The sequence below is a fragment of the Pipistrellus hanaki genome (genome assembly GCF_964339955.1).
Source record: "Pipistrellus hanaki genome assembly, chromosome: 17".
Taxonomy (NCBI): Eukaryota; Metazoa; Chordata; class Mammalia; order Chiroptera; family Vespertilionidae; genus Pipistrellus; species Pipistrellus hanaki.
In genome coordinates, this window is record NC_140519.1 from 30,243,478 (window position 1) to 30,387,656 (window position 144,179).

At 40.2% G+C, this 144,179-nt stretch overlaps 2 protein-coding genes across 2 annotated transcripts; both read left to right on the forward strand.

Moving 5' to 3' along the window:
* Positions 1 to 6,428: 6,428 nt before the first annotated feature.
* On the forward strand, positions 6,429 to 12,357 carry LOC311611796 (E3 ubiquitin-protein ligase RLIM-like; the record flags this gene model as incomplete). Its single annotated transcript, XM_084864284.1, has 2 exons — positions 6,429 to 6,666; positions 9,758 to 12,357. The coding sequence occupies 2 exons, from the start codon at positions 6,429 to 6,431 to the stop codon at positions 12,355 to 12,357; spliced, it is 2,838 nt and encodes a 945-aa protein (XP_084720410.1).
* A 12,316-nt stretch (positions 12,358 to 24,673) lies between these two features.
* On the forward strand, positions 24,674 to 105,426 carry EIF3H (eukaryotic translation initiation factor 3 subunit H). The gene is made up of 8 exons (XM_084864990.1): positions 24,674 to 24,850; positions 45,699 to 45,855; positions 88,499 to 88,666; positions 90,134 to 90,233; positions 91,410 to 91,559; positions 99,877 to 99,997; positions 103,727 to 103,859; positions 105,202 to 105,426. The coding sequence occupies exons 1-8, from the start codon at positions 24,719 to 24,721 to the stop codon at positions 105,297 to 105,299; spliced, it is 1,059 nt and encodes a 352-aa protein (XP_084721116.1). The 5' UTR covers positions 24,674 to 24,718; the 3' UTR covers positions 105,300 to 105,426.
* The last annotated feature ends 38,753 nt before the right edge of the window (positions 105,427 to 144,179 follow it).

Consider the following 144,179-nt stretch of genomic DNA (forward strand, 5'->3'; position numbering starts at 1 on the left):
TTTGCCAATACAATTACCTTTTCTTTGAATAGGTTCAAAGCCCTAGTTTATAAGTTTTCTGGTAAAGGTAGAATACTTCCTCAAAGCCGAAACCGGTTTGGCTCAGTGGATAGAGTGTGGGCCTGCAGACTGAAAGGTCCCGGTTCGATTCCGATCAAGGGCATGTACCTGGGTTGCAGGCACATCACCAGTAGGGGGTGTGCAAGAGGCAGCTGATGGATGACTCTCATTGATGTTTCTAACTCCCTATCCCTCTCTCTTCCTTTCTGTAAAATATCAATAAAATATATATTTTTAAAAAAGAATACTTCCTCAAAGAAAAATAAACTAATTCCTTTTTATATACTCTAGAAGCTATCTTCACATTTGTTTCTTTTGAAAGTATAAACAATTAGATTTGAACTGGGTATGTTAGTGAGATGTATCTCCTGTTGAGAAACGTTAGTTAAATATGAAAAACTCCAGCTGCTTGGGCAAAAGAAACATCAAGGAAATAGTAGCGTAATTAGTGGCAATCCAGTTGTCAATGAAAGCAAGCAAGCAAGATTTTCTGTTTGTCAGTCCAGCTGGTACTGCCCCTTTTACTGCAGGTAAATGACCACCAAGAAGCTGTCTCTTAGAAAAAAAGTTTCAAGGGAAGTCTGTTTGTCAAAAATATTTCTAAACCAGACAGTAACCGGATCAGACGACAATTGTCATATGGCTGTAAAAGCAGACGAGCAACTTTTCTTGCTATCATAGTTTATTTGAAGGAAATCACACAGAGACCAAGTGAAATCAGTCGAAAGGAATTTAGTCATTCACTATCACAAATCTGAATAGTGCTCCACTGGGATTTCACAACATGTTTAATGGTAATAATTAAAGTAGTAACACAAACTCTCAAGAGAGGAGCAAAAACTTTAGAAGTGGCAGCAATGAGCAAAATGTTTTACTTTGATGCAAAACAAACTACCATTTGAAATTTAATTAAATAATAACTGAAACTGGTCATACTCTACGGGGCCTTTTATTTTAACCTACCGTATCAAAGCATTTTAGAAGATTAATGAATTCTTATAAAATTACTCTAGGTAAGCAAATATTATTACTATTACTTAAAGGAGTTTAAAAATTAAAAATTAGGTCAGATTATGGCATTAAAAGGGTTTTCTGAAAACACCCTTTATTTATATTGAACAAAATGTTGGAGACAACCCTTTCACTCTTGGTTTCATATATATTTTTAAGCAGCAGGAGGACTTCAGGGCAGAAACTGAGCGTCTGGTGGCAAGAAATTAAAGAGGCTTTCAATAATCCAGTAGACTATTATTTCAAAGTCTCATACTTACTATTGAATTTCACCAATATGAGGTATTAATTTCATGATATTATATTAAATAAAGTCCCTCTTAGAATCTGGGCAAATGTTTTCAATGCAAGATCACTTTGTTTTAATATTAGTTGTAAGTCATAAATCAAAATGCCGGGACGAGGAGGTCAAATGCCGTTTTTTAAAATTATTATGTTAGCAAATATATAGAAAATATCCACATGCTGAGTCGTATGTATGAATACTCTTTCTTTTTGTTGGCTCCCTTTTTGCCCTCCTTCATGTTCCTTTCACAATACTGAACAAATCACTTAGCCTTTCCAAGTGTAACCTCTTGTAGTCTCATTCCACAGAAGTACACAGAAGGAGGCATGTGCCTCAAATTGACCCCTATTAGACTAAAGAGAAATATACTTTCTTTTTCCATAGTCAAGCGAGAGGTTTTCTTTTTCTTGCAACAAACATTTTTTTAAAAAGTGCATCGTTTCCATTGTTACTGGCAGGTATTTTGAGATGATGGGGTAGTCTACCTGTGGACAGAGCCAAAACATTGCAGAAGACAGAGTCAAGAGAATCCTAAAGATATGGAACTGGGGTCTTTACGCTGTTTTGTTTGGAGTATGCTCCCCTTAGACATTTAGATGTACTCAAGGATGATAGAGTACATCCCCTTCTTGTTTAAAAAATGATTCTCTCCCCTCTCTACCCCCCCCCTCCCCACTTATTTTGTTACTTGTAGCCTGAAGCATATTAACTTAGTGGAATTTTGTTAAATCTAGGCAAACAAAATGTATTTAAAATGACAGTATTACCTTTTTGATACTTTGTTTTAAAGAAATTTAAGATGCTCTGTGTACTGCTCTTGTTTTATTCTTATTGTGAAGAGGCTGGGATGCGGAAGTAGCTGTTGCAATTAGCTGCTTTCAACTGTCTCCCAAAGGAGTCTTTTCCACTCAAGTTCAATATTAAGCAAAGTGCTCAGTGTTTTAAGCCAAATGATTCTCTTCGGTCAAATGAATATTTATGGACTTCTAAAAAAAAATATAGTAATTGAATCCAGAATTTTAGTTTTGGCCTATTTATATGTTGTTTCTTCTGGCTTTGCTTGCATCTAGTTTTTGTTTCTTAGACCTGGCTCATTAATTGTGATGGCGCCATATATTTCTTGGGTGAGGGTGATGGAAAAGTTATTGCCATTTCTTACTATTCCCGCAGAGCAGGAGTTTCTGACCTCCTTCTCGTGAGTGAGTAGTGTTGGATTGTAGAGTTCAACCTGTTAACTTGTGACTCCCTAAAGCAGAGGGATTAATCTAATGTTTTAAAAGCTCCAGTAACCATCACATAACACTCCCTTTCTCCAGAGAAAAAAAAAGATCTCTGTGCTCCTTCCTAGAAAATAATCAACACAAGAGCTAAAAATGCAATTTCCTACTTAAAACTTTTATTGAATACTAGAGGCCTGGAGCACTGATTAGAGAACCACTGAGGATCCTCAGCCTGGCTTGCACCCTCTCGAGATCCAGGACCACTTGGGGGATGTTGGATAGCCAGTTTTGGCTGGATCCCCCCTGGCCAGTTCCAGACAGGAGGGAACCCAATCCTGTGCATTGAGCATCTGTCCCCTGGTGGTCAGTGCATGTCATAGCAATTGGTCAACTGGTCATTTGGTCACTTAGGCTTTTATATATATAGATGGTTCTTCCTTACTTCCTTTGTTTCTAATGGGTACCTGAGCAGAACCACCCCAGGGTCGTATGCCATGAATGCAGTTACTTCCCAAGGAGACAGTAGCTAGAAAGGTCAGATTACTTTCTACCCTTTTCCTTCACACCAGATGCTAAGTTGGTCCTACGGAGGCTGGCTGGGAGCTCTCTGAGAGGGATAGAGAGCTAGAAACATCGATGATGAGAGAAACATCGATCAGCTGCCTCCTACACAATCCCTACTGGGGATGTGCCCACAACCATGGTACATGCCCTTGACCGGAATCAAACCTGGGACCTTTCGGTCTCAGACTGATGCTCTATCCACTGAGCCAAACCGGTTTCGGCGCTGCTTTTGTTTTTTGTTAATGTTGGCATGATTTCTTTTTTCCTGTCATTTTACTTTCATTATGCCTTTATCATTATATTTGAAGTCAGTTTCTTTTAGGCAGCCTAAGGTTAGGTCATTTTTATCCATTCAACCAATAGTTGTCTTTTAATTGGTATATTTAGAACAGTTATAATAACCTAATTAATAATATATTTAGACTTAAGACTGCTCTTTTGTGTATTTTTTCTATTCTCTCTCATTTTATTTGTTTTCTTTTTATTGCATTTTGTGGTTATTGAACATTCTTTAAATTTTCATATTGATTTATTTAGAATGTTTTTAGTGTAGCCCTTTGTAAAACTTCCTAGTGGTTTCCTAGGTATTATATTAGATTTGAATAACTTATTAGTTTACTGTTAAGTCATTTCACCAGTTTAAGTGAAGTATAGAAACTTTATCTTCATATGCCCATTAACCAACTTTTTTAATTATGTAATTGTTTTAAATATTCTATATATATTTAGAACCACACTTGATACTGTTATAATTTTTTGCATTTTTAATATTTTTATTGATTTCAGAGAGGAAAGGAGAAGGAAAGAGAGACAGAAACATCAATGATGAGAGAGAATTATTGATCGGCCACCTCCTGCGTGCCCCCTCCTAGGGATTGAGCCTGCAACCCAACTCCCATTAAATAACCATCAGACAGTTCTCACACTTACACAATATTATGTAAATAAATCTATTACAGCATATACTGTATTTTGATAGTTTCCATGTGATGTCTCCCTCATCTGGACTGTGAATTACTTGGGAGTAGAGACTGCTGCAACAGCTAACATATCTCTGAAGTCTAGGGTGGTAACTGACTCAGTTTATGTTTGATGATTTAATTATTAAATAAGTCAAATGGAATAATGTCTCAAATTGTGCAGCCAAATCTTGTATTTCCACGAACAACCTGAATGAAGGATTTCCAAGCAACTGTTAAGTTCTGGTAATATGAATGGGTCCAGAAACTCTTAGAGGTCTCCTTCAGATAGGATGAGCATCATTTTTACCAGCCCACCCTGACTGCACTAACGTACATGGAATAAAATCAGCAAAGGTCAGCATGCATTATGGCAGGCAAAATAACTATTGTGGATCTGTTTAAAAAGTGTCTGTGATGTTCTGGCTAGTTTTGTTTAAGTAATATGTATAATACTGATGGGGGGGGGGGGGAAAGAAACTGGATGCATTTGTGGAGAATTCCTTAAGGGAATCTTTGCATGAGAGAAAACCAACAAATTTGTAATTAATATTTTGGGTTTGCTTTTTTTTTGTTTTGTTTTGTAAACAGAAGCTTGACATGTTACCATAGTTAGCTAGTCATTGATGGGAAAGAAGCAAAGGGGGAGACATCGTTGAGCATGTTCAGCTGGGAAGCAGAGGCCTGACTGCTTCACCAGGAAGCTATAGCTTGACACCCCAAGAAATTGCAGCATTGCCCCTCCAACGGATTAAACCCCTCACTTCCCTCCTCCAGTACTAGATTGTGAGTGTGAGTGTGTGTGTGTGTGTGTGTGTGTGGTGGTGGTGGTGGTGGGTGGGTGGGTGGGTGGGGGAGCATGGGGAGATAGGGAAATGCTCAGTAAAAGTAAAAATGACACAGGGGAGTTGCTCGACCATAGAGGTCTGCCCATCTAACCTGGGAGCTGACTGGTTATTTTGGAAAAGCACTGGTTCCTCCCAAGCCTGAGCATTCCTAATTCCAGGTGAGCCAAGCTCCTCTCTTTTGCTCGTGACCCATACTTGTTCCACGCGCTCACCTGTTCTCTGTGCACAGTCATGTGGTCTGAGCCACTCAGACTCCAAACACAGGCTCCCAGTGGGAACCTGGATACTACAGCACAGCACTGGATTGCAGCCTGGAACACAAGCTAAGTTAGCAGAATGCTGGACTGAAAAGCTTTAATATGGCACAGAATCTCTGGACACAGACTCTATTTCTGCCCTGGTTTTCCATGGCTAGATCAACAGAGATGGGATATTGGGGAACTTATTTACTTTTGCTTCCTGAATAAATTTTGCCATCAGACCTCATCCTTTCTTAAAGATCCATGGAAATGCTTTTCCTCCTGACACCGCATGAACCCCACCACCACCCATAACAGAAGAGCTGTGTAATACAAGGTGAAGGCTTTATAAAAGGGAGAGGACCCAATGAAACAGAGTCAGCTATGGCCCTGGTGAAATATAAAACAATGTGGTCTTTCTCAGTGAGTACACATGACTTAAGGAATTATGAGGAGAAAAGACAGAAATCCCGTGGCACCTGAAAATGAAAACTGTTGCACTAGGATGACTTTGGCAAGGCATTATTTTTTAATCCTCACCCGAGGTATTTTTCCACTGACTTTTTAGAGAGAGTGAAAGAGAGAGGGAAAGACAGAGAGAAATATGGATGGATGTGAGAGAAACACATCAATTGGTTGCTTCCTGCACGTGCCCTGACCAGGGCCCAGGCTGCAACTGAGGTACGTGCCCTTAATCAGAAGGGAACTCGGGACCCCTTGGTCTGCAGACTATCACTCTATCCACTGAGCCAAACTGGCTAGGGCAGAATGGCATTTCAAAGAGGTCGTCATATATACTATAACTAGCTGCATCTGGGTTCTGTAACTTAACATACAAATAACTAGAGCTTATCAGAGTTTGAAAAACCTCCCGAAAGCCTGAGAAAGGTTCATATGGGTTAAAGGAGGCGCAGGACTGGGCTGGGTACATAATAAGCCCTAGTCAGCATCTGCTGGTTTGGACCAAAATAAAACCTAACCTAAATGAGGTCCCTGTTTGGTAACAATGGCGCAAGTCATGGTTGCCTAGGCAACAAGGACTAGAATGTTTGGTATAAAGGTGGGTCTCAACAGTTGACTCACCAGTAGCTGCACAACTGTGGCAGCAGTAGAGGTGAGAGAAACATAAGCTGAGGTGGATCGGTGGATTGACTGAGTCGTATCCTGACACCAAAGCAGGAAGTGTTTTTGTATCACCATCATTTTGTAAAAGTCTGACAGTTTTCCACTTGTTCATCAAGATGGAAAACTCAGATTCTGGCGATGAAGGAGATGACTCTGCGGCCCAGCGCAGAAGTCATACCAACCAATTAGTTCAAGATTACTATCGATTTGTAAATAACCTGAGTGAAGACGAGTACAAGCTTATGAAGGGTAACAATCTGCTAGGCAACCCAGGTGAAAGTACAGAAGAAGAGTTGCGGAGAAGACTTCACCTAGTCAAAGAAAACCTACAGGGCAACTCAGGTGAAAATACGGGTATACTTTGTGAGCGGAATAGGATGGGATGGATGAGGAACTTCATAACAGTGAATGTCAACCAGAGATTATGTGGAGTGGCACAAATTAATTTGGTGCCAAGTAACTTCTCAAAAAACAAACCACAAACCTATAATTTACTCATTTTTTGGTGAGAATGTCAAGGACTCCCCGTTTCTCCTCCCCTTCCCTCTCCCCCCCCCCCCCCCATTCACATTTGGGTGGTTTTATTTATGAAATAGCCTATTTATCTTTTCCTTGGTTTTCCACCTCAATGGAAAATTCCTCCTTCTACCTGAATCATTTTTTTTTTTTTTTTCCTATTTAGACATATGACTTCCATACCAGCAAAAACAAGTACTTCATATTCTAATCAAGTAATTTTCAACTGGGGGCATTTTACAATATCTAAATATATTTTTGGCATTAAAAGATGAAATAAAGAGGGGGCTGGAGACCAGGATGGCAGGACACAGGCTTTATTGAAGAGAAGAGTACCACTGCCAGCTGCTTCCAGAGAGAGGGGCGGAAGAGAGAGGAAGAGAGCGAGGGGTGGGGTCCATTTACTTTTAAAGGGAGGATAGGGGTTGAGGCTTAAGGCACTTAGCATACGTTGATTGGTGATTAGGAACCTAGGGACTTAAGAATTGGGGGGGGGGGGGTTGTTAGGGTATTTGGCAGATGCTGATTGGTGGTTCAGAGCTCAGGAATGTCTGGCCGCAGGTGGGGTTTATGTCTGTCCATCACTTGGAGGAAGGAAGGATCTATTAGGCATCCTGTGGGCAGTGGCTAGGAATGCTTCCCAGCATGCCACAATGCACAGGATAGCTCCCTAAATAAAGAATTGTATAATGCTGCTGAAACCGGTTTGGCTCCGTGGATAGAGTACCGGCCTGCGGACTGAAAGGTCTCAGGCTTGATTCCGGTCAAGGGCATGTACCTTGGTTGCGGGCACATCCCCGGTTCATTGATGTTTCTAACTCTCTATCCTTCTCCCTTCCTCTCTGTAAAAAATCAATAAAATAGTCGGGTGCGGCCAGGCCCGGAGCAGCCGGGTCGGGTGCAGCCAGGCCCGGAGCAGCAGCAGCCAGGCCGGGAGCGGCAGTGGCCAGACCCGGAGCAGCTGGTTGTGGAACGGACCAGAGCAACAGAGGCCAGGCCTGGAACAGCTTGCTCCTTGCCTGCCCCCGCCCCAAGGCTGCCTCTCAGACATGGCTGGAAACTTTTGGGGGAACTTGAGGGTCTGCTGAATCAAGTGATAAAGGCTTAGATCTGGATGTGTTGAGTTAGTATAGCGCTGGGGTGTTGATCTGTGAGTGCCTTGTGTGGGGCCTGGATGAGGTTGGTTGATCTATTTGGAAATGTCTTTTGTGTGAAGTGTATCCTTGGGCATGTGGAGGTATTATTGATTTGAGAAAATGCTAAGTAACTGATTTACTATCTGAAAAATTTAAAGTTCTGAAAGTTTAAGGTCTTAGCTTTAAGGTGTTAGCTTTAAAACCAAAAAGAGGTTTTAAAGCTAACACCTTAATTTTAATGGAGAAAGGGGAAGACAAGCCCTTCCCACCCAGAACAGGTAATCCAATTCCAACCAACAGCTATCTTTAAACAATGTGTCCATTTACACTTGAATGGCTACACCTTTTGATAGCCTAAGGGCAAGTTTACATGTAAACAAGTTTGCTCTCAATTCCCAGGGCAGAAAAAAAAAAGGTTTAAAATTATTAGATTTTAAAATTTATTCTTAGAAGTGTAAAAGTTTATTAATTAAAACAACAACAACAAAAAAGGAGATTGAAAAACCTGATGAACAATAATAGCTGTTCATTGTAGTAGAGTCGGCGATATGGGAGGGGAGTGGACTGACTGTTCTCGGGGAAAGGGGGCGTGGTGGAGGGAGGAAGAGACTGAACATAAACTGTGCACCTATGGATGAGGACAATGGGGTGTGGGGAGGGGGCGGAGGGTGGGGTGGGAACCTGGTGGAGGGGGGGAAGAAATGAGGAACCTTTGTAATAATATGAACAATAAAGATTGATTTAAAAAAAAAATCAATAAAATATATTAAAAAAAAAAAAAGAATTTTATAGTGCCAAAATGTCAGTAGTGTTAAGGTTGAAAAACCCTGCTCTAACCTCAGGGCTGGTGGTTCTCTCCCAGTGTAAAGTAGAGACTTTTACTATGTAATGAAAAGGATAATGAAATAGTTTGGTTCTTGAACATGGTCCTATATGCAACTATGCTAGGTTAAGTCTACTCATTTATCTAACCTTCAATTTCATGTCAGTTCAAAACACTGGTAACATTAATAAGTACTCCAATACTTTTAAACTTATAAGCCTTCTTTATATTTGAGTAATGGCTATACGAGTCTTATATTTTAAAACAACTTTATATATTATCAAAAGCACTTAAGTCAAAAGCCTAGAAGTAATGTGGACTAATGAGAATTACATAATAATGTAAACTTAAGAAAATTTAACAAGCACTGTACCTTTACTGGTATTTGTCTTGTTTAATTGCATTAGTAAATTTTGACAGTGGAGTGAAAAAAACTGTTGTCACTTGACATTCCTCTCTCAGGATATGTATATGATGAACTATTAAAAATAGACCTCCTCCATATTCATTTTTAAAAAATATATTTTATTGATTTTCCACAGAGAGGAAGGGAGAAGGATAGAGAGTTAGAAACATCGATGAGAGAGAATCATCGACCAGCTGCCTCCTGCACACTCCCCACTGGGGATGTGCTCTCAACCAATGTACATGCCCCTGACCGGAATCGAACCTGGGACCTTTCAGTCCGCAGGCTGACGCTCTATCCACTGAGCCAAACCGGTTTCGGCCATATTCATTTTTAATAAAACAATTCCCTAAAGTTATCTAGGATTATCTCTTTCAAATAAAATTGAAACTTTCAATTTGCAGCATGGTTTACAAAATATTAATTCTTTCAATGTGAAATTTGTTTACAAGATATCGGTACTTATCATTTTAGTTTGTTTTTGAAACAACGTTTCAGAATGCTATCCTATGATGGCTCTGATCTTGGTATTTCCTTTCTGAGCCCCCACTTTTTTGTTAACAGGTGAAGGAAATTCTTCAGATGACTCTTTAATAGATTGGCTTATCTCTTTTGAACCAACTGAAAATGTAACAAGTGGGGAAAGAGAACCCCAACCTTGTAGAGAAGTCAGCCAGGTGAATCCTCCCAATGATTTCAGATTCAGTTCTGGCAGTTCAAGTGCAGAGAGTAAATATGTACCATCATTTCCTAGTGGACAAAGTGTGGAAAATGGCCACAATCACATGGCAAATCCACAATCTGAATCACGATTTACCAGACCATCTAAATCAGAACAAAGTACACCAAGGCCACCAATAAAAGTCCCACCTACTAGAGGTCAGAAAAGAGCAAGGAGCAGGAGCCCAGACCACAGTAGAACCAGAGCAAGAACTGAAAGTGGGTCACCTCTTCATCATAGTCAATCATCTCCAAAGGGTGGCTCTATAAGAGACCAGCTGACCTCCGGTGAACAAACTAGAAATGTGATATGTGGGCAGAGAAAATACCAACCTTGGAGAGAAGTGAGCCAGGCTAATCCACACAGTGACTGCATATTCAGTTCTGGAAGTCCAAGTGCAGAGAACAGATATGCACAATCTACAAGACTTCCCAGAAGAAATAGCCACAGTCACGTGGAAAACGCACAATCTGAATCACAATTTACCAGACCATCTACATCAGAACAAAGTACAGCAAGGCCATCAACAAAAGTCCCACCTACTAGAGGTCAGAAAAGAGCAAGAAGCAGGAGCCCAGACCAGAGTAGAATCAGAGCAAGAACTGAAAGTAGGTCACCTCCACGTTCATTGGGACAAATTTCACAAAGCCCTCATCATGGTCAATCATCTCCAATGAGTGGCTCTATAAGAGACCAGCGGAACTCTTTCCAGCAAACTAAAAATGTGATATGTGGGCAAGGAGAACACCAACCTTGGAGAGAAGTGAGCCAGATTCATCCACCCAGTGACTTCAGATTCAGTTCTGGCAGTCCAAGTGCAGAGAATAAATCTACACCCTCTACAAGACTTCCCAGAAGAGAAAATGTGGAAAATAGCCACAGTGACATGGAAAATGCACCATCTGAGTCAAGATTTACCAGACCATGTAAATCAGAACAAAGTACACCAAGGCCACCAATGAAAGTCCCACCTACGAGAGGTCAGAAAAGAGCAAGAAGCAGGAGCCCAGACCAGAGTAGAACCAGAGCAAGAACCGAAAGTGGGTCACCTCCACATTCACTGGGTCAACTTTTGCAAAGATTCCATCACAGTGCACCATCTCCAATTTTTGAGCAGCCTTTCCTAAGTGAGACAGAGAGATTTTTTAGATCTCGGGACCAAGAAACATCGAGAGAGCAAACAGCTGCACTTGAATCACAACATAGGCATCTTTTTGCATCGTCTGGGACAAGAAACACTGTTCAAGGAGAATTTTCTCCAAACACAACTGGTGATGGTGAATCTTGTGGATTGAGACAGATATATCCAACAATATGTCCCTGTTCTGCAGGAGGACAAGCTCATCCTGTAGCATATTCTGAGAGAGACAGCATAACTAGTAGAACTCAAATAACATCTGAGATACCAAATAAAACTGTCACTTTAGAAAGTGAACAAGGAGAACTTAGGCATATGCTTTCATATTATGAGCAGGCAGATATGAGAGCTTATGTTAGTACCATTGAAATTCCCATTTGTCCAATTTTAAGTACAGGTTTAAGTGATACAATATCTGGTGCAATTCCAAGCACATTAAGGCAGACAGTGACAGATTTTAGTGACTCAAGTAATCTTACGGACAGTGAGAGTGATTTGGAGCCTAGGCAGGCAGCTCCAAGTCAATACATGGGAAGGGCAGAGTCACCCAATGGAAGCGATAGTTCTCATGGCAGAAGTAGTTTTAGTTCCAACTCAGATTGTAGCTGTGATTCCTGTTTACATTCCACATTGACTTCTAGTTCAGACTCCAGTTACACAGCCAGTTCCAGTTTCAGTCTGATGTCCAATTCCAGTTCCAGTTTCAGTCTGATGTCCAGTTCCAGCTCCAGTCTGATGTCCAGTTCCAGCTCCAGTATGATGTCCAGTTCTAGCTCCAGTCTGATGTTCAGTTCCAGCTCCAGTATGATGTCCAGTTCCAGCTCCAGTCTGATGTCCAGTTCCAGCTCCAGTCTGATGCCCAGTTCCAGCTCCAGTCCTGTGTCCAGTTCCAGCTCCTTTAGTGATGAAAATTCAGAAATCAGCACACTGTTCTCTGAAGGCAGTGATGAAAGAACATTCTCACCATACTCATCAGAAACCTGGAGTGACAGTAGATCTATGACCCCAATATCAGCAGATGAAAGTGGCTCTTGGCCCCCCCTTGATCAATTTTTTCTCTTGAATGATAATGATAACCAACCTACAGGACTCAGCAAAGCAGAGATTGACAACTTGGCTATAAGACCTTTTTCTAAAAATGATACGTTGAAAGTCTGTATCATTTGTATTACAGAGTACACAGAAGGCGACAGGCTTCGCATACTGCCTTGCTCCCATGAATATCATGTGCACTGTATTGATCACTGGCTGTCAGACAACGATACCTGCCCTATTTGTCGCAGGAAAGTAGGAGGCTCTAGTTAGAAAATTTTAATTGACATTTGAATTCTCAGCTATCTAAACTGTTATGGTGATGGACAAACAACAGTCACCTGGCTTATACCAACTTTTGGGGTGATGCTTAAATATAATAATCTGAATCTAATTGTGAATCTAAATGTAACAATGCACTGAACCATTGGTTCTTGAAGGAATTATTGTAGTTTCCCAAATTTCTGTTTGAAAATAAAAGGAAATATATATATTTCAAGTTACTTATTTACTTGCATTTTATTTTTTATTTTTTATTAAGTAACTAGAGGCCCAGTGCATGAAATTTGTGCACGGGGGGTGTTGGGGATGGTGGTGGAAGGGGGTGGTCCCCTCAGCCCAGCCTGCACCCTCTCCAATCTGGGATTCCTTTTACAATCCGGAACCGCTGGCTCCTAACTGCTCACCTGCCTGCCAGCCTGATGGCCCCTTACTGCCCTCCTGCTGGCCTGGTTGCCCCCAACAGCCCCCTCTGCTGACCTAGTTGCCCCTAACTGCCCCTCCACTGGCCTGGTGACCCCTAACTGCCCCCCTCTGCTGGCCTGGTTGCCCCACGCAGCCTGCTGTTCAGTTGTTTGTTCGTCCCTCACTAACCCTCCTGCGGGCCTGTTCAGCCCAGGTAGCCTGCTGGTCATTACTGTTACTGTGACAGCATCTTGGAGAATTTGCATATTCCTCTATTATTAGTATAGATGGTGATAAAATCCTTTTTTAAAATTTTTATTGTCCAGATTATTACAATTGTTCCTCTTTTCCCCCCCCATAACTCCTCTCCACCTGGTTCACACCCCACCCTCTGCCCTTACCCCTGCCCCCATCCATAGGTGTACGATTTTTGTCCAGGCTCTTCCCGTAATCCCCACACCTCTTCCCCCCCTGAGAATTGTCAATCCACTCCTTTTCTATGCCCCTGATTCTATTATATTCACCAGTTTATTCTGTTCATCAGATTTTTAATTCACTTGATTTTTAGATTCACTTGTTGATATGTATTTGTTGTTCATAATTTTTATCTTTACCTTTTTCTTCTTCTTCCACTTCTTAAAGAATACCTTTCAGCATTTCATAGAATACTGGTTTGGTGATGATGGACTCAGTTAGCTTTTTCTTATCTGTGAGGCTCTTTATCTGACCTTCAATTCTGAATGATAGCTTTGCTGGGTAGAATAATCTTGGTTATAGATTCTTGCTATTGATCACTTTGAATATTTCTTGCCACTCCTGTCTGACCTGCATAGTTTCTCTTGAGAATCAGCTGATAGTTGTATGGATACTCCCTTGTAGGTAACTGTTTTTCTCTTGCTTCTTTTAATATTCTTTGTCTTTTGCTCTTGGCATTTTAATTATGATGTGTCTTGGTGTGGTCCTCTTTGGGTTCTTTTTGTTTGAGGTTCTGTGCACTTCCTGGACTGTAAATCTATTTCTTTCACTAGGTGGGGGAAGTTTTCAGTCATTATTTCTTCAAATAGATTTTCAATATCTTGCTCTCTCTCTTCTTCTGGCACCCCCATAATTCTGATATTAGTATGCTTGAGGCTGTCCCAGAAGCTCCTTACACTATCCTCATATTTTTGGATTCTTTTTGCTTTTTGCTTTTCCAATTGGGTGTTTTTTTGCTTCTTTGTTTTTCAAATATTTGACTTGATTCTTGTGATCCTCTAGTCTGCTGTTGGATCTCCATATTATTTTTTATTTCAGTCAGTGTATGCTTAATTTCTAGTTGGTCCTTTTTCATATCCTCCAAGGTCTCGCTAAATTTATGGGCCTTTTCTAGCCGAGACCGGTTTGGCTCAATGGATAGAGCGTCGGCTTGGGGACTGAAGGGTCCCGGGTTCGATTGCGGTCAAGGGCATGTACCTTGGTTGCGGGCATATCCCCAGTAGGGGGTGTGCAAGAGGCAGCTGATCGATGACTCTCTCTCATCAATGTTTCTAACTCTCTATCTCTCTCCCTTCCTCTCTGTACAAAATCAATAAAATATATACTTTTAAAAATAATAAAATAAATTTATGGGCCTTTTCTAGAAAATTATTGAAAAACCTTATAAACGTGGTTTTGAACTCTATATACAGTCATTTGCTTTCCTCCATTTCTTTCATTTGTGACCTGTTTCTTTGTCTCCACATTTTGGCTGCTTCCCTGAGTTGATAGAGTGCCTTTGTGTGCTAGGTCTTCTATAGGGCCCAGTGGCTCAGCCTCCCCAGTTGTGTGGAGAGTGTGCACACAGCACACCTGAGGTGGACACTTTTGGTGCACCCCTTTGTGGGCTGTGTGCACACTCTTGTTGTAGTTAAGCCTTGATTGTTAGTATCACTGGGAGGAATTGACCTTCAGGCAAATTGGTTGTGAGGATCAACTGTGTCTATGATGGGAGAACTTCTAGGCTGGAGACACCATTATGAGACAGGACTTGCTTCAGTGAGGCTTTGGTGCTCACTGAGTCTGCCCCTTATGAGTGTGTGTCCCTTATGGATCTGAGGAGTTGTAATCTGAATAGTCCCACTCTGATCCTGGGTACACTGGCTCTTGGATCTCCAAGGAAGTGCTAATTTAGCCTCTGCCTGAGGCCACCCACAGAAGCTACAGAGAGGTCTGCAGATTCTTCTTCTTTGTTTGGGTTTTGGAAGTGCCCAGGTGGGGCCCCACTTTGAAGCAATGAAAGATGCTGTGGAGCCTTATGCTTTCTTTTTGGATCTTCTGGATCTCACTGACTCAGCTATGGTTTGTGAGGTAAGTTTAGAATTCAGAGGAGCAGGCCATTCATATGCTAAAGCCTCTGTGCTCAGCTTGGATGGGGCGGAGTCTCAGGGCAGAGCAATCAGCAAGGGATTCATGGGACGGGATCTCAGGGCGGAGCAAACAACAATGGCTTCCCATCAGCCGTGCCCTAAGAGGCCCCTGGGTCTCAGTGTCCCTCGGTAATCACTGCAAGCACCTCTGAGAGTAAGCAGCTCTCAAGTTTTACCTGCTACCAGATAGTCCTGTTTCTCCCCTTATGAGTCTGGGTCCCCAGCGTCTTGCCTGGAATTGGAGTTCAGTGCAGTTGGGAGCTTTTGTCTCCCTCCTGTTTGAGAAAGCCAGCCATGTGTTCAGTGTGCCTCCGTACCTCTGCCTCCTGCAGTTCCTGTGAGTCTCAGTGTGCTTTTCTCTTTCCTTCTAGTTGTAGAATTTCCACTCAGCCAGCCTTCCTGTGGTTCTGGATGATGTCCATTTTGTCTTTTCATTGTAGTTTTGAAATTGTTGTGTGAGGCAGCAGTTCAGGTGTTTACTTATGCCATCTTGGTTTCTCCCAAGATCCTTTTTAAAAAAAATACATTTTTATTAATTTCAGGGAGAGGAAGAAAGAGAGAGAGAGAGAGAGAGAGAGAGAGAGAGAGAGAGAGAGAGAGAGAGAAACATAACTGATTAAAGAGAATTCTTGATCAGCTGCCTCCTGCATGCCCCCTATTGGGGATTGAGTCTTCAACCTTAGCATGTGCCCTGACCTGGAATTGAACCATGAACTCTAGGTTCATAGGTTGATGCTCAACCACTGATCCATACCTGCTAAGCAATATTTCCCCCCCCCCCCCCAAATTATAAGAGAAAGTTTATTTAGAAAATTATAGAGGTAGTAGAAGTGAGCCAGCTGTGCTACACAGGCTTGGGAATCAAGTTACAGAAGCAATAGAAGGGCCATTGGAGCTTAGGAAAAAGAAAGGCAAAGGTAATGCTCCTTAGAAGAGGAAGGGAAAGGTGTAGGCATGCCCCTGAGAGGGAGAGTACACTGAGAATGAAAGGAAATATTACAAAGTCAAATAATATTGACCTACCTGACAGTAAAAATTCATGTTATAGCAAGTGACTGAGTTTCTAGAAAAACTTAGCAGATAGACTGGGTTGGGTTGATTCTTATTTCATAAAAGAAATATCTTAATATGACATAATCAACCCACATAGATCCTGGTAGTCTTATCTAGTCATGTAAATTCCAGACACCTATCTATAGCCATGCCCTTATATTGGATATGTATGCAAAGAAACAGGAACTCAGCCACAATAATTATGCAATTTAGGAATTTATTGGCATTACGTAAGTCATGATACATTCATAGAATGGTGTAAACAGCTTTGAAAACCTCTTCCTATCTTTCCAGCAGCTTACCACATCCTAATACTACCTCGACTTTTCTCCCATTCCCCACTACCAATGTTTCAATCAGAGTCCTGGCTGAAAATTAATGAAACGCTTGAAAAAAGTGATGGAATAGCATTTAATGAAGAGACTACTTTTTATTTTTAAAGTATATTTTTAGTTGATTTCAGAGAGGAAAGGAGAGGGAGAGAGAGATATAGAAACATTGATGAGAGAATCATTGACTGGCTGCCTCCTGCACGCCCCCCACTGGGGATCGAGCCTGCAACCTCGGCATGTGCCCTTGACTGGAATCAAACCTGGGACCTTTAATCCACAGGCCGACACTCTATCCACTGAGCCAATCCTGCTAGGGCAAGAGACTACTTTTTAAAATGTGCAAGGGGTGGAGGGAAAGCAAGAGATGATGAAGTACCCTGAGGCTACCGTGTTTCCCCAAAAATAAGACATCCTCCGAAAATAAGGCCTACTTACAGGTTTCCTTCTGTGTGAAATATAAGGCATCCCCCCAAAAATAAGCCCCTCCCTGCCCCCCAGGCTAAACATGAGATATTTGGTCCACTGATTCTGAAAGAAATGGAGTCACAAGAAATTCACCAGGAAATTCAGGAATTGGATTGTTATGATGATGTTCCAGAAGATGATGACGATTATCCTTGAATAAATAAGTAAATTCTTGATACTGTAGGATTCACAGTTTGTCTGGTTTGTGTTGACAACTACCGTACTACCGTACCGTATACAGGTAATAAATTTCCTTTATTTTCATTTAACAATAAATGTGTAGCGTATTCTTCTTCATGGAAAAATAAGACATCCCCTGAAAATAAGACCTACTGCATCTTTGGGAGCAAAAATTAATATAAGACACTGTCTTATTTTCGGGGAAACAGGGTAGCAACTGTGGGAAGCCTGTATTATCACTATTAGGCTTGAGGGGGCATACAGACTGTAATTGTAACAGAAGGCCACCCAACAAGAGCTGTGACCTTAAATAGACAAATGGCAGCCACTGAGGGGGTTCATGGAAGTAAATACTCTTACCTTGCTTTCATCCTGACTTCTAACCTCCTGTTGGTAGTTCACATTAGCCAAACCCAATCTGAAGACACAGAGCAAGAGAGACTGGTTGATAAAGCTGTTAAAGGTCCGCCTCCTGGAATCACAGATCACGGTAGAGAAGGATGGTGAGTGTATCTGAAGAGCCAATCAGAGACCATCTACCACAACCAGCATTCCCACCTCTCTTCATACCCAGTCTGTCTATGCTTTCTTGCTGCTTCCTCTTGTTCTTTTAGACTCAGCAATTTAACAACCCTTTTAAATACTCCTATCTTGTATGATAAAGAGGACAAGTACATTTTATCTTTAGAAGTGATGAGGTGAGAAACCCTTAGAACTCAATTCTCTTAAACATTGGTTTGCACTTTGGTTTTCTGTGCTTGTAAACAACTAAAGAAAAATGGCAGTATAGGTATTTCTTTTCTTTCTTTTTTTTTTTTTTTTTTTTTTTTTTTTTTTTTTAAACATTTTTATTTATTTCAGAGAGAAAAGGAGATGGAGAGAGAGTAACATAAATGATGAGAAAGAATCACTGATGGGCTGCTTCCTGCACACCTCCCACTGGGGAGCAAGCCCTCAACCTAGGCGTGTACTCTTGGCCAGAATCGAACCTGGGTTCTTTCAGTCTGAAGGCCAACACTCTCTCCACTGAGCCAAACCAGCTAGGACAGAGTATATTTAAGTTTCAATATGTTTCTATATATAAGCTTAGTTCGTATGATTATTTTAAAATAGGTTCTTATTTATTTTAAAGGGTTTTATGGTTTATACAAGCCTCTTAATCTTTGTGCGAATGATCCCAAAGCACTTAGTTGCTGCTGGGAGCCTCATGCGTTGCAATCTGAAAGCCTTAAAAATAAAGCCTGGATTAAAACATGTCTACTAACTCAGTGTTAACTGTCCCCCGTAAAAATAAAAATATCACCCAAAATCATTATTTGAAATCAAATTTTAGAGTAGGCTTCCTTTCCAATCCAAACATAATGAAGGATTTTTCTCCCAATGCAGCCTAAAACTCCTTCATTTTTGGACGGGGGCAGGGAAGGGTATATTGGCCAGTCCAGAATATTTTACTAAAAACTTTAATCCTGGTTTAGGTGATAATATTATATTAAAATCTAAAATAATAATCATAATAGTCATAAATTGTGTGAAATATGAAACCTATATAAGTGTGGATAGTGTTAAGTATAAACCTGCTCTAAAAATTTAGTCAGAATAATTACTGATTTTTATTTCCTATATGAATTGCTAGTAGCCATAGTAATTGCACAGAACTAGTAAAACATAAATGGGAAGTGAAGGTGAAGTTTTTAATGTATCTTTGAGCTAACATATTTTTCACATTGAAGATACTTGCATAATCAGAAATGTAGACTTACATCAAGCCTCTAAAGTTTCACATTAAATTATGAAAGTTGTGTGAATATTCTGTTCTTTATTAAGTATGTCTCATACCAGATCTACTTCATTTAAGGTAAGTAAAATAATTATAACAGCAGTTGGCTTTCTTGTTATCCTAATTTTTTGCTTTAACCCTCAAAAATTTAGGAAACTCAAAAGAAGGAAAGTCTATTGTAATTACATTTTTGTTTACTGTGCTCTTTCTTCCTTAATGATATCCTAAGGTTCTTTTATTGTTACTTTTCCTTTTAGAGAACCACTTTTAGTCATTCTTTTTTGGGTAGGACTGCTAGTAACAATTCTCTTAGTTTTTCTTTATTAAAAATGTTTTGATTTCCTTTTTATTTCTTAACAATATTTTGATTGAATACAGGTTTCTAGGTTGAGAGTTCTTTTTTCTTTCAGCAGTTGAAAAATAATATGCAACTTCCTTCTGGTCTTTGGTTTCTATTGAGAAATCCATTTTAGTTCCAATTGTTTTTCTCTTATAAAGTAAGGCCTTGTCTCTTGCTGCTTTCAAGATGTTTTCTTTGGCTTTTAGAAGTTTGACTTTGATATATCTTGGTGTGCATTTCTTTGGATGTATCCAATTTGGAATTTGCTCAAGTTTCTTTAATCTGTAGGCTATGAATTTCCCCTAATATTAAGGAAGTTTTCAGTCCATAATTCTTTAATAACTTTTAATCCCCGCTCCCTTTCTTTTCTCTTTCTAAGACTTCTATGACAGGATTGTTATATTTTATTTATTTACTTACTTATCCTCACCTGAGGACATGTTTTTATTGATTTTAGAGAGAGAAGAAATGAGAGAGAGAGAGAAAAAGAAGGAGAGAAACATCAACCATTGCCTGCTGAACTCGTCCTGGGGATCAAACTGGCAAATGAGGTATATGCCCTGACCCAGAATCAAACCCTCAGCCTTTTGGTGCATGAATGATGCTTCAATCAACTGAGCCATGAGGCCAGGGCAGGACTGTTAGTTTTCTTTCTTTCTGATAGTTCTAAAGTTCCTCAAGGCTCTGTTCATTTTTTTGTTCCAGTCCACTTTTTTTTTATTGTGGAAAAATAACACAAACTTTAATATTTAAGCTGCTTTTAAGTGTACATTTCAGTGTCATTAAGTGTGTCCACATTGTGTACAACCATTACTATTTTTCCACCATCCCAAATTGAAACTCTCCACTTATTAAATAATACCTCCTTATTCCTCCCTCTTCCCACCTCCTGGTAACCATTATTCTACTTTCCCTATAAATTTGACTATTCTAGGTACTTAATATAATTAAAATCCTACAATATTTGCTCTTTTGTATCTGACATTTCATTTAGCATAATGTTTTTAAAATTCATCCATGTTGTAGTATGTATCTGACTTTCATTTCTTCTTAAGACTGAATAATATTCAATTTTATGTATATGCCACATTTTGTTTAATTTATCTGTTGAATAGTTTTCAACTTTTGGCTATTTTGAGTAATGCTGCTATGAATATTGGTGTACAAATACAAATACCCTTGCTTTCAAGACCTAGATGTGGAATTGCTGGGCCATTTGGTAATTCTATGTTTAATTTTTTTTTTTTAAAGAACTGCCATACTCTTTTTCACAGTGGCTGTACTGTTTTATATTCTGTTCATTTGCATACAGATTGGGTAATTTCTATGTTGCATCTCCAATCACTGTTTTTTTCCTTCTGTTCTTTCCATTCTTCTGTTAAGCCCACGGAGTTTTTATTTTTAGCTATTGCATTTTTTAAGTTCTAAATTTCCATTTGGTTCCTATTTATAACTTCTATATCTTGGCTGAGACTTTCAATTTCTTTGCTGAAATATTTTATATTAAGTGTGTTTATAATTGGTAGTTGAAACATTGTATGATGGCTGCTTCAAAATCTTTTCAGATAACCCTAACATCTCTGTCATGTCAGTGTTGGCATCTATTGATTGCCTTTCTTCATTCAATTTGATATCTTTCTGGTTCTTGGTGAGATGATGACTTTTCAATTGAAGCATCGATTTTTGCATATTTTGTTATGGAACTTTGGATCTTGAGGTCTCCTGCTTTCTCTGACTTAGCTCTGGCAATGGGAGGAGGGAATCCTTCCTTTTACTGCCCCATGAAGGTACAAATAGAAGTTCCATGTTCAGCTTTCACTGATTCTCTCAGGAGTGGGAACAGTTCTTTGTCACTGGTGAGGGATGGACATTCCAGCTCCAACGAGGCTTCCAGTGATACCTCTGGATGAAAGGGGTCGGATTGCCTTATTACTGCTCTCCAGGTTTCCTTCATTAGGTTGATGTTCTCCTTACTGCTATGGGGGATGGAATGGCTGCCTCATTATTATCTGATAAGGATTAAAGGTCAAATTCTCCACATAATCGCCACTGACAGAGTGCAGTTACTGGAGGCTTTTTGTGTTTTGTTTTTTGTTTTGTTTGTACCTGTTGGTGTTTCCAGGCCACTGGACTTCAGCTCCAAGCATGGAACATATGTGGCAATCACAACTCTCTTATTCTTGGGTCCCAATGTCCCTAGCCAGTCTTCCTTCTTTTTCCCACCTTGCAAAGTCTCATAATTTTTCTTCTATCTATAATGCCCAGGGGTTTAGATGCACTTATTGGGAGGAGCAGGGAAAAATATTTTTACATCTTCTCAGAAGAAGTCTGAATTTTGAATACATTTTAAGATGGAGCCTAGAGGAGTATCTGATGAATCAGGGGGTGGGGTCAAGGGTTTTGGTTTTATTAACTAGAAGAACAGGGCTGTCATCAAATGAGATGGGCAAGACTATATGAAGAACAATTTTTTTGGGGGGGAGTTGGAGCTCAATTTTACAAAGGTTAAGCTGGAGGTACCAGTTGGATATTTAAGAGGAGATGTTGAATAGGCAGATAGACATGCTGGTGTGGAGTTCAGTGGAGAGGTCTGGGGAAATATAAATTTGGGATTCATCTGTATATGCATGAAGTTAAGAAGTCTGAGAGTAGATGAGAGCACCATGATAGGGAGTAGAGATAAGGAAACAAAGATATAGAACAACAACTCTGGTACAGTTCCTTCAATGTCAAAAAGGCAGAGAAATCATCAATAGTGACAGAAGAAGGGAGTATCCAATGACATAGGAAGCAAACCAGAAATCCAAATGAAGGAAGTGACACTGCTTCTATATTGACTTCCTATTTCAAATTCTACTTCATGTGTTTCTCCCTCCCTCTCTTTGTACAGATGCTCCTAGATTTATGGGGAGGTAAGGTCCCTATAAACCCATTATAAGTTGAAAATATTTAAGGTGAAAATGCATTTAACACACCTAAACTAATATCATAGCTTATCCTAGCCTACCATAAACATGCTCAGAACACAATATGCATAAGATGTTGGCAACACAGTATACTGTAAAGTATTGATTACTTACCATCCAGATCTCAATTTTACTTAGGAACTGCGTTTTACTGTCCTGCCCTGCATCATGAGAGAGTATCATACTGCATATTGCTAGCCTGGAAAGAGATTGAAATTCAAAATTTGAAGTATTAATTGCTTTATTAATTAATTTGAAGTATGGTTTTTACCAAATGTGGATCACTTTTGCCCCATTATAAAGTATAATTTATCTTAAGTCAAACCATTGTAAATTGGGGACATCTGTATTTATACCTCTGGGCTGTGGGCTGTTTCATGCACAAGGGCCACATGCAGTGTCTTGAGTCAGGTTGAAAGAACCTATATATTATGATCAGAACACTTGTCTGGAAAATCTTAGTGGGATATTTCCAAGGCTAAAAAATTACGAAGGAATTTAAAAATTTACTCACTAGTTTTATTGTGAGTAGTAATATTGGTATTGTAATTCTGAAACAAAACCATAAATATATATAGTAGGATAAAGCAATTGATAAATGTATTATTATTTGTAAGTAACCTGCTTTCTGGTGCACATCATTCCAGCTAGCCAATGATAGGCAGAAAAGTCTAGATCTGGTTCTTCTATGAGGGATTTTCTTCTTTTTTCTTTTTGATTATTTTTCTCTTACTGATTTCTAGTGTAATTCTACTACAATCAACCTTCAATAGTTCTAAATTTGTGGAGACTTTCTCTGTGGCCCAAGTTGTGGTCTGTTTTGATAAAAATTTCATGTGTACTTGAAAAAATAATGGATACAACTTTTTATGTTGTATTATTAGGATTTTTTCAGGTGTAACTGTTTCTGTTCCCACATTGTAATATGAAACCAGACCCTCACAACAAAAATCTCAGGGCAGGAAATAGCCTTCATCAGTTCTGCCTAGATATTTAATGAATAAGTAAACATTTCCAAAATAAGGACTAGGCAAAATGTATTTGGAAGCAGACAAAGTTATAAATTCCTTATCTAAGATGGTTTTCTAAAGCTGTCAAGTATTCCTTTAGATACTTAAGATTTAGCACTAGCCAGTTTGGCTCAGTGGATAGAGCATCGGTCTGCAGACCTAAGGGTCCCTGGTTCACTTCTGGTCAAGGGCACATACCTCGGTTGCAGGCTCCTAGAAACCAATCGATGTGTTTCTTTCACACCAATATTTCAGTCTTCCACTCTCTCTAAAATCAATGGAAAAATACCCTCAGGTGAGGATTAAATAAATAAGTAAATAAATACTTTAGATGTGTATTTTGCACTTAAGTCTGTTATTTTTACGGAATATATTTGGCATCATACTTCAACACTTTGCATAAAATAACTTCTTGGTCCTTATGTAAATATTACATGAAACTAATAGCAGCAAAGGGCTATTCTGGTAATTCTGAAAAAATTAATTTCTGTATAATCTAAGTGGTTAGAGGCAGTTATCTAAAATTACATAAGTCAAAATGCAATACTGCTTACCAGTAATGAACAAAATAAGGTTGGCTAATTCACATGTTTCCTAATGTGTGTAATGGGAGTTAGTGAAACTCTTCATAGTTTGCAAGATTGGGAATTAGGATTAATAAAAAAAAAATTAGAAGTGAAAGCATTTTTACACATGAGACACCATGGTCTGAATTACAATGCTATTATCAGTAACTTATTGGAGGCTGACTAAACATAAAATGGAAAACATTTTATTTTTCCCCCCCAAATAAAAAGATTAAAAACGGCAACTATTCAATATCGTTGCTCTCAAACTCTTTGCACACTGTAAGTTAATAAGACTGTTTTAAACATTCGTTTTTCATCTTTACACATTTTTCAATATCTATTTCAGTGGATGTTTTATAATGTGCATAATACATCCATGCAGTAGCACATAAATGAGTTGTATTAACTTCTTAGGGCTGCTATAACAAAGTACCACAAACTGCATGGCTTAAAACAACGGAAACGTGAAGTCTCAGGCTGAAGTTGGGGTGTCCTCAGGGCCATGCTCTCCCTGAAGGCAATAAAGGAGAATCTGCTCCATGCCTTTCTCTTTGTTTCCGGTGTTCCCCGGCAATCCTTCGGTTCCTCGGCTTCTAGACACGTCATTCCAATCTCTGCCATGTGTGTGTCACAAAGTCTTTTTTTTTTTTTTTTAAAGTCTACTTCAAGCATTTTATCAGGGAAAGGTTCAAACGCACAGTACGCATGCGCAAAGGATTCCGTTAGGGAAGGCGTTGAAGGGAGGCGGGACCCAGCTCTAGCCTTTCCTCCTCGATCCGCCCCTCGGACGGCGCGCTGCGTGTGACGTCACGCGAAGCTTTCACTTCCGCTTCTGGTTACTCACGTTTCTCTTTCTTCCTGTCCCGCTGGAAAGATGGCGTCCCGCAAGGAAGGCACCGGCTCGGCCACCACTTCTTCCAGCTCCGCCACCGGTGCGGCAGGGAAAGGCAAGGGCAAAGGCGGGGCCGGAGACTCGGCCGTGAAGCAAGTGCAGATAGACGGCCTGGTGAGTGGGGTGCCGTCTCCCCGGGCCCACGCGGGGAGCGCAGTTCCCAGCCGGGTCCCCCCTGGAGCGCTTCCCGGCAGCCTCCCCCCTGGGCTAAGTGAGGCTGGGCCAAGGTTTTCCCCGAAAACCCTCCTCTTTCGTCTCCACTTCTGGTTTGGGAGACGCCACAGCTTTCTCTGCCGTCTGACGGGGAGTTGAGGGCTGAGAAAGGGGACCGAGGCGAGGGGTGTGTGTGACAGGTTCTTGGGATCTTGTGTTGAGGTGGTTGGGGGAGAGGACTTGGAGAAAAACTTTTCTGGGAGACAAGTAGGTGACCCCTGGGTGTCGAGATGGATTTAGAACTGGGGGGGGGGGGGTATGGGAAGGGGACAGTAGGGTAATCTTTTCTTCAGTCTGCTTTTTATACTTTAATGAAAAGGATGTGAAAGTCCAGGTCTTGGTAACTGCCTTTCTGAAATGTTTTCAGTGACTTTGCAATGAGTTCAAGGCCCACCAAGATGTCCTTTTGTGTTTGGGTTTCATTCCTACTATTTCCAAACTTCCTAGGAACTGTACAGTCTAGCCACACAGAACTGTTTGGTAAGCCTGATGTTTAATATTATTTGTTCTGACATCTTGATAGTGGCCACGACCTTTTTTTCTTCTTCTTCTTCTTCTTTTTTTTTTTTTTTAAATATATTTTATTGATTTTGTACAGAGAGGAAGGAAGAGAGATAGAGAGTTAGAAACATCGATGAGAGAGAGTCATCGATCAGCTGCCTCTTGCACACCCCGTACTGGGGATGTGCCCGCAACCAAGGTACATGCCCTTGACCGGAATCGAACCCGGGACCCTTCAGTCCCCAAGCCGACGCTCTATCCATTGAGCCAAACCGGTTTCGGCTTTCTTCTTCTTATATTCTTAATCTTTTCTTTTCTATCTTTGGTCTTATTTATCAATTCCTCTGTTTTTTTTTTTTTTTTTTTTTTTTAATATTACCTTTCCCTTAATATCTTAACATTTTCACGACATTCCCATGGTAAAATGTTCTCCCTGACATACTTCCAGAAGTCCTTTCATACGACATTCCAGATGAAGCTGGGGCTGCGCGGGAGCCCGGGTCCCGGGTGCCAGAGGGAAGCTGGTGCCGGCAGCCGGAGGAAGGAAGGCCAACTCTTGCACGAATTTTGTGCCTCGGGCCTTTAGTAATTTGAATAATCACAAAATATTTACTCACTCACCTGCTTTTCAGCCTCAGAAACAGAACATTACAAATATCTTTGAAGCCCCTTTCCATTTCATCCTTTTCTCCTATCCCTTCTCCCTACCCTATTATCACTACAATATTGTGATCTTTGATTCAGTCATTTTTTTTTTTTTTTTTTTTAGTAGCTTCACTACACAAGTATTCCTAAACATTTTGTTTGGTTTTGCCTGTTTATATTAACACATATGAATAAATTAAATCATAGTATGTTTTTTGATGTCACACACACACACACATATATATCTCACACAATGATTGAGATTAGTCCATTTAAGAGTAATTGAGATTAGTCCATTTTATTTATTTTTATTATTATTTAAAAAAATATATATATTTTATTGATTTTTTTACAGAGAGGAAAGGAGAGAGATTAGAGAGCTAGAAACATCGATGAGAGAGAAACAGCGACCAGCTGCCTCTTGCACACCCCCTACTGGGGATGTGCCCGCAACCAATGTACATGCCCTTGACCGGAATCGAACCTGGGACCTTTCAGTCCGCAGACCGACGCTCTTCCACTGAGCCAAACCGGCTTTGGCGAGATTAGTCCATTTTAGAGTAATTGCAATTCATTTTCATTGCTATACAGCATTTCATTGTATGGGATATAACAAGTTTCTTTATCTGACTGTTAATCGATCGCTACATGGCATTTTTCCTTGTGTGAAATGGTATCTCCGTTTAATTGTCCATTCTGTTAGACTTGTCAATGTCATTTACTGTACCCTGCACAGAATCAGTGCTTAGCACATCTTTTTGGGATGGAGGAGTGGATCTTCATTGTAGCCAAGTGGTCTCATTGTTCCTAGACAAGATCAAGTTAATTCTTCCTATTGAACTTATATAAAACTTACTTTGTTCTCCCAAACCACTTTGACTCTTATCTTTACAAAATTTTTTTTTATGATTATTTTTTAATTGTTTGAAGTATTACAAATAGTGGTACATATGTCTCCTTTTTTCCCTCCATTGACCCCCCCCCCACCCCTCCGCCTCCCCTATTCCCCAGTACATGCCCTCACCTGCCCCCCTCCCCAGTGTCTTGTATCCGTTGGTTATGCTTAAATGCATGCGTAGAATCTTATCTTTCTAATGTGCATTATACTTTTGATATTTATAAAGTATGGTCCATGGACCAGCAAGACAAGCAGAATTGGCTTCGGGTAGCTTGTTAGAAGTGTAGAAATAAAGTATCTTAGAATCTCAGACCCCTCTCCTGACGATTTATAGCAATGTTTGCAAAGTACTGCTCTGGTCCACATTGATCTTTTCCTTTCTCTGAAGTTTTTATGATGATGGCTTGTATTCATCCTGGCATATGATCATACTCTGTTAATTAATGGTTTACTGTTAATGTATTTTTCCTTTGTCACTGAGATGGTAATCTGAAGGCTAAAGTGTAAAAACATTTGTGTCTTACATAGTTCCAGTGTTTAAAATCTATTACCTTTTTATTTTATTTTTTAAAAGAATATTTTTGTTGATTTTTAGAGAGAGGAAGGGAAAGGAACAGATAGAAGCATCATGATGAGAGAGAATCATTGATTGGCTTCCACCTGCATGCCCCCTACTGGGGATTGAGTCTGAAACCCTGGGCATGTGCCCTGACCAGTACCTCTTCGTGCATGGGACAACATTCAACTAACTGAGCCATACCATCAGGCAAAATCTATTACCTTTTAAATTTTGTTTTTCCTTTTATGTAAAAAGTTGCCTTATTGTTTAAAATTGTTAGCTACCTCATCCTTTCTTTATTGAAAGTAAGGTGGAGACTGTTACTAATAAATGAGAAAGTGAGAGTTATATATACTTCTTTTAAAAAATATGCTTTTTATTTCAAAAAGGGGGAGGGAGAAGGAGAGAGAATCATTGACTGGCTGCTTCCTGCATGCCCCCTATTGGGGGATCAAGCCCACAACCCAGGCATGTATCCTGACCAGAAGTCAAACCGTGATCTCCTGATTCATGGTCGATGCTCAACTGCTGAGCCAAAACTGCTGTGCTTCATATGTTATTTTTGTCATCCAGATGTCACCGCATAGGGACCTTCTGACTAATCTAAAGTGTCCTTCCTCATCAGTTCACTGGCCCTTATATCACTATTTACCACTTGTTGCTTGTTTGTCTTCTCACACTAAAATATCAACTTCCTGAGAGCAGGACCAATGCCAGATTTGTCCACTACAACTTTAACAAGTGACCAACACATAGAAAGCATTCAAATATTGTGAATGAATTATTACAGTCCCGTGGTACAGAATGTTCTTGAAGATGAATCATGAGGAAACTGGTACAGAAAATGCTAGTGTGTTGGTGAAAAAAGAGCACGCAAGTGAGGCTAGACCAGTTAGCCTTACAAACTTGCTCATAGTTCTTTGTCTTTTTAGGTATCATTGTCATTATAAGTAAGAAAAATCACTGCCTTGACCGGTTTGGCTCAGTGGATAGAGCATCAGCCTGTGGACTGAAGGGTCCCAGGTTCGATTCCGGTCAAGGTCATGTACCTTGGTTGTGGACACATCCCCAGTAGAGGGTGTGCAGGAGGCAGCTGCTGGATGTTTCTTTATCTCTTTCTCTATCTTTCTCTCTCTTTCATCGATGTATTTAACTCTATTCCTCTCCCTTCCTCTCTGTAAAAAATCAGTAAATTTTTTAAAAATAAAGAAAAATCACTAATGTTACTTAAGCATCTGGTGTTTACAAGACCCTGTGTAGGCAATTTTGATTAGGTAATATATGATCCTGTGATAGCTTTGGGTGTAGATGTTATCTCTGATGGTTACTTACCTGATGGTTATTAAGCTCTAATGACAAAATGTTGATCAAAGTACTTTGTGAACTGAAATGAATAATTAAGATTTATAAAGGGCTTATATGAGGCTATGGTATGTATCACTATTTTGTGTGTGTGTGTGTGTGAAACAATATGAAGTTACAGAGTCTAGATAGCAGCTTGTTAAATTCTATGAAATGGAAGCTCTTGTTCAAATTTTGGTCTTTCATAGAAAATGGCTTGGTCTTTCACCATTTTAACAAAAATAAAAATTGTATGGCTCTTGGCTCCTTCCTTCGTTTTCTGACTTTAGTGGGGAATAAGTTACTTTACACGTGTGTATTTTTTTTTTTATGTTGGTACCATGCTCAAGCATACAAGAAGGAAAAAAAATTGATTCAGCAAAATAATGGTAACTCAGTATTAATTTGGTCAAGATACAAAACTTTTTGACTCTCTGAGTCTAAATATCGGCTGTATTTTGGCATACAATTTTAAGATTTATATTCCCCCTAAATAGTACCTAAATGTCAAGGGTATAAAATAAAAACAGCCCTAGCTGATTTGGCTGAGTGAGTGGATAGAGCTTTGGCCTGAAGGGTCCGAAGTTCTATTTCGATCAAGGGCACATGCCCAGGTTGTGGGCTCGATCCCCAGGAGGGCAGGGGATTGGGTTGGGGAAGGCATGGAGGAGACAGCTGATCAGTGATTCTCATCATTGACGTTTCTTTCTCTCCTTTCCCTTCCTCTCTGAAATCAACACAAATATATTAAAAACAAAAACACAAAACCAGTATACATTATTTGTAAGCAAAGTTTGGAAAAATCACAAAAAAACAAACACACACACACACACACACACACACACACACACAACGATAATTAGCCAGATTATAAGCTCATAACATGAGGTTGGTTAGCACCATTAAGATTTTGGGTTTTACTTTTCTAGTGTTTTTCCTACGCTTTAGTAAATACCTAGAATTGAAGTTAGCAGGTTAAATGTTATGCATTTTCTTAAGTATGTTGCCAACTTGTTCTCCAAAATAATTGCATATATATGGTTCAGTTTACTCCCCCCACTGCAGAGTATTGGAGTGCTGTGCTATTTCTTGGCACTGAAAGTTGTGATTTTAAAAAATCTTTGTCTTTATTTTAAAAATTAAGCAGGCTTGTTAGTATGCTTATTACAGTGATTCAATTCAGTAAATATTTCTTGTCTGTTAGTGATAACACCAAGTTACCCAGACTTCTGGTATCATCTTTGATTTTTTCCTTAGTTTTCCTTGGGTTTTCTTAAAGTCACTTATATTTTAATCTTATAACTGTATTGTCTGTACTCTTCATTTTTTGCTCTCCTTTCTGGTTTCAAATGTTTTTATTTGCATATTTAAAAATTATGCATACCAAAAATTAAAAGGATTTTAACCAAAAGAAAATGGCACTCTGGTTACTCTGCTTTCCACAGCCTGTAGGACATTTGGACCAGCTTGATTTTTACGCTGGATGTCACTGTTGTCCCACCGAGCTTCTTCCTTCACCAGCACAGGAACGCTGTTCCTTCTCTGTCAGCCAGACAGGCAGATGGAGAGGCAGGTGCCTCCTTCTTGGTCAGTAGTTCTCTGATGGGAAAAGGGGCAGCTCAGTCATTTAAACTTGATGGAACCTCTTTGTATTTTACAAAGTTAAGCAGTTAAAAGAAGGCAATACTTGATGATGGTATGTGTACGGTTTTCCTGCTTGCTTCTCTTGTTGAGTCATTTCTGTTGAAGGCAGTGGGGTGTTTTTTTCTTGCATTTCTGTCTTCTTCAATTTTGACTTACCAGACTTCTCAGTCTCAGCCATATCAGGTTTGTCAGACTTGGTTGCAGAAGTGGCGTGAAGCCGAGAATGAGAGGAGTCCGATCTGCGCAGTGGCTGCTGCCAAACCTTGGTCTCTTTCCTGAACTATTGGAAAGGCCTCATGTGACTGACTGGCCTTACATATTCCATTTTGTACTTGACCATCACACACAGTGCTGCTGAGTAAATAATCATGCTAAAAGGACAATTGTAGTCCTAAAATCCAAAAACCTGTTGTAAATACCCACTACACAAAACCAAACTTTATAGCTTGGCTTTTAAGATCCTCTTGACCTTTTGCTTTTAGTTGCCAAGAGATGGCTGTAAGTACTGTTTTCAAGTTTGGTTTTAGTCTTTAAAACAATTAAAACCAATATTTTTTTTCCTTTGGCTAGAAGAAAACCCCTGTTTTAAATTTGTGCCTAATCTATGCCTAATTATCAATTTTGTTTCAAACGACCTCATTGGCAAGGGGGAAAATTTCCCCCTCTACTCTGTTTTAGTTCTTCCTAGACTAATTAATTCTGGACAAATAATAAAACTTTTTAGTTCTGTACTAGTAATAAAACTAAAAATAAAGCAAGACAAGCTAAATAGAAAAACTGATTTAATACATGTGCACAGGAGAATTAAAATATGATGCTCAGATCGTAAAATGAGGCTCAAAGAAGTGATTGAGCCAGGCATCTTTTAATATTCTTTAGACAAACGATTTGTGAAGAATTCACAGGACAAAAAAGTTAATGCTCCTGAGAGAGGAATCTAAGCAAGGTTTGGGTATTAGTGAGGAGTCTGAACAAAGTTTGGGCTTGGGTAGTAAATTAATAAAGTGTTTATAGAAAATCTTTGGCTCTGGATCTCTTAGCTCTAGTGATAAGGGTGTCTCTCAGCCCCTCTGGAGCAGGGAGGGCACCTTTTCCAGGGGAGGTTTATTTCTTGCACTCACAGAGACAGTGGAGGGTCAAGGTGCTCTTCTGTCACTGGCTGCTTGTCAAGTAACCTTAATTCAAAGTAATCAATATGCCATTATGGGACGTTTTGGGGTGGCTCGTCTCAATCCCATCATCTTCTACAGGAGGAAGAAGGTGAGTAATCACTTCCTGCGATTACTGTGGCATACTTCTTATACTGAAAAACTAAAGCCCTTTTAATTATTAAACCTATTTAACGAAACAGCCGTTACACTGGATAACACATGGTACATAAATCAAAAGGCAAAAAAGAGTACATAGTGAAAACTTTCATTTCTGTCTTCAACCACCATCTTCTCAGAGGCAACCATGTTACTCTTGAATATTTCCTTAAGTTTTATTATTATTATTTATTTATTTATTTATTTTAAAAATATATTTTATTGATTTTGTACAGAGAGGAAGGGAGAGAGATAGAGAGTTAGAAACATCGATGAGAGAGAGTCATCGATCAGCTGCCTCTTGCACACCCCCTACTGGGAATATGCCCGCAACCAAGGTACATGCCCTTGACCGGAATCGAACCCGGGACCTTTCAGTCCCCAAGCCGACGCTCTATCCATTGAGCCAAACCGGTTTCGGCTATTTCTTAAGTTTTAGGAAGCACTGCTTCTTGTTAAAGAAGCAGGAAAAAAACAAACCAACACAAAACAACAAATCACTGAAAGGCATTCTAATTATGCAGTGGTCCATGCTTTTTTGGTGTGTGTGAGATTCGGGGGGGCCAAATGGGTACAGGGAGTCAAAGCTGCAAACTTTCGGTTATAAAATAAGTTTTGGGGATCTAATATAGACTATCGTTAATATTGTAAAGCATATTTGAAAATTGAGAGAGATCTTAAAAGTTCTTATTACAAGAGAATATTGTAACTATCTGATCACTTACATGAAGTAAGTATCTAAAGAAGTCAAACTCAAAGATAGCAAGTAGAAGGGTAGTTGCTGGGGAAATGGCGAGTATTGATGGGTGTATTCTTTCAATTTTTCAGGATTAAAGTTCTAGCGATCTGTTGCACAACAGTGTAAATATACTTAATACTACTGAACTGTACACAGTAATTCTTGAGATGGTAAATTTTATGTTATGGTTTTAAAAAAAAGCGCTTACATATATAAACTTGATTTTTACAAAGATTTGAGATTTGCAACCGATTTTTTTGTTCTCCTAAAAGGAGTTCCGATGGAAGCATGTTTCTAGTTGTTGTGTGAGTTTACTCACATTTTTAGAGTGCTGTGTGTTTGGTTGTGTGTTCGTGGGTGCATATGTATGTTAAGTGGGAAAAAAAAAAGAAATAATTTATGGCTGGGTTTGCTGGAGTGGCAGGGGCTGGCAGAGGGTGGTGAGGGGCAGTTGGGAACTGCCAGACAATGCTGAGTGGAGCACGCGGCAGGTGTGGGGGACAAGCGCATCACTGTCAGTGGTCTTCATAAGTGCCTGCTGTCAGGATGGGGGAACTGCCCTGCACCTTCCACCTGGGGCTGCTGTAGGTCTTGGTGTGCCCGCTCTCCGAGAAGCCACTCAGACATCAATGCTTCTGAATGTAATGAACTAGATGTGTTTGGAAGAAGACAGCTAGCTCATAATAGTTTGACATTTTTTTTTGTTTTTCTTTGATGGAGGAAAGAAATTTTGTTCCAGCTAAACCTGTTTAGCACTCTTTTTACTTTAGAAAACTTTCCAGCTACGTGTGGGAAAATGTGCAGGTTGTTTATGTTGACTTGGTAAAGTAAAATCTTAATGTTATGAATTGAACATCATTATCAATTAACATTTAATTGTTTTGATTGTGATTATACATTTGTATGTTTGATTACATCATTGTAGTTTGTCATGAATGATTTTTATGATGAGAGCAGTGCTATTTTGTTGAATTTCTTGAGGCTACATTGCCTTTCTCCCCCTTTTCCAGCAATTATCAGTTGATTTAACTTGAAAACTGTGGACTATCAGTGAGCATTAGATCCAAGAGAATAATAATGAAACATGCTCTTTCAACTGAAATATTGAAGAAGTGATATTGATTAAGTGTATTGGAGCATTATAACTAATCCCATATGTGTCAGAGCAAAATATCTTCCCCCCCATTGAAGTTCCTTAAAATTCTTTCACATCAAAACTTAACAGCAATGATTTAAATCCTGTTTATTATTTGACTTAGCCAGTTCTGAAATGGAACCCCAATCCTACTCGAGCCATAGAATGTGTTACATTTAAGGCTGTTGCTGCTTTCTGCTTTTTAAATTTACATTTTGGCAATAACTACCTTCTTTGTTCAGTGTTAGAAGAAATGATCTAGGCTTAACCAAATAAGAAAACTGCCAACTTCACAGACCAGTCATTGAAAGATGCCAAAATTAAGTGAAAGTCTAGATATTGATTTTACAGACATGCTAAGGGGAGATTCTGTGACGTTACAGTTTCTTTGAGACTAAAATTCTTTTACAGTAATAGCTGTTCTTTGATGGTGATTGATGTGAGAAATTCAGGCTGTGGACCTTACCACCCAGAATCTATAAAACTGGAATAAAGCCTGCTAGGAATCATGTAACCTGCCTTGACTTCTTCTCCAACTGGCCAGCAACTGCTGTACTTTGGGGTTTGTCGTTTTATTTCAGACTTTTAGCCGAAACCGGTTTGGCTCAATGGTAAAGCATCGGTCTGTGGACTGAAAGGTCCTGGGTTCGATTCCGGTCAAGGTCATGTACCTTGGTTGCGGGCATATCCCCAGTAGGGGGTGTGCAAGAGGCAGCTGATCGATGACACTCTCTCATCGATGTTTCTAACTCTCTATCCCTCTCTCTTCCTCTCTGTAAAAAATCAATAAAATATATTTCAGACTTTTAAAAATCTTTGGAGTGGATATAATCTTTATTTTTAGCAAGGATATTGATGTTTATAAGGAAACATACACACATTCGAAAATATATATACATACACATACATACAAACACATGTACACACAAATATTTTGAATAAATCAGTTTAATTTCACTTTTGACTATTTATTTTCACTTTTGACTTTTTAATACAGATTTTTAAAATGTTGTCCTAAATCCTGTAGGTCAATATGACTAATGTTGACAAATATAAGTTGGTGTCAGGTGGTTGATCTTTAATAAGCATTTAACAAGTTACATCCTTTGAAGAATAGATTCTGAAAGCTGTGGGGAGACAAGTCTCAGTGCCATATCTTGCACATTCTAGTCCTCACTAATATTTGTTGGATAGATGGTTGGATGAGTGGAGGAGGTTAGATGGAATATTTATTCTAATAATAGTAGTTGTAACTTTTTTACTGATTATTTAATATGCATTGTGTATTTTGGGTGTATTACTTTTTAATCCTTGCAATAATGCTGACTGACTAATCTCCATAGGATTTTCATACCTATTTGGCTAATCGAATCTTCCTCTAACCAGAGTTTAATAATATTTAATATGATAATATCTAGAATATTATTGTGATCACAAAATACCTGATTTTCTTGTTTATTGGTTTTAGTGGTAAAATGTTTTAATAGTTTCAGTATTTCTTTATCTGTGAGTTTTTTAAAAAGATGAACAAGTAGAATTAGTATTTGCTAGGTGCACCATACAGGTTGCAATCTCTGAACATTCTCAATGAACTTAGCTTTATAAAGGAAGTCTAAAAATGATAGATGGTATTATACAATATAAAATTACTTTGTCCCTAATAATTTTACTGGTTTTCAACATCGTTTTTATGTGCATTTCAAGGATGGTGGGAAATCTGCTGCTTTTCCTGGTAAAGATTTATTATCATCAGTTTGCACAATGTTTGAGTTCATAGTTTGCTGATTTATAATTGGCTTATGTTAGGCTTCTTTTAAACAGATCTCTCTGCTTGTTAAAAACCAATCTATATTCCCCTGATAGTGTGTACATATATATTTTATGGTAATTTGTATATATTTGTACAGTACTAAATTTAAATAGTTGAAGAGTAACCATATCAACAGAGATAAAAATTTAAAGTCAGCAGGTGCTCAGGGTTGCAGTGTGTGGATTTTCTCTTTTTGTTGTCTTTTCAGAGCTGCTTATTCGGCTCTTATTTTTTTAACATACCCAAAAGAATATGTTAAAATCAAGATATAGACACACCATGCTGTCAACTCAGTGGGAATGTCAAAAAAGGAAATTATATTTAATTTCTTTGTGAAATTCCATGCAGTAAATTGCAGTGATTACTGAATTTAAAAATCTTTAAAAAAATTTTTTTTTTAATCTGCTGTTTTTTGAATTAAAAACAAATACATGCCTACTATAAGTAAATAATACAAAGGTTCATAAAAAAAACCCAAAAAACAAAAAACGATGTCCTTCCACACCATTTTTGTACACAGAAACATAAAAACATAACTGCTTGTATATAATAGGTTCTTATTAATATTAATTTTTAAAGCCCTTTCTAGTCCTTTGTAATGGGCCTCTTTGGGAATCTGATGAATGCAACAAACCTCCCTCTCTTCCTCGCCCAGGAAATGCCCTTACGTAGATAGACACGTAATATTGCATATGATTTTAAGAGGTTCTTAGAACTCTTCAAGCTCATCTGTGGCCTTCAGGTTTAAGTATTCGCTTTCAGTACTTATACACTTTGAGTATACTTGTTAATGTAGAACTTTGGGTAATGTGAATTGTTTCTTTTAACCATATCTTTTTAGTCGGGGAGAGTTAAACATTTATTTTTCTAGTGAATTAATTTTATATAGCAGGTTTTTCTAGGTAACTGAAATGATCTATTAATTATGTAGTTACATTAAATTTTAAAATACATTAAAATAATAGAAAAATTCTAAATGTTATACTTCTTTGATTTCTAAATAAACAATACAACTTAACTTGATTACCAAGGCCTAGTATAAGCTTGTTATTATAAACTTGTGTTATATAAATATATATTATATATAATGTAGGAACTTAACCTAGTTCCTTATAGTATTTCCAGGGATCTTTGAACTCTGAAATTGAGAATGAAGTTGGGATTGGGTACACATATAAATTATTCCTTCATTAGACAGACTAAAGTATGGGCAGTCCTTTAGAGTTATTTATTTGTACACAATAAAATCCACTCATCTTAAATGTACATTATGATGCACTTCAATAGTTGTAAATAATTTATAATTGCTACCACATCAAGATATAAAAGAGTTGCCTCACTCTAAAGAGTATACCCTTTGGTTAGTATCCTCCCTTTTACCTTGATCTCAGGTTGCCACTTAGCAGTTTTGCCTTTTCTGGAATCCCATATAAATGAAATCATAGTAGGTAGCATTTTGTTTGACTTCTTTCTCTTAGTGTAATGTTAAGATTTTATTCCTGTCATTTTATTGGTATTTTGTTCTTTTTATTACTGAGTAGTATTCTATAGAATGAGTATACTGCAGTTTGTTTATCCATCTACATTTGATAGACTCTTGGATTACTTTCCATTTTTTGCTATTATGAATAATGCTACTATAAACATTTGTGAATATCTCTGTGTTTGGATATGTTATTTCTCTTGGGTAAATTTTTAGGAATAGGAATTTGGATTATGCAGTAAGTTTATATTTAACTGTAAGCTATTGAAATGACTGTTTTCTGCCTTTTCATCAACAGTTTACATGGAGCTCTAGCTTTTTGGAAGAGTCTCAGTTTTCACTTCCTCTACTTCGGCAAGTTCAAAACCCCATCTCCAGACCCAGGACCGAGATTGGGTTGCAACCCAGCTCCTAGCTCTTGGGGATTATATCTGTGTGAGGTGTTCCTTTGTGCAGTGCTGCATTAACTCACAGGGTTAATGCTTGGGTAGTTTCCTCTTCTAGCTTGGTTGATTCTCTGTTAAACATTTTACAAATGCAGTTTATTCAACATTTCTACAGGTACACAGGCATAGACAAGGTTAAAGTACTTCAAATTGGCATTTTTCAAAGCCTGAAGGTTTCATGTGTGTTTCTTAAATAATTGACTTTTAACTCTGAACTTTTCTTCTACCTTTAAGAGAGTTAAATTCTTCTACCTTTAAGAGAGTTAAATTCTTCTACCAAAATTAGAATAATTTTGGGTGGTAGCTTATGAAATTTGCCAAGTCTAAAGATTGACCCTGTCACTCTTTAGAAGTATTATTGCAGATTAAAAGCCATGGTAAACCTTTCCTGAAAGGACTATAGATAGATAGATAGATAGAGTTTCATAATTCATCAAAAAAAATTATGTAAAATTGCTAGTCTTGAATTAGGTAATGATATCTTAACCCATAATTGTTTCTGCCAGTATGTTGGGTTTATTATTTTTATACTGGTGCTTTTGGTGAAAAGATGAAATGTACTACTCCCCATCTTAGTGTTCATCCATCCCTAGGTCTCCTTGTTCCCTTAAAGTATAACTTGTGTACTTTATGAAAAGCAGATATGAGTATGTTTGTTTATTTTATTTATTTATTTTTAAAATATATTTTATTGATTTTTTACAGAGAGGAAGGGAGAGGGATAGAGAGTTAGAAACACCGATGAGAGAGAATCATTGATCAGCTGCCTCTTGCACACCCCCCACCAGGGAAGTGCCCGCAACCAAGGCACATGCCCTTGACCGGAATCGAACCTGGGACCCTTCAGTCCGCAGGCCGACACTCCATCCACTGGGCCAAACCGGTTTCGGCACGAGTACATTTGTTTAAACTGTTACTTAAAATCCATAGTTGGCAAATAATTTCTTCACCTGATCTTTATAGGCTGACCCCCTGTTCTTTAGTTCTCTGCTCTATTGTTATCTCAGAGAGAGGCCTTCCTCCATCATGCTCCCAGTGGTTACTTCCCTTGCATTCCCCTTTTTAGTTTTCTTCATATCACTTTTCACAATCTGTAATCACATTAATTTTCATAATTGCCATCTAGAATAGTGGTTCTTAAAGTGAGAGAATGCCCCAACATTCTTAGAGAGGGTGTCTGAGGTGAAAACTATTTTTATGGCAATATTTAAACATTGTCATTTTTACTCATTCTTTGGTTAGTGTTTAATGGAGGTTTCCAGATGCTACATGATATAAAAGATTGAATGCAGGAGTAGATGAGAATCCAGTTGTCTTTTATTAGAAACTAGTAGCCCTCTGTACGAATCCGTGTGCCAGTGGGTTGCTCCTGCCCTCCTGTAGCTCTTCACCCACTGCCCTGCCCTTCTGTAGCTCTCCGCCTGCTGCCCAGCCCTCCTGTGGGCCCCCCCCCCCCCCCCCCCCATAGTGTGTGCCCTGCCTCCTCCTGTAGCTTTCCAAAGCGTGATCTGGTCATGATGCGCTAGGTCATTGTGCCTCAGGGCGTAACTGCTAATTAGCATATTCATCTCTTTATTATATAGGACTAGAGGCCTGGTGCACGAAATTTGTGCATGGGGTGGTATCGGGCCTAAACGGGCAGTTGGACATCCCTCTCTCAATTCAGGGTTGCTGGCTCCCAACTGCTTGCCTGCCTCTGCCTGAATGCCCCTAACAACTCCCCTGCCAGCTAGATTGATGCCTAACTGCTCCCCAGTGAGCCCAATTGCTTCTAACTGCCCTCCCCTGCCTGCCTTGTCACTCATAACTGCCCTCCCCTGCCAGTCTGGTTGCCCCCAACTGCCCTCCCCTGCTGGCCTGGTCTCCCCCAACTGCCTTCCTCTGCTGGCTCAGTCACCCTAACTGCCTTCCCCTGCAGGCCTGGACCCCTCCACCCCCCAACTGCCCTCCCCTGCAGGCCTGGTCCCCCACAACTGCCCCTTCTGCTGTCCTGGTCCCCCCCAACTGCCCTCCTCTGCCGGCTTGTCATTCCCAACTGCCCTCCCCTACAGGCCAACTTGTGGTGTCCATCTTGTGTCTGCATGGGGGCAGCCATCTTTGACCACATGGGGGCGGCCATCTTGTGTCTTGGAGTGATGGTCATTTTGCATACCACTCTTTTATTAGATAGGATAGGATTAACAGGACTTCTAAAAATGTAAAACAATGTCATCTGTCCTGATTAAAATTTCTTATGAAATATGAATGTTTTACAAAAATGCAAAACAATGCCAATTTTGTATCCACATTCAGTTTTTTGTTTTGAAAAATAGTTATTTTTCATAAAATGTAATTTATGTTAGCATGCAATGCATTTGTTATTGTTGTTTTTAAATAAATATTTCAAACACTTTTTTAGTTTGAATTTCTAATTGTGAATATCAATATAAAAGTTCTTTCGGATCCTTAATAATTTTTAAGAGTGATAAGAGGGGCAGGCTCTGACTTGCTGTTTTAAAATATGAGCCTGTGATAGCAAAGGCCTTATGTGTTTCAGTTTCATTTTCCCAGGGCTTGGCAGAAGTAACTAGCCTTCAAAGTCACTCAGCAAGTAAATAGCTAGATGAATGTATTAAAGAGTGAACAAAAGAATTTGAAAATAGCAGAATTCTGGTGATTTTGGGCAGGGATTTCAAATATTTCTGTAGTAACTAGTTTTTGTAGACATTATGTTTGATAGATAATTATTTTAATTCATCAGATAGCATAATTTTTATTTTGGCCAGATTTAAATTGTTCCTTGGTATATGTGAAAGTTTTTTTTTTTTTTTTTTTTTTTTTTTTTTATATGATTTTGGTAGAAAGGTCTTAATGATTCTGATAAATGTTCCTTTTTATGGAGGATGGAAGATTTTATTCATCATGCTTATTAACTTAGATTTTAGGTTTATTCTGATATAATTAATTTGGATATTTTAGGCTATTATTTGTATTGATCTTATAATATCGAGAACACTTTCTGTCTTAGAAGTGAAATCTTTTGTTGCTTGTATGTAGTCTTTTTGAAAAAAGCCCAACACTTTAAAAAATAATGTGCTCCTTAGAAATTACAAAATAGTCTGCTTTGCTCTTTCAAATTGTCTGCACTGAATAATAATAATAATAATAGAAAAAATTGGTTCCTCTTGGGTAATTTCAGCAGACAGGACATCTGTTTACTATCTTGCAAGTTGGGATTCCTTGCTAAGGCCCACCCAGCCTGAGAATGTGTAAACCTCAAAGCTGGAGACAGTTGTAGAGACAGCTGATCTGTTCATAGAACAATACTCTTTGGGGCAAATCAGGTAGGGTAATAAATATTTAGAGCCTGACTAGGACAGTTTGGGAGGTGTAGAAGAATTTGGTAATTTATGGTTCTGCTGCTCAGTTTCCATTCCTTTAAGCATTATTTATAGAAAAATCTTTATTTACCCACAGGATAAAGGAACCAGGTCAGCATTAACTCATAAGCAGTCTTAATTAAATATGGGTCATACCATGAGCCTAAGTCTTTGCTATGGGACACTTGAATGCTTCTCAGATGGGTTGAGCAGCACTTTTCCTCTCATTTCTATACTGTGGAGATTCTAACAAGGGCTTGAGTACTGCTCATGTGGGGGCATTATTTATGCTTTTATAAATAAAATGTTCACTTTTATGCCTGTATTTCTCAGTGTACTCATTTTTCAGCAACAAAGGGAATCCTAAAACAGGAAAGTTTTGTTTCATCCAGTTATGTGCATTGTAATCACCTGAGGAGTTAAAACAGAAAAGGAAGGCTGGTCCATACTCTTAATTAAAAGTTAGAATGAAGCCCAGCCAGCATGGCTCAGTGGTTGAGCATCAGAAGGTCATGGTTCCTGGAAGAAGCAACCAGGTCGTGGTTCGATTCCTGGTCAGGGCACATGCCCAAGGTTGCAGGCTCCATCCCCTGTATGGGGTATGCAGGAGGCAGCCAACCAGTGATTCTCTCTCATTATTGATGTTTACATCTCTCCCTCTCCCTTCCTCTCTGAAAATTAATAAAAATATATTTAAAGAAAAAGTTAGAATGAAGTACAATTTTAGAATCACCTGCAGAATTGAAAACCAAAAATAGGAGGGAACCACCCCCCCCCCCAAAAAAAAAAAAAAAAAAAAAGAAAAAGAAAAAAGAAAAGAAAAAACAATATAGGAGTCCCAGCTCAGATCAGTTAATTCTGAGTTTCAAAGGTTGGGTTCAGCATCAGTTTCTTTTTGTTTGTTTTGTTTTTTAAATACTGATGACTGTAAGACCCCTCTTCATTTAAGGCTCATCAGGTCATTTTGATAAGCTGAGTACAAGTGCTGTTATAAAGCTCCTGAGTATGTGGGGTCCTTTGTGACACTTTATAAACAAAGTATAATAAAGGAGCATGTTTTTGTTTTGGACAACTATTAAGCTTTCCATATATCTATTTTTAAGTAAGAACAAGCAGCATGGCATCAATAAACAAGATTAATTAAAAGTGTTAGCACTGTTTTATGGATAGAGGCATGTGATTGGTTGGAGGGAGAAAAAAGACATGGAGCAGGACAGAGAGGGTACTTTTCTGACAGAACATTCCCATCTTGTGGCTTGTAAGAATAGTGCTGGTGATGATTAAAAGCTGCATTGCATTCTTGTAACTAATGGAGATTTCCTGCTGATGCTACTTGACTTCTAGTGATTAGGGCAGGACAAATTTGACCTCCAGCACCATCCCTTATAGTCTGTCTTACTCCCTCACCTTGTAACTCAACACTGAACTGCTCCATGCACAAAGTGCTGCTTCTGCCACCTAGTTACAGGGATTTCTTCCACACTTGTTGCCACTGCATTTTGTTTCAGCCTTCTTATTATAAACACTTATGGGACACTTAAAGTTACTAATTTATTGGGAACTGCTGTAACTGAAAGTACTTTGGAGTCAGAAGTGAGATCTTTCTGATTTAACCTGTTAAATTACCTGTTTCCTTATCTGTCAAATAAATGGGAAAATAATATTACTGACTTCATAGAGTGTTTATAAGAATTGTAATGTGAGTCATGGCATGCAAGATAGAGGACTGCTTGACATAACATAAATGTTTGATAAATGTTTACCATCATTCCTTCTGCAAATGTATTTTGAGTATCTTTTAAGTGCCAGTACCTGTGGTAGGTACAGGTGAGTAAAGCATCTCTTAATGAGCAGAACATTGATTTAGTCACTTATAAGTACCCATAATCTATGGAACATTTTTATATATACAGCAAATTTCTGGTTATTTACGTAGAATATTAAAAGCCCTGCCTATATGTCAATTATTTACTTTTGATCAGGGATTTCTTTTGAACATCTCTCAAGTTTGTAGTATAATTCCACCACATTATCTTGGAACAAAAGAATTGAGATTTTTACTGTATGTAGGAAATATGAAGGCCATAAAATGTCAGATTGAAGAATATCAGCTTGGTTTTGATAAAAATGGTACCACCCCCCCCCCCCCCCCCCCCGCAAATGCTTTATTTCATCGGATTATATTAAAAGGGCAAGATCTTATATATTCCAGTTGGAAATTATTTTAGTGCTCATCATGCCTTTCCTGAAGGCTTTTTATTTTGGACAGCCAAAAATGCTAGAGAGAATTCATCCTTAAAATGGAAAACTTCTTTCCTGAAACGATCACCTGTGGTCCTAAGCTTGCCTTCCAAGACAGCAGTCCCCAACCTTTCAGACCTCACGGACCACCAGTTGGCAACCGCTGTTCTAAGACATATCCTCCGGTGCCTCAGTATTTGGAAAGTGCTCATCGTGATTGTCCCTACTCTGGAGAGAAATTTTAATTCATTGACTTGTCCTCCTCACAGGGTTTTAAGCTTTCTGTCTTATAATTACCCCTTTCTGTGTGTACTTATTCATACTCACTGATTTTGCAAGATAGTTAAACCACTGTGCTTTTCTCATTTCTCATTTGGGTACTGACTTTTTGGTCATAGTAGAGAATTGAATATTAACAGGTCAGCTATGCTGCAAAATGAGATAATTCCTCTTAGAGCACTGTACTTCTGTTGATGGTGATAAAGTTGCATTGACTATGGGCAGGCATATAAAGTTGCTGTGCTGTTTGGTTACATTGCTCTTTCAATCCTTTTAAAATTCATTTTTGTTAAAATAGAGTTTAAGTAGAAGACTTTTTGTTTGTTTTTAAATTTATACTCACCCAAGGATATTTTTCCATTGATTATTTATTTATTAATTTTAGAGAGAGTGAAGGGGAGGGAGGAGGGAGGAGAATACTATTCAAAGCGCTTTACATATATTAACCAGCTCACATTGTAGGATTTATTATTATCTAATGGTCTGGTGCATGAAATTCGTGCACTCGGTGGGCGGTGACCTTCACCCTGGGCTGCACTTAATCTGTCAGTCTGACACCCTAAGCTGCCAGTCTAACATCAGTTGCCACAGAGGCAGGAGAGGCTCCCAGGGAGGGCACTGACCACCAGGGGGCAGCTCTTGCATTAAGTGGGATTGGGCCAAAACTGGCTCTCCGACATTCTCTGATGGGTCTTGGATTGTGAGAGGGCACAGGTCAGGCCGAGGGATCCCACTGGTGCTCAGCTGGGGCCGGAGGGGAATGTGGGAGGTTGGTCAGCCAGAGAGGGACTGCTGGAGGACTCTAGGGCATGTCCAGCCCGTCTCACTCAGTTCCAATCAGCTGGACCCCAACAGCAAGCTAACCTATAGTCGGATCGTCTGCTCCCTAGTATTTAGTGCATGCCACAATGATTGGTTGATAGATTCACTGCGCCATAGTGGTCACTGCAAGTCATAGCAGGCAGTTGAGCAGTCTTAGCATGTCATTAACATATTACGCTTTGATTGGTCGAATGGATGACCAGACGACTGGACACTTAGTATGTTTTATAGGACTAGAGACTCAGTGCATGAAATTCGTGCATGGGGGGTGGTCCCCTCAGTTCAGCCTGCACTCTCTTCAATCCAGGACCCCTCGGGGGATGTCTGACTGCCAGTTTAGGCCTGATCCCTCAGCCTAAACCGGCAGTCAGACATCTTACAATCCAGGACCGCTGGCTCCTAACTGCTCACCCCTAAACGCCTATGCCTGCTAGCCTGGTCACCCCCAAGTGTTTCCCTGCCAGCCCGGTTGCCCCCAACTGCTCACATCGCCCCCAACCCCCCCGCCAGCTCGGTTGCCCCCAACTAAACACCCTGCCGACCTGGTCGCCCCTCACTGCTCCTTTTACTGGCCTGGTTGCCCCCAACTGCTCCTTCTGTTGGCCTGGTCGCCCCCAACTTCCTCCCCGCACTGGCCTGGTCACCCCATCGGCCTGGTCACCCCCAACTGTCCCCCTCTGCCGGCCTGGTTGCCCCATGCAGCCTGCTTGTTCAGTCATTTGGTCATCCCTCACTAACCTCCCTGCCGGCCTTTTCGCCCTATGCAGACTGCTGATCGGTCATTAATGTGAGGGCGTCCTGACTAATTTGCATATTGCCCTTTTATTAGTATAGATAGTTACTGTTACTGTGAACTTTTGCTTGTTCAATGGTACAGTGGTTACCTTCTTATTTTTATAGAAATATTACAGGAGATAAGAGTTGTTTATTTTATCCTTAGAGGTTATTTGGTGTATCTTTCTGTTTGAGGGAAATGAGGTAGTGCTGGAGTCTTGGATTTTGCTTTGTGTTCTCTGTTGCTAATCGGATCCTCCTTTGTTACATGTTCCTATTGTTGTTTCCTCTGATTAGTGAGATGCTCTGTTCAGGAACCATCTTGAGAACTTGTAAGAGGAACAGTTCTGCTTTTAAGCATTCAGATAATTAAGTCTTTACTTCTGCCTTATTGATGATTCTGTCAGGAAGTTAACAGGATCATTTCCTCTGTAATAACCTTAGGTCAAGGTGATATTGTTTGATTAGACTGAAAGAACTCCTGGATGCCAGACCCTCAGGAGCCTTGATCTGAAAGGCTTGAGTACTGTATGAGGATGTTTTTGACATGTCTTTAAACTTGAGAAGTTTCAGATGTACATTTAGACTATGTGCATTTTATTGTTTGTGTAAGGATAAAGTAAATGATTTGTAAGAAATTTGTTTAGTCCCATTATATAATTTTGTGATTTTTGAAACCCACTAGTATGATTTATTTTTTCTTTGAAATAAAGGAAATGTAAACTATAAGAATGGTGTATAAGCTTATTTCTGTATTTTCTTTCAGGTGGTATTAAAGATAATCAAACATTATCAAGAAGAAGGGCAAGGCACTGAGGTGGTTCAAGGAGTGCTTTTGGGCCTGGTTGTAGAAGATCGGCTTGAAATCACCAACTGCTTTCCTTTCCCCCAGCACACAGAAGATGATGCTGACTTCGATGAAGGTAAGGATATCATTTCAAAGGTGTCTTTGCAGTGCACACGAAAGGTTAATACAATTCACACTATAACATTGGATTATTAATACAATTAATAATCTATCAGGGTGGTCTAGTTCACTTGATTTCTGAGTTTTTAAAAAAAATTATACAAATTCTCTGAAATGAGGATGCATATAAAAAACTTCATGAGTTTGGCCTTTAATTACTTGGAATTTGTGATTCTTATTTTAGTAGTTTGGATAGGAGCTTTACATTGTGAAGCACAGGAATCATTATGTGTCCAACATTCGTTTTTTTTCTGTGGTATTTTGACAAAGTTTATGAAGAAATGAGTTGAGCTCTCTTTTTCAGAAAGATTATTTTTGAGCATTTTAGTTTTGTGCTATAGGTGTAATTGCTTTGTTAGCAAAGGCTAATAGTTAAAAAAATTTACCAAAGGCCAAGGGCGATAATCTAAAGATTTTTAAAAAATCCAGTGGAAAATAATCTCCCTGACAGTGATGTTGAATATCTTTTCATATGTTTCTTGGCTATTTGTATGACTTCTTTGAGGAAATGTTTATTCAAGTTGTTTGCTCATTTTATAGGAGATTTTGTTGTTGAGTTGAATGAGTTCTTTTTCTATTGCAAAATATTAATGCCTTATCATTTATATGGTTTACAAATATTTTCTCCCATTTCATAGATTTTTCATTTTATTGATTGTTTCTTTTGCTGCATAGAAGCTTCTTAATTTTATGTAATTCAACTTACCTATTTTTGCATTTCCTATACTATTTAAGAAATCATTGCAAGACCAATGTTATGATGCTTCTTCCCTCTATTTTTTTCTAGGACTCTTATGCTAGTACTAGAGGGCCCGGTGTATGAGATTCATGCACTGGGGGTGAGGGTCGACCTTCATCCTGGCCTGCACCCTCTTGCAGTCTGGGAGCCCTTGGGGGATGTCCGCCTGCCGGCTTAGGTGGTATTAAGATAATTTAAGTTTGCGCTTGCAGTCCGGGACTCTTGCAGTCTGGGACCCCTTGCTCCTTACCTCTCGCCTGCAGTAGAGGCTCCCGCCACCACTGTTGTGCTTGCCAGCTGTAAGCCTGGCTTCTGGCTGAGTGGTGCTCCCATAGAGCACACTGACTACTCTGCATTAAACATCTGCCCTCTGGTGGTCAGTGCGTGTCATAGCTACTGGTGGTTCTGCCGTTTGGTCGATTTGCAAATTACTCTTTTATCATATAGGACTAGAGACCCCGTGCACAAAATTCATGCATGGGGGGGCGGGGCGGGGAGTGTTCCCTCAGCCCACCCTACATTCTCTCACAATCCGGGACTACTGGCTCCTAATTGCTCACCTACCTGCCTGGCTAATCGCCCCTAACAGCATCCTCTGCTGGCTTGATCACCCTTAACTGTCCCTCTGCTGGCCTGGTTGCCCCCAACTGCCCCTTTCCCCCCTGCCGACCTGGTCACCTTTCACTGCCCCCCTTTGCCGGCCTAGTTACCCTTCACTGCCCCCCTTGTGGGCCTGGTTGCCCCTTGCAGCCTGCTGCTTGATCATTGGGTCGCCTCTCACCCTCCTGCCAGCCTGGTCATCCCACATAGCCTGTTCGATTATCCGGTCAGTTGCGATGGTCACTTAGGCTTTTATATATATAGATTATACTGTTTTGGTTGCTATTGCTTTGTTTTTGAAATCAACAAGTGTGAGACTTCCATATACTCCCCTCCCCCTAAATTTTCCTATTGTATGGGTATATCTTGGAATAGAATACTTTTACATTTCTAACTTATACTAAAAAGCCATTGTTTTGCTTATTGCTTTTCCGTTATTTTGTGCCAGCTCAAACTAATATTTTCAGGGAATGATTTTTTTTTTTTTAATAGTTTTTTAAAGTTTGCTCTGAAAGAAGTAGAGCTTTTTTAAAATTATTTTTATTGATTTCAGAGAGGAAGTAAGGTGGAGAGAGAGAGAGAGAGAGAAATATCTATGATGAGAGAGAATCATTGATTTGCTGCCTCCTGCACACCCCACACTGGGAATCAAGCTTGCACCAAGGCATGTGCCCTGACTGGGAATCGAACTGTGATCTCCTGGTTCATAGCTTGATGCTCAACCATTGAGCCATGCCAGCCAGGATAGGGAATGATTTTTTGTTGTTGAGCAAGCACTGGCCTAGCATTTGATGTTTATTTTTATTTATTTAAAAATATATTTTTTATTTTAATTTATTTTAGTTTTTTGAGAGAGAGAGAGAGAGAAGGAAAGAAACATGGATGTGAGAGAGAAATATTGACAACCTGGGCATGTGCCCTGCCCGAGAATCAAACCTGAGACCTTTCTGTGCATGATGCTCAACCAACTGAGCGACACTGACTAGGTCAGTGTTATGTTTATTTTCTCTTTGATTTCTACCTCCCTGTGTAGGAAGCGCATGCCTTGGCTTAATTTTATAGTTGAGGAAACTGAGGTCCAGAGAATGGGCAACCTTCTCAAGGCTTTGCAAGCACCAACTGGCCCACCAGTTTCAGGGAAGGATCTTTTCTTCTGTCTTCTCCCTTATGCAAGTAAAATACTCACCAACTATTTCATAATTTTAGTGATTATGTATTTTGAGTTGCTTACCTTTCTCTTCTTTTTTTAAATTAAAAATTTTGTTTTTGTACCTCAAGAAAAGTATAAATTTTAAACCTATAGTCCAACAGTGTTTTAAGTTAGGGGTTGGCAAATTAAAATTCTTGGACCTGCTTTTACATGTAACGTTTTACTGGAACACTGTCATGTCCATTCATTTCTGTATTTTCTGTGGCTGTGTTCCTGTTACAGTGGGGTAGCTGAGTACTTGTGACAAAGACCATATGGGCACCAAGCCTGAATTTTTATTTTTATTTATTTATTTCTTTTATTTTTATTTTTATTTTTTTTAAATATATATTTTATTGATTTTGTACAGAGAAGAAGGGAGAGAGATAGAAAGCTAGAAACATCAATGAGAGAGAGTCATCGATCAGCTGCCTCTTGCACACCCCCCACTGGGAACATGCCCGCAACAAAGGTACATGCCCTTGACCGGAATCGAACCCGGGTTCCTTCAGTCCCCAAGCCGACGCTCTATCCATTGAGCCAAACCTGTCTCGGCTGAATTTTTAAATGTCTGATCCTTTAAGAAATTTTGATCAGTCATTTTTTATATACAGTTTTTTCTTCTTTTCCCTCTATTAGATTAAAGAATAAGGTGCTAGTTCTCTCTTTTCATTACAAATTGATGACCTTTTGTTGGTTGTTTATTTCTTCTACATGTTTCCCTTAACATTGACTGAGTTCAGAATGTATTGTGGGCACTGTAATTAAAATGTTGCTATTACTGGATGTTTGTTTCACTGGTACATTTGGAAAGTATAAGAATAGGTGGCATTTGCTTTAATTTAAATTCTTTTTTCCTTTAAGAGAACCCCTATATGTTGAATTGCCGCTGTTTAGGGAAACTGTCTATATATAGATAATAGGGAAGAAAGGCAGTGAATTCTGGTTGCAGACTTGTGATTAGATATTGTGGAAAGGAAATGGTGTGAGCCTATAAACTTGGTGAGAATTGAAGCTCTCTACTTACTAGGATTTGTATGACACTGAATAATTTCACTTGTGATCACATTTTTTTCTGACTTTGTAATATCTTCCATTTATTCAGTATTTACTGTTTTTACTGAGTACTGAAAACATAGCTGAAGGATAATTTCCTTATAAGATTAACATTTTGGAGAGTGCAGCCTTAGATTGTGTTCAATAGATTGATCAAAATTAAGGAAACTTGGGGCATGAAGTTTTTCTCTTTTTGTTTCTGCCATGAATTCACATTTTGTTGTTGTACATGTGATAACTCTCCTTTGAGTGGTTTAAATCTTGGATACACTTTTAAATAACAATTCACTTTTCTAGTTGCAAGTAAGATAACTTGCTCACATTAAAGAATATAGGCTTAAAAAAAAAGAGGAGAAAAACTCATATTAAAATTCCCATTAGGGGGCACTATTATCAAGCTTAGGAGAAGTAGAGACTAATTTGTTTTCTCAGACATGCAACCCGAGGCTTGCTAACAGGGAAAAATATTTTTATCTGATAAGATTCAGATACTGTTTTATACAAGTGAATTCCTTAAATATGTTATAAAGTCCACTGAATTAAACACAGATCCAATAACTCACTGTCTTGTTTTTCAGCAGACTAAATCAATTTAATATTGCAGGTGATATAAGAAGCCTACTTTATTCTGCATCAGAGCCAAATCCATAATTTTCATATTTGGAGCGGACAAATTTTTTTATTTTGCTTTCTTTAAGTCAGCCCAAAGGATGATCCTTTAAAATAAGTTTCCTCCCAAAATGAAGCATGGAGACTGTATTTTACTACTAAAAAATGCAGTTAGGGGAATGAATTGATATCTTATTCAGATAGTATTAATGTGTGCAGATTTGTAATTACTAAGATAATTCCACACAATGAAGTAATATACAAACACAGCTTGTAGCTTTTTTGTTCACTTTTAAGTACTTGAAAATTATTTTCTTTTTTATTAAATTTGGTGTTAAAGTAAGAAATACTGCTGACTGCTGTACATAATTATTTTATCATTAAGCTTCCAAAAGAAAAGCAATGGTGAAGAGTCTTAGATTTTTTTAAAATGTGAGTTGGGAAAAATGTAATTAAAATAAAATGTATTCAGCGTAATTTTTCACAGCATAGGTGTTGTTTTTTGTATCACTGTTTTCAGCGAGAGTAGGTTTGTGTAGTTATATTATTTGCAATACTTTCTATATAAGTAAGTTATATTTTGAGTTGGAAAAAAAATCTCTGCTTAATTGTTTCCTGAAGACTCACCTTTCTTTCTTAGTTTGCCTGCAGTCCACACCAGTGCAAAACTGCTTGAAACCTAGCTGATGCTTACTATTCCGGCTTTGTATTGCTTTTGAGTTCAGGGAAGTGTTGAATCAGGATAAAGTTTTTCATATATTTTTTTTTTAGACAGATGGGTACACTTTGTAAAAAGACATGATGTTTACTTATTTTTTATTATCTTCTATCTGTATGGATCAGTGAGCATTGTGATCTGTTTGACAGATTGATTAAAAAAAAAAAAATCCTGTTTCTGGTCCTGTCAGGTTGCTCAGTTGGTTAGAGTATTGTCCAGTATTGTCCACGGTTACAGGTGTGATCCCCGGTCAGGGTACATACAAGAATCAACCAATGAATGCATAAACAAGTGGAACAACAAATCCCCCCCCCCCCCCCTTTCCCTCCCCCCCTCCCTCCTTCCCTCCTTCCCTCCCTCCCTCCCTCCCTTTTTCTTTCTCAAATTAATAAATAGAAAAATTTTAAAAATCTGGTTTATTTTATTGCATTTTTCATAAAAAGCTTTTCTTGGTAGAAATATTGGATAAATTGGACAGTTTTGGAATGTTTTGACACTTATTGGATAAGTAAGAGCATGTTTACCTTGTGACTTCAAATCATTAAGTTGGAGGTATGATAAAATGGTTTAAATATCTCAGGAAAAAAATCTTAGTAATTCCTTTCAGCTTTTACCCAGCAAATTACATATGAGTGGGTGGTGAAAAAGACACAAGGTAAGAAATTCTGGTTACTGCTTTGAAAGATTTTAACTAGGAGAGACAAGTGTGTAAATAAAGAATTGGGAAACAGAATTGATACAAGTCTAGAGAGAGGAAAGAAACAAAAAATGACGAGAATACCCAGCTTTGAGCTACTAATTCTTCTTGGGAGTGCCTTCACAGAGGGAAGGGGGGCGGAGGGGTGAAGTGTGATTTTGTAAGTAGATGTCAATTGTATTTTAAAGTATTTTAAAGAAAGTTATGTCTTGTGAGATATATATATATATAATTATTCACATTTCTAGTCTTCATAAATAACAAGCGTCTCTAGAAATAAAGAATAAACTCTGTAATATAGATTCAACTTGTCATTCTTACTGTCGAGATAATTGTTTTTTGACAGTAGTTTTCAAATTTTGTTGCTGATTTTATATCCAGTAGAAAAGTTGTTTTTAAGGTCTGGGCTCTTGGTCTATGAAGGGACTCGTGACAAGAACTTAGTGACATGTTTACACAAACTTGGGACCCATGCTGCACTCAGCTGTATTTAAATATTTAGTGTGTGTGTATATATATATATATATATATATATATATATATATAGTAAAATTTAAATTAATAAAATACATCTATTTCATTTAAAATGAAACATTGGGTAGGCCAGTAACTAGAGAAAATCTGTACACTGAATTAGGCTATAATTCTGGGAACTGATCTCTTTGTTGTTATTCATGATATTATAGTATCTTAAAAATGTTAAATCATTTACATTTAATGATTTATCATTGACTATTCAGGGCAATTAACTTTAGACTATTGCTTGCTTAAAGTATTTTGATTGATTTAAAACTAACCTTAAACTTACTTTGTATGATTAGTATTTGGTTTACTAAGGTGATTAAGAATACAAGAAGTAAAATCCAAATATGAAGCATCAATTCCAGTATTTTTATGCCTGTTTTGTTCTTTCATTTTGGGTGTCTTAAGAATAGGAACAAAGTCTAGCTTCATTTGGAAGCTTGAAAAATATTTTTGTGTTTACTTCATGTTTTAAAACTTAGGATTTTCTTTTGTTTTAAATGAGTTGATAAACTCTTGTGCATGGAAGGATATACTACTGGAAATGTGGTCAAGATAAAGAATTTTCTGCTTAAAGAAATTAAAGCGCTTTACACTATACCTTCCCTTGGTCCCTAAAGTGTAAGTGCTATGGTTTGGAAAGAAGCCAAGTAAAACCTGTTCAAATTTTGTGCAGACTTAAAGTAATACTTTAAGATTTGAAAATTACAGGTGGCTATAGTACTTAAATAGTATTTAAAATTCCTAAGTTTCCCTAGTCTAAAAATGTAATACTTAAATTACTGTTCCCAGTGGTTTAAATTTTAATTAAATAAAGATTGTCCTAGTTTTGAACAACAACATTAGGTATAGATAATTGAATTTACTTCTAAACTTTAAGATAATAACCATTAAAAATGAAGTGTTTGTCACTAATTAAAATGTCAAAAAGCCACAGTTATAGTGTGTGACCAAAGATCTTTGCTATTTCGGTTTCTTTTTTTTTTTCTTCAAAAATTGTTCTAACCAACACAATTTAAGCTTGCTTTCTACCTTACCCAGAAGTGCTACCACGCTTCACCCCCCAATTAAATACATCAACTGATGTGCAACTTTTGTAGATTGATAAGTGAATTATAATGAGATAAGATATTTTGGTGTCAATACTGAATACTGAGTTTTCCAAAGTGCCCTGTATATTAAGAGTGGTTCCTTAGTTATGCTAATGAAGTATTCTCTTTGTTTTATACTAGTATTTCTCACTAGGTGAAAATTTTATATCTCTTGAAACTTTCATCTGTGTAAAATTATTCTTCATGGTTTACCTATTATTAGTTTCCGAGAGGTATTTTCATACCTTTATCTCTATTTCACCATGAGGACTTTTTGCTGTTTTTTTAATCATTAATTTTGCTGAGTATATTTTAGATGCTTTCTAGTATATTTGAAAACAAAGGCAATATTTATTTTGACTTTAGTAACAATAGAATAACGAAGGTTTATAATGCAGCCCTGCATCTCCACCCTGTCCTCACCCCATGTGGCATGCTGTTAACCGCAGCAGGCAGCAGTGGCTGCAGCAGCTCCGTTCCACAAGTACCAGTGTCCTCAAGCCACTATAGCTTCTAGATTCATCTGTTCTCACTTTTTCCCTCTTCTTTGTTCCTTTGTTATCTATTCATTAAAACAATATTTCTGTGGGAATGACTTTCCAGGCATTTTCACTGGCCATAACATACCTGCTGAGGCTGTTTTCTGAAGCGTTCCTTATTTAAACAACTTAGCTGTTCTAAGCAGTATATTTGGATAGAAAAACATAGGAAGATTCGTTAGCACATTATGTTAGTGAAGTTAGATTATTAGTATAAAATGAGACTATGCAGCTATTCAGGTGAAACATATTTTTGTGTAGTTGGAGAATGATTTGATTTACAAATGTTTATGTGAAAATCTATACATCTCAAAGTTTGCAATTGCTTTGTAAAGTAACTTTGTTTCTAAAAATTATTGATGTTTTTGTTTTCATATTAGAAATATTTTGTTTTTATTTTTTAGTTCACTTGGCAGTGACTCCCAAAAGTTTATAAAGTTTTTTTTTTCTTTTTTTTAAATATATTTTATTGATTTTGTACAGAGAGGAAGGGAGAAAGATAGTTAGAAACATCGATGAGAGAGAGTCATCGATCAGCTGCCTCTTGCACACCCCCTACCGGGGATATGCCCCCAACTAATGTACATGCCCTTGACCGGAATCGAACCCGGGACTCTTCAGTCCCCAAGCTGACGCTCTATTCGTTGAGCCAAACCGGTTTCGGCCCAAAAGTTTAAAGTTTCTTTGTCAGTAATTGAATTTGTAAGTAAATGTACTCAATTTTTAAAGTATATTACCAAAATTCTTAAGGTAATATGAATTATTTCTACTTAATTTTATTTTACATTTATTTTTTTTTAATTCTCACTCGAGGACATGCCTAAAGAGAGGAAGTCGGGGGAGAGGGAGGGGGAGGGGGAGGGGGAGGGGGAGGGGGAGGGGGAGGGGGAGGGGGAGGGGGAGAGGGAGAGGGAGAGGGAGAGGGAGAGGGAGGGGGAGAGAGAGAGGTGTGAAACATCAATTGGCTGCCTTTGATATGTGCCCCAACTGTGATGGAACCCAACTTAGCCACGTGGCCAGGATGGAACTTCTGTAATTATTTTTAGCAGGTGGGAAACTGAGGCCAGACACACCCAAGGCTAAAATTAGTGGCAAATTCTAAACTAGGAACCCTACAATTTAGAAGGGTTGTCAGTAATTCCAGTATTTTGTAAAAATCACTGAGTGAATGATACAGATGCCTGCACTTGTGACTTGCAGGCATGATATATTAACTTAAAAGGCTACTTTTTGGTGTTATCATTTACTATCAGCACAGTTAGAATTAAATGATTAATTTTGACACTGGACTTTAAGAAAGTTTCCTAAGTTTGAATGTATATACACCAGGTTTTAAATAAAAATAAAGGGCAATTCTAGTTTTCAGTTCAACCGAAATTAGTGGTAGTTGAGTATAAATAGTCAGCTCAGATACTCTAAACCCTATAATTATATACTGCAGGTTAAAAACACCTTCTGGTATTTTGTTACATGGAATAAAGAAACTAACTGAAAATGTAGATTGATCTGGGTAGGTTCAGGAGAAAAATGTATTCTTATTAAATGCCACTGAAGGCAATTATAAACAGTTTGAGTAGATAGTTTAATCTGATTTAAGCAATCAATGTCTGATTGATGACATGGGAAGACTTTGTAGAATCCATTGTTTTGCAGATAACTTAGGCAATACTGATAAAGCTAGTCATGTGAATTTCCTTTTTTACACAAGTATGGTTAGTAGTATGTTGTTCAATGCTTCCAATCTGTTTGCCATCTGCAAAAGCAGAGTGAACGAGAAGGGAGCATGGAAAGGAAATGGATCAGTTAGTTGTAAGGAATCTGTAAAAACTGGGTGCCACTCATGAAACACTGAGAAGTTAATGATTTTCCTTTGTAACCATTACAACCAGCTGTCTGTAACTTGGAGGTGTGCAAGATCTACGCAATTCACCTTTTCAGATATCTTGGTACCTATGGTTGAGACCAACTGGGGAATCCAGGGATAGTAACAATGATCATGATTCCATTGATAGATTCTCCCTTCCTCCAACTGATGGACTGACATAAACTCCACCTGCAGCCGACATTCCTGAGCACTGAACCACCAATCAGCACCTGCCAAATTCCCTAAGCCTCCGATTCCTAAGTCCCTAGGTCCCTAATCATAGGCCTTACATGAAACCACTAATCAGCGTGTGCTGAGTGCCCTAAGCCTCGTCCCCTCTCTTTCCTCCTCTTAAAAGGTGCATGAACCCTGGCCCTCGCTCTCTTTCTCTGGAAGCAGCCAACAGTGGTACTTCTCTTCAATAAAGCCTGTGTCCTGGCATCCCAGTCTCCGGCCCCCACTCTGTTTCATCTTTCATCCATTATCTTATCCTCCCCCCCCCCCTTTTTTTTGTTACAATCTTTTTGCTTCAGTGTTTGCCACCATTATTGAGATAGATTTGATAATCACAGTATTTTTACTTTGTCTAAATGGAATATTTTTGGAAACAAATTATGTTATAAAACAAGTCTTCTGAGAAACATTTAAATACTTTTAAAAATGCTTTGAAATCTTAAATTTGTAAGCAACAGGGATCCATATGATGGAGAATTTGTGTATGAGTAAGAGGACATGACTGGCAGAATCTAACCTGTATACCTTTGTCACTGGGTAAATCTCATTTCAATCTGAGGTTTATAACTTGTAAAATAATTCTTTTTGTGTGCATATGGTTGCCTTCTTGAGGTAAACATGTGAACCCTTATAAAACTGTGTTAACCATGAATCATCTGGTACCTCCTTAGAAATTAACATAACCTTATATAGATGACTAATAATACAAAGCCATTGTGGTTTCTGTGGTTTTACCAAGCATGGCTCCAGTTCTAAAACATTTAAAATGAAACCTGCTCTTTTAAAAAATTTTTTTAGACAAAGAGTTGTCTTATCAGCAACCTTCAGTAACTTAAGCAGATCCATAACTGGGGGGAATTAATAGCAGAGAGTTTTTGTTGACACTAGGAAGTAGATTAAGTAGTGCAATTGTGGTAATGAGTACCATATATGATAAGCCTGAGCCACCTGGGTTTTATTAGGCTGCTTGATACTTTGATCACAATATTATTTCAAGGCTTGTCTATTTAAATTGCTAAGTTTTCTTGTCATCTTTGTGATTTAGATCTTAGTTTCTCTCACTGCAGAGATTTAAAAAAGAAAAGAAAAGGAAGGCTCTTACCAAGTCAAAAATTCTGCATAGGTGCAAGTTAACAGCTAAGCAAGTCATAGAATGAGAAAATCTGTTAAACATAAAATGAAAAACTGAAAGTATAGCAGTTGAATATCAAGTTCTTCTGACCTTGCTTCTTTTTAGTTTTCGCTTGGATCATAATCACACTTCTGTTTATCATATAGATGGAGTACTATAAGGATGTTGGGTATAATTATTGTTTGGTATTAATATATACATTAAAATATATATTTCATGTTTTGAGAATATAGTATTGTTATCGGTTTCCCTTTAGTTGATATTAAGTGGTTTTGATGAACATCTTTGAGAATTTATGGAAAGATTTTTAACTACTTCACCCATAATGAAGGAATTATACTAATCACAGAATTTAATTTGTTTGATAAATCATCCCACTTTGTCTTTGAACTTGAAATTTTATACTTTAGTTAGTCCAAAATAGATGAATGAAATTTTTAGTCATCAAAATCAACAGACTTTCCACTAATTCCCTTTTTTATAAAAGGAGTGTTTTACAGGTATTTAATGGTATCTTTGTTATGTATTTAAGCAAATGTTTTGGCTTGGGAAAATAAATTTTCATTTTGACTAGTAAAGGAAGAACAGGGAATATTAAATAATTTAAGATGTTAAATTACTGCTAGCACAATGATAATCATTATTAAGTGCCATTTTGAATAATGCATGTAAAATGCTTTGTAGATTTATTTGCATACTCATTTATTTTCAGTTTTGATTTTTGAGTACTCTTACAACTGTTGTAATTTGGCTTGAAGTTTCCATGTCCCAGTGTAACTTTTAAATCTGGTTAAGGGCTAACTTAAGATGGTCTTCTTTTAATAATGATTTGCCCTTGGCAGTGAAACAACAGCCTTTTTGTTTTCCCTGATAAGACAAAGAAGAAAAGTATTAAAAATAGGAAAAGATTTGAACCTTGGAAAGACTGTATACAAGAATTTGTAACATTCTTATTTTTTGAAAATAAGGTAGTAGCACTTTAAGTTTTAGAGGTATGTGAACACTCATTGATTTAGGTAAGATGAACTCATATAAATGGCAGAGGGTTAGATTTAGGAACAAGCATGTGGTACAAGCTTAGTGAAATGAGAAGATAGGTTGATAAGAGCAGGAAAGACTTAGTTTAGGGGAATGGTCTGAAATAATAATAGGGTCAGATTACGGAAGGCTTTGATGCTTGGAAAAGAAGCTTAAAACTTGAAGCAATTGTGAGTTATCCTAGGTTCCCCAGCAGAGGCGTGATATTATAAAATCAATATTTTGTGATAAGAGGCAGGAAAAACAGGCAGATAATGAGGATTTGAATGAACTATGGATAGTAGCAATAAGAATTGAAAAGGTGAATACTAGAGAGAGAGATGGAAGAAATGGCAAAAGATTGAGTTCAAGGGTACATACACATTTTGAGGGTTTGGCTTCATGTATCAAATTTTAATATCTAACATATTCTAGGATAATTAAATTTCTGTTTGTCATTCCTTTCCCTCTTGAATCACTGTAAAAAGCACTTGTTCTGTGATAATGGTATGTGTGGCAGAGCAGATAGGTATAGAACAGGGGTCCTCAAACTTTTTAAAGTGGGGGCCAGATCACGGTCCCTCAGAGAGCTGGAGGGCCGGACTATATGAACTGCTAATTCCTACTGTAACACCTCGGCTGCGCTCACTGCCCAAAAAACCTGGCGGGCAGGATCAGACTCCCCTGGGGGCTGCATGTGGCCCGCGGGCCGTAGTTTGAAGACCCCTGGTATAGAAAATATAAGCCATTGGTAACCACCAGGGGGATTCCTGCACTTTTACCAGCTTTATATTTAAATACTAAATATTTAAGATTTTAAATCAGGGAGCTGCTTGGGTCATTTTGAAAGAACATACATGGTTTGGAATAGTCAATGTGATACAGATGTGAACTGACATTTTTAGGGCTGTCTTAAGAAAGAGAATTAATCTTTATTATAAAGCTCCAATGTACAAAACTAAGATCTGCTAAAAATAGAAATGAGTGAAGTAAATGTACTTCACTTCACTCTTCCAGCAGAATAATCCATTCATGGTGGGTTTCCTTAGGCTGTTGTGCCCTGTCTTAAGATAGTTTTTGCAACTTGTTGGATTCATTCATTCATTCATTTAGCAGAACTTTGCCAGATAATGGATAACATGATGAATATGTGGAGAAGAGAGACAATAATATACAGTTAAACAAATACAATATTTGCAACTTGTGCTAAGTACTATGGAAGAAATAAACAGATGCTTTAATGGGTGGTGCCCTACCTTAAACAGGTCCCTCAGAGAGTCTCTAGTAGATATATTAGCTGAAGGATAAAGTGAATTTATTTGCAGTGAAGGATAAGAAAGAGCTTCTGTGTGAAGAGCTAGTGGTAGAAGCAAACCAAGTGCACAGGCCACTCCTGAAATGGGAATGAGCCTGGCATTGTTCAGCACCTCTCAGAAAGCTAGTGCGTGTGAATAAATCCTGCTATTTGAGACCCTATACGAGTTAGGGTCTTACTCATTAAGGCAGCAAGAGACTACGGAACTGAAGGTTGTTAAGTTATATGTAGTAAACCAGCTGAATTGATGACTATCATGCTCTTCATAATTCTGTAACTTAATCAGGACTTTCTCCTTGGTGTTGCATTAGAAATATTTATGGAAACTGAGTTTGGTGTTTAGGGTCATTGGTAATAGTATTTTTCTAAGAAAGTTTGTCCATGCTACTAAATAACCTTCATAAATAAAATTTTCTGGTGTCTATTTTTTATTATTTTTAAAATTTGGTTATATGTTATATATTATGTAACTTTCTACACAGATTAGGACATTTGCTTTACTTATATACTATACTCTACCATCTTCAATATACTTTTGGGTATCAAATCATGCAGGTTGATTAGGATCCATTTCTGACAATACAAATCAGATGTTGGAGAACATTCATAGTAGCTCATCAGCATTTCAGTATCAGAAATATTTGGCTTAGCAATGGAACTTTTCTTGGAGTGATGCAGAGTTATTGGCATAGTTCTCCACTGCAAAGTGCCTTTTGAATAGAGGAACTCTGGAATTTTACATTTAGGATAAATACAACTTTGATCATTGTCATAGAATATGCTACCAGTGAGAGAGCTACATATTGGCACACAACCTGTTACACTTATTTGAGAGACAAAGAAAAAAATGTTTGAAATAATTTACTTCAAAACAGCCTTAAATAGCTTCTCTGGTCTCTCTTGGATGTTTGAAACATTCCAGCTTTTAAATTATCAAAGTTAAGAAACTAGGAAAAGATATGTTGAAGTTGTAGGGATATTCCTTTGACTTCCCTTTTATGCAGTTCTTAAACTTTGAGTATTGGCTCCGAGGATCTCTTCATGTTTGTGGACTATCCTCACTCTTTTGTGTACGGCATAAAGTAATAACTCTACATCAAGAGTCTAATATCAGTAAAATAGAATCCTATACATATATACATATGTGTGTATATATTAATTTTAATACAGTATTTAGAAAAAGTGTTTTTTCTTCTTAGCTTTGAAGGAGAACTGATTAGTAGAAAAGACTTTTAAAAAATAAATTTAGACCAGAAGTCTTATTTTATGATTAAAGATAGCTGGTTAAATGTTTTGAGCATACTTTATATTTAGAAGGGTGGACTTAACTTGGGAAAGCATATAATTTCTAAGTAAATTAGCAGTGATAGAAAATCCCTTCCTATTTCTCAAAAAAGGTGCTTAAAAGTGCCAGTGTTAAGTTTAACCTAGCTAGCTATTGCATTAAGAAGGGAACTCTCTGAACCCTGAGTGTGCTAAATTTAACTTCCCTGTTGGATGCCCATTTTACTTACATGTCTTTCTGGCTTCCCTTCTAATTGTATAAGTCTCTTTCTTCCTTTCCTTCCTTTTCTTCCTTTCATGTTAGATGATCCACTGGAAACAAGAACAGTAAGTCATGCTTGCATTTGACCATTGATTGATTCTTTGCTAAGTAGTAGCTAAAAAGTGAAGGGGAATTTTTAAAAAGAACTTGAAGATTTTAGGAGATTGATAATCGAGTTTTAATCTTTTGTTTCAGCTGCCATTGCCACCAGCCCAAAGGATGAGTTTTCTCACCTGCTCCTTTCCCTGGGCAGTTAAGCAGTTCTTGCTCTAGTGCCAGATTATCAGTGGTTACTTAAGACTGTTAAAATATTCTGCCTTCTGTTTCATTGTTTCCATTAAAAAAAAAAAAAGTGTGCATTGTCATTTGCCATTGATCTTATGGGCCCTTGCCCTTAGAAGGATATAATCATAACACCTGTATGTTCATTAAACTGTTTTGGTGATATTTAAGGAAAATATTTTTGAGCTTAGAGGGATCAGATGTTGAGTGTTTTACTGATGACAGAAAGTATTGGGAAATTGAACTATGTAATAAATGTAAATGAATATCACCTAAGCAATATATTTGTAATTCATAAGATGATAATAGTTGGGTGATTTAAGAATAGTGGACCTGTAACTCAATGGTTTTAGGTACTGTACATCCTATACATATATACATATGTGTGTAAAGTAATCAGGGCAAGTCAAAATTTCTATATACAAATTCTTAACAGCCTCACTCTGTCCTTTGCTAAGATGAGCTACTGCTATTAACACTAATGTCTTTTAATCTCTCATTATAAAAAATAAAACTTGAAAATAAAATTTAGGGGTTGGTAGCATTAAAGAAGTAGGAGCTGACATGAGAAATTAGGATTTCCCAAGATGGAGAAAGGGATAGGTGGTAGAGAGAGATTTTGAAATAAGAGCTATTGCATGAGAGATATGTTAAACATTAGTCTTTTAAGCTTCAGTTTCCTCATTTGTAAAATGGAGATAGTTATGATCATTTTGTTCAAGAGTTCGGCTTTTTGTACCATCAACAGTGGGCAACTATGCAGGCTTTTTGTGAGTATTATGAGAATGCTCATATCTATTTTAAGAAAAAAATATTAGACTGAAGGAAGAGAATTGGTAATGGAAATGAAGACAAGGGATAGATATGAGAAATTTGATGCCTTCTGAGTAAAGCAGTGATTTGCATCAGTGACAGCTAACTTGAGTTGTAGACTGGGCTTGTTATGATCTGGAAAATTTTGTCATAAGCTCATTTTAAAAGAAATGTGTATAGTTTACTTCTTTTAATAATCAGCCATGTCAAATTTATATCAGATTGATCACTTGTTAAAGCTTTGGTAAAAATAACTACCATTATAATTATTTTGTATGTGAACGCATAGTTATCTAGTAGTCATGAGAGTGGCCCTCAGGAGTGGTAGTGGAGGCATAGGCTCTGGAATTAGACTTGGACTTGTATCTGATCTGATAACCACTGTGATAATACATTTACCCAGTAGGGTTGTTCTGGGAATTAAGTGAAAATGTATGTAAGACATAAAGGCAGTGCAGAGTAGAAATTGTTATTTTTTTTACAAATGCATAATTTTGGATATATTTTGGCATCAATTTTGGGTTTATTGTACACCTGGAGGCAAATGAAATGTATAGGGCCTTATCTCCCACCACAGCATAATTTAACTTAATCAATTGAGATTATGCTTATCAAATTTCAAGATCAAGCTTTACTGAATAGACTAATTTGCATTGTATAATTCAAAGTAATCAGGGCAAGTCAAAATTTAGAAGATTTTTAAACAGCGTGATATTTAATAGGAACAATAAAGGTTTAGGCCCTGAGGGAAGAAACACAAACCATTACTAATTCAGTGAGGAGGACAGACTCAGCTAGTGGTTTCCGGTGAAGGAAGTAAAAAAAATAAGTTTGTAACGTAGTGCAGGGGGAGCTCCACCTCCTTGTAGGAAATGGGACAGTGGCTTAAATATAAACAGAAGGTTGTGGTCATCCTGACAATTCCAGTTTAATTTGTAAACTCACTGGTGGAGTGAACTTCACTCTGTTTCCAGTCTGTAGGAAGGCATTTGGATTGATAGTAGAACAGAAGTGGAAAGCCAGCAACTACCAGCATTTGAGTCTGTAAAGGCAACAGTGGGTCTTCAAATTGGCATGCATTTAAAAAAACATGGTTTTCTAAAAATTTAGAAATGTCGTCTTTATTTTAAAAAAATTTATCCAGGCCCTTTAAGGAAATCTGCAACTTTTTGGAAAAGCCACTACCACTCTGTGCCCTTATTGTATGAACAGACATGTGATGAGGAGGCTTGGTGTGCTTGTCTTTTGTGTTTGGCTGCTTATACTGTTTTTTTCTTCTTCTTTGTTTTGTTTTGTTTTTTCTCTCTGCTTTTCACTCTGTTTTTGGAGCAAAGCTGTTCTGCCTCATATATTTTGTAATCATATTTACACTTCATCAATTTTACCCTCACAAATTATTTTGATTTTTTTTTCTCAAGAAGGGTAGGCATGATACAATGATGAAATATATGAGTGTATAATAGAAATTCAATATCATGCTAACAAAAAACAACTGTATTGTAAATATTTTGAAGCCCTAATCATGGAACTCTATATTTTAGGCAGAAATAATTTCTACTGTGCTATGGAGTCTGATCCTTAATGCAGTCATGAAATATGCTTTTCTTCTGTTAAGTTTCAATCATAATTACTATTTATTAATTACTAGAGGCCCAGTTCATAGAATTCGTGCACTGGTAGGGTCCCTAGCAGCTGCCAGCCGCTGGCTGGGGCCTCTCTCCCTACCCATGGCCAGCCCTTGCCCCCTGGTTGATCTCCTGGATGAACTCCCGGTGGAGAGAACAATTTGCATACTATACTTTTATTATATAGGATAATAGAGCTAGAAAAGTTTGAATAGTTTTAGGCAAGAACCATTTTCTAGTATTTCTAGTACATATATATTTTAAAAATATGTTTTTATTGATTTCAGAGAGAGGAAGGAAGAGGGGGAGAGATAGAAAGAAACATAATTGATGAGAGAGAATCATTGATCAGCTGCCTCCAGCACACTCCCTACTGGGGGTCAAGCCCGCAATCCAGGCATATGCCCTGACTTGGAATCAAACTGTGATCTCCTGATTCATGTGGGTTGATGCCCAACCACTGAGCCACACTGGCTGGGCTGAGGGAAGGATACTGTATTTTAAAAGTTCGTAAGCATCCTATTTTAAAAATTATCAATCTAATCATAATCCTACTTATATTTATAAATATTAATGATTTCCTCTTTTATTCAATGGTTTATTATCGTTATTACTACCGGCAGCAGCCACTCATTCCCTCAGTAGTCCTGTAGGTCCAGTTTCTGGAGAATGGGCCAGGCACTGATGGAGGACCAGCACCACCGGCACAATCCTGACAGCGCCCTGGTTGGCAAAGGTGTCTCACTACCCACCCAGAGGGCTGATCATGGCCTGCTCCCCCACCTCCCACCCCCCACTCCCCTTGGGACCCCACACATGCACGAGTTCATGCACTGTGCCTCTAGTATAGATAAAGATGAGGGAAATTGGGCCAACTAAATATGATATTTATCTTTATTATTTTATTGCTTTTGTTGTGTGTCATTTAAGTTGTGGTCAGAATGTGTCTCCTGACCTTCTGAAGTACTTATTTTTAACTATCCTTAACTTGGATTATAAGTGTAAGCGGGCAGTAGCCAGAGCTGATTCATTCTCGATTAGTGTCTTGGGCATTTTAGGTTTCTTATTTGAATGAATGATTGGTTTTGTGGCTACCTTTCTATTATTGTATAAATATCTTCAGAAGGAATCATGAAGTATGTAAATAACTTAGCAACCCCCTCATAGTTAGAAGTTTTTAAAATGTAGGTGGTTTTCAGTAGATTTATTCAGAAATGAGCAATCATGGTAAACACTTTGGAAATGTGCAGCTTTAAAACCTGTATAAATGCCCCGATTTAACAAATGTCCCCTGGGCCTTCCTTCTAAAAAAATCAGAGCCAAGTGGAAAACTCTTTATAAATCCTATCAGATGGCTGAATCAATTTTCTTGAATTCCTACATTTATTTGTCTTTAGATGATATAGTAACAAAATAATCTATAATAATAAAAAAAGTATAATATGCTAATTAGATAGGACAGCCAGACGACCTGCCACACAAAGCCGCGGTTGTGAGGGCCAAGCTCGTTGCACAAATTTTGTGCATCTGGCCTCTAGTGTAATTATAAATTGTAGCAGTTGTTTCTTTGAAAACTTGCAGGTTGCAAGAAAAGTTGTTGAAAATATTCGATGTTTCGTGTTAACTGCTCAGTCTGTTCACATTAACTATTGTAACTTCAGGTTATCATTATTATCTCTTGCCTGAATTATTGTGATAGCTTCTTAATGGATTTTCTTGCCCAAATCTTTTCTTATTAGTCCTTCATACACTCCAAAGAGATACCTTAAAATCGAAGTCTGACAGTGTCACTCACCTACCTAAAACCCCTTTTTATGTCTGTTTTTGTGCCAGTACCAGGCTGTTTTGAGAACAGTGGCTTTGTAATACAGTTTGAAGTCTGGTATTGAGATCCCTCCTACTTTACTCTTCTTTCTCAAGATTGCTGTGGCTATTCGGGGTCTTTTATTGTTCCAAATGAACTTTTGGAGAGTTCTTTCTAGGTCAGTGAAATATGCCATTGGTATTTTAATGGGGCGTGCATTGAACCTATAGATTGCTTTAGGAAGTATGGACATTTTGAAGATGTTGATTCTACCAATCCATGAACATGGTATGTTCTTCCATCTGTTTACATCTTCCTCTATCTCTTTTTTTAGTGTCGTGTAGTTTTCCGCGTATAGGTCCTTTACTTCCTTAGTTAAGTTTATTCCTAGGTATCGTAATTTTTTTGGTGCGATGGTAAATGGAATTGCTTTTTTAGTCTCTGTTTCTATAAATTCGCTGTTGGTGTATAGGAATGCCATAGATTTCTTGGCGTTAATTTTGTATCCTGCTACATTGCCAAATTCATTTATAATATGTTGCTCTTTAGATATCTCCCCTGTTAGGAGCCCCGTCCACTTTCACGGGTGACAACCGCCCAACAGCTGGGGCTTCTACTTGTAATCACCGCCCTTGTCCTCCAGCTTCCGCGCGCGTGCTCTGTGCACGCAGGCTTTTTGTTTTCGCCGCGAGCGCTCTCCACCCTCTCCCCGCGAAATCTGACCTTTTTGCTGAGCAGCGGGGCACTCCTGTGAGGCCAGGTGTTCGCACCACCTGGGATCTGCGTTCTGGGGGTCACAGATGCTTGGTGGTCTCTGTGGCTGTGGATATTCAGGCCTCTGACACGATCCTGTCTTCCTCTCAAGATGGCGAGGTTTCCCCGTCCAAGCTGGTAGGTAGCTCCGGGCAGGGACTTAGCCCGCGTGGGTGCTTCACTGTGAGGGGTACCTCTGTCAGCGGCCCCCCAGCAGTTTCTTCTGGTGTTCGCTGTCTCCCAGCTTGCTAATAAACACTCACAGCACAAGATCTTCAGTTGCTCTCTCTTTCTGCTTCGGGAGAGGGCTCAGAATCCGCCCATCTATTCTTCCGCCATCTTACCTCCTTTTAAACCCCTTTTTAGCACCTCAAGTTTCAGGCCTATGTTTCTGCCTTTTTTTTGTTTTTGTTTTTTTTGTTCTTTTCTCCTGTGTACATTCTATAGAGTTCCCTAAAACTTCTTTCACACTTCTATGCCTTTGCATAGTGGTTTCTTCAGGCCAGAAGACTGCTATCACTTTTTCTATCTGGCAAACTCTTAAACCATCCTTCAAAACCTAGCACGTTTTTTTTTGAACCTCTATAAGCCTTTTCTAATGCCTAGTTTCCATTCTCTTGTTAATTCTGCACCCTGTACTCTGTTGAATTTATTGCGTGGTATTGTTGACTGCCATGTGGCTCTCTTACCTACTATGAACTGCTTGCAGGCAAGGATTGAGTCTTAATTCACGGCTGGCTGTCAGCTCTTACCTCAGAGCCTAAAAATAGATATAGGTACTCAGAAAATACTGGCAGAGATCATCTGGAATTGGAGTTGGGTCTCACTCTGTAATGACTTTGAATCTCTTTTTACATCCTCCCATTTTTCATGTACTATGTATGATTTGAGCCCAGTGGTCATTCATCTTTTGTTTTCCAGGATATGTTATCCTTTCTGATTAGTAGGTAGTCAAGATATCCACAGAACCACCACAAACATACAAATTAACTCCACACAGCTTATCATTGACTTTGAACTTGGTATAAAATCAGTTCCTGATGTGATGATAAATGTTTTATACTTAAGTAATATTGTTTTAATTCAGAATATGGGACCCAAAATAAGTTTCATAAATAACATTTGCAAACTATTCCCTAAAGCTTTTGTAATTAGTTTTTTTAAAAAAAATATATTTTTTTGATTTTGTACAGAAAGGAAGGGAGAGAGATAGAGAGTCAGAAACATCGATGAGAGAGAGTCATCGATCAGCTTCCTCTTGCACACCCCCTACTGGGGATATGCCCGCAACCAAGGTACATGCCCTTGACCGAAATCGAACCCGGGACCTTTCAGTCCCCAAGCCGACGCTCTATCCATTGAGCCAAACTGGTCCCGGCTGTAATTAGTTGTTTTATCCAGTAGTGAAGAGGCAGAAATGAGAAATCAAGTTCATTCTTTTCATTGATGACTTCCTGTGTTTAATAGTAGAACTAGTCTGTAATTGTATTCTCTTTTTTACTGCCAGTAAAGTTTATTGTATTAAAATGCTGGGTAAAATCCAGTGTCTCTGTCATGGGTACTAATGGAAGTAGCTGATAGTGTGAGGTGATGGAAACATTTTATTTCTAAACACTTTTCAGTTTGCAGTTGATTTCTGTTACTCTAGGGGACTGATCCTTTACAGCTGTTAGAAAATGTAAGTGGGTTCCTCCCCTGCTGTGCAGATCTTTCCTTGTTTGGGAACCTTTCATGGCACAGTAGGGGCTTTTAAAAGTGTCACAAATGTAAGGCAATTTATATTGCAGTAAGTATGGAATTTTGTTGTTGCTGTTTATAGCAGAACATCGAAAGTTAAAAGTAAATGGAGGAGAAAGGCTGCTGAGTCTAGTGTGCTCCTGTAAGGAGCCTATTTTGAGTTAATGCCATCTCTTCTGGTCTTCAGCACTTTCTCTGTTTTCCTTTTCTCTTCTCCAAATTGTCTTATTATTGTGATTTGAAAAATAAAAGCAGAGTAGATTGATGAATCATAGACAAGAAATATCATACATCCTGTCTTGATTAATATACTTAGGAGACGGCTGTAATTAGCCTTCACAAGGTAGAAGCAGTATTTGAATAGGCATGTGTTTTGAACTGGGGTGTACCTATTACAGAAATATTTCTCCAAGTACTCTGTGAGGCCCAGTTGTTAGCACATTGCTGAGAAAAAGAAAGCACTCTGTGGCTAAAGAAGATGCTTTTTAGTACCTTTTTATTCTCCGTTATGCTTTTACCACTTAGCATGGAGATTACAACTATCACACTGGAATGCTAACTTCACAGCAGATGTGGTCCTGAAGCATGTTACACATTCACCAGATGTTCTGTTTCTCTTTAGGGCAAACTTCTGGTTAGTTTCTTGTATCAAACACTATAAGAAATCATAATTTGATGTTTATTTTAGACATACTGTGGTTGTTTATAAATAAGAGAGAAAAGTCATAGTCCTTTATAACCTGAAAGACTGGGTGATTTGCATAATATCAAATGAATTTGCTGCAGCTACATTTTATAACTTTTCCTAGTTGATATTGTGTCTACATTCGGTATGAAAAGGTTTGGGAAATATATATTTCAAGAAGTACCCCTTATGAAATAAACACTAGTCATATTTTTTGTTGATTGTGCAACAAATATTTATGATTTACATGCTCCTTCCAAATGAGCATTTGAAGCAGCTATGAAAGGTTTCTTGCTAATTTGACAACTTAAAACATTTCATAATTGAACAAATTGTGGATATTTTAATCATAACATCTGCAGGATGTTGATTTATAAACACTGTAAAATACTGTGTTCTTTTCATGCTATGCATACTTCCTGTAGAATATGCTTATAGTTCAAAAGAAGTATTTTCTTATCTATTTCCTTCAATCTTTGATTTTTAGCACTAGTCATAATTCTGAGTCTAGAAGAGATTTCAGGATATTCCAGATTTCTGTGTTTTTCCTTCCCATCAGTAATGGTCCAGCAGTTTTATGTAATTTGAAGGATTATTGCTTTGAAAAAACAGCAGTAGTATCTAAGGAGAAATGTATCATCTTGTTTCTTTGGAATACAAGGACTAGAATAGCTGTTGGAAAATTTAATAATTGAAAAAAAAGAGAATCACAGTGTCTTTTCTTTTGGGAACTTTGCTTTATTTGTGTTTGTTGTACATCTTCACTTTAGGGCGTCCAACAAGAACAGTTTTATAGTGGATGTGTTTCAGAAGATACACTCTCTGTTCTTCCTGTTTTGAACAAAATATTTGGGCAAAAGCCCTATGTCTGCAAGAATTCCACTGGTGAGAACTTGATCCTTTCTATTGGTGTCACTGTGGCTCTCTGTAGTGGTTGTAGCATAAATGCTTCTCTTTGAGATTATAACAGAACAGCGGCAGGCTCTTTTATTAATAGCTAGAGGCCCTGTGCATGAAATTTGTGCACGGGGGACGGGATGGTCCCCTCAGCCCAGCCTGCACCCTCTCCAATCCAGGATCCCCAGTATCAGGCCTAAACTGGCAATCAGACATCCCTCTCACAATCGGGTACTGCTGGCTTCTAACTGCTCACCTGCCTGGCTGTGTGATCACCCCTAACTGACTCCCACTGCCAGCCTGATCATCCCTAACTGCCTCTGCTTGCCAGTCTGGTTGCCCATTACTGTACCTCTGCCAGTCTGGTTGCCCCCAACTGCCCCCCCCCCCCCCCCACTGGCCTGGTCTCCCCCAACTGTCCCCCCTGCCGGCCTGGTTACCCCCTAAATGCCCCCCTCTGCTGGCCTGGTTGCTCCATGCAGCCTGCTGTTTGGTTGTCCATCCAGTTGTTTTGGTCGTGACGGCTTTTTATATGTTAGGATTACTCAACTGACGTGACCATAGCATTTACAAATCAAGAATCTTCATGATAACCAAAGATTATATTTTTTGCATTGCCTAACTTTGATATTGTTTTCTTATAGTCCTTTCTGTAGTTATTGACAGCAACCATTTTTTATTAAAATTTTTTTGGAGTTTATATTAATTTTTTTAGCTTATGTCATCTATCCCTATGTTATGTACACCATTGCTAAATTGAGAACGTTAAATAGAAGTTGATATGAACTGAATGTTTGTGTCCCTCCAAAGTTTATATGTTGAAGTCCTAACCTAAGGTGATGGTACTTGGAATCTTTGGGAGGTAACTAGGGTTAGATGAAATCATGAGGTGGGGACCTAGACTGATAGAATCTGCGTCCTTATAAGAAGAGATACTAGAGAGCTGGTACCCTCTCCATCCAAGGAAGAAGGCAGGTATGCCAGGAAAAAGGCTCTTGCCATGAATCAGATGAGCCAGCACTTTGATCTTGGGCGTCCTGCCTTCCAAAACTGAGAAAACAAATTTCTGTTATTTAATCCACCCAGTCTGTGATATTATGTTAAGGCAACACAAGAAGACTGATAAATAAGTGAAGCTCAACAATGGGCATATTAAGGAGATAAATGCATTATATAGGACATTGCAGCAAGGAAAAGGTGTTCTGTTTAATGTATGAGATATGGCTCTGACCACTTTTATTCCTGATTAGAGAGCAGATATCTATTGAAATTTTTGTTTTATGACTCCATCTGTAAAATGTTATTGTTTAGTAGGATGGTAGGCACTTTGAGATATGTTGACCTTAAATATTTATACAAGTTTAGTTGATTTTCTCTAGATAGGCACTTAATGTACTAGTCATAATTCAGTGTTAGATGATTATCTAAGAAGAGGTCTCTGTGGAAAAGTTCATGTGTTACAATCATAGCAAACAATATATTGCAACATTTCAATTTTATATATCTCCTTGGTGAGGTTGTTGAAGAGAAATAACGGGAAATTGGAAGATAAGACTTCCTTCCCCACTGCCCCATATCAAACATTTCCTGTTCAAGTATATTCATACTGCTGTTCATGTCCTTAATAAAATTTCATTTTAATTTTGTAAGGAAGGTAAATTTATTAGCTATAGATCAAACACTTAGAATAATTTTTACTTTTTACCTATTATGAGTAATTCAACCAGAACATGCATCTCCTACCGTCTTGAAATGTGACCTGTAAAATGTTTTGAGGACATTTGAACTGGGCTGCCTCTGGGGACAGAAATGTCTTTTTAAAGTTTTCCATCTGCTTTTTGAAGTCCTTGGAGAAAGTGTCTATAACATTTTCTAATCTATGGAGAGATGCTTGTAGAGAAAGACATGGTGGTAGTGAAATCAAATAAAATGCATATTTGCTAATTATTCTTAGTAACTTTTTATGGCCTCAAATAAGACACTTTTTCACTTAAATTAGGCTTTTTACCTCTATGTTTTGAACTGACTGCCATGCGGAAGTAGTCTTCTCATCTTTCCTGTACTTTCTTAACAATCCTCAACTGATTTTAATTTTGAGTTTTGCTGAGAGCTTAGTGTGGCTTGATCCCTTCAGTGTAATCGACAGTTCTGCAGCAAATGGACCCGACTTTTATGCTCTTTGATCAGATCATAGCCCTTGACATTATGAATTTCTGTGTCTCGGACCCTCTGTGCAGTTCCTTAGAAACATCTGGTTTACCTCCTGAAATGCTTCTGTTACTGAACTCCTCAAATTCTTGCACCACTCTGTAGTTTTTCTCTTCCTTTCTTATCTATGTCTTTAAACTTAACTATCACTTTTGTGAGCATGTGATTTTTGTTATGAGTTAGAGAACAGAATGTACTCTATTTGAACTTTTAACCCTTGCTAAGTTTTTCTTTTTTAAATGATTCTTGGATTATAAAAAATTAATAAAACAATATTTCAGAGAATTTGGAAAAATGGGAAAATTCTGCATCTTGTCTCTTTAACACAATGATGGTTAAATAATTTGATGTTTTTCCTTCTAAATTATTAAAATATGCTTTAAATTTTTAATGTTCTTATTTTTTTGTATTTATTTCACATTATATTACATATTGTTTTTGAATGATATTTACCAACATTGTGGAAGTGGTACTATAAACTTTTGAAGGTATGAACACATAGCTCTGAATTAGGTAGTATCTTGTTTTTTGTTATTATAAACATTTTTGATGACCACTTGAAAACATAACTTGGTATTACCCTCCCTCCTTCCCTCCTCAAATTTTGCTGATTTCCAGCAGAGGAAAGTCTACCTTTGAGTTGTGGTGGTCACTTAACTAATACCTACCTTACTTATGAAGTATGGGGAATATCTGATTTATTGATAAAATTAAAATAAATTAAAATGCTCATTAGGTAGAAGCTATTCTTAGAATCAGCCTTTTTCTTACATATATTTTTATTGACTTCAGAGAGAGGTAGAAACATCAATGATGGGAGAGAATCATTGATCAGCTGCCTCCTGGGGATTGAGCCAGCAACCATGAATGTGCCCTGACTAGGAATCAGACCCTTGACCTTCTGATTCATAGGTTGACACTCAACCAGTGAGCCACATTGGCCGGGCAGAACTAGCCTTTTTCCTTAAAGGTTGTTGCTCTTAGTAGTAGTATAGGAGAGTACCAATTTGAGTGTGACCCTATACTTTATTATACAATCTGAGACACTTCCAAACCAATGCCAGATTGTGTGGAACGTCAGGACAAGTGTAAACTGGGATCCAGCCATATTGGAATATACACCATCCTGTGATTAAACCACATCTTAACCATACGTGGCATTTTTTTTTTAAAGTCACATTTTTCAGGTGAAAATTACATATTTTAGTTCAAATTTATTTGATTACAAATACTGTTGAATTATGGGTTGCTTTGACAAAGCCCAATGAAGTAAAATTCTCCATTTAAAAGTAATTGTAAATATTATTTTTTTTACAGTGCATTATTCTAAAAGAGACGTAAGTAAAATTTGCTATGTAATGTTGACTCATCCTTTCTAAATTCAGAGACAGTCTTGTACAGTACTCATTGAACTTCCTAATAATGTGGAATCTTTACAGTGTTCCAGATTACTTTCAAGATTTTTTTCTCCTTAATATTAATTATTCTGGATAAATCTGCTATTTTCTTCTTCTTCTTATATAACATAAGGAGAGCTGTTATACAATTCATCCAAATCTTTTTAAACAAGAACTGACTTACTAAAGCACCCATTTGTGCCAGGCATTTTGCTTGGGGCTTGGGACACAGTGGCTTCATTGGGGAAAGTGTAAATATAGCAAGGCAACTATAGCATAGTGAGCTAATCTTGTGAAAGCAGTAGTATGGTGCACAAAGTAGGGACAATTAACATGAACTTGGGGAACCTGAAAAGTTTCCAGAAAGGGACTTCTGAGCTAAAGCCTGGAAGTTGAGTAAGTACATGTCTAGCTTTTCTCTTTCCTGCCATGCATATTAGTACTGCTATATTAATTAATATATGGTTCAGACTTGTGGTCCACCCATGTCTTGTCCTTTCTTTAAAAAAAAAATACATTTTTATTGATTTCAGAGAGGAAGGGGTGGTGTGGGGGGGGCAGGGAGGGAGGGAAGGAAGGAGAGAGGGAGGGGAAGAGAGAGAGACAGAGAGAGAGAAACATCAATGATGAGAATCATCGATTGGCTGCCTCCTGCACATCCCCTATTGGGGATTGAGCCCACAACCTAGGCACGTGCCCTCCACTAGAATCAAACCCGAGACCTTTCAGTCCGGAGGCTGGCACTTTATCCATTGAGCCAGACCAGCTAGGGCTCTTGTCCTTTCTATAATTACAATAGTATTAGTAGTATGCCAAGAGATAAGCTTATTAGATGGTATGATTGCTGTAATTGGTCATCTACAGATCACTTAATGGACATTTGACATTCATGAAAACAACCAATTTCAAGTTTAAGAAAGTTGTTACCCTAATTTTAATTATATAAATAAAAGTAAATTAAAAACCAAACAAAACTGTCATATATCTCCGACAGAGACAATTTACTTCCACCTCCAGGGTTTTAATATGCACCCTGGAGGTCAGTGGCCTGCATTACAGTCAGGAGGTTCTCATTCTATCCTATGAAATTGCTTTAAAGGCCCAGATAGCTACATGGGATTACCCAGATCCCCACCGCCCCCTTAGGGAACATGAAGCATTTGCGTAGTCTCAGGAATGCCACTCTGTGTGTCCTATCTTTTCCTCTCCACTAGAATGTCAGCTGCAGGAACCTTTCTGTCTTCATCATCCTATGCTGGACAGCACCTAAAAGTCTGGCATATCAGAGCTTGGAATCAGTACTTGTCATGTGAATGTATGAATTTTCTGTTCAAGATTTTCTTCTCCAAATAAAAGGAGAAAACATCTATAAGCCATTTGTAATGCTTTTATCTAACTGAGTTGTAATCTCTGCAAGGAACAGACATACATCCTTTGGAGATAAAGGAGGGTGTTGGTAGTGTTGAAATGCTTTGAAATATTGCATATACTCTGATTAAACTTAGTTTTTTAAGTAGGTACTGTTTAATCTGCCTTTGGCACATTTTCAAAAGCCTCAATATAGCCGCTGGCCCAGAACCAGTGGACACTATAGTCTGGGACACATTTTTTTGTTGTTGTTAATCCTCACCTGAGGATACTTTTTCCATTGATTTTTAAAGGGAGGGTGGGAGGGAAGGAGGTGAAATAGACACATCATGCCCTGAATAGGGCTGGGAATTGAACCTGCAACCAAGGTATGTGCCCTTGATAAAACCTGTGACTCTTCAGGTGCAGGCCGACACTCTAACGACTTGGCAACATCATTCAGGGCTGGGACAATTTTTTTTTGGTGGGATGCGGTGGGGAAAATGATCTGAAAGAAGTTCAGTGAAAGTAAAACAAAGATAGTCCTTCCCCAGAGAGTTATGTTTCCCTAGATATTTATTTATTTATAGTTGTGCAGTTTATTTTTATTTCTATCAATGTAGCCCATAGAGGTTAATTCTATTTCAAACATCTGGCAGGATCCTGCCTGCCAATTGCGGAAGGGAATTATTTGGTCTGTTTTGTAGCCTTCCAACATCTTTCTGCAGTAATTTTCTTGGCTTACACTGTATTTCATCTTCCTCTCTAATCCAAGAGGCCCTCCATAGAAAAGCATCTTCAGGAGCTTCAGATTACTTAATGACGACTGACTGGACATGTGGCTTCTAGAGATCTCTCTGTAAAAACTTCAAAAGGTAACAGGACTATTGAATTGTTTGAGGTTGGTTTTTAGTGTGTGCCTGTAAAGCCCAAGGTGCATTTGTTACCTAGCAGAATATCATTTGTGCTGACCACATTTTTATAATGTAACATTTTTGCTAGAGACCCACTTTCCGACAAATAGAGAAGGGTTATCTCTCTATTGCAGTGATTTTCAGCTGGTGTGCCGTGGTGCATTGGTGTGCTGCAAGAACTTTTTAAAAGTGCAGTAGATGATTATTTAGTCGGGGGCACTGACCTTTTTTCCCTTAGCTTGTCAAATAAAAAAAAAAGACAACAGCCAATGCAACAATAGTCATTTGGTGTGAATGAATTAAAATTACACCTTTTTTTTTTTGGTCAGGAAAATCTTTTTATTTATTTATTTATTTATTTATTCATTCATTCAGTGCCAGGAAAATTATTTATTTATTTATTTTGGTCAGGAAAATTATTTATTTATTTATTTATTTATTTAGTGCCTCAAAGTTTTAGTAATTTGTTTGTGTGTTTTGACATGAAAAAGGTTGAAAATTTCTGCTCTATAGGATCACCACTCCTGGCCTTTAGAAGAGTGTTGCCTTATTAACTAGTCATATCACCTTCTGGGTAAGGGCATGTGTTTATTTCCCATTGCCTGTTGGGAATTACTAGTTTTGATCACAGAGTGATTTAGGTGAAGCCTTCATCCAGCTTCCTCATGGTAGACTTCCTGTTCTGGATAGGGCAAGGATAAGAGTGACATTCTGTTGAGTCTCCTTCTTCTGAGAGCTGGGTGTTCTCTGGACCTTTGGTCTGTCGTTCTTGCTCTTCTCTATGGTGTATCTTTCGTTATCTCAGTGCTACCTGTGCTACTAATTGGCTGCCGTTGAATTGAATTGATTGCTGATGCACACTTAAGACACTCCACTTCTTCCCCACATGTACATATGAAGGAATGAAGTTCCGCAAGAGCCAGGACCACATTTGGATGGTTCTCTATTGCATCTCAGTCATGGTTATTCTCTTGAATCTTGAGGCCTTTTGAGAATTTGTGAAAACCTTGGATCCTTTTACTACAGGTGCATATGCATATGTTTTTGGGAAAAGGCAATTGCTATAGGTCTCCTTAAAAACAAGCCACAGGTTTTGTAACCTCAGATTTATTGTGGTTGCTGTGAAGATTTCTGCTTGATCAGTTTCTCAGCATGGTAACTCTGTATTCCTTATTGTATAAAAATAAGTTTGGACAAAGAGGAGCATTTAGGGAAAAAGATGAAGACAAGAGACGGTGAATGTAGAGTGCAGTAATAAGTACCTCTCTTTCTCTGATTTGAATACTCCAAAGGAAATTATTTGCCCTTCCTAACATTTTCTATAATCCGTCACTTTTAATTCTTGTTAGCTTTCCCTTCTTTTGTTTGCAGTTAAGGATACTTTTAAAAGATTATGTCTCTCAGGCTTTTTTTCTTTTCTTTTAATGTATTTTTATTGATTTCAGAGAGGAAGGGAGAAGGGGGGAGAGATGGAAACATCAATGATGAGAGAGAATCATTGATCGGCTGCCTCCTGCACGCTCCTACTGGGAATTGAACCCGGGACCCTTTAGTCTGCAGGCCAACGCTCTATTCACTAGGCCAAACTGGCTAAGGCCAGGCTTTTTTCTTAAAGTACTTTTAATACTTCTAATCCAAATTGTCCTGATGTTTGAAGGTAAAGGAAACTATCTTTGGATACTTGAGGCAACCAGAGTGGATCATCCCACTTAGTGATACACAGCACATTATACAGCTGTTTGTTATATCTAATTGAGTTTAGCTATTTCACTTGTGTGGGCTGTATTTCCAATAACACTTACTGAGTCCCCTGGGTAAGCTGGCACTGCTACTTGGTTCTCCTTTCCATTCCCATCCCCATTCTCAGTGTTGTTTTTAAAGTCACCTGTTGGGGAGAGGGCAGAGAGCTTTTTTCCTTTATTTGGAAGGTTTATAAATAGGATCAGGAGATAGAAACGTACAGAGCACAAGCAATTATATTGTTATATGCACAGTAATAATAGAACATCCAAGATTACTTTTTCTTGAAATATAATTTCTGTACCTTGTCTTTGTTATTGAATCTTTTCTTCATTATACTGAATATAATTAGCTTATAGTTTTGTTTTTTTTTTCTAAGAAGTATTTTTTCTCTCTTATAATTTATTTTCATGGTAGATTGTTTTTTGGACCATATTCACATTTGTACATATCAATTCTATTTCATAAAGTGGATGTTACAAATTCATAGTCCTTTTTGTTTAAGTCACATATACAACCTCTAATCTTTTTCTCCATTGTCCTGATTTATTTCTACTCCCAATATAGAGATGGAAAATGGGGATAAGTTTGCACAACACTCTAGGGTCACTGTAGTCAGACCTATTTCTCCAAAAACTTTTTCTTTGAGCCTGGTAACCTAATGCTTTATAGGTAGCATTTTTGAATAATAGGTGATGTTGCAAATCTGTTGAGCTCTTTTTTAATTTATTCAGTGTATTGGGCTCTTATGCATGATTTTATTTAAACCTCTTTACAGTATACTGTTTTCTCTCCCATTTTATGATGGAGCAGATCTAAGCTCAGATAATTTGTAGTAGGTCACACAGCTAATGTGTGATAAAGATGGTATCTTTCTTAGTTTGGGCTGCCTTAACAAGTACCATAGACTGGGTGGTTTAAACAATAGGAATTTATTTCTCATAGCTCTAGAGCACATGTGTCAAACACAAGGCCTGCGGGCCAAATCCAGCCCGCCAGGCCTTGCAATGTGGCCCGCACCGCGCTGTCATCACTGCACTCCGCTGTCAGTTTATGACATTGTCAGTTTATGACTGTTCAGTAAACCATTCGGCCCGCAATTTAGACTGGATTTTAGATTTTGGCCCCTTCTCTGATTGAGTTCGACACCCCTACTCTAGAGACTGGAAGTCTAAGATTAAGGTGCCAGCAAATTTGGTGTCTGGTGAGGGTTGTCTCCTTTTTTGTTCACAGCCATCTCCTCACTGTGTCTTCACCTCAGTCTTCAGTACTGCTTGTAGGGAGACATACACACACACACACACACACACACACACACACACACAAAGAGAGAGAGAGGGAAGAAAGGAGGGAGGGAGGGAGAGAGAGGGAGAGAGATTGCATGCTTGCTTCCTGGTGTCTTCTTAAAAGGGCACTAATCCGATTGTGAGGGCCCCACAAGACCTCAGCTAAACCTTATTTCCAAAGTCCTTATTTCTAAATACCATTATATTGGGGGGTAGGCCTTTAACATATGAATTTGGGTTGGGTCACAATTTGATCTATAGAAGATGGTCTTCAGACCAGGTTGGAAACTTCAGATTCTAAGTATGTAGTCTGGTACACCATCCTATTTTCTGCTTCCATAATTTAGGAGTGCTGGTATCCAGAAGGCAAGTTGGCCAGCAAAAGAGAATTCTATCAGTATAGGTGTACATACTCCTTTAATATATGTATTGCATAATTCTTTTGCCAAAAACACACAAAATCACACATCCAAAGAAAACATGGAAAATAAGAGTAAGAATAAGTAAGAAAACAAAAGTCATCTATGACCACACTCCCTGGAGAACTATTGCCATTACCATTTTTGTATATTTCTTTCCAGTCTTCCTCTTTAGGAGAAAGGAGTTACATATTGGCCTTATATGATTCATAGTTTTATATTCTACCTTTTTTCTTTTAGCATCTCATCATTCCATGCCAGTTAAATTTTTTAGAACCATTCTAAATGATTTTTACCTCGAAGAAAACAAATTTGAGAGCTTCCAAGAAGGCAGATGACTGTATGAGCTTAGAGTGGGAGAAGTAGTCAAGATTGATGACTCAGAGTCCCTCAGTGAGAGAGAAAACATAGAAGTAGCAGGCGTGGAAGGTGGGATTGATAAATTCAGTGCATACCTTTACATAATGTAGTACCTATGAGACCCCTGAAAATGCTCATTTTTTAAAATTGTCATCAGCCCTGACTGGTGTGGCTGAGTTGGTTGTGTGTCATCCCATGCATAGAAAGGTTGCTGGATTCATTTCCATTCAGGACACATGCCTGGGTTGTGTGCTTGGTCCCTGATTGAGGATATGCAAGAGGTAACTAACTGATAGATGTTCTCTTCTCACATTGATGTTTCTCTCTCTCTTCCTCACCTTAAAAATCAATACAAATAAAGCTTTAAAAAAATTGTCATCGTCATATGGCTGGTAGTTGAAACCACCAATTTCTTGGTGAGGAAATTAAGGTTTAGAAAGATGAATTTGTTAACTACCACCAGCTCCTTGGGCAATTATATTGAAGAGGGAGCACCTTTTAAAAGAGGATGTCACTAATTTTTTCAGATTTCCTGTCTAGGTGGTACTTAGTAAATGGTTTCAGACCTCCCTCATCCCCCAGACAGTTTGTTCACTGCAAACAGTACTTCCAAAAAATCATTATTATTCTCTGTTTTGAATATTTAGTACTCACTACTGATACATCCCATTCTGCTTTTTGAACAGTTTACAGGATGAAGAAATTCATTTTGGTATTTCCTTACTTTGGAGGGTGGGGAATAACTTGTACAAACTTTTTTTTTTGTGTGTGTGTTATGAAAAGCACTAATGTGGCCATTCTGTTTTACGTTAAAAAAAACCTAGGTTGATAGGAAAGGTAAATCAAAGTGTAATTGATTATCCTATTATAGAAAAGCCTGCCGAAGCCGGTTTGGCTCAGTGGTAGAGCGTCGGCCTGCGGACTAAAAGGTCCCAGGTTCGATTCCGGTCAAGGGCATGTACATTGGTTGCGGGCACATCCTGGTAAGAGGTGTGCAAGAGGCAGCTGGTCGATGTTTCTCTCTCATCGATGTTTCTATCTCTCTATCTCTCTCTCTCTTCCTCTCTGTAAAAAATCAATAAAATATATAAAAAAAGAAAAAAAAGAAAAGCCTTCTGCTTCTAAAAAATTGCATTAAAATGTTCCTTTTTACACATGAAAATTTTACTTTAGGGTTAAGAACTAGACAAAGTCTTAGCTCTTTTGAGATCTGATGTTTTTCTCCCTTTGTATAATGTAAATGACCATGTTTCTCTCTCTGTTGTGATTGCCAGAGTACTCAGACTAAATTTATATATTTTAATTAAAATATCAGTGGCTTGCTTTACCTTGTAGGTCTTTGCCTCACCTTTACTTTCCACTTTCTGTATTCTAATTCACATTTTTTCTGGCCCTGATTTTATTGATTACTTTGTGTTTTCATGCTACTTCATGTCCTTTGTGAATATAAAATGGATGGTAAGATGGAGATACCTAATTTCCGAATTTGACTTTTCTCTAGTGCATTAACAATAATTGTTATTAAAACATTTCTTTCTTTTAGAATCTATGTATATAAAAATCCAGTGACCGCAACACTGTAATGACCAGAACGACCAGTTGCTATGATGCCCACTGACGCCCACTGATGCCCACTGCGGGCAGCGAACTGCCTGATCAGAGGGTGTGACTGGCCATCTAACCTCCCATGGCCCCTCCCCTGGCCGGCTCCGCCCCGATAGGCCTCTCTCACCCAGATGGAGGTCAGGGCGGCCCCCCCCCCCCCTGCCGGCCCTGCAACCCCTCTCCCCAACTGGCCCCACCCCCAATTGTCCCTTTTACCCCATTTGGGGGAGAGTCTAGCCAGCCAACTTCCTCCAGCCCCTGCCCCAGATGGGCCTCTACCACCCTGAATGGGGTAGGTCCGCTGGCTAACCTCCCAGTGTCTCCTCCTCCTGACAGTCCCAGCCCTGATCTGCTGATTGGGGCCAGGTCGGCCAAACCCCACCCATGCACGGATTCGTGCACTGGGCCTCTTTAATATGCACCTAACTGTGCCAGCATTAATCTAGTACCTGATATAGAGCTGTAAATGTGACACGGGTGTTACATGTCCTCTTGAAAGGTCTATTGCATGAAAAAAATATTTTTTTAAATCTCTAAATTCTCATTTGGTCTTCTAATATATCAAGCTCTTAATTGTTGCAAGAGGTAGCAGTGGCCAGTAGGTTATTCTTTAAATGAGACATCTTCTTGGTACCATGAAGGTGAATTCACTTTGTTTGTGTAAACCGATCTCAAATGTCATCTTACAATTAACTTAGTCGCTATTCTCTAATATCCACTTACGTGCATGTGTTTTTATGACCAAGGGCATATATATTTCAACTTCTTATAACCTCAAAGAAATAGGATCTCCTGGATGTGTTTCATGAATTGGATAAGAAAGTAATATGAATTTATTATAGTTTGTACGTGTTATTTTCTGTGAAGGATCTAGTTCATTTCATAGAAGACTTCTTAAGACACATTAAGATCTGATTTCCAATAATTTTCAAAACTCTTACAAGGTTTAAAAGATGAAGTGATTACCTCCTTCCTCCCCTTCCCTTATTCTCAGTTTGGTATTAAGAAGAGATTATTTGTCAGAATTCATCAACATTTTAAAGAAGAAATTAAAGCACCTAAGATAAATGAACTACTTAAATATTTTCTGTAAGATTATTAAGAAAGGCAGTATTTTTGTTACTCCAATTTAAATGGAATAGGTAGAGTAGAAATTATATTGGACACTATATTGTGAAAAATTGAACTGTTACCACACTTGTTAGGCAGTTACAAGGGGTGGCCTTCATAACACATGTACTAATTGAAAGAAAAAAGGATGAATATGTGATATAGACTGGGTGAAGATAATATGGAAGTTTTAAGAAATGTGTGTACTCCGTTGTTCTCTCCACCCAAAGAAGACTTGTATTTAATTCTTTTTCCAAATGCACATTCTGTTTGCGTAAATCTACATCTGCTACTAGCTTTGAACATTGCCTGAAACGTATGTGCAGTTTGGCAGAAAATCTGATATGAAGAGAAAAGTACAGGATCGTTTGTCTTGTTAAATAATGGAGCAGAGCCTTCACAGTTCTAGCCTTCCCGTGCTCACTGGTGTCCCATGGTGCTGCTGGGAAAGAGGCTCGTGATGATTTTCTTAGCAGTCCTGCTCGGGTTAGCCCTCATGCTAGAACAGATAGGAGATTCTGACGTATTTCACTTCCCTATTCTGTTTGTTGAAGTCATTGATTTGTTTCAGAATTGTTTGTTTGCCACCTCTTGATTGGGCTTAATTTGTTTCTTTGCTACAAAGAGTGTGTACTACTAGATTTGGTCCCTGTTCCCTTACTTGATGTGTTTGTACAGGTCATCTGTGATCTGAGCCAGTTCTTAGTTATAAAGCAGTCTCGGCATAAGTTTCAAATAGCAACATAGAATGAAATATTTTAGGAGTTTGATTCCATATTTGCGATAATTATCATCTTTGACATTTAAAAATCTTTGAAGGTTTCATCATTTAAAATCTTACTGGAGTGCTGAATTATTGGTTAACTTAGTATCAAACAAGTACATACAGTGTTTTCTGAAAACTTTTAGAAATTGTGGATTTCTGTTGTATTTCTTTATTATGTTTTATTCAGAAATAATTTATACTTTGCCAGTAAGAAGAGATGAATTTTTGTAAATGGTGGTTGCCTGGGCTTTGAAGTCAAATTCTGAAGTAAACTTGAGTCCTGCCACTGTACAAGCTGTGAGAGACAGCTTTCTAAAAGGATTTCAATAATTGTGATTAGCTCATTAGAGTTATTGTGAGGAATGAAGTCAGATAACATGTAGATCACTTAGCAGGAAGTCTGACATAATAAGTGCTCACTAAGTGCTAGTTTCTTTCTTAGTGCTTAGCTCTACCCTTTCAGGCTATACTGTTTATTTCAAATATAATTTTATAACATTTTAAAATAATTTGGATTTGATACAGTATCATTAAGACAATAGATCCATTAAATTTTTAAAATTTAAGTTAAAATTTAAACTCTTTGTTCTTTAAGAGTTCCCTAATGAGATATCTGTAAAACACTTTCTTCCTTTTGATCTGAGAGAGCTCTAGAGTATGCTGCAGCTGTACCAGTGGTAACTTTACTTTCTGCTCATCCCTAGCCTGGCCAACTGTGGGCTATTCTTTGTTCCTGTTTTTCAATGAGAAATTTTGTTTCATGAGGGCTTCCTTAAAATAATGAAATAAAAAAGATAACCTTAAAAATGAGAATGAGGAATTGAAGGTGAAAAGAATGCTAGCTAATTATTTGACTCCTACTGAAAAGCTTCTAACCCATTTTCCTCCCCAGTGATTTTCAGGAGAACTCAAATCTCAAACGCCTGGTTATTTGGCTGAGTAACTCTATAGCATTTAAATATAGGACAACATATTATTGTATTTTCAGTGTTTTCATATTTGTAGATAAAACAGGAGAAAGCCCAACAAATGTGGTGGATTTTAAAAAATACATATTATTGTATTGATTTTAGAGAGGAAGGGAGAAAGAGGGAGAGATAGAATATCAGCGATGAGAGAGACTCATTGATCATCTGCCTCCTGCAAGCCCCCTACCAGGGATTGAGCCTGCAACTCAGCCACATGTGTCCTGACTAGGAATCAAACCATCACCTCCTGGTTCATAAGTTGACGCTCAACCACTGAGCCTGTCTGTGGCGGATTTTTGAAAGGAATAGTTATTGGGCAGCCTGCCTCAGTTAAGACAGTTTTAGTTCTCAGCAATTTAAACTTGACTATTTTTGTAAAGGGTATCTAGAAAAAGTGAATATGAATATATTGATGCCAGACTTCGGGAAATTATTTAGTTTTGTAAACCAGGCTCTTCTTTGCTTCAGAGAGACTTAACAAATTAAGACAATTGTAAAGGTTGGAGAGATTTAGAAAACTTCAGCTCATTTTAAAATCCTTTAAAGTTTTGTATCACCACCTCAGTTACATCTAAGTGTAGCTTTTGTAGAAAATTGAATTGGCTTAGTAGTAACTACTAATTAGTCTTTGACTTTCATTTGCTGTGTACTACTTCGATAGGGTGTTAGCTTTTTAAACTACAATTGTTTAAAAAGTTCTTCCCTAAACTTTTCACTATGCAATTCTGAGCCCTTCTGTTGAATATTATCATAAACTCTAAAATAGTCCCCCCTTCAAAAAGATTTTCCCCTTGCTCTTCATCTTTGGGAAATTCCCCGGGATTATTTAGCCATTAACTCAGAAGTAGTATCCTTGGTTGAAATTGCTGCTTGGGTTTCTGTTAAATAAGAGAAATTTAGAACGAAAATGAAAGCTTGTCTAACCTGGACCAGCTCTACAAAGTTGCCTATAAGTGCTTGTTTCTTACTTCATTGATCTGCATTAACTCAACAATGTGGAGTTCAGGTACTTTATGTCAAGGGGCCCCATTTTTTCTTCTTGTTAATTTGAAGAGATCTCTCTGTTCTTAGGTGTGAGGCATTCCCTAGATCTCTGTCTAGTCACGTCTTTTATATCCGCTTATTAAATAAAACTCCAGCCCAGGAACATGAGGCTGGCATGGCATGAGAGGCAAACAGCTCCAGCTCCCACTTGCCAGAGCCTGTGGGCTGACACAGTGTTGTCACAGTCACTTCCAGTTGGTATGAGCCTGTACCCTGTAGCTGGTATATTAGTGCTATAGCTCATTTGGGTTTCTTGTATGTATACCTATCCATGCTTAATAGAACTCCTGAGAGAGACTAGCATAGTCACACAAACAATGGCTTTTGTTCCAGAGATCAGAATCTGGAATGACCGGTCCTTATTTTTCTTGTAAAATTTACTGGCATGTCACCATTTCAGGATTTGTTTTTTCTTTGTATCTTCTGTAGGCCAGAGGGGTGAGTAGATGTGGTGGCAGAGATCTGTTCATTAATGGTGCTGCCTGGAAGCACAGTTTTTAAAAAATATATATATTTTATTGATTTTTTACAGAGAGGAAGGGAGAGGGATAGAGAGCTAGAAACATCGATGAGGGAGAAACATCGATCAGCTGCCTCCTGCACACTCCTACTGGGGATGTGCCTGCAACCAAGGAACATGCCCTTGACCGGAATTGAACCCGGGACCCCTCAGTCCCCAAGCCGACACACTATCCACTGAGCCAAACCTGTCCCAGCTGCTCTACATTTCTTATCTCTACTTAGGTTTACCAGGATGCTTTTGCAGGTTTTTGGTTTTGTACTTTTGAAAACTTGGGTTGGAGGAGGAGATAAAACTGTGTGGATTAAGGAAGACAAGGACTATATATCAGAAGGACACAGACCTAAAAGTCTGCAGAGATAAAGCAATTCACTTGGCTGTTTGTGAGTTGTTTTTTGTTCCTTGGTTTGTATATACATAGGAAAAAATATCACTTTTTAAGAATTTTATTGGATCAAAATGAACTTTTTAAACCATGCAGTTTTTGGAGCTTTATATGAATAGTCCTGGAGAGGACTGGCCCTCAGTGGTCCCCAGTTTTACTTTGGAGCCCAAGCAACCCATCCTTATCTTGTCACAGATCACTTGCAGTCCTTGTTTTTCCCTGTGGGGTCTCCAAGAGGACATTTTATCTTTTTTTTTTTTTTTTTTTTTTTTTTTTTTTTTTAAAGGTTGTATGTTTTTGTTTTTGTTTGATTTTTTTTTAAATTGCGATGTTAATTCCAAATCAAGATAGAGAATATCTGGAAATTTCACATAAAATAGGCCCAGCACATATTTTTGTGTGTGTGTGTAATAGCAAAATTCCACAGCATTGTGGATTTTCAAAAGCATTTTTGTCAACTCACCTCTCATTGATCTTAAATTTTTATATTCATTTATAATATTTAGAACATATGAAAATTTTAACCACGTTAAAAATAAGTTTTTAATAAAGTCTTACAAAATCTGTGTCATGGTTTTCTGAGCTGTAGAAGCAGAAAATGGAATTGCCTCCCTCTGTTTCCAGTTAAATCTCTCCATTTCTATATTCTGATTCTCATAAATAAATACAGTGGAGGATGGTAGGCAACTCCATAGGATGGCAGGCCTCATCTCTTAGTCTCTTTCCTTGCTGAGAGAAACACTTCATTTTCATTCTTTTTGCTATCCAGGGGGCTGCAAGGTAGGTAAGACTCTGGATGAAGAAGGAATTTGGAGGTTTGCTGCTGATCTGCATACTTAAAATGCTATTATAAAATCTGTTGTATTTAGGCTACTGAAGGGGAGACTTAGTAAGATATTACAGAATATCTTTCAGAGGAATGCATTGCTTTTGAAAGTATTAATATATGCTGCCTCAGGGCCTGCTTTAGTTTATGGAAAAATCATTACTTATAGTTAGCATATCTGATGAACAGTATGGAGTCATAGCATTTTGCCTGGGATGAGCTCAGATCTTTCTGGAGATGGGAAAACTAAGCATTGGAAAAGGATCATTGGCCAGCAAGATTCCCCATGGGAGAAATCTCAGAGCTGGCAAGAGAACCTTGATCTCTAGATTCAAGTCTTCTTCTCTACTATTGCCAGTTAGTAGAATTTAACTTCGGTCTATGTTAGAGCTATACGGCTTACTTAACCTGTGCTTTGGAAGTATTGATTATTTAAAGATTATCCTAGAAAATCATGTTTGTACTGTCAATTGCTTGGTAATCTCTCCCCATCTCTTCTTTCCTATCCCTTTAAAATAAATGGTAATTTGTCTGGTTCTCCCTTTACTTGTGAAAGTGAAACTTTATTTGTAAGCCAAATTGGATCAAATTTTATTGACCAAATCTGATTTTACTTTACTTTAAAAAGGTTATGGAATTTTAAAACAGTAATAGTCCAGTGGTTTTGTCCTAAATTTATGTAGCTGATATGAATCTGTTAAACTAGCTGGGGAAGGGGTCTCGTGTGCTAAAGAGACCAAAATTTAAGATGAAAGATAGATATAATACTATTGTTTTTAATTTCGTTCCTCTTTTTGAGACTATCATGTTGTGTATAAAAGGAAAAATTGAAAAACAACAACAATGTAATTCTTTCTAAAAATATTTTTATTAATTTTAGAGAGGAAGGGAAAAGGAGAGAGAGAGAAACATTAGTGATGCAAGAGAATCATTGATTGGTTGCCTCCTGCATTTTGCCACTGGGTATCGAGCCCGCAACCCAGGTATGTGCCCTTGATTGGAATCAAACCTGGGAACTTTCAGTCCTCAGGCCAAGGCTCTATCCACTGAGCCAAACTGGAGAGGGCATCAGCGTAATTCTTGAGTAGTTGATAAGTTGGCTGCCATTTTTTAATCATGAGAATTAGAACTTCCCTTGGAATAAGCAGATTTTTAATTTTTTCGCCCGGTAACTAGTGTTGAAGAATAAGACCGTACCCATCCAAGGGAAGTTCTTTACACTTTATGATCCTGAATTTTGTTTGCTTTGTGAAATTGTAGTGCTATAACCAAGGAAATGACAGACATATAACTTTACTTTTGTTGAAACTGGATTGTGCTTTAAAAATGAAATGGTTAGATTTTGAAATAAGAAATATGTTTACTCAACATAGTTATACTTTCATTATATAGAAATAGCTTAGATGTTATATTGACTATAAAATTTTCTACTGTATCACATATTTGCTATTCGTTATTAGGTTATATTGCTCTTCTAATGTTTTATTTACTGTCAGTTTGCACCTATTTTTCTAGGAATGCTGCTTTATTATATACATTGTATTTAGTTATTAATATGACAACAGCAAAAGTCATCCAATCTTTTTATTCCATACATGGAGATTAAAATAAAACTCTATTCTAATAAAAATATTATCTATTACTTAACACAAAGCAACAAGAAATAAGAAAAAGGAATTCTTTTTTAAATTTAGCATATGCAGCAGGGGGCACCAGATGAAGGCAAAAATGAATTCCTCTTTTTTTAAGCCAGCTACAGCTTGTGTCCTGTTCATATTTAAATAATGTGGTAATTGATTGTTTCCCCATTAGTTTTCCTAATGGTTTTAACTTTTCAGTTTTCAAAGCTGTGTTGAAGAAGACATTGATAACAATTCTCACTTATTGATTCCAGTGAAATTTCTTAAGTCGGTTTAGTAATTACACACATTTTTTCCTTAAGCATATACTATTTTTCAAAGGGGGGTGTGGAAACTACATTTAATAAATAATCCCTTGTTTAGCACAGGTATTATTGTGTTTTTAATACCTGTTCTACAAAATGTTTTTTCACTGATTAAAAAAGCAAAGTCCCAGTGATTTGAAATGATTTGAAAGCTTAATTTTTTCTTTGCATGTGAGCTGAATGAATTTTAAGTCTGGGAACCTATTCCCATTAGTTAATAAATAGTTGTACACAAGTTACGTTGGTGGCATCATCCAGTAATTTCTCTCTTATCCCCCTCCTCCCCATTGTTTAGTCCAATATCAGATGGAGATGATGCGCAGCCTTCGCCATGTCAACATTGACCATCTCCATGTGGGCTGGTACCAGTCCACCTACTATGGCTCATTCGTCACCAGAGCGCTCTTGGATTCTCAGTTCAGCTACCAGCATGCCATTGAAGAGTCTGTTGTTCTCATTTACGGTTTGTAGGAGTTTCCTTTATTATTCTTTTCTTCCCTTAATATTATTACTGCTACTATTTTTGCTTTCTGTCTTTTTGCCTCTAAGAGCAGCCTGGCAGGCCTTCTCAAGTAAATACCAACCCTGTTTCTGCAGCAGCCTCAGCAGCAGCTAAGTCTAGACAGGGTTTCCTTCTTTCTGTTTATTTTTCTTGCTATCAGAGCCCTGATGTGTACATTTTGGAATGCTGGAGTAGCTGCTTCATTTTTATTCCTCCATCTCCCCTCCCTCATTTGAAGGGGCTGGTGGAACTAGACCAGATGTCTAACAAACCCCGATTGCTGGAGTGTCTGGCTCTGTACGTGACTGACCAATCATAACACAGCGTGCCAAGTTTTTTTTATACCTCTGACAGCAGCGTACAAAACCTGGACTGTTTCTTAGCACAAAGATTTTTTTCTTTTCGGCCTATTTAATGGTGTTTCCTCAAGCTCTCCAGACCAGATGTTCTGTGCTGTATCAGAACTGTAGGCAATTTAACAGCTTTATAGCCTTCCCCCTCCCCAAACACTCACAGTTTGCCATATCTGGCAGACTTGCATATAGTTTCCAGCTGAGAAGTAAATGTAACGTCCTGAGTATCTGTCAGAAAAAATACTAATGAATACGATCAATCTTATGAGCTGCCCCAAAATTGTTTCAGTATGTTAACAATTGGATTACAGTAAAGAACAAGTTGTTAAAGTGTACTTATATTGGCTGGAAACATTGCATCATCAGACCTTGATGAATTTTCCACTTGTTTCAATCTATTTTGGTTTTCATTTTATCACCTATTGCTAAAAGTTTCACTGTGTTAAGTTTCAGACAACATGAATGTTAACACAGGTTTTAGGTGAATATTGGCATGCCGGAGCCGTTATCATGCAGCAAGTGCTAAGCTCCCTTACTCATGGACTGTTTAAGCAGTTAGTTTTGACATAATGAGTTTCTCTAAAACTAAAAAGATACTTTTGTCATAGCACTTTGACTTTGGTGATTTTTTAAAAATCAGCTTTAACCAAGAAATTTAAATAATGCATATTAGGATAAATTTTGTTTGCAGAGCTATTCATCTAAATTAGTTGACCGAAGAACCACACAAATGCATGCACTGAATTTTAATACTTAATATTCATCAGTATTTTTCTTCTAATTATAACATGCATATAAAATGTATAGAACATATATTTGATTTTCATCATGATTGCTGGTTCTAGTTGAGGAAATTATTCTACTTGTTACAAATAAAATTAAGTTCCTCCATTTTCACTTCCTATTTGCTATACTAGTTTGAATCTGTTTCAAATTGTGATCTGATTATTTATTTTGATCCTTATTTTGTAAAGATTATATGCTAAGTAACAGAATGTGCCTAGAGCCAAGGTCATTCAAGCACTGGTCCTGACAAAATTCTTAGTAATTTTTCTCTCTCTTTTTCTCATTTGAGATCCCATAAAAACTGCCCAAGGGTCTCTCTCACTGAAGGCATACAGACTGACTCCCAAACTGATGGAAGTTTGTAAAGAGAAGGATTTTTCTCCCGAAGCGTAAGTATTTGGGGGCCTGTAAGGCACACAGTAAAGGACTGGGTATTTTTCTTTTAAGATTTTAGTTTGCCACATTTATTGAATCCTCGGTGGTATGGAAATGTTTTTGCCATGTCGACGGTAGAAGTTTTCTGCATGGCCGAGTGCCACTTGATTTCTTCCTTTCCATGTTTAAATTGTTCTTATGGAATGTCTCATCTGTTCTCACCACGGGCGAATTCAATTGGAATGGGAATTTAATTAGCTTCTGGGTTTGAAGAAAAAATGATTAAAGGGAGATGGAATGAATGATCATCAGCTATCAAATTGTAAATTCTGTGTCAGTTTGGTTGTGGGCTGTATGTCTTATTTTCTGAGCTCCTGTTTTTTGGGATGTGTGTATAAACATTTAAAAATTCAGTAAGGAATTCCGCTTACTGGAAATATTATGGGTGCAAGTATGCATAGAATTAATCAATAAAACTGTTTTGTGATCCTATGCAATGGCATTGGAACGTTTATGTTGAAAATTCTAAGAAATACTCAGAATTCTTCATATTGTGTTCATTATAGGAATTTTTATTCTTATTATAGCGGCTTTAAGTTCATGTAGGATTGACAGACAGTTCATTGCTAGTTTCTCTTGAAATTAAGGTGCAAGGGATTTAAAAAGAAAAGCTAACTCATGAAGAGTTTCTGGGTATGGTAGGTATAACTAAACTATGAGAAGTTGCATTCTTGCAAATTCAGATGTGAAGGATTCATGTGCAATATTCTGTGAGTAGTATTCTGCTAGTTGTTAATCTCTTCGTTTCAGTAGGATTTTAAAATGAACTTGCCAAAAACTTGAGTATTTCTCTTTTCTAGCTATTTTAAATGTTTTAGAGGTAGATTATAAAGCATAACTTCCTATGACACATTTTATTATCAAGTAAATTTTGAAGATACCTGATTACAAAGAGAATAGTTTCTTTTGCCAAGAATCTTATTTTCTGGGCTTATAGCGCAAGCTCAGATCATTTTCAGTTATTCAAATATCTCCAGTTGTGCTTGACTTTAAAACATTCTCTCCCTTTTTAGAGAGTTCTAAAGAAACAAAGATCCTGGAGAGGGCCTGTTTAAGGAAAATGTATGAAATAATCAATTTAACATTTAATTCTGACCACCAGACTAAAGTATGTTTAACACGCTTCACAGATTGAAGAAGGGAAGTATCACCTTTGAGCACATGTTTGAAGAAGTGCCGATTGTAATTAAAAATTCACATCTGATCAACGTCCTAATGTGGGAGCTTGAGAAGAAGTCGGCTGTAGCAGATAAACACGAACTGCTCAGTCTTGCTAGCAGGTAAGAGTTCCTGCCTAATGAAAGTGCCTTTTTATCACTTGCTGCAAAAGATTCTTTTATTTAGACTCTAACCTATCAAACAGGAAAAAAGAATTACTTAAGCACATTTGGAGGCTACTAAGACATGTAACGACATGTAGTACTTGTCCTGGCTTGCTAAGATCCCAGGAAAAATGCCAAACAGATAAAGTGAAGCAGTGTTTGAATACAAATTAGTTCCTGTTCTAGCAGCCCTCCACTGCCTTTGCTGGATCATTGTTGCTCTGGTAAGGTAAATGCCCATAGGGGAGGTTTTATTTGGCTCAGAGTTATTTATTGTACACTGCCCTCAGAGGCAGTGGTACTATGTCTGGGTATTTAATAATGCTCGGGAGAAAAACAAAAAAACACTTTTTTCTTTTATTGGTGGCATTTGCCCTTGTTCAGATGCAGACTTTATTAGTAGAAGCTTCCCATTTGATTTCCAGCTAAACTTAGAATTTTCTGGACCTGACACTGTCTTGCTATCTTAGACAGTGGTGACATAATTTCCTCCAAGTGGCTGCTTTGTCTATCTAGTTGCTAAGATTATTTATTATATTGGTAAAACACTGACTGAAATGTTCCAAAACAGATAATTTCCTTTATGTAATTACCATGTGCCACCTCCCCTCACCCCCCATTTATTCTCTTAACAGAAATATGAATAGATTTCTATATATATAGCTTCTCTGCAAAGCCCTTTAGGCTTGATATTAGTAATTATTTTATGGCGGGTGGAGGTTAACCACAGATACATAGAGTGAAATTAAATGAACAGAGTCAGTAGTCAGTCAATATGTATTTGTTTGAATGGTTGAAAGAAAAAAAAAGTGTATTTTCTTAAGCAAACATTATAGAACAGAAGCTCAATTATTTATCAGATTTTCAGTTATCCTAGTAGAAGCTTGTACAACAGAACAATATAAGATTCTTTGTCATAAAACAAGTGGGATAAACCCAGAAGGACCAGAGAGCCCGGTATCTTCTCTAGGGTCTGGGATGGGCAGAGCTGATTGAAGTACCACTTTTCATTGCAGAATGTGCCATAGTGGCCCAGAAAGTCTTCACAGGGGAAGGAGAAGGAAACTGGATAGTGAACAAGTGCTAGGTGACACAGCCAGGTTTCGAGACTAATTTGGCACTAAAGAATATGCCGTTTAACTGCAAACATAGCCATGGTAGTTCTCTAGTTCGCTCTTTAAGGAGGTCATATTTTTCTTTACTGCTTTACAAACCCATTCGGCACACCTGTATTTAAAGCTTTAGGCTATGAACCTTTTTCAGCAGGGTTACAATTTGATGAATTAAGTATATAGTTATATAAAAATTTTAAATTTACTATGTGAAAGCTTTTGCTTATATAATTTATGTCTTCACCTTTTACCAAGCTTCCTTACTGAGCATACAAAACACATATAGCCTTTCTGTGCTTTAACATTACCAGTGGCTTGTGATGTTTGCTTATCCAAAGCATCAGCTATAATGGCCCAGAAAATGTTCCCAATTCTCCATAGCTGCTAAGATCTAGACAGTACTTCATGATAGTATTTTTCTTCTGTGTTTTATGTGAACTAGTGAGAGAGGCCCTTTGCTCTTTATGCTAAGTTATTTTAAGAGTAAATTGGTATTCCTGTTGGGAGAGAAAACTTGAAGCAAAGTTGATATCAATGGACTGTTAAATTGACCCAAATTGATAATACTACTTTACAAACTTTGTTCATCTCAAATTTTAATTTATAACATTAATCAGGCCAGTTGCCTGATTAATTTTTTTTTCTAAGAAAAATTTTTTTTCTAAGAAACCGCATCAGAAATTATTCTTAAGCAGCTCCTTAAACATTTTGCTTGATCTTGCTTTTCACAATCCATATGTGGATACCAGTTCATTGACTTACCTGGTAAATTTGCCTGTGCTGTGAATAAAACATACTACAGTTCCTTTCATTTAAAAAATTCTAATTTTTATTTTTTTTAGATGAAAGTTCTAGTAATAGCTATTTTATAGCAGCTTTTATTAGTTTTTTAAAAATATGTTACAAAAGCCTTGAGCTTTTCATACATTAAAAACATACGATTGCTTTTAGTTCCTTTTTTAAAAAAAAGTAAATGAAGGGTGGGCATCGTACATTAAAGATAAATTGGTACTGTAGCCAGAGCCGACTTATCACTGCATGTCTTGGTTGACATCTGTTTAAGTTATCTGTGTTCAGTTCTTTGTTTCCTTTGCAATAAAAGAAAAGGCTATTTTATTGAAACTCCTAACAATAACTCCCTGTTTCAGAATTCTAGTTGAACTAGTACTGAAAAGATCCCCATAAAATTGCCCTTGGTAATGGACCTGTGATTTCCTGGTATCTGTGAAATAGTTATGTATTACACTTAATTCCTTTTGCCTTACAAAGACTATTGTGCAGAGTTTTAGACTTTTTTGTTTGTTTGTGTTCTTTCACTATAATTACATTTACCTATAATACATAATGATAGTACTTTAAAGACAGTTTTTGGTGGAGAGGAAGGGTCTATTCTAGTAATACCTTTCTCATTGCTACAGTGTAGTCAGACTCCAAGATTTAAACTCTAAAAACAAATCCTAGGTCTTTCTCTGCATCTGACAGTAACTTGCCTTCATGGTTTTTCTCCATTGTCACTGTGCACCCCCATTCTCACCTCCCCATTCACCTGCTCATAGGGTTGATGAACTTTCTCTTTTGATGGTTCCACTTACAGACATAAATGACTTACTTAGTATTTAACAACTCTAACTGTGTAGTTAATTATGGCATTTCTTGCATTTAATATCATTTTGGGGGCCTCAATTCTTCTAAAATGAGATTAAATGAAAGAAATTCTGTAATTAACTTAGGCCAGTGGTCGGCAAACTCATTAGTCAACAGAGCCAAATATCAACAGTACAAAGATTGAAATTTCTTTTGAGAGCCACATTTTTTAAACTTAGACTTACTCTAATACCACTTCTTCAAAATAGACTCGTCCAGGCTGTGGTATTTTGTGGAAGAGCCACACTCAAGGGGCCAAAGAGCTGTATGTGGCTCGTGAGCCGCTATTTGCCTACCATGGACTTAGGCCAGTCCCAGCCCCTCCTCTCCTGCCCTCTCAGTATCCAAATTTTTTCCTCTGCCCTCCTTCCTTAGATATCTTCAGTTTCTCTGGGCTGTTTCTTTTTTACCTTATTTATTAACTTATTTTTCCCAATGTTAGAAATTTTTGGAAATGTTCAACTCTTCAGAAAAACAATACAATGAACACTCATATTCCTTTACCTAGATTCAACAGTTGTGTACTTTGCCACATTTGCCCTGGCTCTCTATCTACACACATAAAAACGTGTATTCTCCCCTTCCCCAACCATTTGAAAGAAAATTAGACATTGACTCTTAACCCGTAAAGATTTGAAGTGCATCTCTTAAGAATAAGGACATTTAAACTTGAAGTTACAAAAAGAACATCTTTTGACCGTATGCCATTATTATCCATTTTCTTTTACCTTTTGCTTCATTTCCTTCCTTCCTTCCTTCCTTCCTTCCTTCCTTCCTTCCTTCCTTCCTTCCTTCCTTCCTTCCTTCCTTCCTATATATTTTATTGATTTTTTACAGAGAGGAAGGGAAAGGGATAGACAGCTAGAAACATCGACAAGAGAGAAACATCGACTAGCTGCCTCCTGCACGCCCCCCCCACTGGGGATGTGCCCACAACCAAGGTACATGCCTTTGACCTGAATCGAACCTGGGACCCTTCAGTCTGCAGACCGACCTCTATCCACTGAGCCAAACTGGTTTCAGCCATTTTCTTTTTTTTATAGTTAAAATTTTTAATAGAATTTTCTACATGTTAGGTGTTTTCTCATTTCCCACTTATCTCCAACACTTAGTGCTCCATCTATTCTGTGTTGTTGGAGTTCTCACTAAAGTCGCAGAAGATGCTTTTATTGCTATGTTGCCAGATGTAACATAGAGTCTTTCAGACTCTTAAACATTTAGTTTGTTGATAACCTTTGGAGTCTGAAACCTCAGCTTCTTATTTCCCACGGTGAGCCCTCTTTTGCCCATCCCTGAATATCCGTGTTCCTCGGGGCTGTCTTCTCAGAGTGCATTCCTGGAGTGACTTCATCTGACTTCCACGTCTCTGCCTTAGGCCAGGACCTCATTATTTCTGCTCCTTATTCCTCTCACAGTCTCCTACCATCCTTCTTTTAACCTTTTCCTTTTTCATTGCAGTGATCTTGCTAAATGCAAATTATATGTTCCTCTTACTCCTTTGCTTAAACTTTTTGTCCTCCAATCGAGGATTAGAGTCCTTGTTTCTAAGAGTCCCTGTGTTGTGACTGTTGTCTGCCTTAGTTTCATTGCTGTTCATTTCCTCCATTCTTGCCCATTTCCTGCTCTCCTGGTATACAGATTACTTGTAGTTCCTCAAATGCCTTGTGCTTTTCCATGAACATGCTGCCTGTGCCCAGTATCTGCAGTGACCCATCCTGCCTTCCTTGTCTCCAAATCCCATTTCCAACTCCTTTTCAAAATCTCAAAATTCAGTGGTCACATAATTCAGAAAGTCTCATCTGATCTACCAAACTATGCTTCTGTTCTGTTATAGCAGTTGTCACCACTGTGTTATATTTATCTTTTTGCCTTCCTCTCTTCTCGCTAGAATGTGTTGAGTGCAATCGTGGCTTACAGAGTGTAACTCCTAGTATTTAACAGTGCTAGCGAAGTTAGTATGTACTTGATAACATGTGTTGGAAGAATACATTGGAGATAACACAATATTGTTAAATTTTAACCCTGAAGTTATTTGGAAAACAGTGTGACTATAATGAAATGGACCAGGACATTTGATTAGCTATGGGGAAACAAAGTTGAAAGTGATTCACAAAATTACAATGAGCCGAAACCTGTTTGGGCGTCGGCCTGCGGGGACTAAAAGGTCCCAGGTTCGATTCCAGTCAAGGACATGTACCTTGGTTGTGGGCCATCCCCAGTAGGGGATGTGCAAGAGGCAGCTGATTGATGTTTCTCTCTCATCGTTGTTTCTAGCTTTCTATCCCTCTCCCCTCCTCTCTGTAAAAACTCAATAATATATATATATATATATATATATATATATATATATATATATATATATAGTATGTATATATATATATATATAATGAAATAAGATAAATAGGAAATAAAGCTTTAATTTGAAAAAAGCACTTGATTCCTAGACAGGTTAATTCACTTGGTCAAGGTTATATAGGTAGTGCCAGACTTGGGATTAAATGGTAAATTTATTGATACACTCACACATACACCAACAAACACACCAGTTCTATGAGCTTCTACTGTTTAAGAAAGAGCCAAAAACTTTCGAATTTTCTTCAAGTTACAGATGTAATCCATATAGAATTCATACTTTAACTAGATTTACTTTCATTTATTCCCAATATTTCCAGTCTCTGTGTTCCTCAGCTTTCTTCTCCTCTGGATGCTGAAATCAACCATGCAACTGCTTAAAGCAGGAAACTGGGTATCCGCCTTGATTCTTGATTCCCTGCTCAGTTCTGCCCACTTTTCTCCATGCTTATTGCCCCACCCTAGCCCAAGCCAGCTCTGTTTTTCTCTGTACTACCGCAGTAGAGGCGGTGTGTGTGTGTGTGTGTGTATGTGTGTGTGTATGTGTGTGTGTGTAGTTTTAAAAGTAGAAATAAAATTCACATAGAATACGCCCTAGCTGGTTTGGTTCAGTGGATAAAGCATCAGCCTGTGGACTGAAAGGTTCCAGGTTTGATTTCAGTCAAGGTCCCAGGTTGTGGGCTCGATCCCCAGTAGGGGGTGAGCAGGAGGCAGCCAGTCAGTGATTCTCTTTCATTATTGATGTTTCTATCTTTCTCTTCTCCCTTCCTCTCTGAAGTCAATAAAAATATATTTTTTAAAAATTCACATAGAATAAAACCCTCCATATTAGCCATTTTAATGTACTCACAGTATTGTACAACCATCACCATTAATTCCAGAACATTTTCATCACCCTGAACAGAAACCCTTACTCACTAAGCAGTTACTCCTCCTTCCCCAACCCCTGGCCACACTGATTACTTTTTGTGTGTATGGATTGCCTGTTCTGGATGTTTCATATAAACGGAACCATATAGTAAGTGGCCTTTTATATCTGGCTTCTTTCACTTAGTGTAATATTTTTCAGTTTCACTCATGTGTCAGTACTGCATTCTTTTTATGACTCAGTAGTATTCTGTTGTACAAATAAAGTACAATTTATCCATTCACTCTTCGATAGACATTTGGGGCTTTTCCACTTTTTGGTTGTTAAGAATATTGCACCTATTAACGTGCATGTACAAGTTTTGGTATGAGCATGTTTTCAGTTCTCTGGAGTATATACCGAGGTGTGGAATTGCTGGGTCATCTATTAACTCTACATTTAACTTTCTGAGGAACCATCAAACTGTTTTCCACAGCAGCTGTACCATTTTTATTTTACTCCTACAACAATGTATGAGTGTTCCATTTTCTCTACATCTTTGCCAGAGTCCACAATAGACTCTTAACTGGTTTCCTGGTTCCTACACTCCAGTCTGTTCTCTGCATGGCAGAAGAGTGGTTTTCTTTCTTCCTTTCCTTTCCTTTTTCTTTTCTGTCCTGGCCTGGCCTGGCCTGTCCTGTCCCGTCCCGCCCTGTCCCGTCCTGTCCTTCCCTGTTCAAGATTTTAGAGGAGGAAGAGAGAGAAACTTCCATCAGTTGCCTCCCACAGCCAGGGTATGTGCCCTGACCAGGAATTGAACCCACCACCTTTTGGTGTAAAGGGTGATGCTCCAACCAGCTGAGCCAATCCAGGGTCAGAGTGGTCATTTGAAAATTTAAGGCAAAACACGTCACAGATGAGTAGAACTCAGGGCACCATTCACCTGAAGGTGTAGAGTCTCATTCACACTGTGTGACTAATGGGCGCTGTGTGGTGCAGCTAATGACTTGCCATGTGTGCTTGTCTGAGCTCTCTACCCTATCACTGTCCGCCAGCCATGCCCATCCTCTTCTTTTTATCTGTCTAGTTCTCTCCCATCTCAGGCCTTCAGCATGTGCTTTCTTCTACCTACATTCCTTCTTGCATGGCTGATTCATCTAATCCTTTGCTTTCACCCTGTCATCTCCTTAGAGTGATATTTTGACTGTATTACTCAAAGTGTCTCTCTACTTCCCCCTTTCTTCTCAGCACCCCGCTCTAACCCCGCCCCACCCCCCAAAATCAATTATAAGCTCAGTGAAGATAGAGACTGTGAATCTCATTCACTATTGTCTCCCTATTTGCTAACACTGAACTGGAACATAATGGGTCTTCAGTGAATGAATGAATACTGTTTGTCAGCTCGTTGCTCTATAGTACACACATGTAGTAGCAGGTCCTCCGATGGCAGGAGATAGTTGCAGGCAGAAATCATTATGATGGTCGTCGTCCTAGCTGGGACATCAGAGACAAACACAAAGTGATGTGCATTGGTATCACGTTATAAGAAAGTTTTGGTAAATGAGCTGCAGTCGACCTTTTTGGAGAAGGGATGTGCATTGGTATCACGTTATAAGAAAGTTTTGGTAAATGAGCTGCAGTCGACCTTTTTGGAGAAGGGATGTGCATTGGTATCACGTTAAAAGAAAGTTTTGGTAAATGAGCTGCAGTCGACATTTTTGGAGAAGGAAAGAAGTGACTGCACCACAGATTCTAGAAAGAGCAAGAGGAAAGGAGCCCACTTTCTTGCTGCACTTGGCTTCACAGAACCAATGCTGCTGCTGCTGCTGCTGCTGATTTAGAACCTACTAGATAGAGACCTCGCTCGTGTGCCCGAAGCGTTAGTCTGTTTGCATGGTTCTTCCTTTCTGTGGCTGCTGATTTAAGTGTTTTGGTGCACAGTTGGGGGAGGGGATGCTAAGGAAAAGGGCTCAGGAGTACTGAAACTTGGTTGTAAAAAAAAGTATTCATTGGCGATATCCTGCTAGGTATGTTGAACAGTTCCTATCCTGACATGCAAATGCTCTGACAATAAGAAGCTGAGTTATTTCAGATATGGAAGGTTAAATACCAACCTGACTCAGAGACTTCCCTCTACCCTTGCTTTCAGGTGTACTGGGCTCCTGTTCTTTTATTTATTTTATTTATTTTTTAAAATAAATATTTGTTGATGGCCCCTGTTCTTTTAGCAAATGGCAGATAAGTAAGTTTAATATCTACAGCTGTGGTGGAGCCATAACTTGAAAATATGACATGTCATTATATTTATTTCACATTTCAGCAGTCATTTGGGAAAGACTCTACAGTTGCTGATGGACAGAGTGGATGAAATGAGCCAAGATATAGTTAAATATAATACATACATGAGGAACACGAGTAAACAGCAGCAACAGAAACACCAGGTGGGTATTAGAGAAAAATTCGACAAACAGAATTCCTTTCTAACTTTGATGCTTTGAGAGTCATCTTCAAAATGACCTAAATTAATTTTGATAAAGCATTGAGATATAAAGTTAGTAGCTCTATATCATATTTAAAAAGACTATTCTGTATGTATTATGTTCCTAATATGTTATTTATAAGTTGTACTTAAAAATACCTGTCATAGAGAGAGCCATTTATAAGCTCAGTGTAATGCCAAGGTTATGCAAATAAGAGTTACATTTATTGAGACAATCAGAGGCAAAGAAATTCTAGAGTGTCACAGCTCATTTCTTTACTAACTATAATTGGTTTGGTAGTGGCTCATTGCAGCATAGTTAGCAATCTTCAGTTCATTTAAAAAACTGAGCTATTGTGATTAAGAGCAAGCAATTTTGATAGAAAATAATAGACCAACTGCTGTGAAGTAGATGGTATAATATAGATAAAAACCCTAGAATTACCTGAAGACTCTCATATACACATATACTACTAGGGCCATTTAACCTTTTCTTTATTAGCATTGCTGAAGGCCACATGATTTTCACAGTTCTTGGAATGTTGTTTTGGGGCTGTATTGCTCTGCAATGTTTTTAATATTTGATTCATAGATAAGTGGATTCCAGAATGTTTATATGGGAAAGTATTTGTATATGACTATTTTGTATTCATTAAAATGCACTTTAAACTAGATGTTCTTAATAGTAGGATTCTAAGCATAACTAACTGGTTCTGAGAGAGTTGTATTAAAATTTTTGTATATCAGTGTTTATTTATTTAGTGAAATTTAAATTCTTTGTTTCTGCCATACTTAGAATTGTAAACACGCATATAAAGTATTTTAGCTGAAAAAAATGGTGGTGCTGATGGTGAAAATATCTGATAACTGAGGGGAAAAAACCCTGCTTTATTTCATTAAAGAACTCAACCTGGGATGTCAAATTGAAAAATCTGTCACCTGTGAGACTATTGATTCTGAAAAACAATCTTACAGATTGTTCCAGAATTCTAATATGTCTTAAATTTTTGTGTTTGATGTTTATTCTTACTGACCATTCAGAACCCCTACTAAATATAGGAATCTTTGCAAAGCAAGTTACTTCTCTACTTTAGGAAGAGCTGTTATTTCCCTTGGTTGTAGGACTCTAAGAACTTAAAATTTTAAAACTGTGTGTGAGATGTTATTTCCACCTGCTTTTGAAAACAAGTATGAGCTCTTGATTGTGATTTGATTCATAAGTTTGTAGGTGTTCTATACCTTTATTTATAACCCCACCTTCTCTTCAGAGACTCATAGGAATCCAAAGTTTGAAAGCATTATCTGAGCTAATATTCATTCCTAGCTATAGACCTAAAGCACAGGTTTATCTTTTGTTAATAGTAATAGTAGTTACTTATTTAATAATAGTGATGCTGCTGCTAAAGTAATCTATACTAGTAATAGGGAAATATACAACTTATCCATTACAGCGGCACAGCACGACCAGATCAGCAGGCTGCATCCCTGCCCTCTGCTCAGGCAGCTGCAAGGCCCGGGGTGGGATAGGATACGATACGATAGGAGGGAATAAGAAAGGAGAGGAAGGCAGGCCTGCATGCAGACAGGCTGAGAGGAGAAACAAAAATATAGAAAGAGAACAAGAAAAAGACGCAGGAGTGGAAAAGGGAAGGAAACACGGGGCTGCACACCGGAGGGGATGGGACTGTAGGGAGCGGGGAGCAGGTGTGCCCAGCAAGGGGCGGGGTGGGAGCCCTGCTCAGATGCAGGAGGAGGGTCGTGGCCCCTGGTGCAGGCCATTGGCGTGCAGGCACCCGAGGCCTTCTGGGTGGAGGCGCGTCTGCTTTGTGGTAGCAGCAGCATCCAGGCCTCGTGGGCCTCGGTAATGGGAGCAGGACAGTGGCGAGGAGGCTGGGGAAGTGGGGGTGGTGAAAACCTGGCTGGGACTGAGCCCTGGGCTGGGGGTTATCGCCCCCTCACCCCCAACGGAAGCTTTATGAAGGGAGGGAGAGAAGGAAGAACTTTCTAAAGGAGTCAATAGAGAGAGAGCAGAGTTAAAGAAGAGGATGTATGAGTGAACTGTAGGAGCTATATAGGAGCTATAATGAAAATCAAGTATAGTTGTGTACTGGGGACAGATTTTAAAAGTAGGAGTCAGAAAAGAAAGAAGATAATAAGTGATAGTGAATAATTAGGCAGGTAGATAGATATTAAAACAGTGGAAGTAAGTATAGATGAATGTATGGGAAAGGTAGGATGAGAGACAAAGAGGGAAGGAAAAGTTTTAAAGGGGAGCCAGTAGAGCTTAAAAGGAGAATGGGAAGAGGGAAGAAATGGGGGAGGGAGCAAAGCAGGTCCAAGGGAGGAAGTGAAGAAAAAAATTAAGGTGGGAAGGAAAGAAAAGGAGAGGGAGGGCAGGGCTAAAAATAAAGGAAAGAAGGAATGTGGGGAGGGAGGGAGGGTACGAAAAAGATGGGAAAAAGGATGATGGAACATAAGTAGGAAATACGGAGGGAAGAAAAGTTTACCAATGTTGAGTCAGTAGGAAAAAGTGTTACATAAAGGAGAGAGGAAAAATGTGTGAGAGGGAGAAGCCAATAAGGAAGTCAAATATAATTGTATATGAAGGAGATAAGATTAAAAAAAAAAAAAATTAATAGGGCCCTAACTGGTTTGGCTCAGTGGATAGACCATCAGCCTGCGGACTGAAGGGTCCCAGGTTTGATTCCGTTGAAGGGCATGCATCTTGGTTGTGGGCACATCTCCAAGTGTGTGCAGGAGGTAGCTGATCAATGTTTCTCTCTCATCGATGTTTCTAACTCTCTACTCCTCTCTGTAAAAAAATCAGTAAAACATACTTTTTTAAAATAAAAAAAAATTAAAAAAATTAATAGGGGCAACCAGGCTGGCAGGGGAGGGCAGTTCCAGGGCATCAGGCAGGCAGGCAGAGTGGTTCGAGCAGGTGCACCTCTAGTCTCTCTCTATATAAAAGCCTAAGCAACTGTCCGACCAGTAGCTATGATGCACAATGATCATCAGGGGGCAAATGCTCAACACAGGAGCTGTCAAGCTGCAGCGATGGCAGCTGTGGTTCTCAGGTGACGCACCCAGAACCAGAGAGGAGGGAGCCCAATTCTGGGGTGTGTCACCCGAGAACTGCCCTCTTGCAATCCGGGACCTCTTGGGGGATATTGGAGAGTTGTTTTTGGTCCGATCCTCGCAGGCCAGGCTGAGAGACCTACTGGTGCATGAATCTGTGCACCAGGCCTCTAGTATAGTAATAACATCATCAGTATTGTTGTTTTGGTCAGTAGGGATAGTTGAAAGAATTCCTTCTGTGGTAGTTCCATCTCTTAATTATTAAAATTAAGATGATTTGTACTTACAATGTTGTCATTTATCCCATAGTTATAAATGGTCACGTTTCTCCCTTTCATACACTAACTAATCTTGAGCTGCTTTGCCTCGTAAGCATCCTGTTTCTCACATAATCAGTCCCCCCCTCCCCACCCCAAATTGCTAGTCATAGATTCTTAAAGCTCAGAGTGACTGGAATTTACAGCAAAGGAATTTTCTTCTAAGGTTGTGATACTTAGGCTCTTAGAAGCAAGAATTACCAAGGATTAACCCTTGATAAACCGGATTGGAAGTTGGAGCTTTCTTTCTCCTCCGGTAGAGAAAAATAACCAAGTCCTTTCCCTCTGAATTTCAGTATCAGCAGCGTCGCCAGCAGGAGAACATGCAGCGGCAGAGTCGAGGAGAACCCCCGCTTCCTGAGGAGGATCTTTCCAAGCTCTTCAAACCGCCGCAGCCCCCAGCCAGGATGGATTCTCTGCTCATCGCAGGTACTGTCCGCCAGCGCAAATGCGGCAGTTTTCTCTGCTGTTTGGAAAGTAGGCAGCAGTTAGAGGTTTGAGAAAACAGAGAATGTACATCATAAAAGCTAATGCATTTAACATGGTTGAAGGACAAATTTGAGTCTAGTACCTATAATTTCTGAAATTAAAGAATTTGTCAGTCTTTTATTTTCCAGGTCCTTTCAGTGCTTCACTGTGTTTCTTTGTACATTTTTGAGATGGCATTATAAACTCTCTAAAACGGGAAGGTTTTATTTGCGTTATCTTCCATGGGAAGTAAAAACCTTTTTTACAGTCTTGTAATGTAGCAGATCATTTAGCTTGAGCCTTTTGCTTTTCCTGTTGGAGCACAGCACTGAGCCCAAGTCTGTGTGGGAGTTTGAATTGATTGAGTTTTCTGACTCAACAGGGTGTGTTTCCCTTACTTAGACTTAAATTGTAGCAACATGAATGCAATTCTGGATGGACTTTTTCGGGGAGTACTTAACATTTAACACCTCCTCTAAGTGGCAGAGTTTTTATTTCCTACTCTAGGACTTGATTTAGAATATTTAACATTCTATATAAACGTTAAATACTATTTGAGGCATTTATTGGATCGAAAACCCTATGCAAAGAAAAGCTGATCTTCTACAATTCCCATTGATATATTTCTATTGAACTATTTTTAGAATGGAGGAAAATCTAAATTCTATAAAGCTTTCTTGTACCCACATAAATTAAATTTGAGAAACTGAGACACATTCCTTACTAACGGTCCAGTGCAAGCAGAATTGTATTTCTCATACTTTCAGAAAATATGTAATTATTGCAGCAGATTAGATCATTAGTTTTATGACTTAAAAGCAGTGTGTCCTTTCTGCATGGGGATTCTGTCTGTGCTCTGCTCTGTGTAGCTTTGGGGCAGAGGAGTGCTCAGTGTTTCCAGAGCACAGACTGGAAACCACTGTACTTGCTCAGGCCTAGGTCAGCTTAGTTTGCAGTTCTTTCTACCTGCTAACAAGACCAGTGCTGTTTTCTACCACGTGCAGCATTAATTTCAGCTGCATAGTCAGTACATTTTGATTGACAGCTAATATGTTCGTAACTGCTGATGATCTTTTTGAAAGTTGTAATTTTTCCTATGTAACCTAGAGCAGAAGATAGCTTAAGAACTTCTAATCTTTATTATCCCTATGGAAAAATAGAATTGATTCTTATATCCTCTTAAAACAAAACAAAACAAAACACTGATGGTTCTGTGTTGTGTTGACCTTCTTATTTGAATTCCAGATCATTTTATAATTTGAGGAACATTACAATTCTCTCTCTTACTTTCCCAAATGCACAGGCCAGATTAACACTTACTGCCAGAACATCAAGGAATTCACTGCCCAGAACTTAGGCAAACTCTTCATGGCCCAGGCTCTCCAAGAATACAACAGCTAAGAAAAGGAAGTTTCCAGAAAAGGAGTTAATGTGGACTCTTAAGATCACAGAGACACAGCTCTTGGAAGAAATATATTTGTATCTTGAAAAGTCTTTCTAGCCAATAATAAAATATTAATTAAAACAATCTTGAGTGCTTGCTCATTTGGATTGAGACATATTAGTTGCTTATTTTTGTCTTCCTCTACCTATTAATTTCCAAAATATAAAAGTCTTCACCAGAAACTTCATCAGGCTCTGACCTTCGTCCATCACCTTGGCTCTCCCTGAGCTGCCACCTCTCAATGACACAGTCCAGTACTGCTTGTCCCAACTCCTGACCCAGAGGCCTGGAACCCAGTGTGAATCCTAGCACTTCATCGTTCAAGGCCCCGGTACCACAGACTCCATGTTGTTGCCCCACCCCTAGCCTGGAATTGCTCAGGGAGCTTCCCAGAGGTCCGTCTTTTTGTTTCCTCGGGTGATGGTTGGACAGTCCTCATGCCCATAGGCCATTGGACACAGGTATTTAAAATAAATCACTTTACCAAAGGACTATATTTTATATGAAAATGAAATTCATTCTGTGTGTGTTCAAATTTAGAACTTCATATTTATCTTTTCCATACCATGATATAAATTCTGCTAAAAGCAGGTTTGGGTGGAGAAAGGAAGATTTGGAAGACAATAGTACATGGGAGAAAAACTTTTATTAATTTTGTGTTTGAAAGATCATCAAAGACACCCGCTGTTTGTGTAATTCCATAGTCAGACTTACCTGCTGGTGTGCCTGTGCTACTTGTGGTGATTTTCACCTTGAAGAAGTAGATCCTGGGAGATAAAAAAAGGAGCGGACAAAGGATAAGACGGTGAGAATTCTCTTTTTCAACAACATTGTTTTGGAAGCTCGGGGGGACTCTGGCAGCCTGGCTCTTTCCCCTTTAGTGTGTCTGTCCTTAGACCAGTTGCTGAGCCTCACTTGGATGAAGCATACGGCACAGTGGTGGTATGTAGTAGACACTCAAGTCTATTCGGGCTATGGGGTTATTAGCAGGTTTTTGCTTTTAAAAAGCCCAGGTCCTTGATCACTGTAGAATCCAAACATCCAAACATTTGCTCACATGTGATTTCTTACTTGAATCAATACTTGTTTGAATATTAGTGTTAGGCAGAGTGTTATTTCGATAAACAAAACTGGCCACAGCCCTGCTCCTGTGGACTATATTAACTTCCCTGCATCCTAACTGCTGGACCTGGAATACCTATTATTGAGTTGAACAAAGCACCCTTCAAGTAACAGCAAAATGAAGAAAAATAATTTTAAAATATAAGCTTAATTACTGTTTTCCTCCTGGTGTAAAATTAATTTAACAAAATTCAATTATGTTTTTTAAAGGTGTGATTCAAAAAAATTTTTTTGGTGTAAATTCCATATGACTGTTTAGATACCCATAACTCAGTAATACGCGAGTACATGCTTGATGGGAGATGGCAGTCATTTTTGAATTAGGTATTACTGTGGTGGGAAAACTGTTTAGAAAAACATGTCAATGGAAATTAAGTCTCCACAGTATGTAGTGTTAGGGAATAGCTTCTGTTCTGCTTCTGATGTGAGTGCTACATTCTGACATTTTTCAGGAACAAATACATGTGGTTCATCTTCTATAAATATTTGCAGTTTCTTCCAAGTTGAAATGAATAAAGCTCATAAACTGAGTACCAGGTCTAATAAATCATTCACTTACCCAAGGACAGAAAAGACAGAAAAGTCTAGTATGTTAATCTAAATGAAAATTATGAATCAAAAACGTAAAAACAGCCGAAGCCGGTTTGGCTCAGTGGTAGAGCGTCGGTCTGCGTACTGAAAGGTCCCGGATTCGATTTCGGTCAAGGGCATGTACCTTGGTTGCGGGCACATCCCCGGTAGGGGGTGTGCAAGAGGCAGCTGGTCGATGTTTCTCTCTCATCGACGTTTCTAGCTCTCTATCTCTCTCCCTTCCTCTCTGTAAAAAATCAATAAAATATATTTAAAAAACAAAACAAAACAAAAGTAAAAACATTTGCCATTAACCCTGTAATTATTGATAATATAAGGTTCTAGAAAACAGATTATGCTTAATTAAAAAATACTTGAGAGAATGAATCTTTAGACTGCCCAAAATACCTTATCCTTTTAATATCAAGGTAAAGTAAAACCTTTTTCCCCCATTTTTGGAAATAGAAATGTGGCTATCTAATATTACCCTAATTAATGGATGTTGTTGTGATTTCTCATTTACAGAATCTAAATATTTCATATTTAGTGTCTTCTAAAGTGTTACTTTGTTCACGCTTTTTATAACATTCTTTAGAAAACCTACATTGGCTTCACTTTCAAATTGTGCTGGCATAGAACTCTGGTATGGCTATCAGGATGTTATGAAATAATTTTTTATTTGAGTTGTAAACTCCCATTTTTATAGTAAACATTCCTCATTTAAATTAAATATATAGTATACCATTTATCAATTGTTTCTGTTCTCACTGGGCATCTTTTGCTCTCATAATTCTTTCATAAAAACGGAGCAAGGGTGCTTAAAGGGATTATACTAAACGGGGCCAACCAAAATAGCTTTGGGTTTGTTTTATCAGAGCATCATCCCTTATTTGGGATGTGTGGAAGGGCTGACAGTGGTTATTAGATAAGCAACAAAGGGAAGGATGCGGATGTGTGCCTATCATAATGCTGACCAAGGTGAGGGGAAAGAGTGGATGGTTTCTGCATCCCATGACCCAGGGCTGCACTGGAGTAGTGAGAACCTGCTTGTGTCTGAACCTCTTTTGATGGATTGGGTTGATCTGACTCCCAAGTTACTCAAGACTGAGCGCGAGTAGATGGAGATCCAGAGGTACTGGGAGGTTACAGTGCATTGGAACAGACAGTTGTGGCCTCATTCCCACTGCCTTGAGCTTCTTTTTACATAGATGACACTCCCTATAATGCACCTTAGCCTGCTTGGCTCCACAGCTCCTGGCAGTATCCTGACTCCACAGCTCCACAGCTCCTGGCAGTATCCTGACCCCTCAATGGTGATTTTAGGGATGCAGTCCATGGATGCAGAAATGGTTTCCCAGGACCAACACTCCCGCATTGGGGAGTGTGGACCACCTTGTAGGGATTTAGTCTATGCCAGACACTTCTTGACTTGTATTCTCCTTGTTCTCATAGGCTACTCAATCATATGAACAGTTTTTTAGAGTCACAATTTGACTTCATGGGATTGATTTTGGAGGAATTTCTTACAATTGTGAGTTAGGTATCCATTTTCAATCCTTGAATCAGTGGTAAGCGGATGATACCAAAGATTGGATGCAGCCTCAGGTCTCACTAATTTATTCCCTGGAACATTCGTGAGCTGCAGGGATAGTGGATAGGGTGCAGAATCTTTGCTTCCTGGAAGTTTTTAAAAATAGTTTCTTTCCATGTGCATCCTGTCCCCTTGAAAAAAAAGTATGAGAAAGTTCTGATCCACTGATCTTATACCACAAAGAAAGGAAAAAGATGACTCTCTTAATCCAAAAAATGCTGGTTTTACATTTGGACAAAAGTGAGAGACTGTACCATTTCATATATATATATATATATATTTATATATATTTATATATATTTATATATATATTTATATATATTGATTTCAGAGAGAGGGAGAGAGAAACATTGGGATTTGATTTCAGAGAGAGGGTGAGAAACATTGATTTCAGAGAGAGGAAGAGGAAATCAGCTGCCTGCTGCATGCCCCCAACTGGGGCCTGCATCTGCAACCCGGTTATGTGCCCTGATAGGGAACTGAGCTATGACTTCCTGGTCATAGGTCAATGCTCAACCATTGAGCCATGCCAGCCACGCTCCACCATTTCTTCATCAAACCTGTAACAATGCAGGGTGGCCCATTTCCAAGCATCCTTATTTAAAATAAATCAACTCAAATTTCAGCCGGGATATATTCTTGCTTCTGGCATTTGTGTCAACCCAAAGACATAAACTCAGGTGTCACTTCTACTTCCTTCCGTAATACTTCTTTTCATTGACCCCTCTTCAGGGCACAGCCGTTTCTGTCATCTTCCATCTTCCTCTGTGGACACGGAGGCAGAGGATTTGTTTAACTTTCAGCAGTGTTTACTGCTTCTGACAGCAAATGGTCCTCGCCTTTTCTTCCTGGACCGTAGTCTCTCTTGCCAACGTTTTACTTTGTATGTATTGGAAACGGTTCTTGTTTGGTCAAATCCCCTGGGTAATCTTTCCCCACCTTTGTTTATCTTGTCTTTTGGCTTTTTCGTGCTTAACTCATTCCCAAAGTCAATCTGCATGTGATTCCTTAGTTTTGATTCTTACCCTTCTCTATTTTGAGGTTTTTAAATTGCATTTCATTTTTTTAAAATAGCTGCAAAGATTTTAATTTTTTTTTTTTTTTTTTTTTTTTTTTGCCCTGATCTAATCATGCCTCTACGAATGCCATAATTCTGCAATCAGGCGGGCGAGTGTCCCAATAACCTCATCTCCGAGATCACAATGGTGAGGGTCTTCTTTCTCTTTGATGCGCGCAGCTCCCATTATTGCTAATGAAAGGTCTTCATGTGCATTAAGGGGAAACTAGCCCTCTAATGAGGTACAGAGAGGAATTGCAGCTGCTGATTTCCACTTCTAGCCACTGTACTATAACAGAAACGCACTCTCGGGAGGCAATGGGCCAGAGAAACACAAAATGCACGAGCTGCCTATGTGAAATACCCAGCCCGGTCTTAATGGATGGGTGCCATTGTTTTGGCTTGTGGTTTCTGATGTTCCCTATTCGCCAAGGGGGACCCCTATTATGGAGGCGGAAGACCCTGACACTTGGAGAAGAAAATGAATAGACTAATTACATTGTATTTGAAGCGGCTTTTAAGAACGATCTTCAACATTAATATCTTACCGTTCACAAAGCACTTGCTTCTATATTTTCTCATTTGGAAGGAAAAGGGAAAGGGGCACAAATGTGTTGTGTAGTCAATGTGCTTGGTGCTGAGAATACTAAAGGGACGGCAAAATCAGACTTCAAAATCATGATTAGAGCTAACACACTCCTAGGAGACAGGGCTCAGGTCTTGGGTCCTCTGCCCAGTGCGTGGCACAACCTCTATAATAATAGTTTGTGTTTCAAAATAGCTTCCTATTTGTGTGGTGTTTTTGTAGTGAACCGTTGTCTCCCCCGCCCTCCCACCAATTTGGGGAACTGTTTCACTCCCTAACTCACCCCACCCTCTAAATGCAGAGGATCCCAGTGATGAGTTCCCAATGTCCATGTGTATCATTGGACCCTGGAGGACACCTTGCCCAATCAGTAACCCTTTTCTGGCAGGCACAAATTGAGATTGAGGGATTCCATTGTCTATCTGGGCTCCCTTCCTGAGACTAACCTCTGGGTAAGCCTTTGTAACAAAAGGCTGAGAAGCTGAGAAGAGTATGAAAAAAGCAGAGAGGGGTAAAGGTGAGAGAATGCTTCCCAGTTTCTAACGCCTAGGTTTCCTGGTTCCAGTCCCTTTCTGAGGCATGTTTGTATTCTTGCCCTTGGGTCTCACAAAACCACGTTTGAACCTTCTTAGCACTGCCTTTTTGTTTCCCCCTTCAGCCACTTTGATTTGGTTTCTGTTGCTTTCATCCTCAAAAATACTGAGTCCAACTGAGGTATGCGTCCAGGCTTATTTGCTATTGGGCCTTAAGAGATTTGAGAAGGTGTAGTAGCCTTAGGAGGCGATGGGAGAATAAAAGTTACATTGCAATTATGTTAATAGAGTTTTAAAGCGGAAGGGGGCCTAGCCTGACCTTTTGGCCACCACCAACACTCCCATTCACAGCTATAGGAACAGGCAGAGAGCTTCAAATAACTGTTCCAAAATAGCCTCGATCGTCTACTCTTCTTTTGTGTTATTCTGAGTCTCAGCATTTCTTTTATTGTTATTTAAAAATCTAAAAATATTTTTTATTGATTTCAGAGAGGAAGGGAGGAAGAGAGAGAGATGGAGAGAGAAGCATCAATGATGAGAGAATTATCAATTGCTGCTTCCTGCATGCCCCCTACTGGGGATTGAGCCCAGAACCTGGGCATGTGCCCTGACCTGGAATACAACCGTGATCTCCTGGTTCATGGTTTGATGCTCCACCACTGAGCAACACTGACTGGAATAAGTTTTATTTTTCAATTACAGTTTACATTCAATATTATCTTGTATTAGTTGCAGGTGTTCAAATCACATTTCTTAGAGTTTGATGATGGCCCCTTACCTGCTGAGCCTTTCTATTGGTGAGATGCCCACTGCTCATGCATGCGCTGTGGTGATAAGGTGTGTTCCCCGTAGCATTCGGCATACAAAGGCTTCATACTCCCAAGAAGGAACAAGGAGTTGGGGGCTAAGGAGAACCCCTCCCGCCTCCCTGTCACTCTGACCGTCCTGGCAGGGAAGTGGATGTGAGAGGTGAGCTCCCGCTGCTTTGTTGAGATTGGTGGTAGAAACAGGTGGCGGAGATTCTAAATTTGGTCTGAGATGAAAATATTTCAAGCAAATAAAATTAAGCTTGATTCCTTTGACAGTGAAGTTATTTCTTTAGAGATGCAGATGTCAGTTTTATGAAAGTACAAATCAGTGTTGGAAAAAGAATACTTGAGGAGGGTGTGTGTGTGTGAGTGTGAGTGTGTGAGTCAGATCTACTCCTGACAAAACGCTTTGGAAAACTCACCTGTCTGCCTCCTGAACTTGAAATGAGATGGTGTACAGAGTCCATTCCCTCCCTCTCCCCACCTTACAGAAGGAAGGGAGCTGTAACCATTTGTTGGGAACAAAGACATTTGCATTTGCGATGTTCATGTCATTCTGTTCATGCTCTGTGAATTCACAAATGTACAGAAACTCGGCAGTCATCTGGGGTAGGAGAGGGAGAAAGGGAAGGTGTTGATTTTGCATTTTGATGAAGCCCTGATGTGGCAAATCTCATATGACAATCTTCTGTCTTGTATCAGCAAGCTGTAGCACTGGTGGGGTGCTCTGCAGAAAGTGATGGGAGGCTGGCTGTGAAGTCCTCCATGGATTCCGGATACGTATCAGCAGTAGCCCAGAAGATACCCCACATTTGCTGAAGGGATTTCTCCCTGAGCACCTTTATAAAATTTAAAGCACCTTGGGATGAAAAGATGCTTTTTCTCCCGATGCTCTTATGTACTAGAGCTCTGGCTTCAGGAGGAAAACTCAGCCATCCATCCAAGAAGAGTGGCATGACTTCTGAGTCTGTGTCCAACTTGGCGAGTGGGCTCTCACTTTGCACATGGAGCTCCGCTGTCGAATTAAAGTGGAACCACAAACTTACCCGTTCAAAATGGTGCTGCGGGTGGGTTTTCCTCTACTGTGTTAGCGTAAGAACACCTCCTGGTGGTGATTCAGCAGACAGACATCAGGAACGAAAGTGCAGTAAGTCCTGACCCAGGGGCTTCCCCAAGGGCTGTGGTTCTCTAAGTGGCCCCCAGAGGAGCATCCTCTATGAACTTGTAGGAAATGCAAATTCTTGGGCTTCAACCCAGACAGGGAATCGTGAGCCTTGAGGGTGTGGCCTAACCACCCGTGCTTTAACAGGCGCTCCAGGATTGGATGTTTGCCAACGTGTGCTCTGGAACAGTGGTTCCTGAATCTGGCTTCGGGTCATTATTACTGGGGAGTTTTTATAGTCAGGTGTGAAATAAAGCCCGGAAATCATCCCTCCCTTCAGTTATCAGAGATGATTTGGGGGGACATAATGCAATAAGTTATTTTAGAGTAGCCACCTCTATTAGAGATTGAGGGTAGCAGGTCAGGTCATGAAGAAGGAAAGGGAATCCAGACACACACACACAAAAAATTAATAAACCTAGGGCTCGAGAAAGGGAGTGTGGGGTGGTTGGGGAGAAAAGGAAGAGAAAGACAGGATGCCCTGCAGGTGTCCCCCCCTACACAGGAGCCTGTTATGCAGGTGCCCGAGCCCTCCCTTTGAGAGACCCCCAGCTTCCCAAACCAGGTGTGCACAGAGCCTGAGTCAGTAGCAGGGCTTTGGTTATTGGCTGCTGATTGCAGGCGAGCAGGCAGGGCAGCTATGAGGACAGGACAGCGGAGTGCGCACCACTGCACAGCCTTGCCCTGAGCCGGGCCTCGGGGAGGAGCCTCAGTGATGCCTTCTCTGCCGAGATCTGTGTTGAAATCCTGCAGCAGGAGGGAGAGGAATTACTAGTAAGACAATCTGCCTCCTACCTTCACGCTCAACTCCCCCTAATTAGAGTCAGATTTCAAGGAAGAAGAGAAAACAGAAGATTAAAATACGTGTTATTTTTCTAGCAAAAATGTAATTGCTAAACACAGGCCCCGTAATGTAGGGCGAAAACATGTTGAGGTTGGCACAAAGAGCCACCCTGCTCTCCTCTGTCTTCGCATTCAGTCCGGAGCCCGTGCAGCTCCACCTGAGCGAAAATCTCCAAAAGGTGATCCATTCCGTCTTTGGAGAGATTTCCTGTGTGTGGGGGGCACCATGGATAGAGTGTTACACCAGAGCCCCAAAGATATCCCACATCTGGTGAAGGGATTTCTTCCTGACACCTTGATAAACTTGGTGAGGAGCCGTGCTTTTTAGCCAAGGGCAGTTTTGCAGGTAGGCTTGAGCAGAATGGGGGCTGTGTGGCTGCTGGAAGGGTGTCTGCACGCCGGAGGCCCGGGAAGCATTGGCGGCAGTCAGAATGGAGTTCTGGTTTCATGCTGCCAACATCTCTTTCTTCCTCTCCACTTCAACTTTTTTTTTTTTTTTTTTTTTTTTTGCAGTTTTCTGAAATGTCTCTTTTTTTCTTCTTCTAAGTATGCATATAGAAATTTAGATTTAATTTGTTACAGCTTGCATTTCAAACTCTGGAAAAATGAGAAGTAATTGGAAGATAACAGTGGCAGCTGCCTAACCAGTTGTTTAAAAATATGGCAATAAAGTATTAAATCCAAGGCTTGCTATTTTTATGCACGGATGTCTGTCATTGGTTTTGATAGATTTCTAACCTCACTACCAAGTGAAATATTTCTAGGAGGGGGCAGGGGAGGACACCTATGACAATTTAGGGACTTATATTATTCCCAAAGAAAATTTGCAGTAAATGAGGCCCCGATGTAAACTTTATATAGAGTAGCAATTATTCTCTTAAAAAAAAAAAGGGGGGGGGGTGATGGGGTCGGAGGTGGGACATCTAAGCATATACCTGGTTGCTCAATTGACCTGCCCTACAAGGCGGCCTCAGATTTTGGATGAAGGTGTGGCCATCGGGGAAAGGCTGCAGCTGGTTTGGTACATGGATCCTAAGAAGAATTTGGACTTGGGGGGAGTGGGAGCAGTTTTGATGGAAGAGACGGTTTATTTGCATTAGAAACGGGAGGTGTGGGCGGTGGGAGTGTAGTAAATGCACATCCAATGCCACACAGGACGGAGCTTCATTATTCCTGTAAAGGGAACTAGCCCGCAGCAACAGCATGAACTGTTCAGGTTATTTTCGTGAAAGTGGAGTTCCATTTGCCCGGAAGCAAGGTACGGCGTGTCTCCCATTGGGCATGCCCAGAGCAGTTGAGTGGGCCTTCTGGGGAGGCGGCAGCCAAGGCCAGGGGACAGCAGGCGCTTTGAAGGGGGATGGAAGGAGTGGAGGGGTTTCCCAAGAAAGACTAGTTCTGTGTGATATTCATAGGTGCTACTGGGGGGGGGGGGGGCGCACCCACATCTTTTCTGGTCAAATAAATTAGAGAAAGGCTTGCTGGAACAGACTGTTTCAAGAGGAAAGAACAAAGAACGTTTTACATGAGTGAAGTTTAAAGTTGAATTACACTTCAACTTCTGTGGCTGCCCTGAGCACAGAGCTGGTTAGTAGCTGTGCCCTTTCACTTAACTGAGCGCCTGGGGGTCTGTTGCCACATTTTAAAAATGGAGATAAAGAATTAGCTTGACCTCCATGGAATTGCCGGTATTGGACCTACAGAAAAAAAAAAAAATAGCAATTTCATATGGTTTCGCCCAATTTTATCAGCACACCATGTAGGTGTATAATCATGCATAAGATTGTTGGAAACATTATGTGAGTAGAGCTCTTTGCACTCATAGTAGCAAGGTTGTGTGACCAAAACTATGACCGCAAGCAGGTGATCCAGGACTGGATTCTGGGGACGGGGGTGGAGGGGGAGGTCAGCAAAGGACTGATAGTAAACATTTCAGGCCTTATGTGCCCATACAGTCTCAATGGCAACCACTCAGCTCTGCCCTTGTAGTGGAAAGCAGCCACAGACAATATGTAAAGAAATGGTTGTAGCTGTGTTCCAATAAAACTTTATTTACAGAAAGCAGGCAATGGTCTGGATTTGGCCCCCAGGCTATAGTTCTCAGACCCTGACTTTCGCCCAAGAAAGAGTCAGTGGTAAAGGTGAGAAGGCTGGATTGGATGTTTGGAGACCTAGGTTTTGTTTCCAGATCTTCTCGATGTTGACTTGGAGCCTCATCCGGCTTATCAAGTGGCTTGGTAGTTTCTGTCCTAATAAACTTATAAACTGAGGGTAGCATGGAGGAAGATGCAATAAGGCAGTCTAAAACCTATGCAAATATTTAGTGCTATTTTCCTAGTGCCATGAACTGTGTGGTTCTTGCTTCGTTCAACAAACTCTTAGCATCCCCTATGAACCGGTACCGTGGGGATATTGTGGAGAATAAAACAGATGTTGCCCTGTGGCCGTATGGTGTATACATTCTCTTGGGGGTATTTATTTTTGGAGCATTGTTATGTGATTTAAATGGAAAGTATGCTATAAGATCATTGATTCTTCCACTTTTTACAGAAAACTCTTTGTCCCGAGTAGAATAGAACAAGGTGCATGAGAAAGGAAGTTCCTTAAACAGAACCTAGTCCAGAGGAGAAGAGAGGGCCTTCTCCCTGGATACTCACTGAATAGGATTTGGGATGAAGTCAGGCTCGGCTGGTATTTGAGCGTTTGCACAGTCTTGCGAGAATACTCCATTCTGTTTATACAGCGCACTCCGCTTCCAGCCGCAGATGTTTCCTGCACCTGGTTAATTTATCCAGGAAAGGCCAATGCTCACTAAGACTCCCAAGTCCCAGAGGTAAGTTTTATGGTGGGGAAACTGAGGTACTGAAATTGGTGACAGGATTGGCTCAGATCACTGCTCGCTCGCTGTAGGACTCTGGCCAACACAACGGGAGATCCTAGGAATGGGACCGAGGTCTCCCTCCCTGGGGGCCTCCCTGCTCTCTGAGCACCTGGGATGTCTCAGAACCTCGACTCCAATTAGGCATAAGAAGTATTAGAGGGACTCCCAAGCCTACTGGGGAGAACTCGTTTGACAAAGGAGAGGCTTGATCAGGAAACCAGATGTTGGGTCAGGGCGAGAACTCTGCCGCGAGTTGGAGGCTGTGTGTGTCAGAGACGAGCGAACAGTGTGGAAACCATCTCTCCTCTTCCTTCCTCGAGCTGGTTTCTTTTGCCCCTTGAGTGGCCTGTATTGAGGTGTCTGTCCGTGGAGAAGTATCCTGGAACCAAAAGGGATTCCTGTTTAGATGGTTGTGATATCATTTCTCACTTTCAGTTTTAAATTATTATTATTATTAAATATATTTTTATTGATTTCAGAGAGGGAGAAGGAGAGGGAGAGATAGAAACATCAATGATCAGAGAGAATCATTGATTGTCTGCCTCCTACATGTCCCCCCTTGGGGATTGAGGCCAAAACTTGGGCATGTGCCCTGACCAGGCATCGAACCATGACCTCCTGGTCCATAGGTCAAACACGGAACCACCCGGCTGTCCAGTTTTAAGTTATTAAGCATGCCCAGAGTTGGAGCTACATGTCTTATTCCTTCTTCCCAGTCTGTGGCAGTAGTCACCAGCTGGGAGGGCGGATCAGAACCGCCCACAGGGCCCAGGGGGCCGGGGAGTGGGAGTTCGAACAGGCGTATTTAACAGTTTGGTTTAATTTTGTGTGGAGGGATTGAGAAAGGGAGCCTGTTGGCTTTGTAATTTGCCTATCTTGCATTTGCCCAAAGGGAACTTCCAAGAGTGAAGCTCAATCAAACTTTCATGGCTGCTTGGGATGACCAGTCATTCTACAAATTGCTGGAAGGTTTTAGTGTTTATCAAAAGAAGATTTGAATGTTTATTTTTTTTCTTTCAAAAACGAGGAAAACCGAAATACAAATAGGCTCTTTCCTAGTGGCCTGGCTGAAACAACAAGCCCAGAGCAAGGCATTCTGGAACAGTCACCGCAGTCATGTCAGGACTAAACCAAGAAAGAAAAGGTTTGGCTCAGTGGATAGAGCGTCGGCCTATGGACTGAAGGGTCCCAGGTTCGATTCCAGTCAAAGGCATGTACCTTGGTTGTGGGCACATCCCCAGTGGGAGGTGTGCAGGTGGCAGCTGATCGATATTTCTCTCTCATCGATGTTTCTAACTCTCCCTTCCTCTCTGTAAAAAATCAATAAAATATACTTAAAAAAAAAAAAAAAGAAAAAAAGAAAGGAAAGGGCTGAGGCGGTTTTCATTAGGGACAAGAATGGCGAGCAAGCGGCACTGCGTCAGCACAGCCAGCTGGGTTGGGTCCACCATGCTGATGAGAGCCAGGGTGCCAGCGCCGAGCAGACCTATTGCTGTGACCACAGGTCCTAGGAGCGTGTCCCCGGTGATGCGAGGTCCGAGCTAAGCAGGACCTCACCAGGACAGAATGCGGAGGCCACTCTGAGCACTGAGGGCTGTTCAGAGGTGCACTCGCTCCTCCTTTGGAAGGAGGGGAGGAGGCACAGACTGTCAAGAACAAATCCCATATTTACATACAATAGTTTTAAGCCACCAAGATGTGGGGAGGGTTTGTCGCCATAGCAAACCTTACATGGCTGTGATTTACTAAACCTCAACTTTCTCCTCTGTAAAAGGGAAGTCAGAGTAACCTCGTCCTGTTCTGTGAGCACTGAACAAACGGTGTGTACAAATGGTAGTTGATGCCTAGCCCCTACGAGGAACTCCATGAAGGTGGCGATGTGGATGCTGACTTTACAGTGTTGCGGACAGCTTTCTTCTTCCGCTATCAGTATGGTCACTCTTTCAATGGAGAAGCTCTGGGCAATGGCACTGCTATGGGGGCATGGCCCGCGCCCTTGGAGCTGGCCCCACAGGATGAGTTAGGTTTGCTCTGATATATCCACACTCGCCGGGCCTCACTATGCCTGCGTTTATTCATTCTGTGCACATTCACTGAGCACCTGCTATACACTGGGACTCATGCCTGCCCAGAGCAAACAGTGGGGAATAAGCAGGAATTGCTGCCTGCATCAGTGGGCATGCCCCAGGTCCTTAGGGAAGCAGGTGCCCTGGGAGGGGAAAAAAGGCGAGGGAGCTAGAGGGATGGGGAGGGCCTTCACATGACCCTGTGAAGAGAGAGGGCAGGACAGAGCATCAGGTAGCCAGAGTCGCCTGCTACAGCCCAGTTCTAAGAAAGTTGGGGAGCCCTTGATGAGAAGTGGCTTGTCAGGAGGCCCCGTCTGGCAGGAGTGGCCTGAGGCCAGTGCTGTGCTCAGTGGCTGGGAATAGCCCATGGGAAGTGAGGCCCGGGCACAGTGCGATGGTGGGTGCAGAGCACAGCAGCTGGGCCGGCTGTCATTTACCCTCCCTGCAGCAGGGGACCCTGGTGGCACGTGTTAGGGCTGGAGTTTACAGTCTAGAGTGGGAGACAGGCGTTAAACAAATCATTACACAAGCTGCCAGCGCTTTGCTGTGATGAGAGCTATGGAGAAGTATGGGGGCCACGCGGTGTAGAGCAGAGAGCCTGCTGCTTGTGGGGAAGGTTAGGCACCCTTCCTGGAGGAAGGGGTTTGCTGGGCCTGAGGTGGGGAAGACAGGCAGGAGTTGGCCAAGTGAAGACGGGCTGTAGAGTATTCCAGAGAAGTGGCTTGTCAGGGAGTCCCCGTCTGGCAGGAATCGCCAGAGGCCAGTGCTGTGCTCAGTCAGTGGCTGGGAAGACCCCATGGGCAGTGAGGCCTGGCCAGGGGCATTTCAGATGGGGTAGCGGGGAGAGAAAAAGAGAAAGAAGGAGAAGGAGGAGGAGGAGGATTAGGAGGGAGGAAAAGGGAGAGGAAAGATAGCAAAGTTAGTATCTGATAAATTGTCATAGAAATATAGAAATTCTGGGGACATCTGATAAATTATCATAGAAGTACAGAAATTCTGGGGACATCTGAGAAATTGTCATAGAAGTATAGAGATTCTAGAGACTTTAAAAAGATAATTTGTACTTTCCTGATATTCTTTCCTTTGAGATTCCATGATTGCATTATTTTTCCAGGAGCAAGAACCGCTCCCCTGAACTCCCTCAAGTGCACACTCCAAGGCCCACTTGAGCCCTTGTACATGAACTGTCACGGAAGTCTGGATTTATCTGTTCCTTGGGGGACACTGGGACATGCTGCCTTATTGCTGAAGACTTTATCACTCACTGATACCAGGGCCCCTCGGTGCTGAGGAGCGGTCCCAGCCATCTCCACCGTATTAAATCAGGATGAAACGCTGGCACAGGTTACAGAATTGGTCCTGGGAGTGTACCTGGAGGACACCATCTGTCACTTTTATGTTTGGTGGCTCCTGTGCACCAACCGATTTCTGTAGGTCCAGTTGGGTGGGAGGTAGAAACATCAGTGATGAATGGGAATTATTGATCGGCTGCCTCCTGCTCACCCCACATGGGGATCGAGCCCTCAATCCGGGCATGTGCCCTGACCAGGAATCGAACCATGACCTCCTGGTTCATAGGTTGCCACTCCACCATTGAGCCACGCCCAGCTTTTCTTAAAACACTAGCAACCTTTGCTGGTTTCTAAAATAGGCCAGTGCCCTTCAAATCTGTTTCCTCTCACCTGACCACTGCAGCCGGCCCCTCTGATCGGGATAAGCAAGAACACCTGTCATGCAAGCGGCTCAGATCTTCCTGGCCTCTCACCTGTAGTAGCCCTGGCATCGCCTGTTTCTGTTTGGTTCCCGTGCCCCTGTGGGACTGTTGCCTTTCCCCGCTTCTGTCTCAAACCTATCAGCAATATGCACCATCTCGGTGGCCGCTGGAGAAGAGCATTGCTGGCATCACCAGGAGGAAATCAGTGCCGCTTGAGGAAGTGCTCCCCTCTCTGTTTTCTGTCCGTCTGGTGGCCTGAGGAATGGTTCCTATTAGATTAGGATTTGTCTTCGGCTGTGTTAGCAGCGAATGTTTGATCGGCTCTTGCTGGATAGAGGAGCGCTCCCGCTCCCGCCCACACTCCCCCCCACTCCCCAGTCACCGCATCTCACTGCATCTGCTGCTGCTCTCCCCAGGCCTGAGGAGCCGCTGACAGTGATTGGCAGGAACGTGCTTCCACGGATCTATATATACTTAATGAGAAAGAAAGGGAAGAAGAAAGGAGGGGAGGAAAGCAAGCAAATTAAACCACAACACAGAAGTTTTGCGGAAGAATGACAGTGCAAACGGACCTCCAATCGCCTGTTGTGATGGGAGGACCAAGATGCTGGCCCCTCGAGTTCCCGCCACCAGCTGCCTCGCCGTGTTGCCCACAGGGCATGCATGCTTGGAACTGATAAGTCCTGTGTTCAAAGTGTGGACTGGGTGGCTTCTGGCTCGCTTTTTCAGCCCCTACGTTCCTGGCTTTGAAGCAACGAGAATCCGAGGCCTTACCAAGGGCAGGAGGGAGGATGAGGATACACAGAGTTTCCCTAGCATGCCCCACCTTGTGAACTGTGGTTCAGCCACGATATAGGAGCCAGAGGGCCTAGACCCACACAGGCTGAGCAGGCCAGCTCCCACCAATGAGAAACTCATACACAGGTAACTGGGCAAAGAGTATTCCAGAGAGACACACAGCAGGTACACGTGTTCTGTGGTAGAAAGGTGCTGATTCCACTTATTGGTTATTTCCACCATTAACAAATTTATTTATGGTAAATATTTTGTGAAGCACTTGCCATTTGATAAGCACTTTCCACCTCTACCCACAAGCTAGGCTTGCCTCACTGTTAAAAGTGCTTGCTATTTTTGTTTGTTTGTTGGTGTTTCTCCCCCTTGGACTCTAAACTCCTTGAGAGCAGTTGCCTAGTTTTTTCATTGCTTTGTCCCCAGGGCTAGCACAGAGTAAGCACTTAAAAAAAGAAAAAAAAAGAAGAAGAAGCTTCATTTAAAAAGTTCGAGATTCTTCGAGACATTTCCAACCCATGGAACCACATGAAGACCTGCAGAGTGGTCTCCTTGTGTATTTATGTAGCCCCTGTGGCCTGGACTGTGGATTCAGCACAGAAAGGTATGGGGGCATCAATTGACCATTCCCATGGTTTTTAGAACACTGAGCTAAGGTTCTGACATGTTTGATCAGGTTCCGTTCTCATCCATCGTAAGGCCTGGGGAGGGGGCTGTTAGTGGGGTCACTCATTAATGGTGATGGGGCTCAGGGACCACTGTGCTAACGAGGGCAGACCTAGGACCTCAAGGTCACCACCTCATTAAAGACTTGGCTGCTTAGTTCTGGTGTAATCCTTTCTGAGCCCAGCTGCCATGGTAACTGGGAAGTTATCAAAATCCTTCTGCAGGTCTGGGGATGTACTCTCCCCGCCCACATCTCCCTGGGGTGGTCTCTGGCTCCTTGTCTGCCTCCCAGCTCAAACCCTCGCCTCATCAGCTGAACCCTTGGATGCGGTTCAGGGGGGCTGTACCTTGATTTCCAGGCTCTCTGCTCACCAGCATCTTCATTATTTCACACTCCAAATACCTGAAATTGCCATTGGGTTAACCTTCAGCTCCCTGCATTAACCATGGGCTTTGAAAATCCAGCTGTGCTCAGCATTTCAGTGGTGATTACAGATGCAGGCAAGGAGGTTGACGCTAGAGTAAGAGTCCTTGCTGGAGGAAGGAGGAAGGGAAAGTGTCAGGAGAAGAAGAATGTCTGGGTGTGCCTGTAGGGGACCGAGGGTGCTGGTGAGAGAAAAGGGCAACAGGAGAGAAAGTGCGGAAGTGCAGCGAAGGGCTAGGGATGGTGTCAACCCTGAATGTTAGGACAAGACCGGAAGAACAAGACAGGGAGATCCGGCCCATAGGGAATGGCAAGGCTGTGAGTGCTAAAGTTAGGGTTCAAACCCAACACAATCTGACTGTGGATCGTTGGCCCACTCTGGTACATAGTGAACAAACCCGCAATAACAGCATTCTTCTCCTCTTCTCCTGCTCTCCTCCTTCCTGCATCTCCCTCCTGCACCATTTCTCTCACCTTTATCTTCTCCTTCTCTTCCTCTTCTCCTCTTTCTCTTCTCCTCTTCTTTTCCTCTTCTCCTTTTTCTTATTCCTCTTCCTCCTTTATCCCTTTCTCTCCTCCCTCCTCCTTCATCCCTTTCTCTCCTCCCTCCTCCTTCATCCCTTTCTTTCCTCCCTCCTCCTTGTGTTCCTCTTTCTTTTCTTCCTCCCTCCCACTCTTTCTCTTTATGACCACTGATTCTTAGAATTTGGAAAAAGATTATATCAAGCCTCTTTGCAGTTTATTCTAAGTCTTAGTTCTAAACGTGACTCGTATAGTTGGGGTATCAGCAAGAAACAGATGACATGATCATGTTGGGTAAGTTGAGGAGTTTTGAATAAAGGAACTATTTAGAAAGGCTTGGGAAGGATGTGGGGAAGGTACAAGGGGTATAGAAAAACTCTGAACCTAGGAGCAGTAGGTGCTGGTAATACTCTTAGGTCTGAAGGGGCAATGAGAATGTACCAGTTGATTTTTGCTGTGATAACAAACAACCATGTGGTAAGGACATCCAAGGGTCCCTGTATAGATTGGCCACTCCCCTCCATTTGGCTGCTTGGGTCAGAAACTTAGGATCTGCTCCCAGACTGAACTGCCTCTGATATAATGGGGAGAAGCCTCAGCTTCATGTTCCTCCCCAAGATACCTTAGCGTTCCACTTTATGAGGGTGCTCTGTTTTTAAAGGAATGATATTTTGTTTTTATTTGATATTTTTTCCCTGTGTGAATGCTTCCTTAGCCAAAAACCTCAGAGGAGAGGCAGAGCTGGGGAGAAAGATTTGGGCACCAGGCCTCACCCCAAACCAAAGTCCTTTCCTTAGGCTTCCCATCATCCTCAGGGGTGTATTGACAGCAAGTGTTCATTTCTTGTGCCTGTTACCGAAGGTGGGAGGCTGGCTCTGGTTCTGCTCCACTCCTGCTGGGCTCTACTGGGCTCCAGTGGGCTCTGTTAGGCTCCATGGGGCTTAGCTCTACTTGGCTGGCTGACCCCATCAGAGAGCCCAGGCTGACCTGGATCGGGACATGCTGTTCTCACAGTGGGGGGCAAAGCCAGAACATGCAAGAGCACACATGCTGCTTCCGTTCTGCTGAGATGAATGCCCTGCCTGCTTGTGTTCCACTGACAATGCAAGTCAAATGGCCAGATCCACGATCAGTGGGGAGAGGGCTGTCCACTGCCTTGAGAGAGGAACATCTATGAGCAGAGGATGTGGTCTATGACAGGAAGGGATGGTCACTGGAACCTGGAGGCGGAGAGGACTGTGAGGGGTGGTCTGTCTGCCTGACAGCAGCTGTGACTATGCATCCAGGTGCAGCCAGGCACGGAGCACAGAGCACAGAGCACCTGGCATCTGGGGGACTCCATGCCCCAAGCCCGACTCCTTCCTCCCCCAGCACTGGCCAGTTCGCCCTGTGCCCATCCTTAACTAGGAGCCAAAGGCAAGAGAGTTTATTCTGGGTCTTCCCAGGTCAGTTTCCTGGGCCAGAGAGCCAGGTGGAAAGCATTACAGAGGGAATCTGGAGAGGCAGATGGAAGATGATTTGGTTCCTACTCAAGGGCATTATAATCTGATTCATAATAAGGACATTAATATTACAGAAAATGTACCACAAGCATTTCTTAAAAACCAGCAGCTCTTCATTGCTAAATAACTTGGGGAGAATTCCAGGCTGACAGCTCACGAAGTTAAAATAGGGGGGAACATTAAGATGACAATCAATCTTCCCCGAGATCAGGCTCTAAATCCAGAGGGGAACCCTTCTGGGTGACATAAGGCATGACCTTTGCCAGCTAATAGTCTAGAAAACTGTTTGCATCTGACCGTTCTGAGTCTCTAAGTGGTTTCCATTGCAACGTTGTCATTTGTCTTGTGATATTTACTTTATTGTGGTAAGTTGCGATGTTTTTTTTCCCTTCTTCCTCGGTGAGCCTGTGATAAAATAAACTCACCAGAGGAAGATGAATGCCAACTTATTAACAAGTGTCACTTAGCAGGGAGTGGAGCCAAGCTGGCCCAGCAAGAAGCATCAGCGTGTTGCATCGCTCACCATCAATCTGGAGAAGGTGCTCATGTAGACATTTATGTGCTGAGGTACGAGCTCTAAATTCTGAAAGATCTTGAGTGAGATGGTGAAGGGGCCCATGGGATCTCTGCAATGCTCTGCGGCTTTCTGTTCGCCTTTCTCTCCTCGCATCTTTTCCCAGGTTCTGTGGACACGATACCCTCAGATTTCCCAGACTCTAGGACCTGGAGTTCCCATCTAGCCTTCTCTCCTTAGGGGGAGGAGAATGCTCAGGATCTTCTCCCCAGGGCCTCACCTCTGCCCAAAAGGGGTGAGTAATTCTGTCTGTCCTTCATAGCTTTCTTCACCTATTTTCTAGCTTCCTTTTCTTTACTCCAATATAAGAGAAAGAACTACTAGTTCTTTCCTTCCTTTCTTCCCTTCCTTTTCCTCACTCCAGTACAAGAGAAAGAACCACTAGGGTGGGTGGACAGAGCCTGAGACATGGATGGAACTCATTCTCGATTTTCTCTCTGCCTGATTCTCATGTCTTCTGCGGGTCCTGCTGCCACATGGTAATGACACCCAAAGGTCCCTGTTATGAGTTGGACATCCTCATGCAGTTGGCAACTCAGGCCAAAAGCGTGGGGTCTGCCCACAGATTGCACTTCTGTTGGAATGGGGAGGAGCCTAAACTTCATGCTCCTCTCCAAGTTATCATAGAGTTCCACTTTATGGGAGTGTTAGGAGTTCGTTCTGCTTTTAAAAGAATAATATTTTGTTTGCATTTGACATTTTTCTCTGTGTGAATGCTTCCTTAGTCAAGAACTTTGGAGGAGAGGAGGAGCTTGGGAGGAAGATTCGGGCACCAAGCCTCACTCCAAACCTAAGCTCTTTCCTTAGGCTTAATTCCTTCATTCCATTCCAGCACAGGATGTAGCTGAGTGGATTCGGAACAGCACAAAGGTCTTAGTGTTGAAAGAATTGGAATCCAGTCCCAGCCTTGCCCAGAAATGCAGCTCAGAGATGAGACTTTGGCTAACTCGTTAATACCCCTGAATGTTTCCCATGATCAGACAGGACTAAGTTGCAGCTAGCATAAACCACTCTGGCTACTTTCAATCAGAAAGGGAATTGGGCGCTCATCAAGTCCTTACATGGCCGCAAGAGTGGGCTCAGCCTTCGGAACGCCTTCCAGAGGAACATTACAGAAGCAGCCTGTTTGGGGGGCTGCCCACTTGGCAGCAGGGGAATCAGAAAGCTGACAGAGCAATTGATGGGTCTAGGAACCTGGATGTAATTCAGGATGAGTCACAACGGTGACCATTGCCTCCAGAACAATGACACAGCTTCCAGATCCACATCTGAAAAACATGGACCTCCCCTACTCTGCCTCTTTCCGTCCTAAAGTCAGAGATTGGACACTGAGACCTCTGCTCTAGCTGCTGCTGGAAACCCCCCTGCACAAGCCAGTCAGCATCAGCCAGCACCACAAGGACCTGACAGGAAACCTGTGGGAAGCTCTGTCTCTCCTGGGTGTCATCTGTGTTCCCACAGCACTATTTATTTGTTTGTCTGTCTGTTTGTTTGTTTATTCATTTATTTTTAGCTAATATTACATCTCATGATTTGTACTGTCTGTGCCTCCTCTTGGATTAATCTTGACTATAGAGATGTGTCATTTTCACTTCTGTGTTTGCAACCCATGGTTAGCAAAGAAACGTTGAATAACACTATTTCAACAGTTCAAACCTGTTTATATTTTAAGAATGGTTTCTTTCAGCATGTAGCTTGAAACATACTCACTGGGACACAGTGAGGTTTTTCAATGGGAGAAGGTGGTCCCTTCTGTTTTCCATCCTTTAGTCTGAAACTCAGATGTGATGGCTGTAGCCCTAGCAGCCATGTTGGCTCAAAAGATAGTGGAGTAGAAGGGTAATGGACCTGAGTCTTTGATGATGCTGTGGAGTCACTCTCTCAGCTCTGAACTGTCGACCGCTGAGCTTCTTTTTTTGTGAGAGAACAAAATCTTGAGTGTTTAAGCCACTCTTCTTCTGGATTTTCTCTCTCAGGTTGCCATACCTAGTTTTGACTGAAATAAACTCTCACTGGCTCAGTGATGATTTTAACTTCTAGCTGTCAGACCCCAAGATTTTTGTGAGGTACAAGGTCGAAGGGCCTGGAGATATAAGTCTGACACAGGATTGAAGGGGGCACACCTCATCTCTTCCTGAGGTGGGTAGAATCCCTTCAAGCTGGGTAGCAGGCCAATGGTCTGGTGTCACGGTGAGCTCCTAGTTTCACAGCAACTTGGACTACAAAATAGATGCTCCACTTATTTGGTTCTCTAGAGGGGCCAGCCCAAGGACACCCATGCATTTCCTGGGGAGGTGCCAGGACGCCTCTTTGCTTTGTCCAGGTCAAGGGTCGTGTATGGCAGTGTGACTCTTCATCTGAGCTATCTCCTTGCAGGGGGCTCTGTGTCCCAGGATGCCACTAACCCTGGGGTCACAAATGGCAGGGCAGGAACTGTGGAATCTGAGATGTTGAAGACAGAAGGGTTTAGCCGTATCCAATCCAGCTAATTCATTTGGCAGACGAGAGAGTGAGGCTGTGAGAAATGGGCTGACACTACTGGAAAGATCTGAGACAAGGATCTGGGTTTTCTGCTGTCCACTTTGATGTGCGTTGCCTGGTGTGTTAGTCCAGATTCCCCAAGAAGCAGGGGCCAAGACAGGATAAATACGTGAGACTTTTCTTAGGAGAAGATGGGAGGGTACTGGAAAAGCTTGGGAGTGTTGGCAGGCCATGATGCAACTCCGACACCAAGTGAAGGTTGGGGCAGGGGTTTGGGTCGAAATGTAGATGCCGTGTAGCCCAAGGAAGGCCTCCGGAGACTGTCGGTGAGTCTTTGAACCACAATTGGCCATCACAGATAGAGGTTGGCCTTGGTGTCCTTCACACGGGAGGGGCCAGCCCATGGGAAATGTGGCCTTAGGACAAATGCAGCTGGGAGTTCAGAGCTAAACCCCGGGGTCAGTTATGCTCTCGGCAGTGAGAGGTCTATGAAACACATTCTTATGGTAGCCGTACCTGGCATGGATCCTCTTCTCACCCTTTACACCAGTAATAGAATTTATACTCTATTGTGTAACGTGTGTATGCTTTTTAAAATATATATATTTTATTTATTTCAAAAAGGAAGAAAGAGATAAAAACATAAATGATGAGAGAGGATCACTGATTGGCTGCTTTCTGCACACCCCCTACTGGGGATTGAGCCTGCAACCCGGGCATGTGCCCTTGGCCAGAATCAAGCCTGGGACCTTTTAGTCTGCAGGTCGACTCTCTATCACGGAGCCAAACCGGCTAGGGCTTGTGTGTGGTGTGTGTTTTTATAGACAAGTAGACAAGATAGGAACATCTTTGTGTTGGGACTGACCATGCAGTTAAGCGATTGAGGTGCCCTTTGATGGGGAGGGGACCCGTCATTGCACCTGATAGGCATGGCCCTAACTGTCAACCATGTTACCTGTCTTTTCCACATTTGTTTAGGGGAAAGTCCACAGGATTGCTGGGTAAGCTCACTGACATTATCTAGAAAATTGTATAAAGTGAGATCTTAGGCAAAGTCCAAATGCAATCATGGGACTAATTCTCCGCCGTTGCATCTCCATACGTGTCTCTGCTTGCTCCCCTGAGTCAGGCTGCAGGGCAGAAGTGGGGTGTAAACCCGTGTCTCATGCTGCAGACTCTGCCCCTCTCATGCCATCCGAAGAGCCCTGCAGAGCATCTGGTGAGACACGGAGACTCAGGCGCTTCTTCTGCCCCGTGACTACTCACTGTTCCCCAGAACCCGGATCCTGCAGGCCCAGCGCCTGCGCCCCAAAGCGATAAGCAGCCAGCGTCTGGGCTGGGCCTGGGCCAGATGGAAAGAGGAAGTCTGGACCAGCAGGTGCTGCTTCCCTCCCTTCCTCCCTCCCTGTGCCATTCCCACGTGCCGGTGCCCACGGTGCCAGAAGGAGGGACTCATTTACTCTGCCTTCCATAAACATTTATAGCACAGCACTTCTGGGGGGCCACCGCGAACAGCAGAACATGAGTGTCGTCCTCAGGTAGCTCACCGTGTGGTGGGTGGGTGGACTCCCACACAGAGAATTAAAACCAGGCCGATGGGGCGAGGTGAGCGGAGCAGGAGCCAGAGCCAGGGTGTGCCTCAGAGGCCAGAGGAAGAGCATCCAGCTCGGCCTGCAGGGCCTGGGACTGACTCTCTGGAAGAAGCCTGGTTTAGGCCAGGGCAGGTGATCTTTGCTGGGCTCTTGCAGGTGCCAGTGGAACAGGCAGGCAGCTGTGGAACTAGGATGGCATCCTTGATAGGCCTGGCTGTTGGCAGTCTATACACAAAATTCCCTTTGTGGGTGCCCTGCAGGACCCAGCCTCTGTCAGTTTGTTAGTCTCCAGACTGGAGACAGGCATACCTGGGTAGAATCTGTTTGATTACTTAGGAGGTTTATGAACACCGGTCACATAGTCGTCTTGTGCCTTGCTTCCTTTATCTGTGAAATGGACAGAACAATACTTAGAAACACTGACTTCCCAGCCAGCCTCTGTCACTTACTCTGTGAGTTTGAGCAAATGAGCTCACCTGTTTGCACCTGTTTCCTCATCACATGGTGACCTACTTAGCATACTTACTTACCACTTGGAGGAGTTGTAAGGATCACATGAGTCCATACACAAGAAGCACTAGAACGGCGCCTGGCACATGATGGGCACTGCGTGAATGTTTGCGTGAGATAAACTTCAGCTCCCGTGAGTCTAACAACAACCTGCTGTCTTAGCATGTGATGTGGCTGCCTCAGCTCTATGTGAACTCCTTAACGTGAAGTTCACAAGTTGAGGACCAAAGGGAGGGCTCGAAAGCTTGCTTTTTTCTCCCAGATCTTCTGTGAGGAATGCCAAAAGCTTTCATGCGTGTAGGAGATGCCCTTTGATCCCTGATAAGAGGAATTAAGAGAGGAGGACAGCCCAACGATAGTAAAGCACAGTGGATTTAGGGTGTCACATTAAGGCTGTTCTGATGTCTCTGGTCTATATATATATATATATAAAACCCTATAAACTATAAAATAAAATATTTACATTTCTACATACCTAGAAGTACCAGGTGGGTAGAGCGAAGTGATTTGGTAAATTTCCAAATCCACGAGGCTCCAGGGATTCTGCTTTTGCTTCACCTGATACAAAGCGATGCTTGACAGATTTCACAGAAAGCACATTTTTTCTGAGTAAATTATTCTTAGTTGGGGCGGGATGCTAGGAGAGCTTAAATACAGGCTGCTGTGGCTCTTTGGGTGAATAGTCACACAAGCTTTTGATAACCACAGCAGAGGGAAAATTTATATATATATATAGATGTAAGATTTATTTTTCTGTTTATACAAAAAGGAATTTTAAAGTCGTGCAACTTATAAAAATTTCTACTCGCAGCTGGTTAGCTTTCTGAGCCACCACGAAGATAGCGTGAACACCCTGCCAGGGTTTAATCAGACCCTGATAGCCGCAGCTCAGAAAGGGGGAAGAGGGATCTGATTTAATAAGCCGACAGATAAGTCAAACACCCACAGACGGCAATTTACAGCTGCAAAGGGCAGTGTTTTAAAATCGCTCCGGTGAATTATATGTTTCTGAAAAAGTAACCATGTCTCAGAGAAATTATGTCCTCCGGTCACGCTTTAGACAATATTTTTCTGGCCGACTCGCCTCGCTCGGGTTATAAATAACTTTTCTTTTCCTAGATTAGCTAGTTGCCACTGGCTCCGGTTTCTCGGCTGTAGCTGGACTACGTCTGTGGGGCTGCAAGTGCACTGCCCTTCCTCCTCGCAGCCACCTCCAGGAGACCCTGCGGGGGGTGGCTCTCAGCTGCCCCGGTGGCAGCCGAATGGCTTTGGGGATCTTCTCTTCCGATCTGGGTCCCATCTCTCTCCCCTACCTATGCTGTAGACCCCCACGTTGAAAGGAAAGCATGGCTATTTCGTACTCATTCACTCACCACATTGTCAGGTTTTTCACTGTGGGCCTACTACGTGGAGAGCGTGATGCCAGGAGGCAGGCTGTGGCCCATACACCTGGGACTACTACCCAAGGCTGTGCATCCTCCAGGAAGGCAGGGCACCTTGTGTAAGTTAGAGAGGAGCAGGTGAAAGGCCCTGGTTCAGAGACCCATGGGAGAAAGCTCTAGTGGCATTTATGGTCCAACTTGATTTCCACTGCCTTGTATTGCCCACTAATTGTTTCTGATGCACCTATTTGGTCCCCTTAAAGATGTAGACGTTTTTGTTTTTGTTTTTGTTTGAGAGTCTTACTCTTCCCTTTAATTCCTTGTATGGGTGGTATTGGACACTTAGAACTTCATAAGCACTCCAACAGTCAATTGATGAATATGGAACTGGATCGTACAGACCCAAAAACTTATAAATAAAAGAGTTCAGATACCAAGAGAAGCTCTTAGAGATGGTCATTTGCACAACTCTTAGCATGCATCAGGAATGGACCTGTGTACTTTCTAGTCACTCACTGATAGAATCTTTACAACTCAGTAAGGCGGGTACCGCCATTCTTATTTTATAGCTGGGAAAACTGGACTGTGGAGGGTAAATGCCCTGGCCAAGATCGTACATCTAGTAAAGTTTTGAATTCATGGGACTTCAACTCAGGTTTATGCTTCCACCATGATACTTTATCGCCTTATTTCTGGAGTCCAAAAGTGCCAGTCACATGGGGTTGCCTGTCAAGTATAGTGCAGTTTTTATGTGATTCATTTCCCAATTTCCTCATCCTTTCCAGTTCTAAAGCCTACAGGCCTGGGCTTCCGCTTAGCTGTCTTTCATTTCCAGCCCCTCCCTTAGTTTGGGTATCGTATTCAAAAGACTGGATCCAGCATCCATTTCTTGTGGAAGCAAAACTGTAAATCCGCATTTGTTACTTACCATTGCTCTGCATGAAATTACAGTGTTGAATTTAAATTTCAGAAAGTGCATCTCACTACCAAGAATTTCATGTGGAAGTGGACATGGGTGGGAAGTAACTGATACCCCTTCTTATTTTCCTTTAATGGAGAGAGAGGTGTAAAAACATTCAGGGTCCAGGGATGTAGTCCCAGCTTGTTCTCAGGCTTCGGAGGAGATGTGGGATGCCATTCTTGTGCTGATGCTGAGGACCAGAGTTCACACATGCTTCCTTAAACCTAGACTGGTTAGCCCCAGACTTTCCCCTCAATCACCACCCGTCACATTCTCTGTCTACAGCGGCTACAGCCATCCTTCTCTGCTGCACCGAGTGCATCCCTGCTGGGGAGACCTGAGGAGAAGCCATGGACAGTGTCTGAGTAGAAGCACTACCATATGCTCTCATGTCTCAATCAAGGCCCTTAGGTCAGCACAGCTGTCCTTATAAATCAAGTTAAAGCAGCATGGACGAGGGAAGTGCATACAAAGCAATAAAAAAAAGTGACTAATTGGATAGAGATATGGGTAAAAGATAAAAACAGGTGTGTTGGTCTGTTTGGGCTGCCATAAAAAAAGTACCACAGACTAGGCGGCCTAAAGAATGGAAATTTATTTCTCGTACTTCAGGAGGGTAGGAAGTTCACGACCAAGGTGCCAGCAAGATAGGTTTAAGTCTTCTCTCTCTTTTTTTTTCTTCATTTTTTAAAATTAAGGTATTATATGTGTACATATCTTACCATTGCCCCCCCCCCCCCCACATCCCATATATGCCCTCCCTCCCCAGAGTTTTTCATCCATTGGTTATGCTTATAACTCTTCTTGTGCCCTGTACGTTGCCACCATCTCTCTGTGTTCACCTGACATCTTGTTTGTGTGAACAGAAAGAGTCATCTTTCCACTGACTCTTTCTATAAGTACACTAACCCTATCAGATCTCCTTGTGGTGGTATCATTTAACCTTAATTACTTTCTTAGCTGCCTCATCTCAAATTCAGCCATGGGCTTCCACATATGAACTTTGGGGAGGACATAAACATTTAGTTCTTAACATAGAACATTCACAAAAAGATTAATACATATAGCCAGAAAACATGTAATCACAATGATAGTAATAATTAACATTAACTTGGAGCTTACTGTATTCAAGCATTGTGCTTGTACTTGATATCTATTAATTCATGGAATTCTTTTTAAAAAAATATTTTTACTGATTTCAGAGAAAGGAAGGGAGAGAGAAAGAGAGAGATGGAAACATCAATGATGAGAGATAATCTTTGCTTGGCCGCCTCCTGCACCCACTCTACCTGTCTTAACACCCCCTCCCCTCCCATCGTTGGACTAAGCTCACAGCCTGGGCATGTGCCTTGACTGGGATTTGAACTGTGACCTTCTGGTTCATAGGTCAATGCTCAACTGCTAAGCCACACCAGTGGGCTCATGGAATTCTTATAAGAGCTCTATGATAAGGTAGTTCCCATGGTTATTGTTTGATACATAGAGAAGTTAGACGACTTGAACTGGGTCGCACAGCTAGGAAGTGGCAGTGCCAGAATTCAAGCTTGAAATCTGGCCTCTGAGCCTGCACTCTCAACAACTTTCTAAGATGCTCAGCCTTGGGGCTGGGGGTGGTGATGGTGATTGGTAAGGTATGTACACATATAATACCTTAATAAAAAAAAATGAGAAAAAAAAGATGCTCAGCCTTATTCAGAGGAACAAACTAGGACAATACCCTGATTTTTAGCCATTGGATTGACAAAAATTTAAAAATCTGATATAACCAGTGCTGGTAAGAATGTGGAGAAAAGGGCATTTTCACACATCTTTGATGCAAGTGGAAACTTTTGAAGGTCATTTTGACAATACCTATCCAAATTAAATATCTGTGTGTTCATATTCTGAGCCAGCAATTCTGCTTCTGGGAATTCACTTTATAGATACAGTTACAAACTTATGCCAGGATAGCAGTGCCAAGGTATTCACTGCAGCACTGTTTGGATTAGCAAAAAATCTGGCGTCAATGTGTCAATCAATGGGGCAGAGTTTACAGAAATTGTGATAATTTGATGGAAGGTGGGTCTGTGAGCACTGGTATGGATATGTCACAAACATATGCTGATATGTTGTAGTCGTTTGCTATGGCTGCCATACAAAATACTGCTGACTGTGCAGCTAAAACAATAGCAATGCATCTTTTTTCACAGTTCTGGAGGCTGGAAGTGCAAGATCAAGGTGCTGGCAGGGTTGATTTCCTCTGAGGCCTTTCTCCTTGACGTGCAGATGGCCACCCTTCACTGGCCATCCCTCTCTCTCTTTCTCTCTCTCTCTCTCTCTCTCTCTCTCTCTCTCTATATATATATATATATATATATATATATATATATATATATATAAAATACTGATTTTCTGCTTGTTTACATTTTCCATATTTTTGCTCATCATAAGTTTTTTGCATTACTTTAATTCTTAGAACATTACATCGAAATATTATTTATCTTGATTACTGAACTTTTGGGCACCCCTCTTAATTTTGCAACTGAGATGAATTCTGTTCTTCTTCTGTCTCAGCCATCTTGCCCTACTCCTGGCCTAGAAATATATACATTATTATTATTATTTTAATATATTTTATTGATTTTTTTACAGAGAGGAAGGAAGAGGTATAGAATTAGAAACATCGATGAGAGAGAAACATCGATCAGCTGCCTCCTGCACACCCCCTACTGGGGATATGCCCGCAACCAAGGTACATGCCCTTGATCAGAATCAAACCTGGGACCCTTCAATCTGCAGGCTGATGCTCTATCCACTGAGCCAAACTGGTTAGGGCTATACATTATTATTAAAAAGCTTTTCTGGGTTTTGTTTTACAAAATAAAAAAGCCACATTATAATAAGAGGAGTTTACACATCTACAGTACTTACTATATAATTCTACACAATCTTTGTGCTTTCCATGTGTTAACTCAATTCTCATCATAGCCCAGAGAGGTAGGTACTGCTTATGCCATTTCCATTTTGCAGATGGAAAAACTGAGGCAGAGCATTAATGTGCCCCAGGCCACAGAGTCAGTGAGTCACTGAGCTGGAGGTTGGACTCACGCAGCATGTCTGCCCTAATCTCCGGTGCACTTCTCGCCCTTTGCACTCCGTCCTGTCACGTACATTTTTTTTTCTTACTCTACCCTAGGCACCTTTCAATGTCAATAGGGAAGACTGTACCACATCTTGGAATCCCCAATATAATAGTAAATAAAAAAATCAACCCCAAGCATCTGTCAGCAGCACCTGACCTCCCCTCTCCTTTAGCCCGTGGCCTCCCCCTGCACCTGCCCTTTAGCTCCCGAGACCAAGTGGACGTTTGACCATTGTGACAGTAGCTTCTCCTCTTTCATGGCAACGCTCTTGCTTTGAAGGCGATTGACTCGAGCCAGCACTCTGGCTGCTGCGTGCGCATGGCAAGCCACCTCCTTACGCTCAGGGGAACATTTGGAGCACAGATTGCAAAGCACCTGAATTTGAAATGTTTATTTCTTGGCTGGCTTTTATTTTCCTCCAACTATCAGAGGAACTCCGGCTGAAATTGATGCGTTAATCACTTGTCTGATTTCATTTCTTAAAACCTGGTTGTTTTTAAAGGCTAAGTCACACGATTTAGTGCCCTTTGCGATGTAGAAACCTGTGCGGAATGCAGAGTGGGGCCTGTCCCTCGGTTGGCAGGGGCCTAAGATGCTTTTTTCTTTTGCTGTTGGTGATAAACAAAAGCTTTCGGTTTTTTCAGCTAAAATGATTGATATAGTTCGTGGACTCGGAACTTGTTAATTCAGGCCCTGGTGATTGCTAGCAAAACGCAATATGGTCGGCGTCCCTAGATAAGTGGGCTAGGAGGAATGCCCTGACCCATTCTGATTATGTTGCCATATGCTTCCTTTCCATTTGCGGGTAGTTGGCAAATCCCGCTAACGAGGCCGCTCATTCAATCCCTCCGTGGCTCAGTTCCACGATCATAGTCTGCACTTCGATCATGACTTTGTATTGTGGAACATTTGTCACAAAGGGTGTGTGTGTGTGTGTGTGTGTGTGTGTGTGCGCTCCTTCAAATCTTTTATCACTTTCTGTGGTTTGAGTAGATAGCAGACCAAGCAGGGTCAGGTCCCTTTAAGCACGAGGGGGTAAGAACAGAGCTGGAGTGCTTTGTGTGTATCACCATGTGAGGGTGGTCAGGATAGACGTGGTGGGTAAGGCAGGTGGTGTTACGGGCTGGATTTTGTCCCCCACCAATTAATATGTGGCAGTCCTCACCCCCAGCACCTCAGAAAGGGGCTGTATTTGGAGACAGGGCCCTTAAAGGGTAATTCGATTGAAACGAGGAGATCATGGCCATTGTCCTTGTGAGAGGAGGTCGGAACACAGGCACACAGAGAGGAAAGATGATGGGAAGACACAGGGAGAAGACGGCCCTCTGCAAGCCCAGGGCAAGGGCCTCCGAAGAAACCAACCCTGCCAACATCTTGATCTCAGATGCCTCGCCTCGAGAGAAAGGTCATTTTGTCGCGTAAGCCACCCAGTCGGTAGCACCTTGTTATGGCAACCCTGGGAATCTAATTCAGGTGGAAAGCGGGTAAGACAGGCTGGACCTTTGAAACGAGTTACATACATTTTTGGTAAGGTGGTCAAGTTAAAGAGCTCCTTAGTTTTACTGCCCCTATAATTTGCCTACCTGGAAATAGATTTCCTGTCCTTGAATTGTCGTGATTCCCCTGTGTTATACTGAAGTAGCTTTTGTCGTCTAAATGGACCCAGTGTGCGAAGTGGTTGGAAAATCCAATGAGTCATCTCTGAGGAATGGGATGGGCTGTGGAGCACCGAGGAGCAGAGCTGCCCTCCTGGGGCTGCTACTGAAGGAGGGCACCACGTCCTCTGAGTGGAGGGAAGAGAACAGGCTCTCACATCATAAGCATGGTGCTAGGAGCCTCACGTACATGGTCTCCTTGCATTAAAAAAAAAAATAAAATAAAATATATATTATTGATTTTTTACAGAGAGGAAGGGAGAGGGAAAGAGAGTTAGAAACATTGATGAGAGAGAAACATTGATCAGCTGCCTCCTGCACATACTGGGGATGTGCCCACAACCAAGGTACATGCCCTTGACCGGAATCGAACCTGGGACCTTTCAGTCTGCAGGCCGATGCTCTATCCACTGAGCCAAACCAGTTTCAGCTCTCCTTGCATTTTTACCACAAACCTGCATGATGTGTCATATCCCTCCTATTTATTTATTAAAAATATATTTTATTGTTTTTTTTACAGAGAGGAAGAGAGAGGGACAGAGAGTTAGAAACATCGATGAGAGAGAATCATCGATCAGCTGCCTCTTGCACACCTCCTATTGGGGATGTGCCCGCAACCAAGGTACATGCCCTTGACCGGAATCGAACCTGGGACCTTTTAGTCCCCAGGCCGACGCTCTATCCACTGAGCCAAACCAGTTTCGGCAATATCCCTCCTATTTATAGATGAGAAAACTGAGGGAGGACACGGTGATTATAAGAACTTGTGACATAAGCAGATCTGCCTGTATCCAAACTCCATATTGTTTTCTATCACACCACAATGCCTCTAATTTCTTTCCCTTAATGTTGCTGCTTTGGGCCCTATGACGGCTAATATTATGGGCCTACTTGTTTAGTCAAATGCCAGTCTAGAAGTTGCTGTGAAGGTATTTTTTAGAAGTGATTAATATTTATAATCAGTAGGCTTTTTGTAAAACAGATAGCTCTCTATTTACTCTCTTCAATCAGCACAAAGGCTTCCTTAGGAAGGATCAATATTGCCTCAAGACTGTAACACAGAAACCTGCCTGAGTTTCCAGCCTGCTGGCTTGCTTTGCAGATTTCAGACTCAAGACTGCAACATCAACTCTTATCTGGATTTCCAGCTTGCTGGCCTGCCCTACAGATTTTGGACTTGCTAGCCCTCACAATTGTGGTAGTCAGTTCCTTGAATCAATTCATCTCCCTCCCTCCCTCCCTCCCTTTCTTCCTCCTTCTTCTATTGTTTTTCTGCCACCTCAGGAGAACCCTGACTAGTACAGTACATACTGTAGTTAAAGTTGAGTCTTCAGCTTAGAAGGTAGGAAGTCACTGTTGCATTAGAGTAAATTAGCTGCTATAACAAAAAAAAACCTCCAAATCTCAGTGGGCTGACACAGTAAAAAAAATTATTTCCTACATATCATGATCCAGCAAAGTGTTGGCAGGCTGGCCTTCTCTATGGCCATTAGGGTGCCAAACTTCTACCCAGTGGCTCCACCTTCTTCCAAGGGTCCCGAGGTTCATCCTGGAGCTTCTGCGTCTGGCTGGGAGAGGAGGGAACTGAATGTGGAGGCTCACAAGAGGACTGTTAGAGGTCAGGCCTGCAGGCAGCATACATTTTCTCCCCGATTCCACTTCTCAGAGCTCCACCATGTGGTAGTTCCTAGCTGCAAGGACACAGGGACATGTAGTCTTCCTGGGAGAGCCCAGAAAGCAGAGAGAAACACATATATCGGAGTGTACTGGCTTTTTCTGTCACACCCTGAATTGCCCACATGGTTGCAGACATGATAAAAGAAACAGTAGAGCCGAAACTGATTTGGCTCAGTGGATAGCACATCAGCCTGCGGACTGAAGGGTCCCAGGTTTGATTCCGGTCAAGGGCATGTACCTTAGTTGCGGGCACATCCCCAGTAGGGGGCGTGCAAGAGGATCAATGACTCTCTCTCACTGATGTTTCTAGCTCTCTATCCCTCTCTCTTCCTTTCTGTAGAAAATCAATAAAATATATTTTAAAAAAAGAAACAGTAGAAAAAAATCAACAGCATTAATGGATGTTATTTTTGAATGGGAACACAGAATATCTCTACATGGCTATTATTTTTAAAGTAAATCTGTAGATTGATAATTTTAATGAGCAGATAAATAATTCCAATAGAAATAACGAAAGTATCTTTACTATGGAAATTCACGAAGTTAAAAAAAAATTCATTTGGAAAAGCAATGGAGCATACAGCAGAGAGCTTTGAGTAAGAAGAGCAGTAAGGATGGGGAATCTGTTTTCACCAGATGTTAGAGAAGGTTATAAAATATTACAACGGATATACCACTTAACACCAATTTGTAATGGCCAATGCTGGTGACCTTCTAGAAAAATGAGTGGGCTCACACTCTCCTGGTGGCATTTTCATTGTCTGTATATATTCCAGAAGCCATAAAAACGTTCCTCTCTTTGACCCAGAAATATTGACCCTCGGACTTTATTTTAAGGAAAGAATTCAGCTTTATAAAAAAAACTATAAATATGTAAGGATATATTCCTTACATTATTACTCTTAATAGGGGAAATTGGTGTTAAGTTTACAAATGCCTAGCAATTATCTTTAGTGAGAGCCCTGGTCTTTTTCTAAATACCCAATGTCTCACCAGCCACCGGCAGGTAAAGTAAGAACAGAAAAATAGAATTTTGCTTTAAATCGATGAGGAAAAGCGGAGGCAGAACAGGCCTGTAACTGAATCTCTGCTCACCACCACGGAATCCCCCTGTCTTTGTAGATCTAAACATAAGTGTCCTTTTCTTCCCCAGTCTGGGAAGTACAGGATGGTCATTATTCAGACAATATTCCTAACATGAAAGAGCCTCAATCCTGCTTGCCTTTGGTGGTTCTCATGGGGGAACAGGAGAAAAAACAGGTGAAAGTAAACCCCAGCCTCATTAAGGGTTGCCACTGGCAACAGAGGAGGTGCAGGTGATGATCTGATCAATCTGTGTGGAGATTTGTGCTTGTGCAGAAGACCCTGACAGGGCAAGGTGCTCTGGCTTCTTCTTGTAAGTCAGGACATCTGTTGATTTACCCTTTGTCCTGAGATGTGTGAGGTGGACTGCTGGGCCCTTTGCTGGGAGCATAATGGGCTGTGGACTCTGTTCTCTCCTCCTCCTTACATCTTGATGGATCAGGAGCTGGTGTGCAGAAGCTAGTGGGGGAGGGTGCCAGTGCATTTGGACACCCCTGGACCAGTAGGATGTGGGAAGTAGTAAATCCACTGGGTGGTGATATTGAGCAAAAAGGGCCACGTGTATTTGTGTTTGTGTGAGTGTGTGGAGAGGGGATGGGAAATGGGGGGGGGGGAGGGCAGAGTTGTGCCACCTGAGGTCCTTGTCTTGCTGATGGCAAGGCTTCTTTTTTTCAGCCCTCTACGAAGGGGCCACATAACTTCTAAGCTTTTTTCGAGGAGTCACCCCAGCAGCCTGGCTATCCGATGTAATTTTCTAAAAAGGTTTCTCTGTCTAAGACACAAGAGGGAACAAATCAACCAAGAGAAATGGTAACAGAGACAGAAATCATAACAGCAAACACAATAATTACAGGATTGCCAAAGACACAATAACAACTCTTTCCCAATGCCTCCCACTGTCCTGGCCGCACTCCCGGGGCCCGGAGGCCTGAGCTCATGACTTACTGTGGTCCCCGAACTAAGTGCGGGGCTGCTCCTCTGGGGTGGTTCCGAGAGCCTTGCCCACAGTCTGGGCACCCACCCCCCACGGTGGCAGTGGGAGCTTTAAATAAACACAGCCAAAGGGAAGAGCGAGGGGAAGAAAAAGCCTGTGTCCTCACCCAGCACACAACAAGGCTCCTTGTGGCCCAGCCCGGGGAGCTCCCTTTCCAGCTGTCCCAAACATCTCCTCTTCCAAGAAAGTGCTTTACAAATGATATGCCGGACGGATGGCAGGGACAGCTTTGAGTCACCAACCGCACAGGGAGCCCGAGGTTGGGGAAAGTCCCTTGATGTTGGGTCGGGGCAGGCGGCAACTTAAGGCTGGGACACGGTGTTCCTGTGGTCTCCAGGTGTGATCCAGATGCTGGCTTTCTCTTCTCTCCTTAGGAGAGTGCTGGCGTGGGCTGTGGTCAGCCCGGCCAGCCCAGGCTCTGTGTGGGTTTCTCAGCTTTGCCAGGTTTGCTGCTGGGCATTCTTTATTCTTCCCCTTCTTTTTCATCTGTTCTCTCCCCCTCTTCTTCTCCCTCTCCTTTTCCCTCTCCCTCTTCCTCTCCCTTTCTCTCTCTCCCTTTCCCTCTCCCTCTCCCTCTTCCCCTCTTTCTCTCTCCTTCCATTTTATTTTCATTTATTGAGCACTTATTATGCACATAATACCATGCTGGACATTTAGGAGACAGCAAATAAGTAAAGAGCATGCTTTCATATTCCAAGGAGCTGAGAGCCCGGTATTGGAGAATGCCACCTAGACTAGGAGTAAAGAGTCCTTAGTTCCAGAACTTGTCTGCACAGGTCAGTAGGATGACCTTGGGCAAGTCACTGACCATTGTTTGAATTGAGTTTCCCCAGCTGTAAATTGGGGGTTCATAGATGGTTATTCTGCCTTTTCCTAGACTTTGTTGAATAAATATATATATGATTTTTTACAGAGAAGAAGGGAAAGGGATAGAGAGTTAGAAACATCAATGAGAGAAACATTGATCATCTGTCTCCTGCACACCCCCTACTGGGGATATACCCGCAACCAAGGTACATGCCCTTCACTGGAATTGAACCTGGGGCCCTTCAGTCCACTGGCTGGTGCTCTATCCACTGAGCCAAACCAGTCAGGGCAACTTAGTTGAGTTTTTATAGTGAGTGCTAAATAAGTTGTTTATTTACTTGGTGAAAAAGATGGCATTGCGGAGTTATTGGAGAAAGTTTTGCGGAGGAGATGGGTCTTGAGTTAAGCCTCAAAGAATGCAGAGGGAATTTAAGCAAAGAGAAAACACACAAATCCAAAAAACTAGAGGCATTGGGAAGAGAACGTTCTGAAAAAGTTCTAGGGTTGAACGAGTGCAGGAGGAATTGAAAAGAAGGAGCAGGAGAGGCCAATACTGTGAAAAATAGATCTTGGATATGAGAGAGAAACCAAATGGTTTTCGCTTTTAAGCACAGACAACCTCACTAGTGCTGGTATCATTGTTAGAATGAGAAGACAATAAAGGGAGTTGGTCTGATGAGGGAGATGCTGAGTTACAGTTCAAATGTGTTGTATTTGAGATGGAAAGAGAACATCTGTTGGCAATTTCCAGTATGCAGAGCTCACCCTTAGGAGAAAGGTCATGAACGACCTTCAAAGACTGGGGAGTTGCTTGGTTAGGGGTTCATGATGAAGTGATGAGGCAGGATGAGCTTAGAAACAACTGTTTGAGGAAGGAAGAGCAGAGGGTTAAGGAATGAAACCTGGGGACTACACACTCTTCAAGGAGAAGTCAATGAAGGAGAAAAAGAAACAGTCAGAGACAGTGAGAGTGAGGAGGGACTCGGGTTCCAGGCAGGTGGGATGGTATCTAGGACTTCCAAAGAATGAAGGAGATGTGAGGAAATGCTGCTGGGGTGGCGAACAGATGGTCCCCGTTGCACTTTGTTGATTTCGTTATTAGTTCTGTCTTTTATGGAAACGTCTAATGGGACGTCTAGCGAAGTTGGATGGAATTAGTTTCTCTAAGGGTCTTTTTTCTTGTTCATTTATTTTTAAGAGAAAACCTGAAGGAAATTGAGTTGATGTGTGGAAAATTTTTATTTTAAAATATTATTGCCAGATTTATGTTCGGTTTAGTGTAGTGACTACTTCTTAAATATTAGTAAGTCTAAGTTCAGATTGAACCATGTAAAATCTCTTAACTTTGGAGGAGAGGCCATGTCACAGGCATCTTTGGATATCTCAATAAAATGTGATCCTTGTCCCCCGACAAAATACACAATCAATGAGCATACAACTATAGGTGCAGGTTCACTAGAGCTCCTATGGGACCATGTACTACTCCAGGGGAAGACCTACCTCTCAAACAGGTCCAGCTCCCTACCTTACACAACTTCTCTGTGTCCATTTTTCTTATTTTTAAAATAAAGGCTATCCTTTGTATGACTAAGGTTGAATGAGCAAACACAAAATGCTCAGAACAAAACATAATACACAGCACTCAATAATTGTTACTAATTATGATTATATTGTTATGTTATTAGATGAAATTCCTCCACTAAATGACTGTTCTCTGGACAAAGCCTTCTTTTTTCCCTAAAGTATTCACTCACTCACTCACTCACTCACTCACTCACTCATTCCCTCACTCATTTTTTCTTTCTCATTTCCTTCTTTTTTTTTTTTTTAAAAAAATACATTTTTATTGGTTTTAGAGAGGTAGGGAGAGATAGAAACATCAATAGTAAGAGAGAATCGTAGGTCAGCTACCCCCTCTACGCCCCCTACTGAGGATCAAGCCCACAACCTGGACATGTGCCCTGACTAAATAGACACTTATTCCCCTCCCCGCAAAGGTTTCAAAGTTGAGGTTTCAAGTATGAAAAGAACAAGAAAATAAAGTTGAGAGCAAAAGACAGATTTTATATTGGAAGACTTCAAAAGTGATTGTATTGTGTTATATGCATTGAGGCCTTATGAGTTGGAATCCACTTATTTGGAGTTGAGAGTGGAGTTAAATCTTAGGGAGACTGAATACCAGCATCACCTCCTACCACTCTTAAAAATGGGGCTTATTAGCCGGGACCGGTTTGGCTCAATGGGTAGAGCGTCGGCTTGGGGACTGAAGGGTCCCGGGTTCGATTCCGGTCAGGGGCATGTACCTTGGTTGCGGGCATATCCCTGGTAGGGGGTGTGCAAGAGGCAGCTGATCAATGACTCTCTCTCATCGATGTTTCTAGCTCTCTATCTCTCTCCCTTCCTCTCTGTATAAAATCAATACAAATATATTAATAAAAATGGGGCTTATTAAAGTAGTAAGGCAAATAATGAAGGGGACTATCTGTTAGATGCTCTGATGAGACTGGTTTTATCTCCATTGGAGCATCCTGAAGCTTAGTAAAACCATTTGCTTACATTAGACTGTGAGCTACTGGAGGGTAAGGAGTCCATCTCTGTCATTTTTGTGCCCGAGACTGACTCATTATATTTATGATTGTCTCTAAATGGGGAAAACTTCCCCATTCATTCTTTAAAAAATATATATATATATATATATTTTATTGATTTTTTACAGAGAGGAAGAGAGAGGGATAGAGAGTTAGAAACATCGATGAGAGAGAGTCATTGATCAGCTGCCTCTTGCACACTCCCTACTAGAGATGTTCCTGCAACCAAGGTACATGCCCTTGACCAGAATCGAACCTGGGACCTTTCAGTCTGCAGACCGAGGCTCTATCCATTGAGCCAAACCGGTTTCGGCCCCATTCATTCTTTAAGCCATTTAACAGAATGCATTTACGTAGGACTCATTAAGGCCAAATTACTGATGATTATCTGTTCATTAAGATGCCTCCTTGGCAAACACCTTGTTAAGCTATGATTTGTATTGTTCTAGGAAGTATTAAGATAACTTTAAACATATTGAATAATTCAGAAGTTTTACTAACTCAGAATGACCTTACCAATTAGATTAAATTAGCATGAATTTAATATTTACTCTATCAGAAAGCTTTTCTCTTAGAA

Excerpts from the sequence above, each read along its gene's own strand:
- EIF3H (XM_084864990.1), top strand. The coding sequence starts at position 24,719 with ATGGCGTCCCGCAAGGAAGGCACCGGCTCGGCCACCACTTCTTCCAGC. Across the intron at positions 91,560-99,876 it reads CTGCTCAGTCTTGCTAGCAG|CAGTCATTTGGGAAAGACTC; the intron begins GTAAGAGTTCCT and ends TTCACATTTCAG. Across the intron at positions 103,860-105,201 it reads GGATTCTCTGCTCATCGCAG|GCCAGATTAACACTTACTGC; the intron begins GTACTGTCCGCC and ends CCAAATGCACAG.